The 136,233-nt window shown below is 42.9% G+C and overlaps 2 protein-coding genes across 5 annotated transcripts; both read left to right on the top strand.

Annotated features, from left to right (window-relative positions):
* Positions 1–38,016: 38,016 nt before the first annotated feature.
* Positions 38,017–39,060, top strand: cebpb (CCAAT enhancer binding protein beta). The gene has a single exon (XM_039767346.1). The coding sequence runs from the start codon at positions 38,218–38,220 to the stop codon at positions 38,602–38,604; it is 387 nt and encodes a 128-aa protein (XP_039623280.1). The 5' UTR covers positions 38,017–38,217; the 3' UTR covers positions 38,605–39,060.
* Positions 39,061–60,680: 21,620 nt separating this feature from the next.
* On the top strand, positions 60,681–135,732 carry patl1 (PAT1 homolog 1, processing body mRNA decay factor). Of its 4 annotated transcripts, none has more exons than XM_039767344.1 (19): positions 60,681–60,873; positions 78,020–78,131; positions 81,800–82,086; positions 82,383–82,463; positions 86,368–86,394; positions 90,208–90,411; positions 96,076–96,177; positions 103,097–103,186; positions 104,764–105,059; positions 107,770–107,953; positions 112,954–113,077; positions 115,786–115,883; positions 117,392–117,451; positions 123,959–124,113; positions 124,536–124,695; positions 124,934–125,092; positions 130,996–131,087; positions 131,273–131,422; positions 134,088–135,732. In XM_039767344.1, the coding sequence occupies exons 1-19, from the start codon at positions 60,859–60,861 to the stop codon at positions 134,107–134,109; spliced, it is 2,418 nt and encodes an 805-aa protein (XP_039623278.1). In that variant the 5' UTR covers positions 60,681–60,858; the 3' UTR covers positions 134,110–135,732. The 4 variants fall into 4 exon arrangements, with proteins under 4 accessions (XP_039623278.1, XP_039623276.1, XP_039623277.1 ...); XM_039767342.1 differs by lacking the exon at positions 60,681–60,873 and adding an exon at positions 66,751–66,795; XM_039767343.1 differs by lacking the exons at positions 60,681–60,873; positions 86,368–86,394 and adding an exon at positions 66,751–66,795.
* The last annotated feature ends 501 nt before the right edge of the window (positions 135,733–136,233 follow it).

Below are 136,233 nucleotides of genomic sequence, written 5' to 3'. Positions count from 1 at the left end.
GTTTATTTTCTGTATTGTTTGTATTAAATATTACTTTTCAAAATTATTTTTCTTTACATTTTTATATTGTCTCTATTGGATAAGAATTTTGCAATGATTTCACTTTCTCAGAATTTCTTTTAGTCATCTGTATTGCCTGGATTAAATAATAATAATATGTATCTGTTGTCTGTATTAAATAGATATTTTCAAATGATTTCACTTTTACAGATTTTTTTTTTAGTTTGTATTAAATAATTTTCAAATGATTTTACTTTTGTTTTCCTCATAACCCATTAAAATCCTTGCTTTATGTTTTTAACTTACGTCTCTACTTTTATATAATATATTGTTCTGGAGGGCGGCACGGTGGCGCAGTGGGTGGCGCTGCTGCCTCGCAGTTTGGAGACCCGGGTTCGCTTCCCGGGTCCTCCCTGCATGGAGTTTGCATGTTCTCCCCATGTCTGCGTGGGTTTCCTCCCACAGTTCAAAGACATGCAGGTTAGGTGAATTGGTGATTCTAAATTGTCCCCAGTGTGTGCTTGGTTTTTGTTGTGCGCTCCCTGTGGTGGGGTGGCGCCCTGCCCGGGAGTTTTTTCCTGCCTTGCGCCCTGTGTTGGGATTCGCACCTGTGTTTACACTCAGTATTGGGATACGATTTAAGGAGCAAACAGCACAGAAATAAGATGAACTGAAGTAAAAATGGTAAAAGAAAGTTATGTGTTTGAAACTATGACAAAGAAAACACATTTCCGAATTTTATCTACAGTGGTGTGAAAAACTATTTGCCCCCTTCCTGATTTCTTATTCTTTTGCATGTTTGTCACACAAAATGTTTCTGATCATCAAACACATTTAACCATTAGTCAAATATAACACAAGTAAACACAAAATGCAGTTTCTAAATGATGGTTTTATTATTTAGGGAGAAAAAATCCAAACCTACATGGCCCTGTGTGAAAAGTAATTGCCCCTTGTTCAAAAATAACCTAACTGTGGTGTATCACACCTGAGTTCAATTTCCGTAGCCACCCCAGGCCTGATTACTGCCACACCTGTTTCAATCAAGAAATCACTTAAATAGGAGCTGCCTGACACAGAGAAGTAGACCAAAAGCACCTCAAAAGCTAGACATCATGCCAAGATCCAAAGAAATTCAGGAACAAATGAGAACAGAAGTAACTGAGATCTATCAGTCTGGTAAAGGTTATAAAGCCATTTCTAAAGCTTTGGGACTCCAGCGAACCACAGTGAGAGCCATTATCCACAAATGGCAAAAACATGGAACAGTGGTGAACCTTCCCAGGAGTGGCCGGCCGACCAAAATTACCCCAAGAGTGCAGAGACGACTCATCCGAGAGGTCACAGAAGACCCCAGGACAACGTCTAAAGAACTGCAGGCCTCACTTGCCTCAATTAAGGTCAGTGTTCACGACTCCGCCATAAGAAAGAGACTGGGCAAAATGGCCTGCATGGCAGATTTCCAAGACGCAAACCACTGTTAAGCAAAAGAACATTAGGGCTCGTCTCAATTTTGCTAAGAAACATCTCAATGATTGCCAAGACTTTTGGGAAAATACCTTGTGGACTGATGAGACAAAAGTTGAACTTTTGGAAGGCAAATGTCCCGTTACATCTGGCGTAAAAGGAACACAGCATTTCAGAAAAGAACATCATACCAACAGTAAAATATGGTGTTGGTAGTGTGATGGTCTGGGGTTGTTTTGCTGCTTCAGGTCCTGGAAGGCGTGCTGTGATAGATGGAACCATGAATTCTACTGTCTACCAAAAATCCTGAAGGAGAATGTCCGGCCATCTGTTCGTCAACTCAAGCTGAAGCGATCTTGGGTGCTGCAACAGGACAATGACCCAAAACACACCAGCAAATCCACCTCTGAATGGCTGAAGAAAACAAAATGAAGACTTTGGAGTGGCCTAGTCAAAGTCCTGACCTGAATCCAATTGAGATGCTATGGCATGACCTTAAAAAGGTGGTTCATGCTAGAAAACCCTCAAATAAAGCTGAATTACAACAATTCTGCAAAGATGAGTGGGCCAAAATTCCTCCAGAGCGCTGTAAAAGACTCACTGCAAGTTATCGCAAACGCTTGATTGCAGTTATTGTTGCTAAGAGTGGCTCAACCAGTTATTAGGTTCAGGGGGCAATTACTTTTTCACACAGGGCCATGTAGGTTTGGATTTTTTTTTCTCCCTAAATAATAAAACCATCATTTAAAAACTGCATTTTGTGTTTACTTGTGTTATATTTGACTAATGGTTAAATGTGTTTGATGATCAGAAACATTTTGTGTGACAAACATGCAAAAGAATAAGAAATCAGGAAGGGGGCAAATAGTTTTTCACATCACTGTAAATGCAAATATCATAATAGAACACATTTCTGAATACACATTAAAGGGTCAGCTAAACAGTCAGACTGATGAGATGTAAGAATGACCCACTGATTTGCGCAAGTCGAACTCCGGTCCTGTAGGTTTTCATTCTAACCATCTCCTTAATTAGTGACCAGTTTTTGCTGCTAATTCACGTCTTTTGCCTTAATTGAAATTCATTTGACTCGGACCCCTTTTGTTGTTTCTTTTTCTTTAATGAGCAGCCTCAAACAATAATGAGACACGAAACAAGCCGCCACATGACCAGCTAACCTGTGACCACCACCGAGTATCTGAAAATAAAGAAAGGTGGCGGTCTCGGTAAGGTTGATCTCTCAAGTCACCAAAACATTCTGACGGTGTTCTTAGAAAAAATAGAAAATCAACAGTTTTGGAAAATGTTTGCTGTGGCAGAAAGAGAGCAGCAACGAGCCATGGAATTAAATAACGGGTTTAACAGCGAGAATGGGCTTCTCATTAAGAAAGTGATTGGAGTGAAATTGGTTGGAGTCTGAAGCCCCAAATTAGCTGGTCATCTGTTGGCTTGTTCCATGTCTCATTTCTGCATGGCTGTCATTTAATGAAGAAAGGAATCAATTCAGAGGACAGAATCCTTAAAAACAGGGCTATTAAAATGAAGGGAAAAGGAATTAATTAGCAGTGAAAGTTGCTCACTGGTTAGAAAAAGGGTGAGAATGAAAACCTGCAGCCACTGCGGCCCTCCAGGACTGGAGTTGGACACCCAAGATCTAAGATCAATGGTAACCCAAGAGAGAGGTTAGGAGTAGGCGCTGATACAGCACATTGCTGCACCCACCACATGACGAGCCAACTCAGGATCCCAGATTAGGACCCGAGTGCTGCCATGCAATGGGTGACACCTCAGCACCACACTTAGTTCAGATGGAATGGAACCAGTGTGAGGTTTTTTATGGTGACCGGAGTGCCAATTCTGCCACCAAACCCCAGGTTTATCCCTGCAGGTTGGAAGGCCCACATGCAGGGCTGGCTGCAGATTGACGTCATTCCCAAGACGGAGCAATTGCAGGTTAAGGGCCTTGCTCAAGGGCCCAATGAAGTAGAGTTACTTTTGGCGTTTTACGGGATTCGAACCGGTAACTTTTCCGATTAGCAGTGCAAATCCCTCGCCTCAGAGCCACCACTCCGCCCAAGATGGAGAATTAAATGTAGAGATAGTGTGCAGTGTGGGTGAAATAACTGGACGAAGGTATCCAGAAGTATTGTGTGATCAAAGGATTAAGGCAAAGGTTAAAGGTCAGGTTTTTAAGACAATGGTAAGACCAGCAATAATGTCAATGTCAATTTATTTATATAACACATTTAAAACAACATAGGAATGCTGTGGCCAAAGTGCTTTACAGTAAAAGAAGAAAAAACATAAATAGAAATAAAATAAATGAAACAGAAATAAAATAAATAATACATAGAAGTAAGATTACATAATCACAATGAGGAAACCATCAGTATTACTGAAGGTCATGGAAAGCAAGTGAATAGAAATGAGTGTTTAATGTTGTTTTGAATTGTAGACGACTCCTTTATGTAATGAGGTGTCACAGCTGTCCCCTTAGTTTGACACTCGGTACGAGGGACAACAAGAGACAACTGACCGGAAGATCTAAGCACTCTGGATGGCTGGTGTAAAACACACAATTCAGATAAATAGGCAGGAGCGAGCCCATGTAAAGATTTAAAAACTAGCAACAAGATTCAAAAACTGACAGGCAGCCAGTGTAAGGAAGCTAATATTGGAGAAACACAATCAGACTTTCTTGCCCCAACCAGAAAGCGAGCGGCAGCATCCTGGACCAACTGTGACCTGCGTATCAGAGATCTGTTAATCCCAGAATACAGTGAGTTGCCGTAATCAGGGCGAGAGAAGGTAAAAGCAGGAGTAGCTTTCTCAAGATCCCTAGGAGATAAAAAAAAGGCTTGATCTCACCTAAAAGACGAAGCTGGAAAAAGCAACTCTTGATTACAGAATTAATCTGTTTCTCAAAAGAGAGGTTACTGTCAAAAATAACACCAAGATTGCACAATAATGTATGGTGGCAGAATTGAGAATATGGAGATGGATGTGTGGAGTTACAAAAAGGACAGGATAAGAAGTGAGACGATCGGAGGCACAACAAAAGTGGGAGAGAAATCTAAGAAAGTACAGGAAAGGAGGTAGAAGTGGTATGGACCTGAAATGAGGAGAGACAGTGAAGATGTGGGGCAATACTGATGCTCTGTGTAAGAAAGGTCAGAGCCGACTATACTTCATTAGAAGACTGGCGTCCTTCAACATCTGCAATAAGATGCTGCAGATATTCTACCAGACGGTTGTGGCGAGCGCCCCCTTCTACACGGTGGTGTGCTGGGGTGGCAGCATAAAGAAGAAGGATGTCTCACGCCTGGACAAACTTGTTAAGAAGGCGGGCTCTATTGTAGCAGTAAAGTTGGACAGTTTAACATCTGTGGCAGAGCGACTGGCACTAAGCAAACTCCTGTCAATCATGAATAATCCACTGCATCCACTGAACAGGATCATCTCCAGGCAAAGGAGAAGCTTCAGCGATAGACTGAGGAGACCCCACACTATGCGACTCTTCAGTTCCACCTGGGGGAGTAAATGCTAACATTATTCAAAGTTATTGTCTGTTATACCCTTATCACTCTTTAATTTAATATTGTTTTTTGTATCAGTATACTACTGCTGGATTATGTGAATTTACCCTTGGGATTAATAAAGTATCTATCTATCTATCTATCTATCTATCTATCTATCTATCTATCTATCTATCTATCTATCTATCTATCTATCTATCTATCTATCTACTATATAGTGCCTTTCACATCTATCTATCTATCTATCTATCTATCTATCTATCTATCTATCTATCTATCTATCTATCTATCTATCTAAAAGAGAATGGAAGTAGAGGATAAGAGAAAGCAAGGGAGGCCAAAGAGGAGAAAGAAGATCTGAAGGAAAAGGGCCTGACTGGTGAGGAGGTGCAGGACTGAGCTGTTTGGAGGAGGTTGATCGAGTAACATCTACCCCACATAGAAGTGGGGAGAAGGTGAAGAGGAAGAGCAATGTGGCTCTTCTGAGTAATGCCAAAGGGAAACAATTTTTTGGTTCCCTAAAAAAACATCCACATGAATGTTCCAGAAAGATCCTTTCAGTGACAGACTCTACAAATAACCATGAATAAATAATAGGCGCTTTATAAAATACCAACGGGCTCCTTAGTGTACAAGGGCTCTTCGTGGCATATAACAGCACAGGGTAACTACAGGTCTGCTAGGTAGCCCTGCCTTACATTGGACACTTCTTGTTTTCTTCCACATACTAACAGAAGGACCCCAATTTCATATGCAAAAAACCCTTCACAGAAAGAAATGGCTCAAGCAGAGGACCCCACACAAGTCAGTCAAGTGCCATTTTAGAACTCTTCTTTTTAAGGGTGTAGTCGTGCATCAGGAGGTGCATCACCGACTTCTTGTGACCCTGAAATGAATCAGCAGGCTCAGAACAGGAAGGATTTTCATTACTGCTGCATAATCTTCAGGCACACCCACAAGTCCTCTTGATTCTCATGTGAGGAATCAGATGGTTGAAGCAGTGCAGCACAGCACACAGCACATTAGTCAAGTTGCTTTTGGAAGTCAGCAAGAAAAAGTGCGGTGTCATCACGAGGCAGCGTTCAGGAGTTACTGCTGCCACTTCTGTTTTCAAGGACAGTTCTTCTCCGCTTGTAGTGGGGTGTTTTGTAGAAACAGACTGAAGAAGGCGTAACAGATCTGCAATCAACCTTATGTGGTGTTGCTCTGTCAAACGTCGTGTTGCGATCCGCTCTGTGAAAGGCACTTTATAATAACAATGGATTAACTGAAACCTTTTTGAATATCCTCACTGTGTAATAAAGGTATTCATTATTGCCTTGTATGATTAATCACGTCATTTGAAAATTCAGTAAAATGAAGGAGGAAGACGCCTCATTGTGGCGTAGAGGTTGCAGCTTTGGACCTCAAACTCTGAGGTTGTGATTTCAAATCCTGCTGCTGACACTGTGTGACCCTGAGCAGGTCACTTAACCAACCTGTGTGAAAAAGGAAATGTAACCAATTGTATCTGCCAAATGTTGGAAGTCATGTGGGGTAAAGACATCAGCCAAATAATAAGTAATAAAAGAAATAGTAATTTCCGGACCCCCTAGTTAACACTGGTGGTAAGGCTGTCCTCCTGGCATTGCAAGCAATCTTTGCTTCCATTTGGGAGACTGGCATCATCCCAACTAATTGGAAAATGAGACTTGTCGTCCCTATCTGGAAAGGGAAGGGTGACCACCTGGATTGCAGCAACTACAGGGGGATAACGCTGCTCTCGGTGCCTGGTAAGGCCCTTGCTAGGGTCGTCCTCAATAGGATCCGTGATCACTTGCTCACCTACCAGTGACCGGAACAGTCTGGTTTTTAAGACTAGGAAGTCTACCATCGACCACATCCTGGCACTGAGGGTACTCATCCATCCATCCATCCATTTTCAAACCCGCTGAATCCGAATACAGGGTCATGGGGGTCTGCTGGAGCCAATCCCAGCCAACACTGGGCACAAGGCAGGATCCAATCCTGGGCAGGGTACCAACCCACCGCAGGACACACACAAACACACCAAGCACACACTAGGGCCAATTTAGAATCACCAATCCACCTAACCTGCATGTCTTTGGATTGTGGGAGGAAACCGGAGTGCCCAGAGGAAACCCATGCAGACACGGGGAGAACATGCAAACTCCACGCAGGGAGGACCCGGAAAGCGAACCCGGGTCTACCACTGCGCCACCGTTCTGCCCCTGAGGGTACTCATGGAGCGCAAACGCAAATATCACCAGAGTTTCTTTGCAGCCTTTGTCGATTTTCGTAAAGCGTTTGACTCAGTCGATCGAGCTGCCCTGTGGTACATCCTGAGGGTTCGTGGGATCCCCTCGAGGTTGCTGGATATCATGGCCGGCCTGTACACCGGTACTGTGAGTGCTGTGCAGAGTGGAGGCAGGACCTCTGCATTTTCCTCAGTTGATTCTGGGGTTCGTCAGCGGTGTGTTCTGCTCCTACTCTGTTCAATGCTTGTATGGACTGGGTGTTGGAGGGGTCCTGAGGTCCAGTGGCTGTGGGGCATCTGTTGGTGAAGAAAGATTCACGGATCTTGACTTTGCTGACGATGCTGTGATCTTCGCGGAGTCAATGGAGGCTCTGAGTGAGGAGTCTGAGTGTCTGGGCTTGTGAGGGTCCTGATAAAAACCAAGAGCCAGACCTTTAATGACCTCTTGGTCACGGCCATCAGCAGTGTGTCAGTCTGAGGAGAGAGTGTCGACCTTGTTGAAAGGTTTACTTACCTTGGCAGTGACATTCATGTCACTGGTGACTCTTCCTATGAAGTCAGTAGATGGATTGGGAGAACATGGGGGGTTAATGAGGTCACTGGAAAGGGGTGTGTGGTGCTCCCCATAGCTATGCCAAAGGACGAAGCTTCCAAGTCTTTAGAGTCCTGGTGCTTCCTGTCTTGCTATATGGTTGTGAGACATGGATGCTATCCAGTGACCTGAGACTGTGTCTCTCCGGAAAATCCTTGGGTACCATTGGTTTGACTTTGTGTTGTTCATGAAGTCCCGAATGAGGCACATTACCTGCATTGTGAGGGAGTGTCAGTTACGGCACTACGGCCATATGGCATGTTCCCCCGAGGGTGATCCGGCTCATAAGATCCTCATTGTCGGGGACCCAAGTGGCTGGACCAGGCCAAGGGGTCACCCACGTAAAACCTGGCTGCAGCAGATAGAGGGTCATTTCCGAAGGGTAGGACTAGACCGTGAAATTTCATTGCAGCAACTCCAAATCATACTCAGGACAAACACACAAACACACACACTAGGGCCAATTTAACATTGCCAATTCACCCAACCTGCATGTATTTGGATGATGGGAGGAAATCGGAGCACCTGGAGGAAATCAGTGCAAACACGGAGGGAACATGCAAACTCCACGCAGAGAGCAACTGGGACTCAAATCCTGATCTCCTTAATACACAGCAGCAGCACTACCTCTGCACCACTGTGCTGCCCCTTCTATGGTTACGCTTCCACCTCAATAAAAGGATAAGTGTCTGTGTGTCTCTGTCATTCCAACAGATGGTGCATCAGAAACATTAACGCTGCTTTTACAAATCCCATACCAAATGGCATATAACAGAGACGTGTTCATTGCCTGGCACATGCAAATGTTAATGCTGAGGCCAGTGTTGATTACATGGATATCAATCCATCTTAGACAAGTAGCTTAGCTAGTACCTAAATATTTCATCTGAACATTATGAACAAAATCAATTATTATTTAGTGCCTTTCCAGGAAGATATGTCCTGTGCCACAGTGGTGCAGTGGTAGCGCTGCTGCCTCGCAGTAAGGAGACCGGGGTTCACATTTGTGGAGTTTGCATGTTCTCCCCCTGTCCTCCGGACACTCCTGTTTCTGCCCGCAGTCCAAAGACATGTGGACTGGTGAGGCTAATCGGGCCCAAGTGGGTGGGTTTCTGTTCACCCCGTGATAGGCTGGTGCTCTATTCAAGGATTGTTCCTGCCTGTGCCCTGTGCTTGCTTGGATGGGCTCCTGCAATCTTACCCTGCATAAGTTGGTGTAGAAAATGGATGCTTCTACCATGCAGTCTTATTATCTAAAAATTGAAGAATCTGAAAAGCAATTAGTGCTTAATATGTCAGTCAATATCTAACCCGCTATATCCTAACACAGGGTCATAGGGGTCTGCTGGAGCCAATCCCTGCCAACACAGGGCACAAGGCAGGAACAAATCCTGGGCAGGGCGCACACATACACCCCCATACACAAAGCACACACTAGGGACAATTTAGGATCGCTAATACACCTAACCTGCATGTCTTTGGACTGGCTCTATTCAATAAGCTTCAAAAGGGCGACCTCAATTGTGCGTGGCGAATAAAGGCGTTCGTAGATAATTACTCGTAGTTCGAAGGCTACAGATTCAGAAAGGAGAAAACTATCAACGGCAAACACATCTGGAAATGCACTGAATATAGGATTGGAAAATGTTCGTCTCGCTGTCATACCAAAAATGGATTATTTATCAAGAGACCATCTACGCACAATCGTCATTGCCTTTATCTAATAAATTTTCTTCACAAATTTGTTCCAGAAATAGTTCGTTAGTAGTTCATGCATTAATTAATTGGATGTTTTAATATTCTTCCTTTTGCCTTTTTATATGTTCAATCATTGCCTTTATCTGATAAATTTTCTGTAATAATTTTGTTGCATTTGCCTTTATTCGCTGCACCCAATTGAGGTCGCCCTTTTGAAGTTCGCCTTTATGGAAGGATACCCTTTAAAGGGCTTGTGGGAGAACATGCAAACTCCGCGCAGGGGGGACCCGGAAAGCGAACCCCAGTCTCCTTACTGCGAGGCAGCAGCGCTACCCACTGCGCCACTGTGCTGCTTTAGTACTTAATATGTTGATGAAATTTAGGATATAATAAAAAAGTACTAAATATGATTTGGTAGTCCGTATCTGATTTACGTTTGTGACTTTGACCTAATACATTTGCAATATTAGTTAGAGCTTGCTTGATTTAGTTGAATGTTTTACATGCTACATTTGGGTTTACTTTACTCAATTTAAATATCGGGCTAAATTTATCCAAATTAGGTGGGTGCAAATTGCTGCATCATTTTTTTTTTATGTATTTTTTTCAATGTACACATTAAAGATTTTGGTTTTGCCCACATGCTGTATAATAGAAAAGCCCAAAGAACCAAATTCATATGCAAAAAAGCTTAAAAATGAAATGGGTCTTTGTCAGGTAATCGTCAGTGGGGACCCACACAGCCCACCCAGTAAAGGCCGTGTCAGAACTTTTAATCGTGATTTCATTTTATTACCAAAGCAAAGCCTTAGGTTTTTGAGGAAGAGGGAGAGAGTGAGGACAGCGCCACTGGTCACCTAAATGTGGTCACCAAGTTCACAACATGAAGACAAAGATGAGTTGTCAGCCCTTCCTGATGACGCTCTTCCAGTGCCGTGTGCACGCACGATGTGAAACATTAATAAATACAACTATCAGAGATTAGGCGGCTATCCTGATCCGCGAAGAAAGACCATAAAGTACTTCCCGATGTTTTGTATTGCATGCCGAGTTGATTTAATTAAGAATATGCCAGAGAGAAAACATAACAATTGCGGACGATGCGTCTGAGTGAGAAAAAGTGATCGGTAACTTTGAGTGTTTCTTGTAGGTAGACATTTGTTCGCGTCCATAATGCGACTGCCCAGTTCTGCTTCAGGCTTTGATGTCAATACAGAGTTGCGGTTATAATAAAATTACAGCTAGAGAGAAACATTTAATCCTTTACCCAATCGGCTTTGTGGCCGGCGCTCCTCGGTAATATATTAGACTGCATCTTCAACTGCGAACACTAGATGGAGCTTCACACGGAGTTCAAGAGTCACACAGTAACCCTGGCATCGCCTCGCAGGCTTTGGGCGGCCGACCGCCCGCTCGCTTGCTGCGCTGTTCTTTGGCTCATAACGAGACGTTTGCGCAATCCGGGAGTGGCTTGGAGGGCCTTCAAGGGGTTCGTGGAACTTCTCACATACTGGTAGAAGTCTTCCGGCTCTACGATAAACGCCTCTTTGGCAGATGTGGCAACCGTGTTTGCTGAGAGGCTGGGGGAAATTCCTTATTCCGCATATCCAAGATCTTCAGTGTTGAAATGGTTATGTTCTTATTTAGCCGGGGGGTATGCAATCACCTTCATTAAATCCTAACAGTATTGACGTGTGACAGATCTAAAGTGGCTTTTCGTTGTTTCGTAGTAAACAAACAAAACAAAGCAAACGACTTTGAGAGGAAAAAAGGCATTTCTTCTCGGTGTGTCACAGTTAAATGTGCACTGTAGATATTTAAAAAAAAGACCCTATGAGAGATAAATAGATATTAAAGGAATTGTGCAATAGATATAAAAGCACTACATGATAAATAAATAGATATGAAAAGACCGTATGAAAGATAAATTCAATTTAAAGAAACATTGGGCTGTAGAAATGGTGCCGTCCTTCGGATGAAATTTAAAATTGAGGCTCTGACTCTCTGCGAGTGTAAACGATATCTCTTTTGTAAAAAGTAGGCTGTGACAATTTGTCCATTCTGGCTCCCAATCATCCCCCTGTCCCTAAATGGCGTATTACCTAGCAGGTGTGTGCCTTTCCTGATCAAGTGCAAACAACTGAACTGAGCCTTCAGTGCTGCTTGCTGGAGGTTTCTGTTTCCTTTCTCAGATCTGTGGCTGAACACAATCAGGCCTCTTAGCTCTGCAGGCAATTTCTCCAACAGCATAGCTTGTTTTTTGCTAGACCATGTGTGGAATCTTCTATATACGAATATGAATGCCTTCCTGATCAGTCCAATCAACTGAAACGACCACAGGTGGACTCCAAACAAGGCATAGAAACAACTCAATGATGATCAAGAGAACGGGCTGCACCTGAGCTAAATGTCAAATGTCATAGCAAAGGGCCTGAATATGGTGTCAGTGTGACATTTCAGCTCTTTATTTTTAATACATTTACAGAAATTCCTAAAGTACTCTTTATGTTTTGTCATTGTGGGGTATTGAGTGCTGTTTAAAGGGGAAAGAAATAATTGAAATGATAATAACATAAGGCTGCAACATAGCAAAATGTGAAAAACTACAAAGGTCTGAATACATTCTGAAAGATCTATCTATCTATCTATCTGTCTATCTATCTATCTATCCAAATATATATACTGTATATATATATATATATATATATATATATATATATACAGTGCATCCTGAAAGTATTCACAGCACATCACTTTTTCCACATTTTGTTATGTTACAGCCTTATTCCAAAATGGATTAAATTCATTTTTTGCTCAGAATTCTACACACAACACCCCATAATGACAACGTGAAAAAACGTTTACTTGAGATTTTTGCAAATTTATTAAAAATAAAAAAAACTGAGAAAGCACATGTCCATAAGTATTCACAGCCTTTGCCATGAAGATCCAAATTGAGCTCAGGTATATCCTGTTTCCCCTGATCATCCTTGAGATGTTTCTGCAGCTTCATTGGAGTCCACTTGTGGTAAATTCAGTTGACTGGACGTGATTTGAAAGGCACACACCTGTCTATAGAAGGTCCCACAGTTGACAGTTCATGTCAGAGCACAAACCAAGCATGAAGTCAAAGGAATTGTCTGTAGACCTCCAAGACAGGATTGTCTCGAGGCACAAATCTGGGGAAGGTTACAGAAATATTTCTGCTGCTTTGAAGGTCCCAATGAGCACAGTGGCCTCAATCATCTGTAAGTGGAAGAAGTTTGAAACCACCAGGACTCTTCCTAGAGCTGGCCAGCCATCTAAACTGAGCGATCGGGGGAGAAGGGCCTTAGTCAGGGAGGTGACCAAGAACCCGATGGTCACTCTGTCAGAGCTGCAGAGGTCTTCTGTGGAGAGAGGAGAACCTTCCAGAAGGACAACCATCTCTGCAGCAATCCACCAATCAGGCCTGTATGGTAGAGTGGCCAGACAGAAGTCACTCCTTAGTAAAAGGCACATGGCAGCCCTCCTGGAGTTTGCCAAAAGGCACCTGAAGGACTCTCAGACCATGAGAAACAAAATTCTCTGGTCTGATGAGACAAAGATTGAACTCTTTGGTGTGAATGCCAGGCGTCACGTTTGGAGGAAACCAGGCACCGCTCATCACCAGGCCAATACCATCTCTACAGTGAAGCATGGTGGTGGCAGCATCAGGAACTGGGAGACTAGTCAGGATAAAGAGAGAGATGACTGCAGCAATGTACAGAGACATCCTGGATGAAAACCTGCTCCAGAGCTCTTGACCTCAGACTGGGGCGACGGTTCATCTTTCAGCAGGACAACAACCCTAAGCACACAGCCAAGATATCAAAGGAGTGGCTTCAGGACAACTCTGTGAATGTCCTCGAGTGGCTCAGACTTGAATCTGATTGAACATCTCTGGAGATCTTAAAATGGCTGTGCACCAACGCTTCCCATCCAACCTGATGGAGCTTGAGAGGTGCTGCAAAGAGGAATGGGCGAAACTGGCCAAGGATAGGTGTGCCAAGCTTGTGGCATCATATTCAAAAAGACTTGAGGCTGGAATTGCTGCCAAAGGTGCATCGACAAAGTATTGAGCAGAGGCTGTGAATACTTATGGACGTGGGATTTCTCAGTTTTTTTATTTTTAATAAATTTATAAAAACCTCAAGTAAACTTTTTTCACGTTGTCATTATGGGGTGTTGTGTGTAGAATTCTGAGGAACAAAATGAATTGAATCCATTTTGGAATAAGGCTGTGACATAACAAAATGTGGAGAAAGTGATGAAGCGCTGTGGATACGTTCTGGATGCACTGTGTACAGTATGTATGTGTATATACACTATATATATATATATATATATACAGCATATATATTTGGAGCAGTAAGGGCATTGCCGCACCCCAAATCACATACATAAGTCCTGGGTACAAATACAGGTTTATTTATACAAATACATTACAGGAAGGCTTCTTATCATTTTAAGCACAGGCCAGATTCTCTTCTTCTCTCTTTTTCTTCCTCCTTCCACTTCTCCAGGCAAACTTTGTCCTCTACCACCCGACCCCAACTCTCTTGGAGGAGGTTGAACAGATTCTTCTTTCTTGGACCCTGGAGTACTTCGGGTGCTATAGGGCGTAGCCCATTGGAAGCATTTCCAGGTCAAATGGGAGCCCCACAAAGTAGAGATTATGGATCCTTGCGGCACCCCCTGGTGGCACCCTCGGAACACAACAAGGCTGCAATTCCCAACATGCCCTGCAGGTGTCCGTGCAGGTAACATCGCTCAGGGAGGGATGCTGCCACCTAGCATATCAGGGGAACATATAGTCCTGACAGGCTGTCTCCCCCTGTCCATGTATCACACCAGCCTCCCATCCAGGTATTGTTCCTTGCCCCATTCCGGCTGGGACGCCCACACATGTGCGCCATCCATCACAATGTATAGTAAAATACAAGTACTCCAAAGGAATAGTTGGGGTGCCTACAGGGCCACCCCTGAACAGTTAGTGTAAGGCACAAAAATAAAGAAAATAAACAGGTGTGTGATGGCTCAGCAGAAATAAAGGCTCCAAAACACCTTCAAGGAGAATGAGCTTTCTGAAAATAAAGAGCTCAAAAGAGCCGGTCAGTTGAAAGCTCCGTCTGGGCTGGGCTTCTTCCACGAATGAGACGGCTCCTTCCAGAAACATCCGGCTTTATATGGTCTCAGCCAGAAGGGAAGAGCCTTCTCTGGGTCAGTCACACTTATTGTGTGTCATTTTGAAGTTGTGGAAGGAAGAGATAATACCATTAGTGACAGCGCCCCCTCTTGTCCTAGAGTGGTATTGCAAATCTATACACTAGCTGTGCTCCCTGGTTCTGGAAAGGCACTAAATAATAGCAGATTTTGTTCATAATGTTTACATGAAATATTTTAAATATTAGGTACCAGCTGTGCTTCTCGTCTAAGATGGGTCAACATCTAAGTTATCAACTTAGACCTCAGCATTAAAGTTTGCGGTGCACCAGCTATTGGAATGTGTTTTTTAACGCATGTACTAATAACATGCATTGCATTTGCCATTCCAATGGATGACACATCAGAAACATTTATTGTAATAATAATTCATTACTCCAAATGTTTGTTATGCACCATCTGTTGGAATGGCACATGCAATTCATGTCTCTGTTATATCCCATATGGTATGGGATTTATAGAAGTAGTGTTAATTTTTATGATGCACCATCTTTTGAAATGAGGCATGCAATTCATATGTGTCTGTTATATGACATTTGGTATGGTATTTGTAAATGTGTTCATTTTTGTGACGTGCTATCTGTTACAATGACAAATGCCATGCACTTTATTACTACCATAGGTTGTGATGCTCCATCTATTGGAATGACAAGGACATAGCAGCCAGATGGACACACAGATGCACTTGTACTTTTATTGAGGTGAATATAAAAATGTGTGGCTGGTGCACAGAATACCAGATATGCTTTGAATTTTGGGGCACCAGCCGGGTGGCTCCATTTAATAAACAAGACAAACAAAAATTGTACATGGTGGCACAATAAAAAGATGGCTTGAACCATCCCAACAAATAACGGTTTTGAGGCACAGGTAGCTTGTTGGAGCCTACAATCCAGATCAGGTTAGGGTTAGGGTCCAACATCAGACCCCATTCTCTGAGACCGTCCCGTTTTATAGAGACCCAGCCGGAAGGGGCGGGGCCAGCTGCGGGTGCGAAAGAAGAGACGGCAGGAATGTCCCCTCTTCTCCTGCGGTGCTCAGGAGGAGGGCAATCCCCAGGCGTACACGCTTGATTTATAAGTTAAAATTAGTTTTTTTTTTTTTTTTTCAGTTAGCTTTCAGTTTTAGTTTTAGTTCTGTCTTTAGTTAGTCAATGGTGGGGTTGGAAGCATTCATTTAACGTTAGCAACTGAACGTTAATCTGTTTGAAAAGTTTCAGTCTGGTTTCCGCCCTGGCCATAGCACCAACACAGTCCTGGTCAGGGTCACCAATGATCTTCTGATGACAGCAGATACTGGTTCCCCTTCTTTACTCATCCTCCTTGACCTGACAGCTGCTTTTGACACAATAGACCACAACATTCTCCTTCACTGCCTGAAATACACCATTGGACTCTCTGGAAATGTTCACAATTGGTTCACATCTTACCTGACTGGCAGAACTGAGCACGTCGCCCTGGGCAGCGCAAAATCTCATACCCACAACGTCACCTGTGGTGTCCCACAGGGCTCTGTGCCAGGCCCCATCCTTTTCACCATCTACATGCTCCCTCTTGGAAATGTCATTAGCAGACATGGTTTATCTTTTCATTGCTATGCTGATGGCACTCAGCTTTACCTCAGGACTACCCTCACCTCCTCTACTGCTCCTCTGCCAATATCTGCTTTGACTACCTGCCTGGAGGAGATAGAGGTGTGGATGAGGCTCAATTTTCTTCAGCTAAACAGATCCAAAACAGAAGCCATCTTAGTTGGCACATCACACCATCTCCGCTCTTCTTTACCATCACCAGTATCACTTTCGCTGGCCAAAACATTCCCCTTTCCACATCTGTCACCAGCTTGGGTGTTAAAATGGACCCTCAACTCACCTCTGTAAGTCTTCTTTCTACCACCTCAAGAACATCGCTAAACTCTGCCCAACTCTCACCCTGGCAGAGGCAGAGAAGCTCGTCCATGCCTTTGTCTCCTCCAGGCTGGATTAATGTAATGCGCTCCTCATCGGGATTCCTGGCAAGAGTATTCATAGACTCCAGAGTATTCAGCATTGCGCTGCCAGGATCCTGATGAGGGTGCGAAAGCGCATGACCATATCACCCCAATCCTGAAAACCCTTCACTGGCTCCCTTTACCACTCAGAATAGAGTACAAGGTCGTTCTCCTCACCCATCAGTGCATTTATGGACATGCCCCCCCATTTACTTACAGGAACTCCTTACCCCTCATACCTCCTCACGCACCCTCCGCTCTGTACACACCCCTAGAACTAAGCTTCGCAGTATGGGTGACAGGGCTTTGTCATCTGTGGCGCCGAGGCCGTGAAACGCCCTCCCTGACTACCTGAGAGCCCCACAGTCGACTGACGTTTTTAAACGGAATCTAAAAACTCATCTTTTTAGAAAGATATTTTGTTAAAGTATAACTACATTTTCTTGTTTTATTATTTTTTATTTTTACTCTGTGGCACTTTAAGATTGCCAGAATATAAAGTGCAATATAAATTAAATGTATTATTATTATTATTATTATTATTATTATTATTATTATTATGTTAGCAAGATCCTGAAACGTATAGCAAAATGTGTAATGAGCGGCACGGTGGCGCAGTGGTAGCGCTGCTGCCTCGCGGTTAGGAGACCTGGGTTCGCTTCCCGGGTCCTCCCTGCGTGGAGTTTGCATGTTCTCCCCGTGTCTGCGTGGGTTTCCTCCCACAGTCCAAAGACATGCAGGTTAGGTGGATTGGCAATTCTGGTGTGTGGGTGTGTTTGTGTGTGTCCTGCGGTGGGTTGGCACCCTGCCCAGGATTGGTTCCTGCCTTGTGCCCTGTGTTGGCTGGGATTGGCTCCAGCAGACCCCCGTGACCCTGTATTCGGATTCAGCGGGTTATGATGGCACTGAATTTGAGTGCGTTCTCAACAATGCAGCTGCCACAGGGGATTTAATCTTTAATTCGCGTGGATTCGGTAACCTCAGGCTCAGTAACTTGTGTCCCATACGCATTTGCATCCTTTCCACTCCTTCCAGTGCGTTGACACACGCGACACTGACTTCGCATGCCCACTCCGTAAAAGCCGGGATGTAACATCCACCTCGTGCCAACTAGCAGCTCACCGAACAAACATGTGATTTATTTTGTTTTTTTCCATTAGTGGTTTTATTTCTCATAAACTTACCCTTGGATCGCGCCCAGGGAAATAATAATACCGCTTCGTCATGCGTCTGCGCATATTGTTTGTATTCACGGTCTGACGTTCGCGATGACTATCATTTACTTTCCATGTGAAAGCCGGGGAGCAAAATTGAGCAGACAATCTGCCAAGAGGTGTTAAGGAGTAAAAAAAAAATCCCATATTGCGAAAAAAAAAATAATTTAAATATTTAATGTATGATGAAAGGATAGGGCATTTTTAGAATGAAGTACAGTAATACGTTGAATGCGGTTTTATCATTTCATTTCCGAAGCTTGAGCTGCCGCTCCTTAACTACCGGAAAGAAGGTCTCGACCCCAACCCATGGGTGCAATGGGTGTGAACCTTCTCACCATGTGTACATGCGGGACTTGCTTTGTACGCCGTTAATCGCACCCCATTTTACTTTTCCAATTCACTTGGTGCTCCAGGCTGGCGACATTCAAACAATTGCGTCCAGTCAATGAGTGGCATCCTTACCTGTGATTGGCTCTTGTACAGAGCTTAGTTTGCGCCGGTGTCTATGATTTTGAGAGCTTTCTGGGCCGGCAGTAGGGGCGTATGTGGGGTTGGGTTCTGGGGTTTAGCCACTCCATGATCTCAGGTGTGCAGCCCCTAATCTTTCTTCCTGTTCATCTTTCTGACACGACTCGTGCCAATCTCCACAGGGGGAACCCCGTCTTCGTTATAACTCCCCAGCTTTACATCAAATATAATTGTACCAGTAATGACGCACTGCACGAATCCACTTGACTTGAGCTTTCCTAGTTTTCCTCCTCTTTCTCTGTCTCAGTTTACCATTCGTTTGCTCAGAGGTTGATGCACTTGCTGCTTCCTGAGCTGCTCTTCTTTTCCCCACCCAATAGTGACCCACTTCTTCTCTTCATTCATCTGTATCTTTTCGCGTTAAAACTGATTAAGACACTGTTTGTGTTGCATTTACTTAGTACTTTTTCCCTACTTTTTCACTTAAGATGGCATTTTAGTCTTCAGTCTGCCTCAAGAATGATTTAAGATATGAAGAGGTAGGGGAAGTGACAGCGAAGGTGGTAGGGATGAGAACGGCACCCGTACGCATGCGCCGCACGGCCACCCTGCAGGCCACAGCTGAGAGTTTATTCTGCAATAAAATGAAATAAACATAATAAGAGGAATAAGCTTGGAGGTCAATCATCACCCCGAAAGCGGACAGTAGATGTCACGTAGTGTATGTGTACCAAATTTGAGGTAAACAGGTCAAACAGTGTGCCAGCTACAGGTGATTTAAAATCCTGGACAGACAAACGAACAGCCACGGTAGCGTATTATATATATATATAAAGATAGGAATAACGGCATTATCAAAAGTAAGTGCGTAGTCGGGATTATTCGATTTGGAAGTAATGTATGCCCAAATCCCTTTTGTGTTCGAAGCGCGCGCACTTTAATTTTCATAAAAGCTGCCCATGCGGGGAACGGCGCCCACCTCAGTATCATCAGAGTTCGACGTTCGGGATTTTTTCGTGTCCAGAGCGCATGTATGCTTTCAGAAAACACAAATAGCGCCCCTAACATAGGCTGGGGTTGGGGGTGTGTGGCGGGGTTCCCCACTAGGTGTGCGGAGCGCGCGCTTTAAATTTCGGAAATGCCGACACTCGGATGATAGCCACTCAAAGTCGCCTAATGGATTGACCGGCTTTGGCTAAACCCCTAATTAGCGCAAAAGATTGCGAGACGTCTGTACTCCCGGACCTCCAAAATCTTCATAAAAATGTTGTTAGTTTGTCACGGTGGCGCAGTGGGTAGCGCTGCTGCCTCGCAGTTAGGAGACCTGGCTCCCTGCGTGGAGTTTGCATGTTCTCCCCGTGTATGGGTGGGTTTCCTCCCACAGTCCAAAGACATGCAGGTTAAGTGCATTGGCGATCCTAAATTGTCCCTAGTATGGGGGTGTGTGTGCCCTGCGGTGGGCTGGCACCCTGCCCTGGGTTTGTTTCCTGCCTTGCGCCCTGTGTTGGCTGGGATTGGCACCAGCAGACCCCGTGACCCTGTAGTTAGGATATAGCGGGTTGGATAATGGATGGATGGATGTTTAAACAAACTTTGTTTACAGTATTTAAGTATTCTAAAAGCTAGGCAGTGGGGACGGAGACACATGCATGAGACGAGGCTGAGGATCTGAGGACAGCGGAATAATTTGAGACCGTATATGATATCCAGAAGAAATAAGAATTCATGTGTGCGAGTGTCACTTTCACTCATTAAAGCTGTGAGGGCGGGCTCTAGTGAGTACTGCCTTTTGATTGGTGAGTCATCCGCAGAGTCCACGCGCGTGTTTCGCGTAACGTCAGCATCCTGTGGCTCTTGCGCATGCTCAGAGTTGTGACTGCTCCTATCGACTGCGAGTGCAAGAAGTCGCACCACAGATTTGCCATCCGAAGCGGCGACTTTAATTTTATAAACTCGGACTCCATCATTAGGAGCCTGCGACTGAAGCGTCGGGGTGTAAATGTGCCATTTAATCAATCCGGAGTACTGACTGAGTCTTTTATTGTTTGAGGCACGGGGGCGCAGTGGTTGGCAGATTCTCTCGTCTCAGAGAATTCATAAGCACTAAAGGCATTTCATCCGCTCCAGAGATTTAACAGGTTTTTTTTTAGCATGAATAAATAAATAAATGAATAAAGTAAAAACTTGCAGGACATTTTCAGAAATGTAGATGTTACTTTCAAGCTTCACCATGACATGGTTTTCCACAATTGCAAGTCTCTCCAACTCAGCTTAGAATAGGCTCTGATCCACAATAGTGCAGGAAAGACTGACTTTGACATCAACTGAGTGTGATCTTTTTCAGAAACTGAACTTTAATCATCTGATCAAGGACTTTATTCAAAGACATCCAGAACGGTACAATATTGAAAAACAAGCATTTATCTGTTAATATGGCCTCTGCAGTATGTACTATTCATGATTTTTTTTTTTTAAATAATTTCCAATATGGTTCTAGAATTGACTTGTCAGACCTGGTGTTTGGTTACTGTTCATTTGTCTGGTGACCTGCGCACGGATTGTCCCTGCCAGACTGTGACCTCATCCAAGATTAAGAGGGTAAGAAAATGACACGACGTGACGTGACGTGATATGCTGTGATGTGGCTAATTAGATATACAAACTTTGGTACTGCATACTTTGTCTCTCCTAATTTCAAAGAGTAAGCTCAAATATTTGTTTTCCTGTTCTTCAGATTTTTGCCATTCATTTTAGAGCTAAGCCTCTATAGTAGTTATTTAGTTTACTCCTGTAAGTCTCAGCCAGGGGTTCAATTTTATATTTTATGCCTCTTTTGATTTATGTGGATTATGTTAACATTACTTTTGTTGACTACATGTGTGTGTTTGATTTTGCTCAGGTGTGTGTGCTGCCTGTGTTATGTTCCATGTGTTTTGTCGTTAGTCCCCCGGGAGGAGGGGCCAACCACCTGTCAATCACCGCCAGGCACTGCCCTCTGCCTTATAAATCCAGAGGGTCTCCCGCAGCTCCTGGTGCTTCATTTCAGATGTGCCTGTGACTGATGACTTTACTTGTGTTTTTTGAAGTGCTTATTGTGATTATGAATGTTGTCACTTCACATTGCTGGCTTCTCATTTATGCCTTTTGTGCTCTTTGGAGCTTCGTAGTGAGTCTTGTGATTTTAGAGCCCCCAAGCACATATAAATCCCAATCAGTTCCAAAAGCACTCTATAAATTGCCCACTAGAGGGGGATATAGCCGTCAAACCCCTGCTAGTAATAAGGGTAAGCACTGAATCTTTATAAAATAAAAGATTTATTCTTCACAATAAGCATTCCACTTGCTGGAGCAGAAAGGCAAAATGGAATTACACACATTCCAAAGCAAACAAGTCCAAATACAGAATTCCAAGGTGAGGTCAAAAAACGGGGGAGAATTCAATAATTCACAAAAAGTACAAAGCGTGGCAAAAACAAAAAAACTGACCAAAAAAAAAAAAAACACTTCCTAGCACATTTAAAATGAACCACCAGGAACTTTAGGAGACCCTCTGGATTAATAGGATGGAGGGCGGGTCCTGGCTGTGATTGGCAGGTGGCTCCGCCTCTTGGGTAACCACCCACAAAACACATGGAACACAAAGCACAAAATAAAGTAATGTTAACTTTAAACAAGGACCCAAAAGTGAACAAAAAATACGTAAAGCAAAAATATGAAATCTCAGTCAGGGCAGGAACCCTTGCTGAAATGTAATGACAAGGTTGTTTTGGCAATACTTCTTTTCATTTGTAAAGATTCCGTGTGTGCACTTTTTACTGGCCAGGGTTTAATGATGACTTCCCCCTCAAGTGGGCATTTTTGGAAGTTATTGGGATTTACTGCATGTGCTTTGGGAGTCCCAGATCATGACAGCTCTGTGTGACTCTGACATCTGGAAGTTGATGTGCACTCAGAGTATTTTGTGTAAGTAGGACCCCCACAATGCCCCTACCCATTGCACCATGGAGTTATCGTTTCTCTGTTGCAGATTCCTGCAGTTGATTTATTACGGGCATATACTGGTATGGATTGTTCCTACCTTGCAACCAATACATGCTGGTATTGGCTAAAGCTGTCCCCACGTATCTTCTCCGGATCAAGCAGACTTGGAAGATGGATGGATGGATGAGATGTTCGTAATGTGTGAGTATTATGTGTGTGCCCACCAACAGCAGTTAGAGCCCAATGACGGGCGGTGAAGTTCATGGTTGGTGAGGCGCTGACTCCTTCAGAGTGAGATTTACAAATCTATGAACCCCAAAGAGTCACTTATTGACTATTCAATTGGCCGCCTGCATGCACTTTGACCACTGGTTATGTTTCACATCTCGTCAGCCTTCTTTACACACACACAGGTAAGGCGCATATTTGACTGAGAAAGAACGTTACGTTTATAGCGGAGAGAGCGCATTTGCTCCTCGCCCTCCATGTGTTCTAAATTTGCCGTTGCGATTCCACAATTCCTACTCATTCAATACAAACGAAAGTATCGACTGCGGTGGGCTGGCACCCTGCCCGGGGTTCGTTTCCTGCTTTGCGCCCAGTGCTGGCTGGGATTGGCTCCAGCAGACCCCCGTGACCCTGTAGTTAGGATATGGCGGGTTGGATGATGGATGGATTTCAGTTTTGACCTGAATTAAATTATTTAGTCGTTTTTAAAAGCTTTTCATTCTGCTGCTTTAATCAATTTAAATTCAGACTGTTTAACAGAAGGATAACAAGAAAAACAAAAGAATGTTTTATTTAAGGTCAAAATTTCGTTTTTAAATATTGGATTTTTTTTCTTTCTTAGTCTGATTCCATTTTTTATAAAATTGAAAACCGTTTCTGGTCTTTACCTTTATTTGTAAATGAAGTCCACGCACCTGTCCTTCTCCACCTAAATCTCCGCCACTTTTTTGTAAAAGTCCTCCTTATTTTCCTTTAGTTTTAAAAATCCTAAATTTTCCATTTTGGCAGTTACAAAAAATGAAAATAAACAGATCGCTGACTCATCGGCGCCTCTGAATGGAAGAACAGCAGCAGCAACGAGCACCTGTTGGGCTCACATGCGCCCCCTTCAGGGCGGCACGGTACTGTCTGCTTCACTCATCTTGTGCCTTTTCACTGAGGGTTTACGTCCGATCAGCAAGACTAAACCCGCTATATCCTAACTACAGGGTCACGGGGGTCTGCTGGAGCCAATCCCAGCCAACACAGGGGGCAAGGCAGGAAACAAACTCTGGGCAGGGTGCCAGCCCACCGAAGGGCACTCACACACACTAAGCACAATTTAGAATCGCCAACCTGCATGTCTTTGGACTGTGGGAGGACACGGGGAGAACATGCCAACTCCACGCAGGGAGGACCCGGGAAGTGAACCCGGGCCTCCTAACTGCGAGGCAGCAGCGATACCCACAGCCGCCCAAGGCTAAATATTTGTCACACACATTCATTAAAGATATTAGCCAGACTGCTGAAAGTCAGGGTGTATAATAAACGTGTCTGCAAGCCTTATATTGGTGACATACAGAGAGACAGCAACAGGCACGCGCCCACTGCAGCCATCAACCCCGTCAGTGTGGGAGGAGAGGCAGTCCGAGGTGAGGGGAGGTGAGGCTCGTCGTTACTGCACCTCACGGTTCTCCCCTGCATTTGAACAGGAAATGCACCAATTCAGCGATTTTGAGTATAAAAACAATCAAAAGTATTGGAATCAGTGAGAAAAAAATGATAGCACAGACCAATTGACAAATTTCTTTTATGTTATTATAAATTTTTTTACTTTTCACGATGACTGCATCCAGTGACCGCTTGTCGTGATTGTACTGTGTGGTTACATTGCATTGGCCAGCGGTGTACACTCACAGGACTACCTGCCAGCCTGAGCAAGATAGTCTGCCATCCACGTACTGGCAGGGCCCAAATATGCTTATAGTTTGAGGGGGATGGCCTCTTCTGAAGTGCAGGTGGTATGGCTGCTGGCAGGACACAAAACAGAATCCGGGAGGGATTATCGAATTGAGTTTACTACACTTTACGTTTGTCTAGGCCAGGGGTGGGCAAAGTAATTCCTGGAGGGCTGCAGTGGCTGCAAGTTTTGGTTCCAACCCAGTTGCTTAATTATTAATTATTAATTTAATTTAGTCAGTCAGTCAGTCAGTCATTGTCCAACCCACTATATCCTAACACAGAGTCACATGGGTCTGCTGGAGCCAATCCCAGCCAACACAGGGCGCAAGGCAGGAACAAATCCTGGGCAGGGTGCCAGCCCACCACAGGGCTAATTTAATTTAGTAATTTAATTATTAAGCCCACAGAAGAGCGATATAGAAAAACAAACGTTAGCATAACAAACGTCAGCACTGCTTTTGTGAATTTCATACAAAGTGGCAATTAACAGATACATAACAACCAGATGGACACCCCAGATACAAAGACAAAGTTATTCTCTGCTGGACGTATTCAGCATTAAAGTTTGCAGTGCACCGTCTGTTGGAATGCATTTTATAATGCATTTAGTAATACAATGCATTGCATTTTTCATTTCAACAGATGACGCATCACAAGCATTAGTACTGCTTGTCACTAATCCCATACCAAATGGCACATGACAGAGACATGGCAATACAGGTGGTACACCCAGATACACAGACAGACACACAAACACTTGCCCTTCTTCTAATGTGGAAAGGTTGATTTCTGTCCGTTAGGTGGATTGGCGATTCTAGATTGGCCCTAGTGTGTGCTTGGTGTGTTTGTGTGTCCTGCGGTGGGTTGGCACCCTGCCCAGGATTGGTTCCTGCCTTGTGCCCTGTGTTGGCTGGGATTGGCTCCAGCAGACCCCCGTGACCCTGTATTCGGATTCAGCGGGTTAGAAAATGGATGGATGGACAAATGGTGTATAACAAACATTAGCACTGCTTTTATGAATCTTATACCAAATGGCATATAACAGATACGTAACAACCAGATGGACACCCCAGATACAAAGACTCCTGTCCTTTAATTAAGGTGGATAAGCTAATTTCTGGAAGTTATTCTCTGCTGGACGTATTCAGCATTAATGTTTGCAGTGCACAGTCTGTTGGAATGCATTTTACAATGCATTTAGTAATACAATGCATTGCATTTTTCATTCCAACAGATGACGCATCACAAACATTAGTACTGCTTGTCACTAATCCCATACCAAATGGCACATGACAGAGACATGGCAATACAGGTGGTACACCCAGATACACAGACAGACACACAAACACTTGCCCTTCTTCTAATGTGGAAAGGTTGATTTCTGTCCGTCTGGCAGTTGCTCACTGTTGGACAGGTTCAATGTTAACATTTGCAGTGCACCATATATTGAAGTGCATTTTGTAATGCATGTAGTAATAAAATGAACTGCATTTTTCATTCCAACAAATGGTGCATAACAAACATTAGCACTGCTTTTATGAATCTCATACCAAATGGCATATAACAGATACGTAACAACCAGATGGACACCCCAGTTATAAAGACTCTTGTTCTTTTACTAAAGCAGATAAGCTAATTTCTGGAAGTTATTCTAAGGACTTAAGATTTGCAGTGGACTCGACGCTATCAATTGACAGACAATGTTCAGAAGCCATTGTGGGGGCTAACAGACTGTCAGGTTATATAGCGCCTTGATGTGTGGAGTACAAGTCACAGGAGGGTCTGCTTGAGCTTTATAACACACTGGTGAGGCCTCATCTGGAGTCCTAAATGACGTTTGGTTCTCCAGGCTACAAAAAGGACAAAACAGCACAAGAGAAAGTCCAGAGATGAGCGACTTGGCTGATTCAGAGCTACAGGGGATGAGTTATGAGGAAAGATTACAAGAGCTGAGCCTAACACTTGCATCAGGTTTAGGTCTTGTTAGGTTTTAATTCACAATGGGAGGTCTGAAAATCGAAAGTACACCTCATGAGAAGGATTTAGGAGTCGTAGTGGACTTGACACTATTGTGTTCAGAAGCCATTAAGAAGGCTAACAGAATGTCAGGTTATATAGCGCCTTGACATGTGGAGTACAAGTCCCAGGAGACTCTGCTCAAGTCTTTATAACACACTGGTGAGGCCTCATCTGGAGTCCTGGGTGCAGTTTTGGGCCCTCCAGACATAGCAGCACTTGAGAAAGTCCAGGAAAGAGTGACTGGTCTGAGTCCAGGGCTACAGGGGGTGAGTTATAAGGAAAGATTAAAAGAGCTGAGCCATTAATGGAGATGAAGAGGAGACCTGACTGAAGTGTTTAAAATGATGAAGGCCCAGTGGATCGAGACGGTGACTTTAAAATGAGTTCATCATGAACACGGGGACACACAGTTGGTAACTTGTTAAGAGTAAAATTCACACAAACATTAGGAAGCTTTTTTTTTTACACAGAGAACCACAGACACATGGAGTAAGTGACCAAGTAGTGTGGTGGACGGCAGGACTATGGGGTCTTTGAAAGCTCGACTTGATGTTAATTTAGAAGACTTAAGGCGGATTGGAACAGCGAGCTTTGTTGGGCTGAAAGGCCCGTTCTCGTCTAAATTAGTCTGGGACAGCCACACTAACGCGTGTCAACACAAGTCCACTTTCAATGCACCAGTGAAGCTAACATGTTGCGGATGGACGTGAGTGCCAGGTAACCAACATCAGGAGGACAAGAGGAGCTCACGCATACCCTCCGCACTGATTGTGACTGAGCTAAACACAAGCTGACATGCCGTACGTTTTCTCCAGTACCCAAATCAAACCATAATTCAATATGTTTCTACTATGCCCCCCTTCCCTCCAAAATTTAGGTGAAAGTACGCCGGTGCCCATGACCACTCACCCTAATGCACAGTGAAGACAGGGCACCCGCTTGAGATATGTGGTTTATTGTGAAATGAGCTGCAAAAAAAAAAAAAAGAAAGAAAGAAAACAATTAGGAAATCTTAAGAGTGACTAAGCACACCCCTCGTTTGGGAAGTCGCTGACTCAGACCTGACTCAGAGCTGAAAGAGGGGAGAGGCTTTGCTGCCATTGTTATTTAAAATATGTGTGTGCCCGTCCAGAAACTTCCTGCATAATGCAGGAACCCGCACTAGATGGGACGCCAGTCTGTCACAATCCATGTTCACACATGCGCGGCTAATTTGGAGCCAACGGAGACCAAACTCGACACAAAGAATGGGCCAGCCATAGGCTTGAGGGTCCTGTCCTGTTTGTGAGTGGGTTGTATTGGTGACAGTCAAGTCACCACCATAACACCAGTGCTGGCTGAAGCCCATTTGGAGCTCTAGGCCCTCATTGTCCATTGTGGATAGTAAAATATCAAAATAAGTTGACGACAACACGTCAAAAGAGTTGGGGAATAACCCCGTACAATGTCCAACGGACAGATGCAAAATTATATGCAAACGGATGAAGATAAACATTTGACAACGAGGGCATGATTGCAGGCTTGTGAATATTTAGCTTAATAAATAAATGACCAAGTATAATATTGTTGTCTCATCTGGTTTCTCTGTATCTACTTTTAGGACTTGAGTGAAAATCAGATGATGTTTGAGGTCATATTTATGCAGAAATATAGAAAAAATTTAAAGGGTTCACAAACTTTCAAGCACCACTGTAAGTAATCATCGTAGACCCCATATTGTTTAATTGATACACGGGTTGTCCGTTTCGTACACATCTGATCCCTTTACCTCTCAGGGTTTTCTGGTTTCATCGCCTCCTCTTGGCGTCGCTTGTTGAACTGAAAGCGTTTTGCTGGGAAAATGTAGCTGTGGTCGCCACCGGCTGCTTTAGTGACTCTAGTCGAGTCGTGTCGGGGACTTGTGCTCAGACTTATGGTTATCTTCATTCATCCATTGCCCACAAGTCAAGTCAAGTCAAGTTGGGGAGCGTGTACTGGTACAGCACGTTGGCGCACCCACTACACGATGAAACAACTCGGGATCCCGGTTTGCAACCCCCCAGGCAGACATGCAGTCCAGTCCCACCCTCAATCTGCTGCAGCCAGGTGTTATGTGGGCGACCCCTTGTCCTGGTCCATCCACTCGGGTCCCCAACAATGAGGGTCTTATGAGCTGATCACCCACATGGCTGTAGTGCCGTAGCTGACGCTCCCTCATAATGCAGGTTATGGGCCTCATTCGGGACTTCATGAGCAACACAAAGTCAAATCAATGGGACCCAAGGAGACACACATGAAAGAGTCCAATCTTCATCTCAGGTCACTGGATGGCGTCCACGTCTTGCAAACAGTAAGCAGACCCTTAGATATAGATAGATAGATAGATAGATAGATAGATAGATAGATAGATAGATAGATAGATAGATAGATAGATAGATAGATAGATAGAATGGCCAGGCCAGCCAATATGACACACATTGCCAGCCACTGGCACCATGAAAATCAAAAATGCATCAAGATAGAGAAGTTCATTTGATTTAATACAAAAGAGAAATCAGCTTACCTTAATATGGCACCTCTGCTGCCATATGGCCATCACTCTGTCATGATGTGAGCAAATGAAGATGAATGGAGGATAGAAGAGTGGCACCTTGGGTGGCATCAATGCTTCCACCCCAGTTCAATATAGTTATCAAGTCATGTCAAGTTGGGGAGCATGCACTGGTACAGCACGTTGCCTTCACCCACTACATGTTGAAACAGCTCAGGATCCCAGTTGGCAACCCCCCCAGGCAGACACGCGGTCCAGTCCCACCTTCCAGAAGTGACCCTCTATCTGCTGCAGCCGGGTGTTATGTGGGTGACCCCTTGGCCTGGTCCATCCACTCGGGTCCCCAACAATGAGGGTCTTATGAGCTGATCACCCACATGGCTGTAGTGCCGTAGCTGACGCTCCCTCATAATGCAGGTTATGGGCCTCATTCGGGACTCCATGAGCAACACAAAGTCAAATCAATGGGACCCAAGGAGACACACATGAAAGAGTCCAATCTTCATCTCAGGTCACTGGATGGCGTCCACGTCTTGCAAACAGTAAGCACCAGGACTCTAAAGGACTTGGACCTTCGTCCTTTTGCATAGATGTCGGGAGCGCCACACACCCCTGCCAGTGACCTCATGACCCCCCCATGATCTCCCTCTACTGTCTTCATAGGAAGAGTCACCAGAGACATGAACGTCACTTATCTTATTGCCCACCATGTGAAACTATGAGTCATCAGCATCACAACTATAAACCTCGTTCCTGTGGCCCAAACGGGTGCAATAAAGTCACCACCATGGAATATAATGTCAATTTTCTTAATTTTAGACCTTTATTTGGTATTTTTAGAATCACTTTTGATTTTGATTTTTACCCTTCTTCTACATGCTTTGCCTGCTTTTTCAATTTTCTTCCTAACTGCAGCAACCAGATGGACTCACAGATAGATACACAGATATGCACAAAGCCACTTGTCCTTTTATCGAGGTGGATGAGCTGATTTCCGGATGTTACACTCTGTTGGACATACTCAGCTATAACATTTGCAGTGCACCATCTATTGGAGCGTATTTTGTAATGCACATAGTAATAGAAATGCATTGCATTTTTCATTCCAACAGATGGTGCATCCCAAACAACAGCAACATTTATTTCTATAGCACATTTTCATACAAATGATGGAGATCAAAGTGCTTTACGTGATGAAGAAGACAAAATAATAAAGAAAATAGAATTAGGGAACACTAACTAACATAGAATAAAAGTAAAGTCCAATGGCCAGGGAGGACAGAAAAAACAAAAAAAAAAAAAAACTGCAGACGGCTGGAGAAACAAAAAAATAAAATCTGCAGGGGTTCTGAGGCCACGAGACCACCCAACCCCCTCTAGGCATTCTACTTAATGTAATTGACCTCAATCAGTCCTCATGGTATTCAAGGTTCACATGGAAGAACTTGATGATGATGGTCATGTGGTCCCCTAATCATTCTCTGTCTCTAAAGCGCTGTTTCTCACCCCTTCACCAGTTAACAGCTAATGTGTGGTGAGCATACTGGGGCAAAATGGCTGTCATTGCATCATCCATATGTGAGGTGGTTGAAGTGGCTCCCCACTCATTGAAATGTATTGAGTAGTGAGAAAAACACGATATAAATTATTATTATTATTATTATTACCTATCACCATCAAGGAACTATCCTCAAAAACAAGCAGTCCCTTGCGGTTCATTGGTGAGTTCTTTGGTGATTTATTGTTCCTTTGTGATTATTAATTTGCTGGATTTTGACCATTGTGCTCCTTTCTTTGAACATCATTGGAATTTGTGATCATCACTGGGACTCATTTGTTTGCTGCGTCACACATGCACGATTAGGGGACAACTAAAGGGCTTGAATAAAAGTAATTCCACGCCTGACTAGGGGGCGGCGAAGCGCACTGATTCTCTCTCTCAATTCCTTGAAGACCATTCTCGGGAAGTCCCGCCTGGTTCTGGGGCAACCAATGACTTCACAGCCGGTTGTGGCCCTGATGACATCACGTCATCTACTTGCATTTAAAGGGGCCATTTTTAGGCAGCAAGTCACTTCTGTTTTGGACTCAGTCGATAGATTTTGCAGCCGGGAAATATTATATGGGTGGCTGCCCCAAACCTTTCCAATGTCTCTTTGTCATTTTTATGACAGTGGCATAGTTGGCAGGATGAAAGAAACCCAGAAGGAAACGGGACCGGACCTGAATTATGACCAGGTGGGAGTTTACTTGGGTCAAGTTTCAGGTTGGGGGGATTCATGTCGGATTTCAGAACGAACTGGTGCATACTCCGCTCCCTTTGTCTAGTTCTGGTCCACGAAAATACATAGGGAGAGTGTCGATGGGACACACAGATAACAGGGGCTTATTATGCTCTCTCGGAGGAGAGGGCTGCCCTCCCCGCTGGGGCTAAGGTCCCTGAGAAAAGTGGAGTTTCCCCAGATCAGCAGGTGAGGGTTTTGCAGGCATGGAAGCTGGATCCTGAGCGGTCTACCCAAGAGCAGACTGATGCTGTTTGGGAAACGATGGCGGAGTGGTTAAGACCCTCCGAGTGCTCCACCTTTTTAAATAGTGAAGAAAGTAGCCTGCTTTAAATCCCGGCTGAAGACTCACTACTTCAGTTTAGCACACCCTGACTAGAGCTGCTGATTTACTGTACAGACTGCATCTCTCTTGTTAGCCATCAGCACTAAAACATAAGTAACATGATAATTATATTTGAATACTAACCCTCACCTATTCTGTTTCTTTTCTCGGTACCCAAATGTGGCTATTGGTGCCACGGCCCACCTGCCAGGTTGTTTGCCTGCCTATGGTAAAGTCATCCCTGATGGAGGATCACAGGAATCATGGGAAAGAGGGGTCCTTTCATCGGAGCAACGTTTCAGCCGTGGCATGGCCAAATGGGGAGGCAGCTAGATGGATGAGGTCTCCAGGACTCTAAAAATATCCAAACCTAATTATGTCAGATCATCTACTGTTAAACCGTACTTCTAAAATTTTTATTATTATGCTGTATTAAGGAATTGTTCTGTTCTGTATATTGTATTGTATTGACCCCCTACTTTTGACACCCACTGCACGCCCAACCTACCTGGAAAGGGGTCTCTCTTTGAACTGCCTTTCCCGAGGTTTCTTCCATTTTCCCTACAAGGTTTTTATTGGGAGTTTTTCCTTGTCTTCTCAGAGAGTCAAGGCTGGGGGGCTGTCAAAAGGCAGGGCCTGTTAAAGCCCATTGCGGCACTTCCTGTGTGATTTTGGGCTATACAACAAATAAACTGTATTGTATTGTATTGTATCCTGATAAATAACCTTCCCAGCCATTTCAGCCAACTGGTCTGGGGACAATTTTGTAATATGACTCGTGGAAACATCCACGGCAGCCTTACAATCTGGGAGAGCCGAATGGTCCTTTAGCGGACGGTATGGAGATTACGTCCCTACAAATCTGCCCTCTCGACATAAATTGGAGTTTGCACCGGAGTCCCCGGGTCCGCTGGCGTGCAACTCAGTTAGGGACAAGGTAGAATGCAGGTGGAGAGAGGGACGTGGATTGTGTGCGCTTTCAAACCCCTTGTCGGTGGCTCATACCGGAGTGGTAATTGTTAACGGATTTAAGGCAGAAGCCCTCTTCGATACCGGCAGCAACATTCCCATTGCTGATCACCGATATGTACTGCAGCAATAGTGGATAAAACTAGGGCGGGACTGGTCTAATAGTAAAAGCAGTGCAGTGCTGAACGCTCCCAAACCTAATTTAGGCCAAGTAACCGACAGGAATAACACGTTGCAGGCTGTCTCCACACCGTGTACCCAGCCGGCAGAGAGGGGTATGGGGGGGGGCCACGAGGTGGATGGGGAGGTCCAAGGTCCATCGCGGGCCATTACGTCATCAGTTCGCATCTCGACGGATCGGGATGATTCCCTGCGCCTTAAGGTCAGACCTGAACCTCTATCAGAAATAAGTCTTCAATTTACAGTTTAAAAGGGAGCAATGGAATGACGACTCCCTGAAATCTTCGTCAACGAACAACGCACCCATCAGCCCATGCCACAGGGCCCCCACTTATTTATAGAAAATGATTTATTATATCGGGTCGGCGAGCATGATGGGGAGGTACGGAAGTTGTTGCTAATCCCACGGACCTTCTGGCACACGCCCACCATTTGAGCACCAAGAAGACATTAAAGCGTATCAAGCTTCGATTCTGTTGGCCGGGAATTAACGAAGAGGTTCACCGTTTTTGTATCTCTTGCCCAGAGTGTCAGTTGAGGCAGACTCCTAGGTGGGACCGTGCTCCTCTCGTTCCCCTTCCCTTGATCGATGTCCCGTTTGAGAGAACAGGGCTCGATATTCTTTTCTTTGTCGTTCTTGTGACATGGGATTGTAACTCCTGCTATACCCGTCTTTGCTCCCTGGAGCTTATCGTTAAGAAAGCTATTTTTGTTTGAAATGGTGTGTGCCTTGAGCACGGGAAAGGCGCTATATGAATAAAATGTATTATTATTTTATTATTAAGATTTCCCCTGTGTTGAGAGGCAAAAGTCAATGAATGATTTCTCTTGTGGGTTTTCTTTTTGCAGCAGTTTGTCTGGACTCTGTGTTAATAACCCTACAAGAAAGTAAATCGGACTCAGGGAGGCCTAAAACGCCGAGATTCATCAAAATCTCGACCTTGAATTTTTGGAGGATTCCAATACTTTGTATACAAGAAAGTAAAAAGTGAAGCACACGAGGAATTCAGGGCAAAATGGGTCTCTTTGTCCCAAACATTATGGAGGGCAATGTACAAAACACCCCTGCTTGAACTCCGTTTTAACAATGGCTTACATAGGACAGTTAAATATTATATAGATTACCACGATAATATCAACAAGAGACAGATGGGCAGGGCCTGTCTTTGGAGCAGTAAACATGCAGTATATCGGTACAGAGACGTGGATTTGCGTGTCTGTTTTTCTTACACTTGAACTCTTTTAATAAGGTTGTGTCGTGCGGATTGACAAATACATGTCTGGGTTAGCAGCAGGAGGCCGAGAGAATGCTGCCTGTCAAGTCTGAACTGCCGTAGACCTCCGGGCAGTGGGCGTGGCCTGGCAGGGTCATGTGACTGGAGAGGCGCGCCGAGCAGGCTCAATGGAGACATCTGCCAGTGTCTGCCCATCAGTCTACACTCAGTAGCCCATAATATGTCCAGAAGGATTTGTCGGTCAGTCAGTCAGTCACCAACCTGCTATATCCTAACACAGGGTCACGGGGGTCTGCTGGAGCCAATCCCAGCCAGCACAGGGTGGAAGGCAGGAACAAATCTCCGGGCAGGGCACACACACACCAAGCACACACTAGGGACAATTTAGGATTGCCAATTCATCTAACCTGCATGTCTTTGGACTGTGGGGGGAAACCCATGCAGACACGGGGAGAACATGCAAACTCCATGCAGGGAAGCAAACCCTTAAGGGTCTCCTTACGACAAGGCAGCAGCACTACCTCTGCACCACTGCGCTGCCCCCTCTGTGGTTACGCTTCCACCTCAATAAAAGGGTCCGTGTGTCCACCCAGTCGCTGTGTTTCTGCCATTCCAACAGATGGTGCATCACAAACATTAACTCTGCTTCTACAAATCCCATGCCAAATGGCATATAACAGAGACGTGTTCATTGCCTGGCACATGCAAATGTTAATGCTGAGGCCGGTGTTGATTCCTTGGATATCAATCCATCTTAGACAAGTAGCTTAGCTAGTACCTAAATAATTCATCTGAACATTATGAACAAAATCAATTATTATTTAGCGCCTTTCCAGGAAGATATGTCCTGTGCCACAGTGGTGCAGTGGTAGCGCTGCTGCCTCGCAGTAAGGAGACCGGGGTTCACATTTGTGGAGTTTGCATGTTCTCCCCCTGTCCTCCGGATACTCCGGTTTCTGCCCGCAGTCCAAAGACATGCAGGTTAGGTGGACCGGTGAGGCTAATCTGTCTGTTCACCCCGTGATAGGCTGGTGCCTCTGTTCAAGGATTGTTCCTGCCTGTGCCCTGTGCTTGCCTGGATGGGCTCCTGCAATCTTACCCTGCATAAGTTGGTGCAGAAAATGGATGCTTCTACCATGCAGTCTTATTATCTAAAAAAACGAAGAATCTGAAAAGGAATTAGTGCTTAATATGTCAGTCATTATCTAACCTGCTATGTCCTAACACAGGGTCATAGGGGTCTGCTGGAGCCAATCCCTGCCAACACAGGGCGCAAGGCAGGAATCAAATCCTGGGCAGGGCGCACACACACACACCCATACACCAAGCACACACTAGGGACAATTTAGGATCGCTAATACACCTAACCTGCATGTCTTTGGACTGTGAGAGGAACCCGGGCCTCCTAACTGTCTACCCACTGTGCCACCATGCCACCCCTAGAAAGATTTGTAAATGTATTAAAAATCCCAACCTGAAATCTTTCCTCCCTTAGGAGTATTCAGACCCCTTCACTTTCTGCACACTTTATCGTGTGGTTGATTTCCTTGTAATCTGATAAGCTTGCCGTTTCTTTCCTATCATTCTACACACAAATAGCCCATAGTGACAAACTGAAGGTATGTCTTCATAATGTTGTGCACATTTATTAAAAATTCCAAACTGAAATCTCTCCTGCCTTAGAAGTATTCAGACCCTTTGCTGTGGCACTCCAAGTGCTCGGGTGCCTCCTGTTGGCTTTCATTTTCCTTGAGATGTTTCTAGAACCTGACTGGAGTCCACCGGTGGTAAACTGAATGGATTGGACAGTCGTTTTCCATAATTCACCCTGCATGTCACGCCATGAAATCCAAGGAACTCTTTGTAGACCTTCATAATCAACCTGTGGGTGAGACAGGAGCTCAGGGCAAGGGGGCAAACCCATTTCTAAAGCTTTGAGTGTTCCCAGGAGCACAGTGGCACCAAGAATTGTGAAATGAAAGAAGTTTGGAACCAGCAGCTGTCTTCTTAGAGTTGGTGGTCTGACCAAAATGAAGTAACCGGGCAAGAAGTACGTTGGTCAGGGAGATGATCAACAACTCTGTGGTTACTCTGCTGAGATGTGAGAACCTATTAGAAGTACAACCATCTCAGCAGGAGTCCATCGATCAGGCGTTTATGGCAGAGACGCCAGCCTTCTTGGATTCTGCCAAAAAGCATTTAAAGGACCCTGAGAGCTGAAGAAAAAGATTCTCTGGTCTGAACAGACGAAGACTGAACTCCTTGGGCACAACTCCAAGCACTATGTCCATTGGAGACCAGGGACTTCTCATCACCTGCTTAATGCCATCCCCAAGGTGATGCCTGCTCATGGCAACATCATGCTGTGGGGGTCCAGGCACAGGGACACTGGTCAGAATTGAGGGAAGTATGAAGGCAGCCAAACACAGAGTGGTCCTTGAAGAAATCCTGCGGCACGGTGCATGCCACCCTAAAGCATGACAGTGACCTGGAGCACACAGCCAAGACAACGCTGGAGTGGCTTCAGGACGAGTCTCTCAGTGTCCTTAAGTGGCACTGTGGTAAAGTGAGGTCCATCGCCACATCCGCCTCTTCGAGACGTGGTAGCGTGGCAAGAGCTGTTCCTCTGCACGATGCGGGCGCAGACGGCCCTGCACTTAGTGCATAGGTTGATGCCGGGAGATGCTGATGTCCACAGTTGTGCCACGTCCCCATTTTAAAAGGGGAAGAGCGAGTGCGAGAGGGGAAGATCAAGAATCGAAAAAAGACAAGAAATGTACGGAGGTGAAAAAGAGAGAGAGAAGAAGGCAGGGGTCCCAAGCTTTTGGTCTGGAGAGGGAGCCATACTAACACATGGGACGGCAGGGACCCGGGCCTGCGGTAAGTCAGTAAGGCGACTCCTCTGCGGAAAGGCCTGTGTGGGATAAGCCAGTGAGGAAGAAGGCACCGGACTCTTTAGTTAAGACACTTTCCAGACAGTTGATTTTTAACCTCGTTTTTAATGCATTGATTTATTTTGATTTCAACCTCACCTTTGTTTTAATTAGGAATTTGAATTTATGGACAGTTTTGAAGCACTGCACTAGTTATTTTTGGACACCTTGTTTTGAGAATTGTTTTTAATTAAAAGCACTGATCACTTTTACACCACCCCATAACTCCAAGTGTGGTTTGTCCTCATCTGCCAACCTCATCTCAATTACGGTAGTGATGGTGGGAGCGAGGAGCCGACTTAAACCCCATAGAACTGTTGGCAATTCACAGACGCGTCCCACTTCATGGAGATGGAGAGGATCTGCCAGGAAGAATGGGATAAATTGCTGAAACGCCACAGGTGTGCAACGCTTATAGAGACTCCAAGAAGACCTGAAGGTGGAATTGCTGCCAAAAGGTCTTCTACAAAGTCTTGAGTTGAGAGTCTGAATGGTTCTGTGAAAGAGAGAGATGTCATGTGCCGGCCTTTCTGTAAATGTATTGCATTTTGTCGCTATGGATTATTGAGTAAGGAGCAAATGTATCCACTTAAATTAAATGTACAACACGAAAGAGTGTGCAGAAAGTGAAGCTGTCTGAATACGTTCTGAATTCACTTTCTGAATCTGTTACACAGCGCCTTTCCTGTTATATAGTGCCTAATACAGCTATATGTCTATTATATATACTTTCAGTATGTATCTAGCTATCATTAGACAGTACCTTTCACATCCACTATCTATCTATCTATCTATCTATCTATCTATCTATCTATCTATCTATCTATCTATCTGTTATATAGTGCCTTTCATCTATCTATCTATCTATCTGTTATATAGTGCCTTTCATCTATCTATCTATCTATCTATCTATCTATTTATCTATCTACGTGAGTGCGAAGCGTACGCCCTATATTCCCTTAAATTCGACAGTATTTTGGGCAGAATGACAATTAGGGTGGAATGCCCAGTTTCCTAGGAGTTTGCTTTTGGCATCATGTTATTAGACGAGTCATTTCCTTCTCCTGTGTATCCGGCGGGCACTAAGGCCAGGGCGCGCGAGGGGCGGGGCTGTCCTGCGCTTCCTTATTCTTCGCCCCGCCTCCCCCCTGTCAAAGCCTGGAATCGCAGATAACAAGGAGGACGTGTTTGTATTTGACGTTTGTTTCGCCAGATCGCTTCTGCTAAGAGGGCGAATACTCGACGACATCCAGATCCGCGTCAGACAATCGACTTTACCTATCAAAGTCCCAGGACTACTTTTTTCGGTGAAAGTTCAAGACAATTAAGAGTCACAGCCGTGAGCATGGACGGCATCCCGGCCGGCTATGAAATGCCACCTTACATGCAGTACCAGTTTACGACCAGAGACAGCATTGGTAACATCTCGACCGCCTCGTCCTCCTGCTCCAGCTCCCCAGGCACTCCGGCTCCATCGGGACACCGTTGCCCAGTGCCTGGCAAGGCGAAGAAGCGCGTGGAGAAAGACACGGAGGAGTACAAAGAGAGGCGCCAGAGGAACAACATTGCGGTGCGGAAAAGCAGGGATAAGGCCAAGAAGCGCAACATGGAGACCCAGTACAAGGTCCTCGAGCTCTCCGCGGAGAACGAACGCCTGCAGAAGCGCGTCGAGCACCTGTCCAGGGAACTGGCCACTCTGCGGAGTTTGCTGTCCGCTAGCGGGCATTGCTAAGCCCGGGCCTCCCTCGCTGGCACGTCGCAAGGGGTTTACACAATGCACAGAGAGAGACTCGCTTAAGAGGTGCGAGCGGCTTGGAACTGTGACCCGGCCGGGAGGCCAGCCAGCTGCAGCCCACCAACTTCTCTTACGTATTTCACTTTGGAATGCCTGTTTACTTAAACCTGGTAAACGGAAGCCAAGAGGTCCTGGTGTTCGGTCGTCTGACGAAAGAAACTTTTTTTTTTAATTATTTTTTTCGAAAAGATACTGTAAGTGACGCAATCTTGAGCAATACCGCAGCTTGTGAAATCAGGGTGTCAGTGGACGTGGAGACAAACAGCTCCGCGCGCAGCAACCAAATCTGAACTGAGAGGCACAGGCGCGTTGTCTTCATGTAAAACTGTCACGTTTTGGATACTGTAACTTTTTTTAAATAAGGAATTAAATTGCAGTTATTTTCAAAACCAACTTTTCTGATTCTACTTGTGTGTGTGTACGGTTACTGATGTAATCTGATGATCGGTGTTCTTTCTCCGTTTGCATAACACGTTTCGCGGTAACGTCAGTCTTGGAGTTTTCCGATATGTAAGTTACAGGCTTAGTTGGCTCTTCGTAACTGGCGGTGTGGATTCATTAGGCGAATTAAAATAATTACGTTCATGTTTATTTGTTTTTATCAAGTGTGTATTATAATGTCAGCGCGTCTTGCTTTTATCAAGCGTGTATCGATGTTTGGACAGGTTAAGGTTCATCATAACGTACAGGTTATTATTGGGCTACACAGCAGGGGCGAAGCAGAAGCAAAGCCCCTCCGTATAATCTTTAAAGGGACCCCCATTCTGATCGCAGTAAAATCGAGCGATTCAAAACTTACAAGAGGGAAACGGGGACACCCAAAGAGCCCAGTTCGGTGTCCGCGCCAAAACGGAATGGCTTGTTGCTTGCCCGCCTATCTTATAGTTTTCTGGCTTTGTTATACAGTTGCACAGGTACACTCTTAAAAGTACCCGTCGCCTAATGACACTGTACTGGGATTGTGTGGTTTCTGGGAAGGCTTCTTTGCATTTGAAGTTGGTCCTCTGGGCTTTATGTGAACAAAAGGAGAGATCTGCTTTGGGGAAAAAAAAAAAAACGGCATGTCATTTTTCTAACCTGTTTAATCCAGACAGACCGGGGTCATATGGATTTGGGGGGTCTGGAGCCTGTCCCCAAGCTAATGTAGGGCACAAGACAGGAGCAAACCCTGCAAAGGACGCCAGCCCATCGCACACTTTAGCGTCGCCAATTCACCTGACCTGCGTGACTTTGGATGGTGGGAGGAAGACACGGGGAGGACCCGGGACTCGAACCCTGGTCTCCTAACTGCGAGGCAGTACTGTGCCACGCTGAAAAAAAAGGCGTGGTAGATGGAAATTCAAAATGATATACAGTGTATATACATTCGTTGCGGATAATAAAATTGTTTTAATCAAAAAGTATTTATGCTCCATATACTTAATCTATGCTGAAAAAACATAATATTTTTTATGTAAAATGAAGGAGCTTTTTTCATGTTCTGTAAAATTGTTAAACCAACATGACTCGTGGCATTAAAACAATATTTTTAATAAATTTCTGGAACCTTTTAAAAAATGCACATCACCAGTTTACCTATTCATTTTTAACTGGTCTTTTGGATAGATAATAATATTAATAATATATTTTATTTGTATAGTAGCTTTCCAATGTGAAAGGCACTATATAATATCCATAAATATATGTGAAATGCACTACATGACAGATGTGAAAAGCAATATAATATACATAAATATATGTGAAAGGCACTATATGACAGATTGATGTGAAAAGCAATATAATAAATACATGTGAAAGGCACTATATAATATCCATAAATACATGTGAAAGGCACTATATGACAGATTGATGTGAAAAGCAATATAATAAATATATGTGAAAGGCACTATATAATATCCATAAATATATGTGAAAGGCACTATATGACAGATTAATGTGAAATGCACTATAATATCCATAAATATATGTGAAAGGCACTATATAATATCCATAAATACATGTGAAAGGCACTATATGACAGATTGATGTGAAAAGCAATATAATAAAAATATTTTAAAGGCACTACATGATAGATGTGAAAAGCAATCTATTATACATAAACAGAACTTTATTTGTCACCGGGGTTTGGGAATTTGGCAAATAATTTCAGACGTAAGGCGGCCTTCAGGTTCTTCTTTGTGACTCCATCCAAGTTCGCAGCCCGTGTGCAGTGCAGTTGAGGCGAGTCGATGCCGGGTTTGTGTGAATTGCCGATCATCTGTAAAACGTAAAATCCATTTGTCCAATTTCTAGAAGCCACCGTCAGTGACAGGGCAGATGCCAGATCAAGTCCAGCCCTTAAACAGGAAAATACATTCTGAAGCAAAAAAAAAAATGGTGAAAAATCCGGAGCTTCTGTAAAAGGCTGCAGCTTGCCCGGATGCAGGCGTATCATTTTACGCTTGACTCATCATTATTTTCATAAACTGTTTTACACTTCATGGAAGTTGTATGCATATGCTGATGGTTTGGATGCTATTTGAATTTCAATAAAATTATTTTGATTATAATATTGATATTCTATCAATATAATTAGTTACATTTCCCTTTTTTGTTAAAATATACTTCATTTACATATTTAGGCTATTTATTGTGGTTAGATGACCAGAGCCCTTACCCAGCCGGGATGCCCTGAGTATTTGCAGGACTGTTTCTCCCCCAGGCCAACAGAGGGCAGCAGGCTTAGAGCGGCGCCACGAGTTGTGAACAGGGAAGCTCAACCTTGCTGGGGTCCGTGGCCACTACCAGGGGGCTCCTGATCGTTTGCAGGGCCCTTTTTGGCAGACCCCGAAGTGCTGCCGGAAGAAGCTCATTGGGCTCCTTTCGGGTGTCCTATAAACAGGAGCGAGTCACCACCAGTCAATGGCCAGAGTCGGGAGGAAGAGGACGAAGCTCTTGAGGAGGCAGAAGGGATTGCGTTGTGCTTGTTTGCTGTTTAAGGCAACACTGCGTAAATAAACCTGTGTGGCAATTGGTGTCCTGCCTGTTGGTGTCGGGGTTAGGGTGGCACTATTAGCACACTATTTCAGTCTATATCAATCTATGTCATCAATTACAATCGTCTGTAATCCACTAACATCTAATGCAATGTTCTATTACATTGTAAACTTTATTTAACATACATTTATATTGCTAAAAGTATAGCCCCCTCCAAATCATTGAGTTCAGGTGCTCCAGTCACTTCCATGGCCACAGGTGTATAAACTCGAGCCCCTTGGCATGCAGACTGCTGGCTTCTACAAACATTGGTGACAAAACGGGGCGCTCTCAGGGGCTCAGTGAATTCAAGTCTGGTACCATCATAGGATGCCACCTGTGCCATTCGTGACATTTCCTCACTACTAAATATTCCACGGTCAGCTGACAGTGGTGTTATAACAAAGTGGAAGCAATTGGGGACAACAGCAACTCCGCCACCAAGTGGTTGGCCACGTCAAATCACAGAAAGGGGACAGCGCATGGTGAGGTGGGCAGAAGTCACCAACTTTCTGCAGAGTCGATACCTACAGACCTCCAAAAGCTCAAGAACAGTGCAGCGTAGAGCGAGAGCTTCAGGGAATGAATTGGGTCTCCATGGCCAAGCAGCTGCAGCCAAGCCTGACCTCTCCAAGTGCAATGCAAAGCGTCGGATGCAGTGGTGTAAAGCCCACCACACTGCCACTGAACGCTACAGTGGTGCAGATGTGTCCTCTGGAGTGACAAATCACACAATCCGATGGACAAGTCTGGCCAGGAGAACGGGACTCACCTGACTGCATTGTTCCAAGTGTACAGTTTAGTGGAGAGGGAGATTATGGTGTGGGCTTGGGTTTGGCCCCTTAGTTCCAGTGAAAGGAACTCTTAATGTTTCAGCGTACAAAGCCATTTTGGACAATTTCATGCTTCCAACTTTGTGGGACCAGTGTGCGGATGGCCACATCCTGATCCAACATGACTGCGCCCACACCACTGCCCCAACGCAAGGTCTGTAAAGAGATGGAGGAGCGAGTTTGGTATGGAGGAACTTGACTGGCCTGCACAGAGCGAGCCCTGACCTCAACCTGACAGAACACCTTTGGGATGAATCAGAGCGGAGACTGCCAGCAAGCTGGGCCTTCTTGTCCAACATCAGTGCCTGACCTCACCATTCCTCTTCTTCTTCTTCTTCTTTTTCGGCTGCTTCTGTTAGGGGATGCTATAGCAGATCATCTTCTTCCATCTCCTCTTGTCCTCTCCATCTTGCCCTGTTCCACCCATCAACTGCATGTCTCCTCTCACCACATCCATAAACCTTCTACACCTCGTGGAAAGCCTTCCCAGTAGAGTTGAAGCTGTTAGAACTGTAAAGGGTGGGCCAACTCCATATAAAAGCCTGTGTATTAAGAATGGGATGTCATTAAAGTTCATGAGTGTGTAACAGCAGGCGTCCCAATACTTTTGGCAATACAGGGTATGTGAAAATACAATCTAATACGTCAGTTACAGTAGTGAGAAGTCAAGCAGGATAGATAGATAGACATGAAAGGCACTATATGATAGATAGATAGAAAAATATGAAAGGTGCTATATGATAGATAGATAGATAGCATAGTTGGCAGGATTAGATATATAGATAGATATGAAAGGCACTATATTATAGATAGATAGATAGATAGATAGATAGATAGATAGATAGATAGATAGATAGAAAAATATGAAAGGCACTATATTATAGATAGATAGATAGATAGATAGATAGATAGATAGATGTGAAAGGCACTATATAATAAATAGATAGATAGATAGATGATAGATAGATAGATAGATAGATAGATAGATAGATAGATATGAAAGGCACTATATTATAGATAGATAGAAACTTTATTAATCCCAAGGGGAAATTCCCATACACCAGCAGCAGCATACTGATAACAAACAATATTAAATATCAGAGTGATAACAATGCAGGTATAACAGACAATAACTTTGTATAATGTTAACATTTACCCCCCCGAGTCTAATAGTGTGGGGTCTCCTCAGTCTGTCAGTGGAGCAGGATGGTGACAGCAGTCTGTCTCTGAAGCTGCTCCTCTGTCTGGAGATCATCCTGTTCAGTGGATGCAGTGTATTCTCCATGATTGACAGGAGTCTGCTCTGTGCCCATCGCTCTGCCACAGATGCCAAACTGTCCAGCTCTGTGCCTACAATAGAGCCTGCCTTCCTCACCAGTTTGTCCAGGCGTGAGGTGTCCCTCTTTTTTATGCTGCCTCCCCAGCACACCACCGTGTAGAAGAGGGCACTCACTACAACCGTCTGGTAGAACATCTGCAGCATCATATTGCAGATGTTGAAGGACGCCAGCCTTCTAAGGAAGTATAGTCGGCTCTGTCCTCTCTTACACAGAGCATCAGTATTGGCAGTCCAGTCCAGTTTATCATCCAGCTGCACTCCCAGGTATTTATAGGTCTGCACCCTCTGCACAGTCACCTCTGATGATCACGGGGTCCATGAGGGGCCTGGGCCTCCTAAAATCCACCACCAGCTCCTTGGTTTTGCTGGTGTTCAGGTGTAGGTGGTTTGAGTCGCACCATTTAACAAAGTCCTTGAATAGGTTCCTGTACTCCTCCTCCTGCCCACTCCTGATGCGGCCCACCATAGCAGTGTCATCAGTGAACTTTTACACGTGGCAGGACTCCGAGTCGTATTGGAAGTCTGATGTATGTTGGCTGAACAGGACCAGAGAAAGTCCAGTCCCCTGCGGCGCTCCTGTGCTGCTGACCACAATGTCAGACCTGCAGTTCCTGAGACGCACATACTGAGGTCTGTCTGTGAGATAGTCCACCATCCATGGCACCAGGTGTGAATCTACTGCCATCTCTGTCAGCTTGTCCATGAGGAGCAGAGGTTGGATGGTGTTGACCCTTTTTATGGGCTAAGTAAAAAGATTACAATATGCAGGCGACTCAGACCTCTTCTTCAGGCAAGAAATAATCATTACATCATATAATTACACCATTACATCTGGCCTGAACAACATCCATCCATCTTTCCATTATCCAACCCGCTATATCCTAACTACAGGGTCACGGGGGTCTGCTGGAGCCAATCCCAGCCAACACAGGGCGCAAGGCAGGAAACAAACCCCGGGCAGGGCGCCAGCCCACCGCAGTGAACAACAACAGCAACATTTATTTCTGTCGCACATTTTTCATACAAACAATGAAGCTCAAAGTGCTTTACAGGATGAAGGAAGAGAAAAAAGACAAAATAATAAAGAAAATAAAATTAGGCAACATTAATTAAAATAGAATAAAAGTAAGGTCTGATGGCCAGGGAGGACAGAAGAAACAAGAAAAAAAATAACAAACTCCAGACGGCTGGAGAAAAAAAAGAAATAAAATCTGCAGGGGGTCCGAGGCCACGAGACCATCTGGGCATTCCACCTAACATCAATGACCTCAATCAGTCCTCATGGTATTCAGGGTTCACATGGAACAACTTGATGATGATGATGGTGGTCATGTGGACTTCTGGCCTTTAATCCATCAATGGAGGGACATCACGGTGCCCTAATCAGGTGGTGGTGGCACACAGAAAACCAGAAAAAGAACAGCAGAGAAAGTAGGGATGAGTACGGATTATAGAGCCACCAGGAATGATAATGATAATTAATCGAATATGCAGAGCATCAGGATCAAACCAACATGAAGCTCTGAGAAGGCCATGTTAACATAATGAGTTTTCAGCAGTTCTTTAAAGTGCTCCACCGTATCAGCCTGGCGAATTTCTATCGGTCAGCTATTCCAGATTTTAGGAGCAGAACAGCAGAAGGCCGCCCGCCCGCCTCACCACTCCTTTTAAGTTTAGCTCTTTGAATTCTAAGCAGACCCTCATTTGAAGATTTGGAGTGTAAGGTGACAGACATTCTGAGATACTGAGGTGGGCTGGCGCCCTGTGTTGGCTGGGATCGGCTCCGGCAGACCCCCGTGACCCTGTAGTTAGGATATCGCGGGCTGGACAACGGATGGCTGGATGGACATTCTGAGATATTAGGACAAGCAGATTACTGAAGGCTTTGTAAACCATCAGCAGTATTTCAAAGTCAATTCTAAATGGCACAGGTAGCCAGTGTAGTGACGCTCAGACTGGTGTGATGGGCTCGGACTTTCTTTTCCTAGTTAGGATTCTGGCAGCTTCATTCTGCACCCGTCGCAGTTGATTGATGTCTTTTTTTGGGTGGTCCTGAGAGGAGTGCGTTGACTGAAAACAAAAGCGTGAACTCATTTCTCAGCATCATGCAATGTTATAAGAGGCCTAACTTTTGCTATATTTCTGAAGTGGAAAAAAATGCTGTCCTAGTGATCTGATTAATATGGGATTTAAAAGTGACTGAAGAGGGGCCCTGAGTCGCCAGCATATTGTAATTTATTCAGTTAGGCCATAAATGGTGTCACTTTGTTTGACTTCTCATTACAGCCATAATGGCTAACACGGTACAACACCCTCATACTACAGACGTATCAGTTACAGTATAAAAACACAGTCGTTCTGAGTCCATTAGAGGATTCCCTGTGTTAGGGTCTGGGCCTCTCCTCCATCAGGGTCCTTCAGTGTCCAGGATGGAGTAGACTCTGAGTAGGCTGTGGGTGTATCTGGACTAGGAGTCACCACAGCGGATCATCTCTTCCTGTCCTCGTCATCTTGTTCTGTCACACCCATCATCTGCATGTCCTCTCCCACCACCTCCATAAACCTCTTAGGCCTTCCTCTTTTCCTCTTGCTTGGCGTCAATGTATGCAAATAACATGTAACATAACAGCCATTGGTGCTGAATGAACTTGTGACCTGGTGATGTTATATAGCGCCTTTCATAGTGAGCACCATCTCAGGTGTGCAAAACAGATGAGCAGATACTGGAATTCTGTGGTTGTTCTGCGGACAAAAAACGCAAAGGCAAGGAAAGGTGGTGTCCAGTTATTGACAATGAAATGAATCCACGACCTTTTAATATTATAGAGTGCCTTTCATAGTAACATCAATCCAAAGCTCAATGGCAGCACGCGTCACAGATTATTACATGCAGTGATTCTATGCTTGGATCTGAGGAAGAAAATAAAGACTCTCAGCGTTGGACGTCCAGTTCTTGTGATTTGGGGATATTATATAGTGCAGGGGGTCTCCATGCTTTTTTCCCCTGAGAGCTACTTTTGCAAAATGAAAATGGCCGAGAGTGCCTCATGTTTTCTAACGTTTATTCTCATCGCTTATTTCCACCCAAACGAACTGAATAAGTTTGTTTTGCCTGAACATTTACAAAATGTCGGTGTCCACAACTCACATTTTGCATTAAAACATCACAAAAAATATTGAGTTCGCCTGCAAGTGCATTTTGTACATCTGTATTCATTTTCTAGTGGATCTCACACTACTGAATTAAAACTTGAAGGCTGTCAAAACAAAACAACGCAATTCCAAATCCACAGATCTGACTTCTTCATTTGACATTTTGTCACACGTCACTGTGTCACTTTATTCACAGGTCCAGTCGCATGTGTGGCGTGTTGTTCAGTTAGTTAGATGACTGGCACTGAGGTGTCTGGTGGAGTGGAGCCACTCCGGTTCACTCTCATGGAGTCATTTCAATGTTCGTCTGTCAGTCGTGTTCTGAACTTTGATTTCATGACAGTCATGTCAGACTCACAGAGGTCTGCTGAGAATGTTGTTGAGACTTTAACTGCACATTATTTTGAAGGTTTGCTAATGTATAATATAGAAAATCCAATGTCTCTCTGTCTTTATGTATGTCTGTCCGCTTTTCACGAGAGAACTACTTAACGGATTTATATTGAGTTTTCTTCTATAATTTGCTTGAACATTGCGGTTGATTTTTCTATTTCTCTCATCGCACTAAATATCATAGCTCGCTTGTGTTAACGAATTATTTGCGCGAATCCATGAAACGCGCGGTGGGTCGGTGTGTGTGTATGTGTGTGTGTTTACTGGGCGGGGATGTTCTCCTCACTCACTCGTCAGCTTGTACCTTAAGTCTGCTTAGCGAGCGAACGAGAGAACAATCGAATTCAACTTTGTTTGATATTTAAAATAAAGTGTCGCTTAGGTTCTTGAGGAGTTCGAGTCCGGATATTCTCTTAAGTGTCTGCCACATTGAAAAGATAGACTGCAATTCAGATTGTGGATCGTAATATGATTTTTTTGGAAAGATCGCCCACCCCTAATTTGACTAATCAAATTTTCAAATTTATGTAGGATTCATTAACCCTTTGGCGAGCTACTTGGAAAGGGCAGGCGAGCTACAGCGACATGTTGGAGACCCCCTGATATTGTGCTTTTCATAATACCCACAATTCCAAAGCACTTGTTGATGTATTTCTACAACTTCACTATTTCTTTATTTATTTTTGTTCCGTTTACCCGAAGACTCACCACTTCATTTCAGTAAGGAAAGTGAACATCCGTCTTAGCGCGCTTAGTCACGGCCGTGTCAGTAACTCCTGCCTTGCGTCACTCGTTCATGCAACTCGTGGACTTCCCTCTGTACTGAAGGTGACTTCACCACCAGCCTGCCTTTCTTTCTTTCTTTCTTTCTTTCTTTCTTTCTTGTTTACTGCTTCCCCTTGCATAGACGTACTGGATGTGACTCACTTGGAATGACTCCACATCCCAGACTCTCGTCGCCCGACGACCCTCTACACTTCCCAATATACTGTACCTAATGACGCCAGGCGCCTGTAGGGGGCGCTCTGTCGTCTGGGGCTCTTCCTTTACTTGCTGTGTGCTTTGTATGGGGTGACTGAAAAAAATAACACAATGAATGAAATGGTTTAGAGAGCCAGTTATTGGAGATGAATGAACTCGTGAACTGGTAATATTATATAGTGCCTCCCAAAGCACGATAGATAGATAGATAGATAGATAGATAGATAGATAGATAGATAGATAGATAGATAGATAGATGAAAGGCACTATATTATAAATAGAGATAGATAGATAGATAGATAGATAGATAGATAGATAGATAGATAGATAGATAGATAGACATGAAAGGCACTATATTATAGATAGATAGATAGATAGATAGATAGATAGATAGATAGATAGATAGATAGATATGAAAAGCACTATATTATAGATAGATAGATAGATGAAAGGCACTATATAACAGATAGATAGATAGATAGATAGATAGATAGATAGATAGATAGATAGATAGATAGATAGACATGAAAGGCACTATATTATAGATAGATAGATAGATAGATAGATAGATAGATAGATAGATAGATAGATAGATAGATGAAAGGCACTATATAACAGATAGATAGATAGATAGATAGATAGATAGATAGATAGATAGATAGATAGATAGATGAAAGGCACTATATAACAGATAGATAGATAGATAGATAGATAGATAGATAGATAGATAGATAGATAGATAGATAGATAGATAGATACTTTATTAATCCCAAGGGGAAATTCACATAATCCAGCAGCAGTATACTGATACAAAAAAACAATATTAAATTAAAGAGTAATAATAATGCATGTAATAACAGACAATAACTTTGTATAATGTTAACGTTTACCCCCCGGGTGGAACTGAAGAGTCGCATTGTGTGAAATGATGGAAAGTGAAATGATGTGAGGAAATGATTGCATAACAGCTGATGGAAAAAAGTGAAATCATTTAGGGTTGGATGTCCAGTTATTGTACTTTATGTCAGGTAGAATGCCCAGAGGGGACTGGGTGGTCTCATGGCCTCGGGATCCCCTGCAGATTTTATTTTTTCTCTCCAGCCATCTGGAGTTTTTTTTTTTTCTGTCCTCCCTGGCCATCAGACCACCTTACTCTTATTCTATGTTAATTAGTGTTGTCTTATTCTAATTCTTACTTTGTCTTTTATTTCTCTTTTCTTCATCATGTAAAGCACTTTGAGCTCCATTATTTGTATGAAAATGTGCTATATGAATAAATGTTGTTGTTGTGACTGCAGTATATTATATAGTGCCTTTCATAGTAAACACGATTCCAAAGCACAATAGTAACATCTCTAACAAATAATTCTACACTTTGAGCCGAGGGGGAAAAAAATAAAGTCAATGTGGTTGAGATGTTCACTTGCTGCTGGCGTTGAGCAAACTCGAGACCTTGTGATATTATATAGTGCCTTTCATACTAAACACCAGTCCAAAGTACAATAGCAACATATTTAACAATAGCACTATTTGCACAATTCTGCGCATTTAGAGCTGAGCAAAGAAAAAATGAAATGACTAAAGTCAGGACACCCAGTTATTGGTGAGGAATTAATGAACGATTGCACAACTTTGAGCTCATGAAGAAAATAAAGCACTTTGGATTGTGTGCCCAGTTATTGGACTTGAGATGACCGTGAGATATGATATAGCGCCTTTCATAGTAAACACAATCCCAAAGCATCTATATCAAATAATTACATGATGCTATACTTGGAACTGAAAAAAAAAGATAATAATAACAATAATTGAATTCTACACAAATAAATCATTTAAGGTTGGACACCCAGTTATTGGTAATGAATTAACTCTTGACCTTGTGATATTATATAGTGCCTTTCACAGTAATCACCATTCCAAAGTGCAATAGTGGCATATTGTGTATAACAAATGCTTGTGTAATTTTACACTTTGAGCTACAGGGACAAAAATCATAAAGTCACTCGGGGGTCGCATGTCCAGTTATTAGTGTTGAATAAACCTGAGACGTTGTGATATTATATAGTGACTTTCATACGTTCCAAAGTGAAATAATAGTAAATATATCCAGGCCTTTAATGGCACGGCCATCAGCAGTGTGTCTGTCAGTGGAGAGTGTCGACCTTGTTGAGAAGTTTACTTACCTTGGCAGTGACATTCAGGTGACTCTGGTGACTCTACCCATGAAGTCAGTAGACGGATTGGGTGAACACGGGGGGTCATGAGGTCGCTGGAAAGGGGAGTGTGGCGCTCCCGATATCTGAAAAAGGTCCAAGTCTTTAGAGTCCTGGTGCTCCCTGTTTGTGAGATATGGCCGCTATCCAGTGACCTGAGATGAAGACTGGACTTCTTCATGTGTGTCTCTTGGGTCCCGTTGGTTTGACTTTGTGTTGCTCATGGAGTCCCGAATGAGGCACATGACCTGTGTTGTGAGGGAGCGTCAGTTACGGCACTGCGACCATGTGGCGTGTTGCCCCCTGAGGGTGATCCGGCTCTTAAGATCCTCATTGTTGGGGACTCGAGTGGCTGGACCAGGCCAAGGGGTCACCCACATAACACCCGGCTGCAGCAGATAGGAGGTCACTTCCGGAAGGTGGGACTGGACCGTGTGTCTGTCTGGGGGGTTGCCAACTGGGATCCTGAGCTGTTTTAACATGTAGTGGGTGAAGGCAACGTGCTGTACCAGTGCATGCTCCCCAACTTGACATGACTTGATAACTATATTGAACTGGGGTGGAAGAATTGATGCCATCCAAGGTGCCACTCTTCTATCCTCCATTCATCTTCATTTGCTCACATCATGACAGAATGATGGCCATATGGCAGCAGAGGTGCCATATTAAGGTAAGCTGATTTCTCTTTTGTATTAAATCAAATGAACTTCTCTATCTTGATGCATTTTTGATTTTCATGGTGCCAGTGGCTGGCAATGTGTGTCATATTGGCTGGCCTGGCCATTCTGTCTATCTATCTATCTATCTATCTATCTATCTATCTATCTATCTATCTATCTATCTATCTATTATATAGTGCCTTTCACATGTGTCTATCTATCTATCTATCTATCTATCTATCTATCTATCTATCTATCTATCTATCTATTATATAGTGCCTTTCATCTATCTATCTATCTATCTATCTATCTATCTATTATATAGTGCCTTTCACATGTGTCTATCTATCTATCTATCTATCTATCTATCTATCTATCTATCTATCTATCTATCTATCTATCTATCTATCTAGTGATTTCTCCGTACTCTCCACTTGTGACAATACGGCTGGCACTGCCACTACAAGAATGCAAAGCAAAAATGAAATTAAAGCATTGCGTGAAGGTGAGCGGATTGTCTCAAGGTGGACAGGCTGCCAGTGCCGCACAGCTAGCTGAGGGGTGGCGTCTTTCTAAAATGCCAGATGCCTCTCATTCATCAAACATCATCGGCAGCAATGGAAGTGAATTGCACAAAGCCTCAAGCTTTTTCACTTCAGAGCTACGCAAAAACAGAAGTGATATTGCGAAATGGCAAAATATACGTCCGTTTCCAGGATCTGACTGGAGTGGCCTTCCCAGCAGCGTAAGGAACGGTGACCACTTCAGGCAGCCCTTGTCCCACGTGGTCAGCGGGGAAAGGAGAAAAGCAGCTGCCTCACACGACTGCAGTTTCATTCATTTTTTAGGCTCACGTGAATCATCCTGTGGTTTAAACTGTGGCAGTGAGCGCCAAAAAATAAAAAATTATAATAATAACATCTGGATCAGTTTACAATGGAGGCTGTCAGAGTTTTGGGACCCCTCAATCATAGATAAACTGGGTTTCATTCAGACTGGACTCTTAGGCCAAAAGGTTCCATCTTTGGTTCATGTCGTTCCTCACAGTTTGAGAGTCTTGAAGCCGGTGTCACATTATGTGACTTCTAGGCGTGGGGTATGTCACAATTGCCAAGTAATGTCAATTTATTTATGTAGCACATTTAAAACAACATAAGGATGTTGTGGCCAGAGTGCTTTACAATAATAGAATAAAAGAAAAACAAACAAATAACATAAGGAGAAAAAAAATAAATGAACATAAATAAAATAAACAGAAGTAATGGTACATAATCACAATGAGGAAACCATCAGTATTACTGAAGGTCACGGAATGCAAGTGAATAGAAATGAGTCTTTAATCTCGTTTTGAACTGTAGACGACTCCTTTATGTGACGAGGTAAAGAGTTCCACAGATGAGGTGTCACAGCTGTCCCCCTTAGTTTGACACTCGGTACGAGGGACAACAAGAGACAACAGACCAGAAGATCTAAGCACTCTGGATGGCTGATGTAAAACACACAATTCAGATAAATAGGCAGGGTGAGTCCATGTAAAGATTTAAAAACTAGCAACAAGATTTGAAAATCAATTTGAAACCTGACAGGCAGCCCGTGTAAAGAAGCTAATATTGGAGAAACACAATCAGAGTTTCTTGCCAAAACCAGAAAGCGAGCGGCAGCATTCTGGACCAACTGTGACCTGCGGATCAGAGATTTGTTAATCCCAGAATACAGCGAGTTGCCGTAATCAGGGCGAGAGAAGATAAAAGCAGGAGTAGCTTTCTCAAGATCCCTAAAAGATAAAAAAGGCTCGATCTCACCTAAGAGACAAAGCTGAAAAACTCAGCTCTTAACTACAGAATTAATCTGTTTCTCAAAAGAGAGGTTACTGTCAGAGATAACACCAGGATTGTGGACTTGTGGTCTGCAAAAGACAGAGGAAGAGCCGAGAAGTCCAAGACCAATGTGGGCTTTAGCTGATGGACCCACTGTAAGCACCTCTGTTTTATTTTGATTCAGATCAAGAAAATGATCAGCCATCCAGGAGCTTAGTTCAGAAAGTGGAGTTGATTTATTGCAGAGTCGCAGACAGGAATATAAACCTGAGTGTCATCAGCATAGCAGTGAAAAGAAATGTTACATTTCCTAAAAATCACTCCAATAGGGTGAAGGCATATAGAGAATAAAATAGGACCTAAAATGGATCCCTGAGGAACACCACATTTAAGAGGAGCAGTAGACGAAAAAGAGGAATTTAAAGTCACTGAAAGTGTCTGCCAGTTAGATACGACCTGAACCAGTTAAGAGCGGCCCCTAACCCTAACCCTAACCCTAACCCTAACTCTAACCCAACAAAATGTTCAAGTACAGTTGCTGATCTCATTGCTCTACCACGTTGTATACTGCAGAGAGCGCTCTTTCTTCCTGGAATGGGTTTCTTGATGCAGAATTGACTAGAATGCAACTACTAAACCTTTTGTACCCAGGCAGAAAATAATTATAAGAGAGGGAAATACGGTACAAAAAGAGATATATGTACTGTGAGGGACAGCCGGGATGGCCAAAGGATGGAAGGATGGGGGAAGGCAGCTTTTCCAGGACACTGTCTCCCCCAAAAACACTGTACTGTATGGCAGCTCCCCTGGAGTGTAGCAGTGCCCCGGATTCCTGCAGGGCATCTTGGGACTTGGAGTCCGGTTTCTCAGCCCTGTTGGGTGGGTGCCGTGACTGCAACCAGGGGGAGCTGTAAAAGGACCTGGGGAGTCATGCTTCCCTTGCAGTACAAGGAAGTCACGAGGACGGAAGCATAGACATAGAATTACTAGACGCCGCATGACCAGCAGCATCGTACGTCAACGTCCGCCGTGTATGAGTGGCACTGCTGTGAGGTGAAGTAATGAATAATGTGCTGCTTGGGATTGTACAAACCGCTGTGCGCTCCAAACCAGATCCCGGGATTACATTTCATAGGTAAGGCAGAACAATTGTTTTGGTTGTATTTGGCAATTAGAAAATCCCGTTTTATAATCTTAAATTTAGCTACGCCAGGCTAAGATAGCAAAGCTATGCATCTATGTGCTCAAGTGAGCCTCCAAACAACATTTTGGCTAAACGTATTTAGTCACTAAGTATGTAGATTGTTGGTAGCTGTTAACATTTCTCAGACTTTAAAGGTTTCCCAAAGAGATCCACCTCAGGAAGCAGTGGGAGGTCAGGTAGCCCTTAGACGGGATTTGGAGAAAGCTGTCCTGTGACGTGTGCCGTGCTAGTTTGGTAACAGACGCTGTACCGGCGTCATATGATCAAAGCTACCACTCGCTCACATTAACAAACAAAGGAGGTCTGATGATTCCTTCGGAGGGTCCAGTCAAGTTGGTCAAAGTAGCTGAGCGTGTTATCTGATAGTCGACATGAGGGCAAGCTGTCAGTGTATCTTTGATCAATCAGTTTGTTCGGGCTGAGATTGGTTCAGACATCGAGGAAACACAGTTTGAAATTGATAACCATCATTTTATATTCATGTCTGTAGTCTGTCTTCCACAAACTAAGGCTCACCATAGTGCCAGACTGAATCCTCTCAAATTACAGGATCTGAGTGAGCGAGAGGAGTGTCAGTCTGGAGGAGATCAGTGAGGTTGTGGAGAGCTTTTAATATTCAGAGTTGTAATGTGTATTGTAGTCAGTAGTGAACAGGGAGCCAGTGAAGTCGAGAGAGAATCGGTGTGAGGTGTTCAGTGGATTTAGAGCAGCAGGTTATTATCATGGCAGCAGAATTTTGAAGAAGTAGTAAGTGATGGATACGTTTTTGTGGGATGTCAGCTAGAATAGCATTACAGTAATCTGTACGTGAGGTGACTCAGGCATTAACCGATACTTCAGTACTGTATTGTGTAAGAACAAGACGAAGTTGAGAAATGTTTCGGAGGTGGAAGAAGGCAGTCTGAGAAATGTTACTTATATGGGAGGAATTATTTAATAATACTAATAATACTAATAATAATAATTATTATTATCTGTGGGCGGCATGGTGGCGCAGTGTGTAGTGCTACTGCCTTGCAGTTAGGAGACCCAGGTTTGCTTCCCAGGTCCTCCCTGCGTGGAGTTTGCATGTTCTCCCAGTGTCTGACTGTGGGTTTCCTCCCACAGCCCAAAGACATGCAGGTCAGGTGCATTGGCGATCCTAAATGGTCCCTGGTCTGTGCTTGGTGTGTGTGTGTGTGTTTCCTGCGGTAGGCTGGCGCCCTGCCCGGGATTTGTTCCCTGCCTTGCGCACTGTGTTGGCTGGGATTGGCTCCAGCAGACCACTGTGACCCTGTAGTTAGGATATAAACAAACTCCGGGCAGGGCGCAAGCCCACCGCAGATTATTATTATTATATATGGGAAAAAGGGGTCCTTTCATCGGATTGGCTGGCCGAGCAACGTTTCAGCCATGGCATGGCTAAATGGGGAGGCAGCTTGATGGATGAGGTCTCCAGGACTCTAAAAGTATCCAAATCTTATTATGTGATATCATCCACTGTTAAATTCTGCTCCGTACTTCTAAAATCTTTATTCTTATGCCGTCTTAAGGAATTGTTCTGTTCTGTATATTGTATTGTATTGACCCCCTACTTTTGACACCCACTGCACGCCCAACCTACCTGTAAAGGGGTCTCTCTTTGAACTGCCTTTCCGAGGTTTCTTCCATTTTTCCCTACAAGGTTTTTTTTGGGAGTTTTTCTTTGTCTTCTTAGAGAGTCAAGGCTGGGGGGCTGTCAAGAGGCAGGGCCTGTTAAAGCCTATTGCGGCACTTCCTGTGTGATTTTGGGCTATACAAAAATAAACTGTATTGTATTGTATTGTATTATTATTATTAGTGTATAAATGGATATAAATAATTGCATTTAAATGATTCACCAAACTCTGTTGTATGTAAACAATATTGTTTTAAACGTATTGTTTTTTTCATCAGAAAACCCGGTTTCCATGTCTGCCTGTATTAGTTTAAATGGCACTTTTGCCACTCGCAATATGGCGGACGCGCTGACGTATCGTGTCAACTGGGCAACACAGTGAATGTGGCGTCTATCTATATATGTCTATGAACAGAAGCTCAAAGTACTTCCGGGCTGATTAGAGAGTTGGGATTCCCCGGAAGTGCTTTGGGGTCAAGGACTATTTAAAGGACTGATGGGAACCCAGCAGGCAGGCAGGCCGGAGTCGGGAGGAGTAGGACAGAGCTTGCTAGGAGGTGTGGAGGAGAGATTGTGTTTCTTATTATTATGTATTCACTTGCCTTTTTATTGTGGCTGGGCTGCTTTGGAGGCACCAGATCTTCTTATTGCCTTTACCCTGTGTCTATGTCTGTCTGTTTGGTTTAACGGGGCAGAAGCGCCCCCAAGCGTTTGACAGTATTTAATTTGCATTAACAGGTAACATTCATTCCCAGAAATATAATGCATAACTCTATATACATACATATCGGGGTACTTGGTCTGTGTTGAGCTCATGGCCGCTGTGATTTTTGTGACCTCACCGGATGTCAATATTTTCGAAGGTTCAGATCTTTTGCTGGCAGAGTCAGGAAGAAGCTTCAAAAGCTTCAGGGGGTTTCATCCCCCATCACCGCTGCATTCTATGCATTGTACTTCCAGATGAACATTCATTGGTTGTCAGCTCTCATGCACACAGACTCCGCCCCTACTACTAGAGATCAAGTCACACCTGTTGGCAGGGTGAGTTGTGGACTAGTTGGAGTGAGTTGCTGGGTACGTCACATTACATGACCGGCCTTCATGGCAATGCAACACAGACGGCCCCCAACTCTCTACAATTATGTTAAAGAAGGCTACGACTGGCAAACGCTGGGAAAGTTGTCTAATGTGACATGGCCTCTGGGTGCCTTGTTGTGTCGTCTGGCCACTCTGAAATAAAGCCCAGATCGGTGGAGTGTTGCAGTGATTGTTGTCCTTCTGGAAGTTTCTCCTTTCTCTACACAGGTTCTCAGTCAAGAACCATCAGGCTTTTGGTACCGAGACCCTACCAAGGTCCTTCTTCCCTGATTTCTAAGTCTTAGTCTAGGTGGCCATCTCTATGAAGAGTTGTGGTTGTTACAAATGTCTTCCATTTAAGAATTATGGAGGCTATTGTGATCTTGGGAACCATTGTTTACAATGATCACTGGTGGGATGTATGTGCCCAATAAGCTCTGGCCTTCTGTGGATGTTCATCCTGAAAGGTGCCAAATAAAAATAAAAAATGACTCTCTGGTATCAAGACTGATGAGCATTTGTCAGGACAGTTATACCTAAAATGTTCTGGAGTTGCAAAATAGTTGCTTAATGTGAAAGGCGCTATAGAAGTACTGATGAGCATTTGTTACAAAAGTTGTGTCCAATATGCTTTGGATGAACCAAATAAATATAGAATTTGAAAGTCAGCATGGAAAAGAATTACAACCTGGAGTGAATACCAGTAAGTATTTGTTATGGATTTTTAAAGTGGATGTTCAATGGGAAAGGCACCATAAAAACAAATAGTACAAAGGAAGACTTAAGGATGTTAATCATGAAAAGCACCATAATAAAGAATTGTTACCTATTATGAACACTGTTAGGCATTTGTTTGACAGCTGTGCCCAGAATGCTCTAGATGTTTTATGTGGATGTTTAAGATTAAAGGCATCACATAGCACAATCATTTATAATGAATACCGTGGGGTATTTCTCTGACAACGGGGCCTAATATGCTCTGGATGTTCCACATGTGAAAGATGCCCTGTAAAGGAATTACAGTCTAAAAGAAATACTGGTGAGTGTTTGTTTGACAGATGTGCCCAATATGTGCCACGTGTTTACCATGCTTACATATTCAACAGTTATTAACGAGCATTTGTCCGACAGTTGTGTCCAGTTTGTTTTGGATGTCCATGAATGTTTAATGTGAAAAGCGCCATATAAAAGAATTATTACCTTGAATTGATTGTTTGCAGCTGTGCTTAATATTCTTTGGCTCTCTGTGCACATTCATTGTGAAAGGCACTATATAAAACAATGATCTCTAATGGATATTGTGGAACGTTTGTCTGACAGATGTGCCCAGCATGCTCTAGTTGTTTAACACAGACGTTCAGCCTGAAAGGCCCCGTATAAAAGAATTATTTCAATTAAATACTAATGAACACTAGTTTTTATCTATCTGTATTTTATATTGTGTTTTTCATGTCTATTTATATCTGCCTTATATAGTGCCTTTCACATCTATCTATCTAAGTTATATAGTGCCTTTCACATCTATCTATCTGTAAATTATATAGTGTCTTTCACATCTATCTATCTGTAAATTATATAGTGCTTTTCACATCTATCTATCTATGTTATATAGTGCCTTTCATATGTATCTATTATAGTGTTTTTCACCTCTTATCTGTCTATGCATTTGTTTCTTATAGTGTCCTTTCACATTTACCTGTCTATCTGTTATATAACCTTATTACATCTATCTATATACAGTATCTGCTATATGGTGCCCTTCACATATACATATATGTTATAGTGACTTTTTACACCTATCATTAGTATATAGTGCCTTTCACATCTATCTATCAATCTGTGTTATATAGCGCCTTTCACATCTATATATCAATCAATAAATATGTTATATAGTACCTTTCTTTGTCTATGTTTGCCTTATATACAGTGGTGTGAAAAACTATTTGCCCCCTTCCTGATTTCTTATTCTTTTGCATGTTTGTCACACAAACTGTTTCTGATCATCAAACACATTTAACCATTAGTCAAATATAACACAAGTAAACACAAAATGCAGTTTTTAAATGATGGTTTTTATTATTTAGGGAGAAAAAAATCCAAACCTACATGGCCCTGTGTGAAAAAGTAATTGCCCCCTGAACCTAATAACTGGTTGAGCCACCCTTAGCAGCAATAACTGCAATCAAGCGTTTGCGATAACTTGCAATGAGTCTTTTACAGCGCTCTGGAGGAATTTTGGCCCACTCATCTTTGCAGAATTGTTGTAATTCAGCTTTATTTGAGGGTTTTCTAGCATGAACCGCCTTTTTAAGGTCATGCCATAGCATCTCAATTGGATTCAGGTCAGGACTTTGACTAGGCCACTCCAAAGTCTTCATTTTGTTTTCTTCAGCCATTCAGAGGTGGATTTGCTGGTGTGTTTTGGGTCATTGTCCTGTTGCAGCACCCAAGATCGCTTCAGCTTGAGTTGACAACAGATGGCGGACATTCTCCTTCAGGATTTTTGGTAGACAGTAGAATTCATGGTTCCATCTATCACAGCAAGCCTTCCAGGTCCTGAAGCAGCAAAACAACCCCAGACCATCACACTACCACCACCATATTTTACTGTTGGTATGATGTTCTTTTCTGAAATGCTGTGTTCCTTTTACGCCAGATGTAACGGGACATTTGCCTTCCAAAAGTTCAACTTTTGTCTCATCAGTCCACAAGGTATTTTCCCAAAAGTCTTGGCAATCATTGAGATGTTTCTTAGCAAAATTGAGACGAGCCCTAATGTTCTTTTGCTTAACAGTGGTTTGCGTCTTGGAAATCTGCCATGCAGGCCGTTTTTGCCCAGTCTCTTTCTTATGGTGGAGTCGTGAACACTGACCTTAATTGAGGCAAGTGAGGCCTGCAGTTCTTTAGATGTTGTCCTGGGGTCTTTTGTGACCTCTCGGATGAGTCGTCTCTGCGCTCTTGGGGTAATTTTGGTCGGCCGGCCACTCCTAGGAAGGTTCACCACTGTTCCATGTTTTTGCCATTTGTGGATAATGGCTCTCACTGTGGTTCGCTGGAGTCCCAAAGCTTTAGAAATGGCTTTATAACCTTTACCAGACTGATAGATCTCAATGACTTCTGTTCTCATTTGTTCCTGAATTTCTTTGGATCTTGGCATGATGTCTAGCTTTTGAGGTGCTTTTGGTCTACTTCTCTGTGTCAGGCAGCTCCTATTGAAGTGATTTCTTGATTGAAACAGGTGTGGCAGTAATCAGGAAATTGAACTCAGGTGTGATACACCACAGTTAGGTTATTTTTTAACAAGGGGGCGATTACTTTTTCACACAGGCCCATGTAGGTTTGGATTTTTTTTTTCTCCCTAAATAATAAAAACCATCATTTAAAAACTGCATTTTGTGTTTACTTGTGTTATATTTGACTAATGGTTAAATGTGTTTGATGATCAGAAACATTTTGTGTGACAAACATGCAAAAGAATAAGAAATCAGGAAGGGGGCAAATAGTTTTTCACACCACTGTAGTACCTTTCACATCTATCTATCTTTGCCTTATATAGTGTCTTTCACATCTTTCTAGTATATACCTATCTGTTATATAGTTATATACTATAGTTATATAGCATTTACACCTATCTCTCATTCATAGAGCCCCTTTAACAGCTGCCTACCCGTCTGTTATAGCGCCTTTCACATCAATCGCTTAGCCGATAAGACCACAAGCGCTCTGCGTGCCCAGTTAGTGCTCGCGTCTTGCGCGCGCGGCCCCGTTTGCAGTTCTCGCGCACGCTCCCTCCCCGTCAGATTAAGTTTCTCTTGTTTTGGGCGGCCTGGATTAAACCAACTCGAGAGTGGGAAGAGGACGAGAGAGCGAGATGTTTCGATTTCAGGTAAGGAAACTGGAGTATGCATTTTGAAGAAAAAAAATGAATAGATAAAAATGAAAAAACCCTGGTAAAAGGAGGTGGTCGTCCAGGCGACGCGGAGCTCCGGATTTGTTTCCCCGCTTTCTGAGACGCCGGCTGTGGTGCGTGTGTGAGGCGCGAAGGCAGGGGGGTGGGGGTAACTTTGGCGAAGGCCTAAGAAGCATCGGGCTCACGTACGAGGCTATCTCGGGGACAGAGGAAGGGTCTTGCACAGCGGAGAGCTTGGCGAGTATGCGCATGTGACTCGTCCCTCCTGTCTGTGCCTTCTGCGGCGGTTTTGTTGAAGGAGTGACTTTCGATTTCCGATAAGTAAACGTAACAGCGAGTGCACGTGATTCGGGCAGACCTGAAATTCGTGAGGACGGACAGGAGCGCTCGGGTCAGCCCGGGGTCTGCTCGGCCCGCTCGACCCCCCTTGTGATCCGCAACCCCTTTCTTAAAGTTGAGGCGTCTTTGTGTTTTTCTTTTTCTTCTTGTCAATCGTCTGAGGGCAGAACTCTCGGTCTCTTACATGTACTTGTTTGTAATCCCGAAAAAAAAAAATCATTTTAAAGTTTCGCTGCTCCACTTCATTTCAGTTCGGTTTATTTATATATAATACCCTTTTATTCATACGTGTTGAAAATTGCACACTGTTAAGTTTGCACGGAAGAATGTACCCCATATATTAAGTCATTAAGTAATATAGCGCCTTTAGAGTTGTGTCCACCTCCTCAGTTTGATGTTTTCATTCTGGTCTAATCGAACTCCTGGCGTCTTTCTTCACCAGACATCCTCCTCCTCTTCCCAAAGCACATTCATATAATTCCTTGTTTACATGTATGGTGGCATTTAAACATTTTACTTGCTTGCCCATCTTATTATTATTATTTTTTTATCAAGTCTCACTCATTGTACCATTTAGCTCCAACCGAGCTCCTCAGGGTCCACATTGAATGTCCAACTGGGTAGTGAGGCATAGTAGTTAAAGCATTGGACTTTGTACCCTCAGGTTACTGGATCTACCCTTTGAGAAAGTCACAAAAAATGAACATACACCTTCAAACACAAATCCTGCATACAGTGTGCACAGTAAATTGGACTTGTTTGCTACATGTAATATTTCTATTTTCTTGCCGAGAGTCGTCTTTTAAATCCGAGCAGAACTAAGTTAGTGCTGCAAGTTAGACCTTCAACGAGGTGATAGGCTGACAGTACCAAAGAAACACAGTGAGCCGATGGGGTCCGGAGATGTGGCCGGAAGTTTGGAGAATGACCCAAGTGTTGGTTTTCACAAAGTTTGGTCCTTCAGTGTTTTTAGATCTTTTTGTCAGATGTTTCTGTGGTGTACTGAAGTAGAATTGCAAGCATTCCACAAGTTTCAAAAGGCTTTTATTGACAATGACGAGTCAATATTTGCAGTGCTGGCCCTTCTTTCTTTTTCAAGACCTCTGTGATTCGCCGTGGCGGGCTGTCCATCAACGTCTGGGCCCAATCCTGACTGATGGCAGCTGCCCATTCTTGCATAATCAATGCCTGGAGTTTGTCAGAATTGGTGGGTTTTTGTTTGTCCACCCGCCTCTTGACCACAAGTTCTCGGCGGGATTAAAGGTCCTGGGGAGTTTCCTGGCCAAGGACCCAAAATGCTGATGTTTTGTTCAGTTCTCACTTTTGCCTTCTGGCCCGTTGCTCCATCATGCTGGTCACCAAACTGTTCTTGGGCGGTTGAGAGAAGTTCTTCATTCATGGCTGTGTTCTTAGGGAAAAATTGTGAGCGAGCCCACTGCCTTGTCAGACGTGAATGGTCTCCGGGATGGTTCACTGTTGGCCTGACGTAGGACTGATGGTAGCGCTATTCACTCTTTCTTTTTTCTGGATGCCCCAAGCAATCGGAAAGGGGATTCATCCATCCATTATCCAACCCGCTATATCCTAATTACAGGGTCACGGGGGTCTGCTGGAGCCAATCCCAGTCAACACGGGGTGCAAGGCAGGAAAGAAACCCTGGGCAGGGCACCAGCCCACCACAGGGCGCGCACACACTAGGGACAATTTAGAATCGCCAATGCACTTCCGAGAAAATGACTTTCCCCAGAAGTCCTCGGCAGTCCAATCCCTGTGCCTTTTGCAGAATATCAGTCTGTCCCAGATGTTTTTCCTTGGCTTCTTTGCTGCCCTTCTTGATGCCAGGCCATCCTCCAAAAGTCTTTGCCTCACTCACACCTGCCAGCTGCCATTCATTCCTGAGCAAGCTCTGCACTGGTGGTGCCCGCAGGTGAATCAACTTTAGGAGACGGTCCTGGTGCTTGCTGGACTTTCTTGGGCGCCTTGACGCCACCTTCTCCTCTCTATTGTAACTCAGTCAGCATGACAGAGTGACCTCCAGCCTTGTCACCGTCGACACTCTCACCTTTGTTAACGAGAGGATCACTGAAATGACGTGGTGGCAGGGCTGACATGCAGTGGGAATTAAGGTTTTTTTTTTTTTTTTGGGGATTAAGTTCATTTTCTGTGGCAAAGAGGGACTTTGCATATAATTGCAATTCATCGGATCCCTCTTCAGAACATTCTGGAGTCGATGCACATTGCCATCCTAAAAACTGAGGCAGCAAACTTTGTGAAAATTCATATTTGTGTCTTTTTGAAAACTTTTGGCCACGACTGTACTGATGACTTGGTGATTTATGATCGACTCCTTGAAGCCGAATGAAGAGTGGCATAGTGGTTATGGCTTTGGACTTCAAACCTTGAGGTTGTTTGGACACAGACTCTCATTAATGTAAATTGTAATATAAGGTATTAAAGTTGAGGCTGTGGAGTCTGCCCACAAAACCGCTGACTCTTGACTTGTCAGTTTCAGGTACGTCTATTTATAATTAGACTAATATATTTACTATGTTGATCGAAAGCACACAAGATACAAGGCACTTTATCACTGCCAATGTGAATCATCGGGCTACTTTTTAGCACTGAAATCTGTTCAAGTTCACTTTTATAGGCTGTAGCGATGTTGTTGTGGCTTACAAACGCAGAGGAACATTTAATGTAAGGCTAAACTTGCAGCTTCTTTTTACAAAAGTCTAAACCGGGGTGGGCAGTGTCGGTCCTGGAGAGCTGCAGTGGCTGCAGGTTTTTTTTCCAACCCAGTTTCTTTATGAGAAGTCAATTGCTGCTGATGAAGCACTTACTGCTTTAAGTACATTTTGATGTTTCATTATAGTGGTCTTGTTTGTTTAAGGTTCCCCACCCTTAATTTCTTATTTCAATCTTAAAGAACCAAATTCAGTGTGTTAATGGCTCCTAATTAGCAATAATATGTAATTAAAGAAAGCAGCCAGCAGTTGTCCATGTAACTTGTTTCCATTTACACCTCTGTGGGTTCATCATGCACTTCTTCTTCTTTTTGCTGCTCCCTTTAGGGGTCGCCACAGCGGATCATCTTCTTCCATATCTTTCTGTCCTCGTCATCTTGTTCTGTCACTCCCATCACCTGCATGTCCTCTCTCGCCACATCCATAAACCTTCTCTTAGGTCTTCCTCTCCTCCTCTTACCTGGCAGCTCTGTCCTTAGCACCATCATCTCTCCTCTGCACATGTCCAAACCAACACTATCTTGCCTCTTTGACTTTGTCTCCCAACTTGAGCTGACCCTCTAATGTCCTCATTTCTAATCCTGTCCATCCTCGTCACACCCAATGCAAATCTTAGCATCTTTAACTCTGCCACCTCCAGCTCTGTCTCCTGTGCCACCATCTCCAACCCATATAACATTGCTGTTCTCACTACCGTCCTGTAGACCTTCCCCGTCACTCTTGCTGATATCCATCTGTCATCAATCACTCCTGACACTCTTCTCCACCCACTCCACCCTGCCTGCACTCTCTTTTTCACTTCTCTGCCACACTCCCCGTTACTCTGTACTGCTGATCCACGTTTGCCAACTCTACTCCCCTAATCTTGACCATTCCACTTATCTCCCTCTCATTCAAACACATGTAGTCTGTCTTGGTGGTCCTACTGACCTTCATTCCTCTCCTCTCATATCTGCACCTCTCCGTGATCTCCTCAACCTGCTCTCTACTATCTCTACAGATCACAATGTCATCAGTAAACATCACAGTCCACGGGGACTCCTGTCTAATCTCATCTGTTAACCTGTCCATCACCATTACAAATAAGAAAGGCCTTCGAGCCAATCCCTGATGTAATCCCACCTCCGTCACTCCTACCACAGACCTCACCATGGTCACACTTCCCTCGTACATATTCTGTACCACTCTTGCGTCCTTCTCCGCCACTCCCGACTTCTTCATACAATACTATTAACTCCTTTCAAGGCACACTGTCATATTCTTTCTCCATGCAACTCCTTCTGGCCTTCTCTCTACTTCTCCATCCACATCCTCAGAGCAAACATCTCATCTGTGGTGCTCTTTCTTGGCATGAAACCACACTGCTGCTCACTAATCGTCACCTCACTTCTTAATTGAGCTTCCACTTCTCTTTCTCATAACTTCATGCTGTGGCTCATCAGTTTTATCCCCCTGTAGTTACTGCAGTCCTGCACATCCCCCTTATTCTTAAATATCGGCCCACCAGTCCACTTCTTCTCCACTCCTCAGGCATCCTCTCACTTTCCAAGATTCCATTAAACAATCTGGTTAAAAACTCCACTGCCATCTCTCCTAAACACCTCCACAGGTATGTCATCTGGACCAACGGCCTTTCCTTTTTTTCATCTTCTTCATAGCTGTGTGGTGTTATGGGTCCACAGCTCGTCGTGGAAAGGCCATTTTCTTTTAAAATAATCACCGCGCTTGCGGCTTCGTGAGGGGGCATAGTAGTCGTAGCAAGCCGCGGGGCGATCTGCGGTGTGGGCGTTTCTCACCTAGTGCACAGGTGAGGGACTGCCCACATCCGTGATTGTTCCCGTGGCTAATGTGCTGCAGCTGCTATGGCCCCTCGCAATATAAAAGAAGCGCGAGTCGGTTGGAGGGAGAGAGGAAAAAAAAGATCGGAGAAAAGAGGAAAAGTGAAATGAAAAGGACGGAGGTTACAGGGAGCGAGAGAGGAAGCAGGTCGGTGCGAGAGAGAGGCACACGGAGTGTGTGGTGAGCGAACGAGCGCTCGTGGGCAGCTGCGAGGAAGTTGGGTGTTGGGCCGACACCCAGGCGTTAGAGTTGATGTCGCTCCCGCTGAGCGATCAGGTAGCGGGAGTGACCAGGGAAAGGCGACTGGCCGTAGAAGACTGGAAAGGCAGCGGGAGTCGCGAGGCTTGGAGCTGCAGTCCTTGGTATGGGTGTCCTGGAGACCAAGGAGTCCAAGTCTCTGGTCTGGGATGAGTGCCAGACCGAAGCCAGGATCGGGAGGTCTCCAGACCTGTGTATGGGTGTATGAGAAAAGGGCAGCTTGTAATGGAAGGATTTTTCTAAAGAGAGGAAGGGGAATCAGGAGGGCTGATGGGCGTTGATCGCGCCAGTGCAAACCCAGCTACATTACTAATGTTTTGGGAGAAACAGCCGGGAATGTTCTAAAGATACAGCCAAGGCTATGTAAGGAGTTGTTTTTCACTTCGAGCATATTACTGTGTCTTCTAGTATCAGGCACTAGTCTCAAGGCAGAGTAGAAGAAAAATAGCGCCGTGTCCCGTGGAAGGAGGGGGTATGCTGAAACTGATCACTTCTGCATGCACTGCTTTCACGTAGGCCGCTTTTGGGCAAGGACACCTTAGTATATAAGGGAAGGTTCCGCCCTCAGTTTTTTTGGACGCTCAACCGTGGGGAAAGGTGCACACCGCCCGGTACGTGATAAAAGGCCACGGGCTGATCCTCTGATGAGACTGACATGCGGGCTCCCTCAGTCTACTGGTCTAGGATGATGGCTCTGGGTCTTTTGATGTATGTTACTGTAAGTATAAGTTTGTCTCTTTAAATATATTACTGTAAGCATATATTTTTATTTCTATAACCTATTGTTACTGCATTATACTAGGGCAGTCAGGTTGGGGAGCATGGACTGGTAGAGCGTGTTGCTGCAACCACCCAATGATGAAATAACTCGGGATCCTGTGTGTTCTTTATTCCACCTTATACAATTTCTTGTATTAGGAATCTGTTAGTTTTCGCATACCCCTTGGGGTCAGAGCGCGGGGTCAGCCCCTGGAGCAATTACAGGTTAAGGGTCTTGCTCAAGTTCCCAGCAGAGTAGGATCTCTTTTGGCAGTGACGGGGATTCGAATTGGCAACCTTCTGGATACCAGCGCAGATCCTTAGCCTGCTGTTCACTGCCATGGCACTTAGACCGGGGGATCGTCTTCTCTTAGTACTGTACTCTATAGACGTAGTCTGGTCTTAATCGGCACCCTGTGTGACGATGATCAAGTCGCTTCATCGGGGGAAGAAAAAGAAATGTAATCACTTGTTACCCGAGTGTGTGTTAAATTGGCATGGATAAAGGCGTCAGCCATATAATAAGAAAAAATAACGGCACCAATATAATTCCAGATTGACGTTTCACAATGACATTCCGAGGTATGTGAAATTAACTGTTGCGGCCAATTTTCATCTGATGTGTCTCGTTTCAGTGTACAGCAGTAGTTGGCCGGCATTGACGGATTCCGTTTGTCCCGATCCTGCTTTTCTATTACAGGGTGGCCCAGCTCTACCAAGACGACTGCATTACGCGGTGAAGAGAAAAATGATCAGATGTGGTACTCGCATTTACAGAAGATGCTGAAAGTGATCTCTACGAGGCAGGCCACATGACCGCCGACAAGACGGGAGTCGTCTCGGTGGAGGTGGGCCACCCTGTGTTAACAAGGTCCTGGTGAAACTTTTCCCCATGTGTGTCACGGACTTCACTGAGATTAGCAGGGAAAGAAGTGCAAGCGTGAATACGGAAAGTTTAATCTTTACCACCTTACTGGTTTTGTACGCTTGAAGCATGTTGGCAGCTACCGAGCAACAAACTAGACAAGAAAATTGTGAACAACACCCTTGAATGCCTTCCATGTGATTGCTACCTGCTCCACAAGCAGATCTTTGAGGATGTTTTGAATTGTGGGGTTCCTTAAGTCTTGTTTTTATTAATCCAAATTGCATTATGTAATATCATCTACTGCTGAATTCTGCCCTGTACTTGTAATATTTCTATTTCTATATTATATTGTATTGAGAATTACTTGTGTTTTGTGTATTGTATCGTAATTACCCCTTATGGTGGACTGCCGGGATGCCCCTTTGACACTGGATCCGGGGGGAGCAGCCATGGGATGCCACGGAACACTTGGTGGCAGCCCCCCTGGATTGCATTGGGGCCTCAATTATGGAACACCGGAGCTCATCCCTGTTGGGCTCTGTGGGCACCGCCAAGGGGAGCTGCACGGCTTCCTGAGCCCATGTGGGCTGTAACGCAGCCACACCCGGAAGTGCAGCCTTAATTAGGTTAATTATCACCTGAAGCACTTCCAGGTGGGCTATAAAAGGAGCCGACACCCACCACTCAGGGCGCCAGAGTCGGGACGAGGACAGCGACAAAGATGCCTGTGAGGAGTGGAGGAAGAATTAATTGTGTTTTCGTTTGGTGTGGTTTTTGCTTTGTGGGACTGTGCTGTGCCTGTGGGACACGGGGAAGACGTGCCCCATGGGTGAAAAAAATTAAATTTGCGTTTCAGTTTTACACGGGCCTCCGTTGTCAGTCTGTGTCGGGCCGGGCGCCTATATAGCGCCTTTCACACCTTTTTTTTTTTTTTTGACACCCACTGCACGCCCAACCAACCTGGAAAGGGGTCTTCCTTTGAACTGCCTTTCCCAAGGCTTCTTCCATTTTCTTTCCCTTCTGAGAGCAGGGGTGGGCAAAATCGTTCCTGGAGGGCCGCAGTGGCTGCGGGTCTTAATAAGAAGCACTTATTGCCCAAGTAACACTTCTGCTTCATTTGCGACTTTGCGTTGTCTCGTTCGTTAAGATTTTGAACCCTTATTGCTTATTTTAGTCTTAAACAGCCGTATTCTCGTTTTTTTAATTGCTCCTTATTAGCAAATGACAAAAGAAACCAGCAGTTCTCCGTTTTAGCTTGTTTCCATTTATACCTGTGTGGATTTATCGTGCACTGTTTGGTTTAATTTAAATGTGAATTTCCCTTTGGGATTAATAAAGTATCTCTCTATCTTAATTAATCACTTGGAAGGAAAGTGAAGCGAAAAAAGTGAAGGACTGAGATTTACTCATCCATTTTAGCCTTCAAATTTGGATGATATCCTTACAAAGGAAAATGACTTGACAACAGAGTTAAAACTCTTTAAAAAGCCATGTAATTAAATTATTGGCAACAATTGTTTTCTAATTAAGCAATTGGGTCGGAACAAAAACCTGCAGCCACTGCGGCCCTCCAGGAACGACTTTGCCCACCCCTGTCGTAGAGTCAAGGCTTTCTGTCAAAAGGCCTTGTGTGATTTTGGGCTACACAAAAGTAAATTGTATTGTATGAATGACTGAGGTCGTCTGTCTAAAATATTGAAGCCCGTCACCCTCCTTGTTTATTGCTTGCATTAAAGTTTTAATCAGTCCAAGTTTTATATGATGGGGAGGCAAAAATATTTTTGTTACGTTGCTGGTGGATGTGCCACGCATTTTCTGACCTGGAGCGGCGGGAAGATTCAATAAGATGTGCGTTTTTGCTCCGTCACATTTGTGATAATTGGGAGGTTTGTTAACCAAGCAGACTGTCTTTTACCTCATGACTAGAATGCATTGCCTTGCCTGCTACAGAAAAAAGATGCATGTCATCTGGTTGACTCTGTGGCAAGCTGTGCCGAGGGCGATTTTGCCTCCGTCTCCTTTAGACAGTAGACGTATCGGGTGAATTTCAATTTACCGGATGATGTTGCATATTTACTCTCCGTTAGTCTGAACGTCACCACTATTTAGGTTATCTCAAAGCACGTCTGCCATTGTAGGCCTGTAAATATTTGTTAATATTGTTCACTTGGGAATGTTTGATTCCAGTGTACCACATGTTGTCAAAGATGATTTTCCTTCAGTGTCTGCGTCGTCCCGGAAGTGGGATTACACTCCGAATACGCCCGACGTGTGCACATCACCCTTAGGCCGGAGTTATACTTCACGCGACGCATGCTGCAGAGGACGCTCCTGCTACGCAAGCGTTGTAGTGTTTATACTTACGCGCGTACTTTACGTAAATCTGGAGGAATCCACCAGGTGGCAGTGCGAGATATCATCACGGTGAGAACATGTTCGGCTTCTCTGTGCTGTGAATTGCCTAAAACGCCTATTAAATTCTGATGACACCTTACCGCAATATCTCTGAAAAGGATGTTTATTGATTAAATCCATCAATCCAGGGATGTATGTGTCCATTCCAGGAAGCATTGGGCACGAGTGAGAAACAGTCCCTTGACGAGGCCTCAGCTCATCGCAAGGTGAATACAAGCACACACACACACTAGCGTCATTTTAGCGGCACCAAATCCCCAAATCTGCATATCTTTGGAAGGAAACCGGAGCACAGTGTGGAATACCAGCAACGTAACTCCCTGCGAGACAGCAGTGCTATTGCTCCGCCACCGTGACACCCCCATGTGTGTATTTATTAACAGTATTCATTATTTAAACGAAATTATATGTAAAATGTAACATACACATTTTAATGCATTTCATCATGAAAGTGATATCAAGTATAAATCTAAAGATTCTAAATGTGCAGAGAGTTGGAATATCATACATTTAATTTGTTCTGTTTGGCGATCTATTGCTGCTTTCCGCTGCTGAAGCAAAATGCCGACATACAGATGCATTTGTGGTGCTTTTATATTCAAGCGTCGCATATTTCTGATCGTAATGACAAGATACATTTTAAAAGTCTCACATACCATCTTTTGTGCCGTCTATTTTTTATTGTTTTACTTTACCTGCTGTCAGGTCCAAGAAGCTCGTAGCGATTTAAAACTGGGATGACGTTTACGACGGTCTGCTTTAATGATAAAGTTAACTACGAGGTTAAAGTGGACATTTCGAGATTAAAGCCGAAATTTCCACTTTAATCACAAAGTACACGTTTTCACCGTGTCCTTTATTTTTTTCTCAGTGGCTCAAATATAACGCTATACATTATGTTGCTGTTGTTAAGTTGCAAAAATTAAAACATAAAGACATATATAAATGACGACGATACATTTTAAAAGTCTCAAATACCATATTTTGTGCCGTCTCTTTTTTTTAAATTTTTTTTTTGCAACTTCACATCGGCAACATAATGTATAGCGCTGTATTTGAGCCATTCATCAAACAGCAAAGTGCACACATCGATCCCCGAAGGATCTCCATAGAGGCTTGCTGTCACATGTAGATAGTAAACGGAGACTCTGACGTCACGTTCCGACTTTTAGCAAACTGCGCCCCCCGACTTTTTGCTGGTACTGCAACTCGCGCACGCGCCGCGTTAATTTCTGAGGACCTGCTCAGAGGACGCGTGAAATGAACGCTGGGAACGCGTGGCAGCCATGATGCGGGCGCGTACACGTTCTGAGCGTGAAGTATAAATGAGCCCTTACGGTATAAGATTAGGGAATTTGATTGTCGGACGCAAGTGGCATTCGATTCTCACCAACACTGTATGTGGTTGATCTATCCAACCATGAGTAAATCTACACCTGTTTTTTTTGAATGTGGTCAACTATCTTATCCAATCGTGACAGAGAAAAAGAGGTTCAGAGGATGAATTAGGTGCTAGGATTGATGGACACATGTGCGAGTTGTTTTATGCAAACGTCTATGCACGTGTGGATGTATTTTTATACTGCGATTGCCTAATTACGGGTAAAAATGTTTCCCACAATCCACAGTGTTTTCTAGAGTTAGACTGACCTCTTGTTGGATCCCATTCAAACTTCATGCACACTTTGCAGGGTTCTCCTCGCACCGTACCGTAAGGTTGTTTTGGTCCACACCAGAGCGCGTTTGGCATGTCCTCATCTATCTAAGTGAATCGGACTACACGGTAACTGCTCCCAAGTTTTCTAGGAGGAGAAATGCTTCAAATGATTTAGGTGTGAAGACTCCTTTGAATTCGGCAGTCGGGCTAATGCATGGATGGGGTCTTTGAGGTCCACGTGGATGGAGTCTCTCTCAACATCGGACGTACCGTTATTCATGCCAGAAACGCAACGTGGGGTCCTGGACTCTTGTCAGGTAAAAAGACAAACCGTTGTTTAGAATTGTATTTCACGTGAAAATGTTACATATTTGTTATTCGCTTCATTTCTTGCACTAGTTACGCGTTGGGTGGATTCATTGGCATGTGTTCAGCACTTGTAGCCTTTTAGTTTAGTGTGTTTTTTTTCTTCGTGTAGCGCTCGTCATTAAGTGCAGTGTCAGAGTGCTGGATAAAGTTCTCGGGTAGAATGCAGTTACTTTGCCTTCACGTGCTATTAAGAGTTTTCGGGTCACCAACTTGTGACGTCTCACCTTCCCATTTCGGTGACTTCACGTGAGTGTCTGGTTTGACTTTTCAGAGAAACGTGGGGTCGCTGCTGTTTTGTTACTCGATTGGAAACAAATGACAAAGACCTTTCTGTGCGGAAATAAAAGAGCAAACTGCATGTATTAAATGTGTATCCAAATGCAATTTGACCACAAAAGTATCTTATCTTTTTTTTTTTTTTTATTTTATGCAGTTGACTAATGTGAAAGGTTAGCGTTACATCACAACTCGGGAGAATTTGGCTAGCTTTGTTTTTTCCGAGTTGTCTGACTACACCTGCCTGCCGTTTGTGTGGAATTTCCAACTGGTATTTACCATGTGCCCGATGGCACCTGAATATGGCATTACAGGTGTGTCATTGCTTACCCTTTTACACCTCCATCCACTTGTGATAGATAAACACCTCTTAAATGTAGCCGTTCACATATCTTCTTTTGAATAATCGTTCCATTCTGCCAATTGATAGCAGAAAAATTGTCCATATGAATATAAATGTGATGCGTTTCTGTCTCTGCGTCTACTGCCAAATAGCTTGCAGGTGACACACAGATTTAGTTCTCTGTAGCACCCGATGACCCTGACTCTCTGTGCCCCGTGAGCCAATGTCTGTCTTGTATCACTGAATGGATGAATAGTCATTTTCTCAAGCTAAATAAGGGAAAAAAACTGAAATTTTAGCTTTTTGTGGGAAGAAATGGAAATGTAAAGATCTTCGAAATAAACTTGACCTCCTTGGCACTAAAAGTCAAGGCGTAAGTTAAGAATTCAGGTGTGGTTATGGACTCCGATCTAAACTTTAAATCGCGCATTAAATACATTACTAGGACTGCATTCTTTCACTTAAGAAATTTTGCAAATGTTGGACCTTTTTGTAGCATCGCAAGACCCTGAAAAATGAATTCACACTTTTTTGTTTTTAGTCAACTAGATTACTGTTTTGCCCTCCTAACTGGACTGCCTAAGAAAGACCTCAGCCGCCTGCAGTTAGTTCAAAATTCGGCAGCGAGAATCTTAACCGGCAAAAGAAAATCTGAGCACATGTCACCGGTTTTAGTATCGTTACATTGGTTACGTGTTACTTTAGAACAGATTTTAAAATGCTGCTAATGGTACATAAAGGTCCCTCCCTCCTATATTTTGGAGTGCCCATCACCTTACATTCCCAGTTATAACCTTGGATAATCTAGCAGCGCTTTGCTTATTCTACAGAGAGAGAGACGGGTTGGGAGTACGACAAACTCTCTGCAGCGGGTGACACCTCAGCACCACACTGAAACAGTGTGAGGTTGTTTACGGTGGCTGGAGTGCCAATCCTGCTACCAACACCCAAGTTTTTCCCTGTAAATTGGAGGACCTGCTTGCAGATTAACGTCATACCCAGGACGAAGCAAGTGCCGGTTAAGGGCCTTGCTCAGGGACCCAACAGAGTAGAGTCACTTCTGGCATTTTTAAAGGATTTGAACCGACAATATTCCGATTGCCGGCGTAGATCTCTAAACTCGGAGCCACCACTCTGAGAGCTAAGTGTAAAAGAAGTTGTGAGACGGCCTTTTGCTTTTCTTCTTCTTCTTTTGGCTGCTCCTGTTAGGGGTCGCCACAGCGGATCATCTTCTTCCATATCGTCCTGTCCTCGTCATCTTGCTCTGTTACTCTCACCACCTCCATAAACCTCCTCTTAGGCCTTCCTCATCTCGTCTTGCCTGGCAGCTCTGTCCTTAGCACCCTTCTCCCAATACACCCAGCATCTCTTCTCTACACATGTCCAGACCAGCACAATCTTTCCTCTCTGACTTTTTCTCCCAACCTTCCAACCCGAGCCGACCCTCCTAATGTACGCGGTTATGCACCAAAAATTTGGAATACTTTACTAATAGACCTACAACAGGCCAATAACATTTGAACAATTTAACAAACTATTAACACTCACTTTTTCAATTTGGCCTTTTCTTAATTGCACCTATTGCACTTTTTTTGTATTTTGTTTATTTATCCAAGTAGTATTTTAGACGGTGTAGTAACATAGTCAATTCCAACTCTGTTTCAAGACACACAGGATTTTGTAAGTAATCAACAGAAGTCGAGACACCTGTGCAAATTGTTTGCTGCAAACTTGTAACCTATTAGTTGTTCTCTGAAGAAGGCCTATTTGTAATATTCTGATATTTCCTATTTTTTTCAGTTTACGCTAACCTAAACTTTACATTTAAGCCTCTGTCAGTTTACTGTTTACCTTTTCGTCATTTTAGGTTATTCATTGAATTTCAACTGATTAAAGCTGAAGAAAAACTGTGGTGTTCTAAAACTTTTGTCCGGTAGTGTAACCATTTCCAACTTGCTGGTTTGAATTTCTTTTCTTTTTCTTTTATATTTTGTAAAGCACTTTAAGCCGCATGCCTTGTATAAAAATGTGCTATAGAAATACAAGTGGAACCTCGGTTTACGAGTAACTTGGTTTGCGAGTGTTTTGCAAGACGAGCAAACGTTTTTAATAAATTTTGACTTGATAAACGAGCGATGTCTTGCAATACGAGCAGTATGGATACACTTGGTCTGCTGAGCGTCATGTGATCACAACTGAGCTGATGGTTCTTCTCTCTCTCTCGCGTCTCTCTGTCTCTGTATCTCTCTCTCTCTCGCCCGCGTCTCTCTCTCTCGATGTCTTGCAATACGAGTAGTATGGATACACTTTGTCTGCTGAGCGTCATGTGATCACAACTGAGCTGATGGTGGTTCTTCTCTCTGTCTCCGTATCTCTCTCGCTCGCCCGCGTCTCTCTCTTTCTCCTCTTGAAGGCAATCGTCTCCTATTCTCCGTCTTGAGTCTGTGTGCCTCACTCATAGTCAACACCCGTACAAGCGTATACTGTTTACTACAGCATTGTGACTGTGTGTGTGCGCGCTGTAAAGTGCGAGTCCCCGTCTTGCGCCCCAAAACACGAAGCTGAGTCTCAGTACTTTAACAACACCAGCTTTATTCAGCTTGAAACAGCAACAGCGCGGTTATTTATTGTAGCGGGATCTTTATAATGTTCCTTGTATCACCCATCGACGGCAGGCGCTTATGGCATGTCTGTGATCTTTTTGGATGCGCTTATACGGCGAACTGCTACAGCGCTGGGAGACTGCGATTGCTTTGGGACGCTCTTCACGCGTCGTCCCGTTGGGTGGAATCCCACAAGAGTTTAGAAACTCGCTCACACCAGCCATGATTCTTTTTAAAGGTAAAGTGCAGGTTAATTTGTTTCATGTATTTTTACTTTATATTTTGTATTAATCATTTTTATATGAATTGTTTTGGGTTGTGGAACGAAATCATCTGAGTTTCCATTATTTCTTATGGGGAAATTCACTTTGATATACGAGTGCTTTGGTATTGCGAGCACATTTACGGAGGTTTCACTGTAAATGTTGTTTTAAGAATGATACAAAAATAGCCGTGCGTTTTGTTCTGATGAGAGTCCTTTTCAATACCTCCGTGCTTGGTGTATGTAAACAGGTGCTTTCCTACGTGTTCTTGGCACGGCTTGGAATTTCAGTGCTAGCGTTCCGAGTTTGAAAAGAACCATAAAATCCGGTAGACTGTAGCCGAGACCTCCAGATCACAGATGTTTAGTGGGATTTGCGTTACACTGCAGTGATGTTACGCCAAATGCCGGGTCATTTTACATTTTTCTCAACAGGGCACCTCACTCTTCGTACTCGTTAAACATCCTTGCACTGTTGTTAATGTTGGCACTGTTGGACGAGTAATGACGGGTATTGAACAGATATGTTGGGTAGTATGACGGTCTCTCGGAACATTGCCTTGTGGAGCCAGACATGATTCTCAAATAAGATTACGCGTCTGGGAGACGAGCTGTTAAAAAGTGTTTAGCGAATTGTGGTGAGATCCTGCGCTGCATCCTTAAACACCCGCTCCCCCCAGTTTCTCCAGTCTGTGTGGTTTTTAAACCGTCGTCGGGATTTAAACGTACACTGAGAGAAAATAAGAAGATAAAATTGCAGTTATCCATTCAGGAGCTCTCAGTAGCACATTGTGACTGAAGCTTCATTTATTTGCACGTCGTAATGAGCGCTGCAACAGTGGAGACAGACACACGCAGACCGACCACCACAGCTATACATACTGGTGAAGTGCCTCTTTCTGTCATTTTGACTTATCACTGTATAGCATAACGACAGCAAATAGAGTTTAGATAAGCATTGTAGTTCTGGCATGTTAAGACACTGTGCCTGCTCTGTCATGGCATGTTTGAATTTTTAGACCGTAATGCCAGATTTGTTTAGTTATTTGGTCAGAAGATGGACGTTGTGCTGCCTTGTCTTTGCGTCTACCGGTGTCTTTGGGCAGATTTATTGATTTGGGTAACTTGGTTACTGAAATCCGCATCGCCTCTCTATAACTCCTCGTTATCTGCTTTCTTAGTGGCAGTCCTTTTGACAGAGTGCGACAAACCGTTTACTCCAAATGCATATTTTGAAGTTATAGCTGCCAGTTCTTTAAAGCTAGTCGGGTCTTGAAACCCGGAAAATCAATCCTAAAATCAGACCCCGACTTAAATGCCCGTTCAAAAATGCGACACTTCATTTTGTTATTTATTTTTTTTTTTTACATCTTCTTCCCTTCTCCAGTCTCGCTCATCCGTTTCACAGACACATCGAATTTTGTTGCTGCAGCTCAGTTACCAACTTCTTTCTCCACTTCAACAACTTTTAATTTAAAACCAGCTTCATACTTTCTTCTGATCGAACGCTCCATCGTGGATAAGGGATGCTCTTATGATAAACGTGTATGAGGACGTGAGATACAAATCGCTTTGGAATAGTTTGAGTATTACCGTGTGGTCACAATACATAGACATAAAGGCAGTCTGCTCCGTGGTTACTCTCTCAGGTGGGCGTTAGAATATCATAATCTCTTGGACCAGTAGCGTGAATTTTCCGCATTCGACTTCTACTACCAACATTATAAAATAACGGAAATTATACGATAAAATCAAGCCCCGACTTATCTGTGGGAGAACTTTAAATGCGAGTATATACGGTACATTGACTCCTACTCTATCGACATAACGCTGAACAACAGAGAGTACACCTCACGCCTGTGACGACGTATTGCTCACTTTAACCACTCGCGCATTGATGCCGGCGAATGCCAACGTATAATGTGATGCTGCAGAAAGATTTTTTTCCTTGCAGCAGGTTATGTTTATTTTTTAAACATGGACATGCGACATGCTAATAGGGATTTGTTTTAGGGGACTTTTCGACTGTAGACGATTCATCATGAACAGAAAGAAGCTTGCTGTCTGTCGTACCGGGTCATCAAGAGCACCTCTAGTCTTTGCAATTCAAAATCTCCACCTGAGTGCCACCTCCATGAGGCACTGGGGTGGATTAGAAATGTGTCTTAATTGTTCCCACCCAGTTTTAAGCAAAATTCACTCATGGATGTCATGGTACATCATGTACTAGCGAGTTCACCATCTTTTAGGGCTGTGGGCCAAAGCAACACCCTTCTTGGAGTTTCCACATGTCGCGTAAACATGCAATTTGATTGGCTGTTCAGCAAAGCTTCTGGGGTCTGCTTCTAGATTCTACTCTTAAATTTATGCTTTTTTGTTTTCTCCCTCAGTCTTTGGAAGACTGTCCCCTCGAGGAGGAAGGAGAGGGTTTGCATGGACTGGTCGACGAAGATGACGACATCGATCAGTTCAACGACGACACGTTTGGAGCTGGGGCTGTTGGTGAGGATTAAAGTCGGCTGACTTTTTTTTTTTTTTTTTTAATTTAATTTTAAAGCAGTGTTTCACTCCCAATTTAATATTTCACTTTGTCTTTTTAATTTGAGAAATGTCTCAAGATCTGATGGCTTTAATGAAAGTAAGTGGCACGCTGTGAATATCATTCATGTCTTTTAAACTCTCTGTGCTGCACCCGCAAAACCAAATAAAGGGCCACATAAATACATTGTACTCAAGTCTGTGTCTTGTGTGCTGCTGGTCACTGCCTGGGCTTCCACACAATTAATTAATTACACATGTCGGAGCTGAGAGTGGGAAGGTGGTGGTTAACAGCATGGCCCTCCGAGGGTGGGATTTTCAGGCTGCCTTCAGGAAACATTCCCAGTGACCAACAGAAGGTCAAGACACCAAATACAAAAAGAGGTGAGGAAGCCTGTTATTACACATTCGATTCAAGGGCTGAGATCGCATTCTTTTGAGGGGGAAAAAAAATGAAAGGAGATAAGAGGCGGACTATCTGCGCAGAAAAGAAAGGGATTATGGACCCATCCACCTGTCATTGAGGACAAGGTTAGTGAGGTGGCCACCAGCGTGTCTTTAAAAGACAATCCATATGCCCTGGCTAGCTGATCTTCAAAAGAGATCAAACTTCTTTGGAATAGCGCCATCCTCCCACTCTCCCTTTGTAGAGGGGCTACATAGGTACAGTGGTGTGAAAAACTATTTTAGGTATGGTCTTTTGTGTGGCAGGAGTGTGTCCACCATCTGCATGCTTTTTTTGGCACATACTGCTTAACACGGTTAGCTCTAGTTTTAAAAACAATTAGTTTAATACAGTAAATGGAAATATATATTTTTTTAAAGCCCTGAAGTTTTCACGTCTCTGCAATCCTGTTCCTTAACCACCCACTCCCACCCAAAGCACGTAGTGTAGCCCAGGGTCTCCTGTTAAGTCGGGAATGCAGTTCTATACAATGGTTCTGATTGTGATAGGAATAACAAATATTGTGACATCCGTCAAACAGACTAATGCCCTCCTTCTCTTAAATCAATATTATGTGTTTACATTTTTCATTGTCTGTTGCCCTGGATGCATGAGGTGTGTCTACAGAGACCGTTCTCAAACTAGCAATAAAATCAAAAAGGCAGACAGAAAGAAAGCTTTTTTTTTTTAAAGGTGGCATCATGCCAGGAAGGAAGGTTCAGTGCTGGAAAAATAGTGGTGCCATACCAACGTATACCCTGTCAGGAGGAGAACAGTTTTAACACCGCTTACGAGGAAAAGGATCGAAGTGCAGAGCCACAGCATCATACCTCACCCCAGGTTTACACCAGCAGTCTCATGGCGGAAGTGACATCCCTGCACATCTCTACTACATGCTAACCACACTAACCTCTAACCTTAACAACACTTAGCTTCTAACCTTAAGTCTGCAGTTAAGGATCCGCACTGGTATCTAGAAGGTTGCCGGGTCAAATCCTGTTACTACCATCCTACTCTGTTGGGCCGTAGAGCAGGACCCTTAACCTGAAAATTGCTCCAGGGACACTGTACAATGGCTGACTCTGTGCTCTGATCCCCAAAAGTTATGCAAAAAGACAGTTTTCCCTCGGGGATTAACAAAGTATATCAAAGAAAAGATGATTTAGCCCTAATCTAAACTCTTTTTACAACATGCTAACCACAGTACACCCTAATCTTAACTGTTTATTTTTTTTAAATATTGATGATTATAACTGACAACTAATGAAAGTCCCAAATTCAGTATCTCGGAAAATTAGAATATCAATTAAGACCAATGCAAAAAAAGGATTTTTTAGAAATGTTGGCCAACTGAAAGGTATGAACATGAAAAGTATGAGCAGGTACAGCACTCAATATTTAGTTGGGGCTCCTTTGGCCTCGATTACTGCAGCAATGCGGCGTGGCATGGAGTCGATCAGTCTGTGGCACTACTCAGGCGTTAGGAGAGCCCATGTTGCTCTGATAGTGGCCTTCAGCTCTTCTCAATTGTTGGGTCTGGCGTATTCCATCTTCCTCTTCACAATACCCCATCGATTTTCTATGGGGTTAAGGTCAGGCGAGTTTACTGGCCTATCAAGAACAGGGATACCATGCTCCTTAAACCAGGTACTGGTGGCTTTGTCACTTTGTGCAGGTGCCAGGTCCTGTTGGAAAATGAAATCTGCATCTCCATAAAGTTCGTCAGCAGCAGGAAGCATGAAGTGCTCTAAAACTTCCTGGTAGACGGCTACGTTGATCTTGGACCTCAGAAAACACAATGGACCAACACCAGCAGATGACATGGCACCCCAAACCATCACTGACTGTGGAAACTTTACACTGGACCTCAAACAACGTGGATTCTGTGCCTCTCGTCTCTTCCTCCAGACTCTGGGACCTTGATTTCCAAAGCAAATGAAAAATTTACCTTCATCAGAGAACATAACTTTGGACCACTCAGCAGCAGTTTTGTCTTTAGCCCAGGTGAGACGCTTCTGACGCCGTCTCTTGTTCAAGAGTGGTTTGACACGAGGAATGCGACAGCTGAAGCCCATGTCTTGCATACGTCTGTGTGTGGTGGTTCTTGAAGCTCTGACTCCAGCTGCAGTCCACTCTTTGTGAATCTCCTCCACAGTTTTGTTTCACAATCCTCTCCAGGGTACAAGCGGTTATCCCTATTGCTTGTACGCTTTTTTTCTACCACATCTTGTCCTTCCCTTCACCTCTCTATTAATGTGCTTGGACACAATATTCTAATTTTCCGAGATACTGATTTTGGGACTTTCATTAGTTGTCAGTTATAATCATCAAAATTAAAAGAAATATACATTTGAAATACATCAGTCTGTGTGTAATGAATGAATCTAATATACAAGTTTCACTTTTTGAATGGAATTACTGAAATAAACCAACTTTGTCATGATATTCTAATTTTATGACCGGTTATCTATCAATCCAATCAATCAATCAATCAATCTAATCTAACAAACACTAAGTAAATCATTAAGGCAGAGTGATGGCTATGAGGCTAAGGATCTGCACTGGTATCTGGAAAGTTGCCGGTTCAAATCCAGTTACTGCCAGAAGGGATCCTACACCTTTGGGCTCTTGAGCATGGCCCTTAACCTGAAAAATGCTCCAGGGCTGCAGTACAATGGCTAACTCTCTGAACTCCAACGGTCATGCAAAAAGACAATTTCCCTTTGGGGATTAATACAGTGTGCCAAATACCAAAAAATGATAGATAGTCGTGTGAGAGCTTGGAAAGGGCACCCTCACTGAAGGAGCAAACATGCACGGTGCTACGGTGGAACACCATTTAATACCCAGCAACAGCACAAGAATGAACATTGTTAATTAATAACTGGATCAGTGCAGACTTTTTGGGAATGTTCACCAGCTATATTCATTAATATGTTCTTTAAACACTTGGCTACACTTGGACATTTATTGATAAGAAAACTAAGCTTGGTAAAATGCTAAATGTCTGCAGGCCGGAAGCCTATGCAGAGTTCAATGTGATTCAGACTTCACCAGACTCAGGTAGCCCATTTTTAGATGCAGTTTATGGTGCCAAATGTTACGGTATTCATGTAGGGTGCACAGTTTATATTGGCAAATAGTGGAATGGCTGCATTTACAACATTGCTTAATTTTCCATGTACAGATGATGACTGGCAAGAGGAGCACGAACGACTGGCAGAACTCGAAGAGAAAGTCTCTGGTGGCCATTCCTCACCTCCCCAGCAGCCACTACCTCCTCACAATTTGTCGTCTTCCTCTTCAAAAGCGGATGATTTGGCTGACAGAGACCGGTATCTGGACAGTTTACTTACGTTTGGAGGGGGTGCCAATGACAACTTGGCAGAGAGTTTCAGCAAACTTGTTATGAATGCTGGCTGTGACTTTGAAGAGCTGAGTGATCCTGCCGTGATGAGGGCCACTCTGCCACAGGTAATGTTTCCATAGAATTGGAACAGCTGCACGTTGTGTCCAAGTTCATTACCATTTTAGTTGCAGTTAGCTTTTTTTGCTCTAGCAGCTAAACTCTTTTTGATGGGATTTGTCTTTAGAACATTAGAACAATCTGGACGAGAACAGGCCATTCAGCCCAACTACGCTTGCCTGTTATATCCTCTTAAGTCTTCCAGTACACTTCTTTGGAAGATATTTGAAACAATTACTTTCATTTCACTGAGAAAGCCTTTTTGGATAACCGACGGTCTTACTCTAAACTTTTTTCCCTGCAGCCCAGAACGCCACTGAACAGCAGTATTTGGGAGAACCCAATGGGATTTGGTAATGCGAAGCCTCTGATGTCTCAAGTTGAGGTATGCTGGGGTGTGGTTGATGATGGTGACATTAATACGTTACTCTGATTCTTAAACTTTTATCCTAGTAAGGAACGTTTCCAGGAAACTGACGTCTTGAGTCAAATTATGTGGGAAGCAGAATGCTGATTTAGTTTAAATTTGGGGGGGAGCAGGGAATCTATGTCCTATTTACGTTAAGTGGATTCAGAAAGTATTCAGATTTCTTCAGTTTTTGCACTTTCTCTTCTTGTGTTGTAGGTTTAATTTAAATTGGATGCACTTGTCATTTTTGCCTATCAATATACACTCATCAACCCATAGCAATAAAGTAAAAACATGTTCTCGGAAAAGGTCTGCAAATGTATTAAAATCAAAAACTGAAATCTCTCATTCATAAAAGTATTTAAATCCTTTGCAGTATTAATCCAAACTGGTCAGGTGCCTCCTGTTTGCTTTAATTCTCCTTGAGATGGGCCTAGAACTTGATTGGATTCCACCTGTGGCAAATTTAATTCATTGGACATCGTTTATCAAGGTACACTTGCCCCCGTGTGTGGAATATGTCACAATTCACACTGCATATCAGGACTAAAACCAAGCCATGAAGTCCAACAAACACTTTGTAGACCTTTGCAATCAAATTGTGGTGAGACAGAGATCAGGGGATCAAACCATGTCTAAAGCTTTGATTGCTCCCAGGAGCACAGTGGACTCAATACTTGTGAAATGGAGGAAGTCTGGATCTACCTAGACTTTTTCCAGGGTTGTCTGATTGGCCAAACTGAGGAACTGGGCAAGAAGGGCCTTGGTCAAGTCCTCTTCTGAGGTGAAAGGACCTTTTGGAAAGACAACCATCTCATCAGTTGGGCATTTAGGATCAGTGGCTAACTCTCCCTTGGAGTCTGACATTTAGCATTTAGAGGACTCTAAGAGCATAAGGAAAATGATCCTCTGGTCTTATCAGACAAGAATGGAAATCTGGGGGCAGAATACCAAACACTATGTCTGGTAAGGACAAGGCACTGCTCATCACCTGCCTTATACCATCCTTCCCTACAGTGGAACATGGTGGTTGTAGCATCATGCCATGGGGGTGCAGGGACAGGGAGATTGGTCAGAATTGAGGGAAGGCCAAAATAGAGAAAGGCCCTTGAAGGAAACCAGCTGCTGGGTGCACAGCATCTCAGAATGGGCTGGTGGTTCAATGACTAAAAGCATATACAGTAGCTAAGACAATGCTAGAGAAGGTTCAGAACAAGTCTCTTGAGTGACGTTGTAACAGATCTGCCTGCCATGCTGAAATGGGCCGATCATTACCACTAACCTGTTCCACTTTAAGGAAAATGATAAAAAGGATAGGCCAGTATTGCACCCTGCAGCGCACCACCTTGCACACCTTTTTAAAATGTTCAGTTGAAACCTGATGACTGAGCATTTACAGTACGAGAGAGAAAAAATATGGCAAGTGATCAATATCCATAAACACTGAGAAATATATCAAAGAAAAGAACAAAAACAATTTCTTTCATTCATATAGATATATATATATATATATCCTCTTTAATAAAACCCCTGTGTGTGTCCAGGTGTCCCGTGTGTGTGTGTCTTCTGGTAAAGTGCGCATGCGCGGGTTCGCGGCGAACATCGCACCACACCCCACCCATGCGCACGGCAACGTGCGACGCGCACACACACTCAAAGCTGGGCACACGGTCAATGGCCTAGCCGCTGCCACGCACGATAAGCAAATAAAGCACACACACTGGAAGCTGGACACACCGTGACACACCGTGAATGGCCTTGCCACGGCCGTGCATGATAAGAAATAAAGGACACCATTGCTGGGGAGAGTGCTGATTGGGTAGTCGCACATAAAATCCATTGCTGGGGAGACGCCACACATAAAATAATCAGCTGCACGCCACCACGGATTAAAATACTTGCTGGGGAACTAAACAGTACTTGCTGGGGAGATGCCACGGGCACGATTATCAGCTACACGCCACACATTACATCAGTTACTCAGCTGATTGCCCACTGTTGTGACAGAAAATTAAAGTCATATTACGGACATCAAAGCCAGTATTACTGTCAGAGAAAATTTAAAGTCGCTCAATACAGTGATGCATATTACAGCCACATACAAGCCAGTATTACTGTAAGAGAAAATATCACGGACGTATCTACTGTCAACATGCCACCCAAAAAAAAGGACATGTCAAGTAGGACAAAAGACACAGACAATCAAATCCTATATAAGCAATGTTGCATTATCAAGAGTTAGAAGTTTTCCAGATGTTGCTGTCAAGGTTGTAGATGGTCCTGAAAAAAGCAAACTGTTGCCAAACTCAGACAGAATATTTACAAGAAATGTTGTCTATAATGAAATTGTATCGAAAAATTTCATGAGGTAGAAAAATAGAAAATTTTACCTAAATATCTTCTTCAGATATTGTGTTTTACAGATTGCTACAAAGGTTTACACTAAGGCAATATTAATTATACAAGTACCTACTGCTTTGTCATATACGTTTCTATTTTATTTTTATTATTATTTTACTTTAGGCTTCTTGCAAAATATTTTTGGAAAAAAAAAAAAAATTAAGACAAGAAACAGAATAAGGTCAAGGTCCCTTTCCATTTAATATAGACTGTTCCTACTAATGTTTATGCACTACTGTTCTAGCAGGCTTAATGTCTAGTGTGTGTATGCGTATATATATGTATAAATAAAACATACAGTAAGAATATCAGTCCCCCAGTTCTGCTTCCAAAGCTCACATGCAAATCCAGAGTTCCAGCTCCTGTTGCCTGCAGGTGAAACAAAGAGTATAATTAGATGTCGACCCCAAGCAGTGAAAGTCTTAACTGTTAAAAACTATACAGTCTGCATCATGATAAAGAACAATAAGGTCTTCGTGAAGCTCACCCGAGTCTGTGGGAAATAACAGAACGGCCAATTCACAAATCAAAAGAGAATCACTAACTTCTACCTAACCGTCGGGTCTTTAGATGTTCCAGGGCCTCTTCTCATGGCCGAGGTAGATACTGATCTGCTTCGGTCGATTTTTCCTGTCGTCGTCTTGGCTGTTTCTTTCTACTTTTCAAACCGCACATTTTTATGCAAATTGCTCCCAGAAAACATAAAAACAAAAACAAAAACGGATGTCCCATCTCTGTGGCACTGCTGTCAATCTCAGTGTATAAATACTATCCACACAAATCACGATTGACAGCAGAAAAATATATTACTTTTGTTTATGTGGCAGTGGTACGACTTGTACTTAAAGTCTGAAGAACTTGTGTGCAAAGACCTGAAGATGGCAGTTTACAGACGATACCCATCCAATCTAACTAGCGTGGGAGGAACAATGGGGTCAACTGCCCACATCCAGGTGTGTAGAGCTTGTAGGGACTTACCGAGAAGAGTGGAAGCTGAAATTTGCTTAGAAAGGGGATTCTACAAAGTTTTGAATTTTAAGGGACTGAATACTTAACATGAACTGAGAGATTTCAATTTTTGGTTTTTAATAAATCTGCAAATCTTTATCATTATGGGTTATCGAGTGTAGAGTGATGGGCGCAAATGGCAAATTTATCATACATTTTAAAGTTAAATCTGCAACATAATAAAATGTGCAGAATGTGAATACTTTATTTATCCACTGTACGTAGTGTAAGTACAGCTATGGGACTCTTTCTTGTTAAGATATCAGTAGTTTACTTAAGCTGTGTTGTTGTGAAAAATCTGTAGGCTTTTTGGTGCCACAGTTTATTTGTTGTATTCAGGCAGACTGAAAAGACTCTTTCACGGTTCCTGTGTTGTTTGCATATAATTTAATAATGACTGTGGTGTAGGCAAATGTTAGTCACCTGTTATCAGGCACTCAGGTAATGTTTTATTTAACCTCCTTTTTCTCAGGCACACTCTACATTGGCTGCTAAACAGGTAGGATTTACAAAAGTAACGGTCATATAGTTTCACTCCTTGTGTTTAAATGGCAATCGTTGTGCAGCCATTTAGAATGCCTATGTGTGAATAGTAAGAGGAGGAATGTGTGTATCTGAATAGAAACTTTGAAAAGACTTCAAATTATATAGTGGTCTTCCATTAGAATGTCTTGGTTTTTCACTTGGTCTGTAAAAGACATCACACTTGTCATCTGTGATGTTAAGGACACCTGTTTGTGTTATGGATGCTCTGATTAAGTTTATTTATTTTTTTAAAAGCCAATACTGATCACCGATAGTGTGTTACTAGAATTGATTGATTCTGAATTTGTTTTATCATTTCACTTTTCTTTTTCCTCTAAGCTCCTTCATAATCAGATGTGTAAAGCCTTTTGTCGTTTATTAGATTGTTTAAAGGAATACTTCACCTAGAAATGATCTATATATTTAATGTTACTTACCCCTATAGTTTGTAGTGATAGCTAAGAAAAGGTTTTAATCTCATATCTTTGTAGAGAAATTAAATGTTAAATAATTTTAAAAATATATAATTTTTGGGTGGAGCCCTCCTTTAGTCAAGACTGGATTAAGTCTCTCTTGGGCCCCTGGATATCGAAGCTTAAAAGTTCCCCCACACCTCACTGCCCCACTAGGCACACACATAGACTCACATGTTATGAACATCACATTGTGCTTGGGAGTAATCAATCAAATCCAGGGAATTTGACTCTTAGGCTAGAGTTATACTTCACGCAACGCATGCTGCAGCGGACGCTCCTGCTATGCAAGCATGTTCATACTTATGCGCGTACTTTACATAAATCTGGAGGAATCCACCAGGTGGCAGCGCGAGATATTATCACGGTGAGAACATGTTCGGCTTCTCTGTGTTGTGAATTGCCTAGAACACCTATTAAATTCTGATGACATCTTAGGGTGGCGCAGTGGTAGCGCTGCTGCCTCGCAGTTAGGAGACCCGGGTTCGCTTCCCGGGTCCTCCCTGCGTGGAGTTTGCATGTTCTCCCGTGTCTGCGTGGGTTTCCTCCGGGCACTCCGGTTTCCTCCCACAATCCAAAGACATGCAGGTTAGGTGGATTGGCGATTCTAAATTGGCCCTAGTGTGTGTGGGTGTGTTTGTGTTTGTGTGTGTCCTGCAGTGGGTTGGCACCCTGCCCAGGATTGGTTCCTGCCTTGTGCCCTGTGTTGGCTGGGATTCAGCGGGTTAGAAAATGGATGAATGGATGACACCTTACCGCAATATCTCTGAAAAGGATGTTTATTGATTAAATCCATCAATCCAGGGATGTGTCCATTCCAGGAAGCATTGGGCCTGAGTGAGAAACAGTCCGTTGACGAGGCCTCAGCTCATCGCAAGGTGAATACAACCACACACATACACTAGCGTCATTTTAGCGGCACCAAATCCCAAAATCTGCATATCTTTGGAAAGAAACCGGAGCACAGTGTGGAATACAAGCAGGAAATACCAGCAACATAACCCCCTGCGAGACAGCAGTGCTATCGCTCCACTACCGTGATACCCCCATGTAATTAACAGTATTCATTATTTAAACGAAATTATATGTAAAATGTAACATACACACTAATGCATTTCATCATGAAAGTAATATAAAGTATAAATCTAAAGATTCTAAATGTGCAGAGAGTTGGAATATCATACATTTAATTTGTTCTGTGTGGTGGTCTATTGCTGCTCTCTGCTGCTCTCAGGTCCAAGAAGCTCGTAGCGATTAAAAACTGGGAAGACGCTTACGACGGTCTGCTTTAATGATAAAGTAAACTACGAGGTTAAAGTGGACATTTTGAGATTAAAGCCGAAATTTTCACTTTAATCACAAAATACATGTTTTCACCGTGTCCTTTATTTTTTTCTCAGTGGCTCAAATATAACTCTATACATTATGTTGCTGCTGTTAAATTGCAAAAATAAAAAAATAAAAAAGACGACACAAAATATGGTATGTGAGACTTTTAAAATGTATCGTGTCATTACGTTCGCGAACTATCTACATGTGACAGAAAGCCTCTTTGCAGATCCTACGGGATGAATGTGTGCACTTTGATGTTTGATGAATGGTTCGATGTGGTGAAACAAAATGCTGACATACAGATGCATTCGTGGTGCTTTTATAGTCAAGTGTCGCATATTCCCGATCGTAATGACACGATACATTTTAAAAGTCTCACATACCATCTTTTATGCTATTTTTTTTTTTTGCATCGGCAACATAATGTATAGCGCTGCATTTGAACCACTGAGAAAAAAAATAAAACACACGATGAAAACGTGTATTTTGTGATTAAACTGGAAATTTCGGCTTTAATCTCGAAATATCCACTTTAACTTCGTAAGTTTACTTTATTATTAAAGCAGACCATCGTAAGCGTCATCCCAGTTTTTAATCGCTACGAGCTTCTTTGACCTGACAGCAGGTAAAGTAAAAAAATAAAAAATAGACGGCACAAAAGATGGTATGTGAGACTTTTAAAATGTATCGTGTCGTTACGATCGGGAATATGCGCCGTAGTAAACAGAGACACTGACGTCACATTCCGACTTTTAGTACACTGCGCCCCCCGACTTTTTGCTGGTACTGCAACTTGCGCACGCGTCGCGTTAATTTCTGCGGACCTGCTCAGAGAACGTGTGAAATGAACGCTGGGAACGCATGGCAGCCATGATGCGGGCGCGTACGCATTCTGAGCGTGAAGTATAAATCGGCCCTTAAGCTAACAAGTCTGTTGTTTACTAAGCAGTGAGGGCAGATTCATTTTTTTGTTCTCTAATTCAAAGCATGAGCTGCTGAAGTAAACACAACCTCACTGTCCACACACAGTCAAGGGGTGATGGTTTTCATTGAAGGACATAATGAAAAGGTCCGAACTCATTAAAGCTGCTTCTCTTTTAATTACTGTTGCAGACTCCGTTTAATGGACATCTTCCGTTCCTCTCCATGCACAGGATGATTCCTCCTCACTCCACGTTCTTTAATGTAAAATCTGATATTTGTGCCCTTTCCTTGAGCCCTCCTGGCTGCTTTCTGGTAACAGGAAGTTTCAGCAGCAAAACGGCACGTGCACTTCAAGTGCCATAAAGCATTGCATACAGGAGCAGTGCGACTAAGTTACTGTAAAGATTTGGAGTGAAAAATCATATGATTTAGATTGATAGCTGGTTAACTGGAGTATCACTAATGTGCTTGAAATTCTTTGAATCAGAATTTGTGTAAGATGTAGGATCTACCAAGTTTCTATTTTAAGTACAGAGGTTACTTTCAAGTCGCGGAAGCCCTCAGATTACTACTCTTCAAAGGTCACTTTTCCTGTGGATTCACTAGCTTATAGCCCATAGTATGTCAAGTATGCAGGTCCTGATTGCACTGAATAGAATCCGCACTCCTGTCTTGAAATGCTGCAAGCTTTTCGTGTAACCAGCATGTTTCTGCTCCTCTCGCAATAAACTGAGAGATGACTGTACTTGATCTTGTCCAAAGTGGAGCGAATGGCATTTGACGACCAGCACCATGTCAGAGAATTTTTTTTTTTGTGCTTGTCGGAGTATTTGTCGCCATTTTGTCTTGTTGATCATAAGCTGAATATATGTGTGTATGTGTTGCTATAATTATAATACACTGTTGTTACGTTCTGTCACACTTCTGCTGTGTATTTTGATTTCATATAACTTGTCCAACTTTTACAAAACCTTGACCAAGTTTTATTTTTTCTGTTACTAAGTACTTTCCCTTGATTCTGAAAGCTGTGTGTATTATTTCCATTCATCTGCTTTCAGGACAGTCCACTTATGTCCATAATTAAAGAGGTTGGCCTTCCAAAGAGATCAGCATTGGGACAGGAGGAGGGGCGAGACCTGTCTGAACGAGCGCCACCTCCACGATCATCCTCTCCTATCATTGGCAGTCCACCAGTTAGAGCAATACCTATTGGCACTCCTCCTAAACAGCCACTTGGACACAACCTCGGCCAACACCAGCAGGTAATCTGTCACTGTGTAATGAGAATTTGATGAAATAGAATTAGAAAGAAAGTTTTAAGCAGGATCAGCTCAAGTGTATACAGATGAATATGTGTAAGCCTCAAGATTACATTTTTTTTTCTTGTTTGTTCTTTCAGTACACTTTGAGTTGGTTACATTCCAACTGCACTAAAATTAATTAAGCATTACTGACGGACATTATTTAATGACTTCTTGGCTAGTGCCATGTTAACTCGTTGGATGTGTGGATGTGTAAATAAACTATATTTATTAAGTCAAAAAAGAATTTCATTTTCTCTTTATTCAACTTAGGGTACTTGACAGTCCACTATACTATAGAATAATTACAAATGATAATATGATTAAAAGACATACAGCATAAATATAATTTTGAAACATCTTGCAGTATTTACAAAGAACTGCTGTGTTTAAAGTAGATTCATCTTACACAAGGATTATGTTCCTAAGCTTGTGTGTTGTGGAAATTTGCTTATAGTGAAATGTCAGTAGAAAGCCCCTTATGTTTTCCCTCAAATAGCAAACATGATATCATTTTTCCCAGTTAATATATGCATCATGTATATACACCAGTCACTTCACATATAAATGTGCACCAGTAGCTTCAAATACAATGTCCCGTGTTCAGACACATTAATTTTTAGATTTGCAGGAGGCTAAAGCTGACACAGGCGCAACACCTTGGCTTCAGTCCAGTATAGCCACATTTAAAATGGTGAACTGTTTTACAGAAATGTCATTTAGGCAGTTGACATCTGGACATGAGAAGATACAATTGATCTGTCTAGCCTTATGTATGTGTCTCATTGGCTGGGAAGTTTGTGTTTTATTCTCTCAAACATCATCTTGCAAAGTGGGGTGAAACAGAAAGTACAACAGGCGGACAACTCCCTTGTTTGTCCACCGCATGCCAGGTTGGATGTGACCGCATGGAAGAAATAAAGTTTGGGAATGTATATTAAAAGAAATATTAGGTAGATAGATACTTTATTAATCCCCAAGGGGAAATTCACATACTCCAGCAGCAGCATACTGATAAAAAAACAATATTAAAGAGTGATAACAATGCAGTACAAGTTAAAAAAAAAAAAAATATGCAAGGTGGAGAGTGCGAGGCAGGCATAGCAGACAATAACATTGTATAATGTTAACATTTATCCCCCACCCGGGTGGAATTGAAGAGTTGCATAGTGTGGGGGGATGAATGATCTATCTTTAAGTGTTTAAATAGTTAATCAAACCAAGGAACCAGACAGGAGGAAGCTTGTCCATTGCGTCTTTAATTATCTTTTCAGCAAATTCTGAAGTGGGAGCATCCTGTATAATAATCTTCTAAGGGACAGTGCCCTAGGTAGCGGTTGGAAGCAAATGGTCTAAAGAATACGAGCAGCGGTCTATATTTATAAACAACTAAATTTACATAACAGTGTTGCATTAATCCTGACATTCACTCTGATTGGTTTGTTGGCTTACACACCTAAATAACTTATTAATTTAAAAGTCTGTTCTTCTACACTTTTGTTCTTCTCATATCTCTTTGGTTTACCTGTCACCCTTGAAATCTCTGTGTGTATGACAACTGTCCAGCCTTGTTGTTTACCGGACATCTGCTGATCTCTTAATCCAATTTGTGTATTACAGTAATCATTCTCCTAGTACATTCTTCTCTTTTATTTACTTTATCATTTCAGTAGTTCTCTTCATGACATTTTTAAAACAAATGCTTATATATTGCAGTATACACTGCAGACCAAAATGCTTAACTATTGTTCTCTCACAGCAGTATGAGAGTATACCGAGGTGTACAGCTTTCTTCGTTGCGTCCTGCTGTACATGAGACGGCTAGCGTATGTTTTGCTCTTCCGTGCAAGCCAGTTTGCACCTTTGAGTGTGAGAGGATGAGATCAACACTGGCGTGCATCTTTCTTGCCACAGACAATAATTTATTTAAAGACTGGGATTCTTTTTTTGTGCTGTGGGGGGTCATCAAGCATACCCTGGCGCTGCTGTCTGAAATTGCTATAATATAGGAGACGGTCATGCCAGCGTGACTAAGATAGCTCAGCAGGACAAGAGGCTTTCCTTGCACAATATAAGAAGAAAACACTTCACCCTGTGTGGTCTGTCGTTTCAGTTTTTGCATTCTTTTCCCTTTCGTTTTATTTTTATATTGTGTCTGTTTGTGTAAAGCTGAATTTGTGTAAGTTGAATTTGCATTCGTTGAGTTTCTACTTAAAAAGGTTGTTTTCTAAAGCTACTTCCACACAACTACACTTCCGTTTAAAAAATGAACGTTAGCCTGCATTTTCGTCTTTCGTCCACACTACTCTGGCATTTTTTTTAAATCTTGAAAAACGGAGACTTTTGAAAAGAGCCGTCGATTTCGGAGAACCCTGACTCGTCATTGCAACGATAATGGGTGAACGTGAAGAGTTTTGATTGCATTAATTGTGCTCTGATTGGATTGTGCTTATTACGTCGCCCTTCTCTGTCTGTATCCTGCTCATTACATTTTCTAAGATGTTTTGCTCGTCTTATACTCGATGTGTTACACTGAATAACAATTCCACCTCATTCAGTCCAAACAAAATAGTTTGGTTTTTTTTTTTTCCATAATTTTTTGTTGTCCACTGTGTGTAAACGCTCGGTGCAAATGAATGTCTAGTGCGGAGGACACTTCTTCTCCCTGTTTCTGGGGGTGCACACCTGCCCATTGTAGGGGAACATCTACATGATGTACGCTTTTGGTTGTTTTAGTGCAGCCAGAGATCATTTCGTTAAACAATGTAAAAACGCTACAAAGAGAGTTTTCATTTAAAAAAAAAAATGTTACAGTATTGTGGATGTATTCTAAAGTCCAGATTCCAGCTGCATTCTTAAAGTGATCTCACTGTAGATGTAGGTAAGTGATGACAATTTCTGTTGAAGACAAAACATCTGAAAAGAGGCCTGTCATTTCTGATAACACACTAATTCCAAGACTAAAGAAATATGGAACCAAAAAAAAAGATAACTTGGAGACACTTGGCCAATCAAAACAGTAAGTACGATTAAGTGATACAAGAAAGAAGTATGACCAGCTCAAGCAGCACTAAAATAACGAGTCTTCAGCCTTAATTTAAATGCCCGAATCGGTAGGGTAGTATGTTCCAGAGTTTGGGTGTTCCTATAGCTAAAGGCTCCTCTTCCAACAGTTATTCTATTTATGCATGGAATTTTAAGCATGCCAAACAGACAACTCTGCAAACACACAAGATCGTCTGTCTTCTATAATAAGCTACTGTCAATTACAGGCTTGTACTGTAGGTTGCAGTAAGATGTGTTCAGGCCTTCACAGTTGTGCTACAGGCTTACATTTAAAGGCATTAATTCATATTTTGCATAGAGCCTAACTTGTGTCCACAAAAGAAACCGGCTGAAAGAAGTTTGGAAGGAACAAAGTTCTCCTGGTTGAAGTCACCAGCATTCTAGTGTTGGAATGCTTCATCATTAGATTGTTGGTAACAAGAGTGAATCATTTCTGTTGCTGAGTTAATAGACATTAACCAGGATGATGTAACTTCTCTCCCTAAGTAAGTATTTCAATGTCTGGATCACACATTTTCATTTCAGGTTTAATGAGCGTGCATTTTTAACATTGCTCATTCCCATAGATTCCCAGTCCCTCCTCTCTCCTTTTCCACTCTGTTGAATTGTATCAGATGAGACTTGTTCAAGCTTTAAATTAGAATCTGAAATACGTCTAAGCCAATTCTCCGAAATACCCAAATACTACATTTTCTGAACTCTCTGCTGCTGGCCATGAGTTGTGACAGTTCATCCAACTTATTTTCGAGCTACTGAACATTCTTCATTATATGGAGGCAGGCCAGGTCTTGGTTTGGATCTAAACTACTTTCTTTTGAATGAACTGTAGAGCTGTGAGCGAGTGAACAACTCTAACCACCTAAGTCTAAAATGTCACCAAGTCAATTCTACTGGACGCTAATGAAAGAACTGGCTTTTCAAGATTTTACAGTTTTTGAAACCCACCTTAGTTGTGCTCTTTTTCTAAGCTGGAAAATCGGGTCTTAGAAAGTGCAGAATTTTAGGGACGGAAGGTAAATCAAAGACGAGAACTGGATTCGCCCAAAGTAAATTTCAAACCTTCACATTTAAGACTTTTCAGAAAGATAACACCCTCTCAAAGTACTTGTGGTTTTCTCAATGTAAAGACCGATAATTATCAGTCATTCCCCATTTTACAATAAAGCAGTGTCTAAAAAGTGTGGTAACGAAGAATGCAAGTGAATGAAGTGTCCTGTATTAAGTCAACGTGAACTTTCATCTGCTTTGATTGTTGAAAGTCATTAATATAAGGAAGGTTTTGTTGAATTTTATTTATTAAAGATCTCTTTTTGGGTGTTAATTATACTAATAAATGATTATCGTAAGATAACATTCTTAGATCCACCTAATCCACTCAATCTGGTATGACTGTTACGTTATGCTTATTTATTATTTTGATAATAACCAATAATTTTCCAAGTATAATATCCAAAATGGCAAGCAGCCCAACTACTCCTCCTCATGTTCTGTTCTGTGTATTGCATTGTATTGACCCCCTACTTTTGACACCCACTGCACGCCCAACCTACGTGCAAAGGGGTCTCTCTTTGAACTGCCTTTCCCAAGGTTTCTTCAAAAGGTTTCTTCTTTCCCCCTTTTGGGAGTTTTTTTTCTTCTCTTCTTAGAGAGTCAAGGATGGGAGGCTGTCAAAAGGCAGGGCCTGTTGTAGCCGATTGCGGCACTTCTTTTGTGATTTTTTTTTTTGGTATATACAAAAATAAATTGTATTGTATTATACTCACTTTGGACAACTGTGTAAGCTGAATGATGCATCTAAATTTGGCTTATATGCATAAGAGCCATCCTAATCCAACTGTAGTTTCTTGGACGCTGGAGCCTATTCTGGCAGCATTGGGTGTAAAGCAGGAGGCAGTGCTGTACAGCAGGGCAGGCTTCTTCATAAGCCATTTGTTTTGCTCCTGTCCTCTGACCACGGCACTGAATTGAACAGAAGAGCACACAAACTGAAGATCTCATACTGACCTTTAAGTATTTGGACACTCTTGATATCCTTCTGCTGTGAAACATTCTGACCTGCCATTGTTTACACGTCTTAAACAACTATCGTCATACACTGATCATTTCTGTATAATCTATATCTATTTTTTACTTATTATATTACATATTTATGTATCTAGATTGTAAATACCATACATTGCATCAGTGTCCATATTGCTTACCACATGTCAATATTGCTGCTACTTCTTTGTCTTGTCTCGTTTGTGTTTTAATTTTAAATTTAAATTCTATTTTTAATGTATTATTTGCACTTCATGTTGTTACACTGTGGACCCTGAGCTTCGCAATTTCGTCTATCTGTATACTTGTAGATGGTTTTGATGACTATAAAGTTCACTTTGACGAATCTTTGTCAAATGTTTTCTACGCTGAGAATTTGCCTCTGACTTTTTGTCTGAATAATCGCAGGTACAAACACGTTCTAGTCTTTATCCTCTCTAAATCCAACTTGCATTACTTGCAGCTTATGGCTTTACTGTTTTAAATTACTGACTTGTTAAATATGCTTCTGTTTTGTAGATCCTTTGCCCAACGCCTATACATGTCAGAGCTCCCCTGCCACAACAGTTTCCCAGTGCTTTCAATGACCGAATGTCCCCCAACCAGCTGCTCAACGTTACGGTAAGAAACATTTCAAACATGAAACTGTGAGTAGAAGTCCGCCTAGCTGTCTCATGTATTCTTACATAGAGTGGTGTTGTCAATGTCTTGACTTTAGCTACACTCAGGTGGCAGCATTGGCACTCCAGCTACTGTTTAAAAAAACTAGTGAGGGGTTGAGCTGTCACCCATTGCATGACTGCACTTCGGTCCTAATTTGGGATCCTGAGGTAGTTAGTCGTGTGGTGGGTGCGGCTGTATCAGTGCAGGCTCCCAGCCTCCATCTCTCTGTCTGTCTGTCTCCCACTTACATTGCCATCATGTCTATTGAACGACTTAGCATTCTGAGCTTTGTGTGTTTGTGACTTCACTGATTCCGCTGTTGATAGAAAACATCCATGGACACTGGATACATTTTAATTGAAATTGAAGACTAATTTCTGTTTTTTGCAGTTTTCAAAATATTACTTTTTTAAGGGTAGTTTAAATACCATGTGGAAGTCCACAGTGGTAAAAAGAGTTTTAACCAAGTTGTCAGCGTTTTGAACACTTTACAATCACAACATAGTGGTGTCACAAGAATGAGACATAAACAGATAAAGGTTTGGGGCAGCCACCCGTATAATATGGTATCCTGGCTGCACAGTCGTTTTTATCAGATACACAGCACTAATGTGCATCCAACTGAGTCCAGAACGAGACTGAGGGAAAACGGCAGGCTTTTAAAGGGGAAGACAGGAAGTGAGGTCATAAGGATCGGGCACATGTTCTTCATTCATTGGATCGAGCCCGGACGTGACGTCAGAGGGGCCGGAGCTGGTAAGGTCTACTTCCATTGGCTCGGTCCCGGAAGTGACGTCAAGAGAGCCAGGTGGAGTCTCCCGGGAATGGTCTACAGGAAAGGGAGAAAAAGAGTCAGTGCACTCTGCCACATCCCGGCATGCCTCAGAACTGCCTTCACTCAAGCCCTTTAGCTGCCTGCCATGCGCACGTGTGTGAGAGTGGAAACGATAACCGTGTCAGTTTGTGGTAGACGATGATGGTGAAAAAGTATTTGATGCAAAATGAAGTCGTTTTACCGGTTCTGATAAAATTGCACCTACAAAAGCATCGTAAAGACACTTGCAGCATTTTCATCCAAAATGTTTAGAGTCTGTACTTGGCAGTGATGAAATGCCTTGTATGTTATATGTTGTGTGATCTCAATTAACTTTTAGCATTTATATTAGTTTAATTAAAAATAAAGAAGTTGGACTTGGTGGTACCGTACATCAAGGAGTCAGAGTTGAAGGTTCTGAGTGTCATGTTTTAGTTAGGATTCCTCCACTGACTGGGGTTCAAATTTTTGTTTTATGTCTGTTTTTGATTCTTTTATTTATGTTAATACTACTATTGATGATTATGTGCATTATTTGTTTTTGATTTTGTTTATTTAAATTGTATTTTTCTTGCACGTTTTTAATTGTGTTATTATTTCATTTGTTTCTTTACATTTTATTTATCTGTGTCTAAGCCTGTGTTATGTTTTCCGTGTTTTTGTTTGGCGCTGCCACAGGAGGCGAGGCCATCTGCTAATCACTACCGGGAACTGCCGTATAAATCCAGAGGGTCTCCCACAGTTCCTGGTGGTTCATTTCAAATGTGTCTGGGAGTTTTGAACTTTCTTGTGTTTTGCAGTGCTTATTGTGAATACAGATTTTATTTTTTTTCTCTTTTTTGACTTTGCCTTTGGATTGTGTTTTTTGAGACATTACTCGCCATGGATTGCCCTGCTGGCTACTCATTTTTGCCTTTTGTGTTCTAAGTGAGACAGACCATTTTTGTGATACTAAAAACTCCTGTCTCTTTCCTAATTACTAGCCAGGTTTTAATGTTAATATCGCCCTCTAGTGGGCATTTACTGGAAGTGCTTTTGAAATCTATGGGGACTTGTGTGCTTTAGGACTCCTAGTCCACCTCACTGAGCTTAATGTGTTCATCCAGCCAAGGCTTCCTGTATCAGCACATAAGATGTGTCGCCGTGTTTTGAATCGCCACAGCACAGGGGTTGTCGGCGTCGGTCCTGGGGGACTCCCTGTCGCTGCAGGTTTTTGTTCCAACCAGCTTCTTTTTTTAATTGAACTCCTGGGCTAATTAAGTGATGTGTTATTTCCCAAGTTCTGTGTTTAGGGAACAATATAGAAATTAGAAAACTAAGTTAGCTAAAAAAAAATATATCAAGATGTACCAAGCAGTTATATAGGAATGATGTATTTTTTTTTCTTTTTAACAGTATTTTCATCTTGATTTTTATTCTACTTTTCCAGGTGTTCTAATTGTTTAATTAATCCATTATTTACTAATTAGTGGGTTGCAAGCCTTTGATTATTCAGTGTTGTTTGCCAGCGTGTCTGCTCTGCTCGTTTTAAGTTGTCATTATTAAGATACAATGAAGGGGGAAAAACTGCAAAGAGAAAGGGCAAAGTATAATGAAATCAAGAAAAGAAATCTCTAGCAAATGCAGAAATATTTATAAATGTCTTATAAATGTAAAAATCATGCTGCTATGCTTTTCTGAATGTCGAATAAAAGAGAGAGAAAAAAAAAACGGCTAATTAAATAAGCTCCGTGTTATCGCATGTTGTCACTGATTAGGAATCTGGTTGGAACAAAAACCTGCAGCCACAGGGGGTCCCCAGGACCGAGTTTGACCATAGCAGCTTGGTGACAAGTGCCAGTACTCCAGCCAGAAGTGAGTTTCAGCAGTCCAGATGTGATGAGACCAGTGCCTGGACCAGACATTGTTCTGCATAGTCTGTCAGATATGATCTGGTCTTACTGATGTTGTACAGAAGGAACCTTCAAAAGTGAGACTGTTGGAACATGACCAGTTACCCTTCACACTGACCATCAATCACCACTCCAAGGCTGCATATTGACTTGGCGGGTGTTACTGTTAATGAGCTGAGGCGGGCAGGTACAACTTTGCCAGGTTGAGCTGAAGATGATGCTCCTACATCTAGGCTGAGATTTCGGTGACACATGCAGAGATTCCAGCTGATGGAATATCCCCTAGGGGACATCATGCTGGTCATCTTTGAGAATGAACCTCAAGTTAAGAGATTGCTCACAAGTAAAGGAAATTTTTATGTTAATGAGCAACTTGGTTTTCACTTTTGGTTTTGACTTTCTTTTGAGTATCCTCTTGCTTTGTAAGATACCCATGACTGAATTCAGATATTTCAGTAGCGCTCCCAGCCTGACTCTTAGTATTCTCTGTTCACATGCTTTGAAAGTTTTCTCTGCCTCCCTCACACTTAACCACAACCATTATGATGCTTCTCATAGAAAGACTGATCTAATCAATACTCCGAGTTGAAGTCCCATATAGTAGGACTTGCTGCCTTGGTCTTCATTTAACCATTTGATTTGCAGCCAGACAACCACAAGTGAGACCCTTATAATATGAGCCAGTGCTGTCTACTCATGAAGAGCACTGCGCTTGTTTTCCGATTCCTTCTATGTCTTTAATTGCCTCTTATTTAAGTCCAACACAGAAAGAGTTGCTTAAGAATGTCTTTTTGTTTTTGTCAAGTTAAAAGTACTGACAGAGCAGACGTATTAGTGTGGCAGAATTGGAAAAGTGGTGCATATGTCACTGCCTACCTTTTATGTCACAGGATCAAAGAGATCAGCACACCTTTCATGTTGTCCTGGTTGCACAGGAGGCTGTGAGATTCATTTGTGAAGCAGTTTTTCTATTTACTCTTATTTCAAAATAGGTAAATGGTGCTTAAAAAGATTCAGTTTGGGATTGCAGGTATACGGTGTGGCTATTAAATAACGAGGCTGGGCTTCAGTGGATTAAACAACATTATGCAATCTGAGGAAAAGCATCAATAGGCCCGGCTAGTTTCAGTCATGTCGTATTATTATTTTGCTGCCACGCACTGTTTGAAATGAATGTGTTTTTCTTGTATGTCAAAAAGAAAAAAGAAAATAGAAGAACAATTTGAAATTTTGGGTAAAATTGAGCAAAACACCCACTGAATTGTTTTGGATGCTGTCTGAAGACATGTCACGTGCATGTGCGTTCAAATGCCACAAAAGACATTTGTGGAAGTTGAGAGGATGTCAAAGAAGATGAACATCCTGGATGTCCATGCACGTCAAAATCCGGCCAGAATGTGTTTTTTTTTTTTTGTTTTTTTTTAAAAAAAGTCGAATTTATTCAAAATGATCAATAACTCCACATCAGTATGGCTGCAGAAATGGTACACATTGGTAAACAGATGGTTAACGCAGATTTTGCATGACAGTCTAAACATGACAAAAGTTTGTGCCAAAGTTGTCCTTCAGCTTTTCACCTCTGACCAAAAAATAAATCTCAAGGAAACTTATGTCAACATTTTGGGATAAACTTGAGCAGACCCGAACTATATATACACATATACACTCACCTAAAGGATTATTAGGACCACCATACTAATCCGGTGTTTGACCCCCTTTCGCCTTCAGAACTGCCTTAATTCTACGTGGCATTGATTCAACAAGGTGCTGAAAGCATTCTTTACAAATGTTGGCCCATATTGATAGGATAGCATCTTGCAGTTGATGGAGATTTGTGGGATGCACATCCAGGGCACGAAGCTCCCATTCCACCACATCCCAAAGATGCTCTATTGGGTTGAGATCTGGTGACTGTGGGGGCCATTTTAGTACAGTGAACTCATTGTCATGTTCAAGTAACCAATTTGAAATGATTCGAGCTTTGTGACATGGTGCATTATCCTGCTGGAAGTAGCCATCAGAGGATGGGTACATGGTGGTCATGAAGGGATAGACATGGTCAGAAACAATGCTCAGGTAGCCCGTGGCATTTAAACAATGCCCGATTGGCACTAAGGGGCCTAAAGTGTGCCAAGAAAACATCCCCCACACCATTACACCACCACCACCAGCCTGCACAGTGGTAACAAGGCATGATGGATCCATGTTCTCATTCTGTTTACGCCAAATTCTGACTACCATTTGAATGTCTCAACAGAAATTGGGACTCATCAGACCAGGCAACATTTTTCCAGTCTTCAACTGTCCAATTTTGGTGAGCTCGTGCAAATTGTAGCCTCTTTTTCCTATTTGTAGTGGAGATGAGTGGTACCCGGTGGGGTCTTCAGCTGTTGTAGCCCTTCGCCTCAAGGTTGTGCGTGTTGTGGCTTCACAAATGCTTTGCTGCATACCTCGGTTGTAACGAGTGGTTATTTCAGTCAAAGTTGCTCTTCTATCAACTTGAACCAGTCGGCCCATTCATTCTCCTCTGACCTCTAGCATCAACAAGGCATTTTCGCCCACAGTACTGCCACATACTGGATGTTTTTCCCTTTTCACACCATTCTTTGTAAACCCTAGCAATGGTTGTGCGTGAAAATCCCAGTAACTGAGCAGATTGTGAAATACTCAGACCGGCCCGTCTGGCACCAACAACCATGCCACGCTCCAAATTGCTTAAATCACCTTTCTTTGCTATTCTGACATTCAGTTTGGAGTTCAGGAGATTGTCTTGACCAGGACCACACCCCTAAATGCATTGAAGCAACTGCCATGTGATTGGTTGATTAGATAATTGCATTAATGAGAAATTGAACAGATGTTCCTAATAATCCTTTAGGTGAGTGTGTGTGTATGTATATATATATATATATATATATATATATATATATATATATATATATATATATATATATATATATATATATATATATATATATATATGTATATATATATGTGTATATATGTATATATATATATATATATATATGTGTATATATGTATATATATATGTGTATATATGTATATATACATATATATATATGTGTATATATGTATATATATATGTGTATATGTGTGTATATATATATATATATGTGTATATGTGTATATATATATATATATATATATATATATATATATGTGTATATGTGTATATATATATGTATATATGTATATATATATATATATATATATATATATATATATATATATATATATATATATAGTTATTGCTTGCAATGAGACTTGGGATATTCCAGTACGATCCTGAGATGAAGTGAGAGTCAGTACACTGGAAAACACCGTTGTTGTTAGCAAGGATGAAGAAAGCACAAAAAGGCAAGGACCTGTTGATTGTCGTCTTTGGCATTAAGGGCATAATTTTGGAAGAGCGAGTTCCAGGTGGTGCAACAGGAGGTAGGCTTCAGTTGTGGGAAAACGGTTTCATCCTTCGTCAGGACAAATGATCCATAAGAAATGTTAGAAATTTGGCAAACGAGAGGAGATCATTCAGTCCATCAAGCCTGTTTGTTTAGCCCAGTATCTCATTCTGATTTTTCTTCAAGGTTTTCAAGGTCTCGGTCCACTTTGCATTGTCACTGAAGAGGTTTTTGGGCGAGAAACCCACTGCAGGACGTGAACCCCCGCAGCCCCCTACTCAGCAGACTGAGCTCAGCGCATTTTTTTTTTTTTCCCTAAAGGGGACCCCATTTTGAGTGATTTACTGAGGCGAACTGTCGGAAGGTAATTTACAACACTGCTTTGATCAGTGGAAGACCAGAATGCAGCGGTGTGTAGATACATGCGGGATATATATTGAAAGAGAAGTTAATTGAAATGTACGTCATCTTCAATAAAATTAAGTCACAGCACCAATCTTGTGATTTAATAGCTGTACCTCATGTAGGTTGTGTGTTCATGCAGGGCTATTATAAAGCAGTGCAACATGGACGTGCAAGTAGTCAATTTACTCTCTCGTGATCATTTTTTGTTTTCCACTACATGCCAGTGCTGTAAGATGGACTATTGAGTGGGAAGAATTTATATTAATTGTTGTATAATAAAACTTTACCTGTTAGCACGGATTTATTTTTTTTTAGTATTTTAACTATTCCTTCTTTTCTACCTCCAGAATTCCCCCTTGTGTGCCCATCCTTTCTCATCTAATGTTCCTCCTGTCCTGAGCCAACTTCACCGTGCACAAATGATTGGAGCTGCACAGGTACTGACTTAAACAAATAAACTTGGGGTCTTGGTTACTAGTGGTGTGCGTAGTTTGCACAATTTTTGCCCACCCCAAAATTTGCAGTTGGGCTTTTAAAGAGTCCACTGTATCCTGGGTTGTTGCTTTCATACAATTGAAGGGGAAAGCTGACTTTGGTCACTTTATAAGGTTGATGGGGTTGGGTCAGGCGGGGAAATGTGCATCAAACTTTTGTGAATGTGATTGTCAGACACCTGCTTCATAATAGTCACATGTTTCAGGACTTCACTACACTCGCACCTTATTGGAATACATAAAGTTTTCACTTTTGAGTTCACAATAATCCCTAACTCTGTAACAGGATTATTTTGAGTAATGCCAAGTTGGATTTCATTGCTTAGTGACCAGTCTGGTGTAACTTAATTCAGAATTGTATTACATGACATCTGCAATTCTCCAGCTGGGACCCTTGGAGATTCTTTGGCCACTGGATGGAGCAGAACTCTTTAAAAATAAACTGCAACAAAACTGAACTCCTGCAAATTGGGACTAAAATGCAACTTAATAAAATGAGCTCCGTCCCAGTCCATCTTGGCGGTGATCTCATCAGACCTGCCTCTACTGCAAAGAATCTTGGTGTCGTTTTTCATTCCTCCCTCTCTTATTCCGCCCACATAAATCACATTAAGAAACTTTCTTACTTTCACCTCCGTAACATATCCTGTGTTCGCTCCTTCCTCTCCTTTTCTAATGCTGAGAAACTTGTCCCTGCTTTTATCTCATCCCGCATCGATTATTGTAACTCGCTGCTGGCAGGTGCCCCTTCTAATCTTCTATCACAGCTCCAGCTTATTCAAAACTCAGCTGCAGGAGTCCTCACTCGAACAAGCAGCAGCGAGCACATAACACCCATCCTGCTCCGTCTTCACTGGCTCCCTGTGTCTTACAGAATCGAATATAAAATCCTACTAATAACCTTGCGCCAAACTACATCAGCGACCTTCTCCATCACTATGTGCCCGCCCGCTCACTAAGGTCCTCTGATTCTGGCCATCTTCTTGTGCCCCACACTAATCTACACTCCATGGGTGACAGCAGGGCCTTCAGCTGTATAGCGCCCAGCCCAGACTCTGGAATGATCTACCAAAATTACTCAGATCAGCTGACTCCATGAATTCTTTTAAAAAAACAACTCAATACTCATCTGTTCAGGAAGGCGTTTAGCTCTACTTGACTTTATTACCCTTCTCTCAGTTTAACTCTCTGTCAAGATGCTCATGTCACCTGTATGTTTGTGATAGACCATCAATTCTGTTATCTGTTAGGCTTTCTCTGAATTCACTGTTGTAATCTTCTTTATTCATTTATTTGCTTTGTACTATGCTATATACTGTATACCCTGCTGTACTTTCTTATATTATGTAAGTGCCTTGAGCATGGGAAAGGCACTATATAAATAAAATGTTGTATTATTATTATTATTATTACTCGAACCATCCACGTTACTGTGACAGAAGTGAAGTCTTCACTGCTCTCTCCTTTTTTTAAGCTAAATTTCAGTGATTTGTTTTTTCTCTCTTTCTTTGTACTAACAGCCTGGTCATATGTCACCTAGTCATTTTGCCCGTGTCTCCAGACTGGCTGGAAACCCTCTGACTGCTGTTAACCCCAAGCTGCTACAAGGTCGGATGGGACAAATGATGTCACCGGTTGGCGGCGGTGGAGGTTTTCGTCCATTTTTTAGTCCTGCACCTCCACATCCTCCCCAGTGCCCTCCTGGGCACCTCCATAACCTCCATTCCCAACAGAGCATGTTCCGACCTGACACTACACACCTGCACCCCCAGCACCGCAGGCTTCTTCATCAGAGGCAGCAGCAGCAGTCCAGAAGGTGAGAGCCAGAGTTGAGAATGTCTTGCAGCTGGCATTACTTTGATTTAGACTTTTCTTTTTTTGCCCAGATTTTCATGCTCATTGTTTATTTCAGCCTTCTAGTGTTAAGTCAGTAATCTGATTAAAGTTGTTAGCCCCAAAAACTGGGAAGTGTGGCTCTTGGCTTAAGCCAAAGCTTAGTAAGTTAAGATGTGAACATGTCTTTGAAGCACTGCTCCCTTTTTATTTCTGAGGACCATCCTCAGGCTGCAGTACGTGCCTTTTCGTCGTTTACCAAGTATTTAGTGTACTCTAGAAGGTGGATATTTTGTCAGCTAAATATCCCCTGTTTTGTCAGTGTAGTCGGTGACGTTGGGTAACAGAGGTGATTGGCTTTTTTTAACGTTCTTTTCATGGGTAAAATGTGGAATTGTATCAAAAGACATGGGTTTGTACTTTGCTCTGGCACTCTTTTGGCTAGGCTGGCCTGTTAGACCATTGCCTTCTAACATTCCTGACCACCTTCCTTAAAAGAATATGTAAAATTCCTACTTGCAGTTATCAAAATTTTTATCATTTTTTTCAGTAAATAGTTTTTTTTTTTATGTGGCGTAGTGCATAGCTGCCTAACAGATCCCATGACCAAGATTTACATCATGGGCCCAGGGCATTCATTATATGTAAGGAGTCTGAATATTCGTGTGTCTGCATTTTTTCTTTCTTTCTGGGTACACCAGTGTGAGTGTACAGGTGCTGGTCATAAAATTAGAATATCATGACAAAGTTGATTTATTTCAGTAATTCCATTCAAAAAGTGAAACTTGTATATTAGATTCATTCATTACACACGGACTGATGTATTTCAAATGTTTATTTCTTTTAATTTTGATGATTATAACTGACAACTAATGAAAGTCCCAAATTCAGTATCTCGGAAAATTAGAATATTGTGAAAAGGTTCAATATTGAAGACACCTGGTGCCACACTCTAATCAGCTAATTAACTCAAAAGCCTTTAAATGGTCTCTCAGTCTAGTTCTGTAGGCTACACAATCATGGGGAAGACTGCTGACTTGACAGTTGTCCAAAAGACGACCATTGACACCTTGCACAAGGAGGGCAAGACACAAAAGGTCATTGCTAAAGAGGCTGGCTGTTCACAGAGCTCTGTGTCCAAGCACATTAATAGAGAGGTGAAGGGAAGGACAAGATGTGGTAGAAAAAAGTGTACAAGCAATAGGGATAACCGCACCCTGGAGAGGATTGTGAAACAAAACTGTGGGGGAGATTCACAAAGAGTGGACTGCAGCTGGAGTCAGTGCTTCAAGAACCACCACACACAGACGTATGCAAGACATGGGTTCAGCTGTCGATTCCTTGTGTCAAGCCACTCTTGAACAAGAGACCGCGTCAGAAGCGTCTCACCTGGGCTAAAGACAAAACTGCTGCTGAGTGGTCCAAAGTTATGTTCTCTGATGAAAGTAAATTTTGCATTTCCTTTGGAAATCAAGGTCCCAGAGTCTGGAGGAAGAGAGGAGAGGCACAGAATCCACGTTGCTTGAGGTCCAGTGTAAAGTTTCCACAGTCAGTGATGGTTTGGGGTGCCATGTCATCTGCTGGTGTTGGTCCATTGTGTTTTCTGAGGTCCAAGGTCAACGCAGCCATCTACCAGGAAGTTTTAGAGCACTTCATGCTTCCTGCTGCTGACGAACTTTATGGAGATGCAGATTTCATTTTCCAACAGGACCTGGCACCTGCACAAAGTGCCAAAGCTACCAGTACCTGGTTTAAGGACCATGGTATCCCTGTTCTTGATTGGCCAGTAAACTTGCCTGACCTTAACCCCATAGAAAATCTATTGTGAAGAGGAAGATGCAATACGCCAGACCCAACAATTCAGAAGAGCTGAAGGCCACTATCAGAGCAACATGGGCTCTCATAACACCTGAGCAGTGCCACAGACTGATCGACTCCATGCCACGCCGCATTGCTGCAGTAATCCAGGCCAAAGGAGCCCCAACTAAATATTGAGTGCTGTACATGCTCATACTTTTCATGTTCATACCTTTCAGTTGGCCAACATTTCTAAAAATCCTTTTTGCATTGGTCTTAATTGATATTCTAATTTTCCGAGATACTGAATTTGGGACTTTCATTAGTTGTCAGTTATAATCATCAAAATTAAAAGAAATAAACATTTGAAATACATCAGTCTGTGTGTAATGAATGAATCTAATATACAAGTTTCACTTTTTGAATGGAATTACTGAAACAAATCAACTTTGTCATGATATTCTAATTTTATGACCGGCACCTGTATGTGGATGTCCTGTCCTATCAAGTGCTGCTTCCTGCCTTGCAATGGATGATCCTGAGAGAGTCTCTGGTCTGTTCTCGGCACCAGATTTGAGTTATAGATGTTTGAAACTCTATAATATAATTATTTTATTTATTATTATTATTAACATTCATTTTATTATTATTATTGCTTTTTATATAATTATGCTATTCCTAGTAGCTTGCAACATAGAATATCCTTGACTTGGGGAAACTGATTTGATAATGCAAGCTTCAGCAAGTGCCAGGGCTTAAAAAATCTGTTTGCTTTTATTTAATTGTGAATTTTTTTCAAGGATATAATTAATCCTCTTTGGTGGTGCCTTATCAGAGAAGGTAATGGTTGTGTCTGCCTACTTCTTTGGTTTTTAATTGCTTTTACTGTGTGTCAGTCAGCAGCGCAGAGGACAGAATGGGACATGTGACCGTACCCATCGGCATGGCACATCTCAGGACAGGTGTAAAAGAGATCCGTACAGCAACTTGATGACATCCCGGGAGAAGGAGTGGGTGTGCCGAATTCAGATGATGCAGCTCCAGAGTACTGATCCTTATCTCGATGACTACTACTACCAGGTATGTAAAGATGTGGGCAGCTCTTATTATAAGCTTAAATGAGATTAACACTGCTATAAGCTATTGTCCCCTGCTGTGTGAATTCTTTCTGTGGAGTAGCAGAGAACTTGAAAATGAATCTAAAACATTATGTTAACAGACCCAACAGGTAATTGCTTTGTACTTGAGATGTCACAAGATCCGATACTTTGGTACCAAGTCACTTTCAAAATTCCAAAAATGTAATGATACAAGCTTTTTTTTTTTTTTTTAGTATCAGTAATACCAAGTAGAAAGCACACATGCATGACTGCAAGCAGACCAGTTGCTCCAACCGTCACATAGGTGAGGAAGAACAACACTTAAAAATGGCTTGCACTGTACCAACACGTGTCAAAAAGATAAAACAGAAAAAGCCATGTCAGGAAATGCAGATTGTTTGAGTCAGGATAAATTTCAGCGTGTATTTGTGCTTAGGGGAAATCTCCCAGATACACACAGGCTTTTGTTATTGCCACTTTTATCTCATTATGGACTCAAGTCAGAAATAGATTTGTGCATACCTTGAGAGCGAAATGATGTGGTCAGTCAAATTCCAGTTGTGTTTCTTTGATTGTAGAGTCACAGATACAGTGGTGTGAAAAACTATTTGCCCCCTTCCTGATTTCTTATTCTTTTGCATGTTTGTCACACAAAATGTTTCTGATCATCAAACACATTTAACCATTAGTCAAATATAACACAAGTAAACACAAAATGCAGTTTTTAAATGATGGTTTTATTATTTAGGAGAAAAAAATCCAAACCTACATGGCCCTGTGTCAAAAGTAATTGCCCCCTGAACCTAATAACTGGTTGGGCCACCCTTAGCAGCAATAACTGCAATCAAGCGTTTGCGATAACTTGCAATGAGTCTTTTACAGCTCTGGAGGAATTTTGGCCCACTCATCTTTGCAGAATTGCTGTAATTCAGCTTTATTTGAGGGTTTTCTAGCATGAAGCGCCTTTTTAAGGTCATGCCATAGCATCTCAATTGGATTCAGGTCAGGACTTTGACTAGGCCACTCCAAAGTCTTCATTTTGTTTTTCTTCAGCCATTCAGAGGTGGATTTGCTGGTGTGTTTTGGGTCATTGTCCTGTTGCAGCACCCAAGATCGCTTCAGCTTGAGTTGACAAACAGATGGCCGGACATTCTCCTTCAGGATTTTTGGTAGACAGTAGAATTCATGGTTCCATCTATCACAGCAAGCCTTCCAGGTCCTGAAGCAACAAAACAACCCCAGACCATCACACTACCACCACCATATTTTACTGTTGGTATGATGTTCTTTTTCTGAAATGCTGTGTTCCTTTTACGCCAGATGTAACGGGACATTTGCCTTCCAAAAAGTTCAACTTTTGTCTCATCAGTCCACAAGGTATTTTCCAAAAAGTCTTGGCAATCATTGAGATGTTTCTTAGCAAAATTGAGACGCCCTAATGTTCTTTTGCTTAACAGTGGTTTGCGTCTTGGAAATCTGCCATGCAGGCCGTTTTTCTTATGGTGGAGTCGTGAACACTGACCTTAATTGAGGCAAGTGAGGCCTGCAGTTCTTTAGACGTTGTCCTGGGGTCTTTTGTGACCTCTCAGATGAGTTGTCTCTGCGCTCTTGGGGTAATTTTGGTCGGCCGGCCACTCCTGGGAAGGTTCACCACTGTTCCATGTTTTTGCCATTTGTGGATAATGGCTCTCACTGTGGTTCACTGAAGTCCCAAAGCTTTATAAATGGCTTTATAACCTTTACCAGACTGATAGATCTCAATTACTTCTGTTCTCATTTGGTCCTGAATTTCTTTGGATCTTGGCATGATGTCTAGCTTTTGAGGTGCTTTTGGTCTACTTCTCTGTGTCAGGCAGCTCCTATTGAAGTGATTTCTTGATTGAAACAGGTGTGGCAGTAATCAGGAAATTGAACTCAGGTGTGATACACCACAGTTAGGTGATTTTTTTAACAAGGGGGCAATTACATTTTCACACAGGGCCATGTAGGTTTGGATTTTTTTTCTTCCTAAATAATAAAAACCATCATTTAAAAACTGCATTTTGTGTTTACTTGTGTTATATTTGACTAATGGTTAAATGTGTTTGATGATCAGAAACATTTTGTGTGACAAACATGCAAAAGAATAAGAAATCAGGAAGGGGGCAAATAGTTTTTCACACCACTGTATGCTTGACGAGATGAAATGACGACGAGATTAATTGCTTTTTACACAGTCCTGATAAAGGAATGGAAGCTTCACATTCACTCTCTGACTGTATTGAGCATTCATTCTGACACACACTAGTTTTCAAATGTAGGAGCATCTCAATGAATTACAATATCATCGAAAAGTTAATTTGTTTCAGTAATTCAATTCAAAAAGTGAAACTGGTGTATCGATTCATTTACACACAGATTGATATATTTCAAGCGTTTATTTTTCATTATGGTGATTATGGCTTGAAACTCAAAATTCAGTATCTCAGAAAATTAGAATATTGTGAAATAGTTCAATATTGTAGACTCCTGGTGTCCCACTCCACTCAAGTAATTAACCCAAAACACCTGCAAAGGGGTCCTGAGCCTTGAAATGTCTCTCAGTCTGGTTCAGTAGGCCACACAATCATGGGGAACACTGCTGTCCAGAAGACAGTCATTGAGACGCTCCACAAGGAGGGGAAGCCACAAAAGGTCATTTCTATAAAGAAGCTGGCTGTTCACAGAGTGCTGTAATGTAAAGTTGAGTTGAAGGGAAAAATGTGGCAGAAAACGGTGCACAAGCAAGAGGGATAAGTGCAGGCTTGAGAGGATTGTGAAGCAAAAGTATCCGGGACGTGGCGTACAACTGTCACATTCCTGGTGTCAAGCCGCTCCTGAACCAGAGACCACGTCGGAAGCGTCCTACCTGGGCTAAGGAGAGAACGGACTGGACTGTTGCTCACTGATCCAAAATCCTCTTTTCAGATCCATTTGGAAATCGCGGTCCCAGAGTCTGAAGGAAGAGTGGAGAGGCACGGAATCCAAGTTGAAGTCCAGTGTGAAGTTTCCACAGTCAGTGATGATTTGGGGAGCCATGTCATCTGCTGGTGTCGGTCCACTGTGTTTTGTCAAGTCCAAAGTCAGCAGAGCCGTCTTCCAAGACATTTTGGAGCACCTGCTTGATGCGGACTTTAAAATTTCCAGCAGGACTTGGCACCTGCTCACACTGCCAGACGTACCAATACCTGGTTTAACGACCATGGTATCACTTGGGCTTGATTGGCCAGCAAACTTGCCTGATCTAAACCCCATAGATAATCGATTAAGAGGAAGATGACAGACACCAGACCCAGCAATGCAGACGAGCTGAAGGCTGCGATCAAAGCGTCCTGGGCTTTCATAAGCACTCAACAGTGCCACAGGCTGATTGCCCCCACGCCACGCTGCATTGATGCAGTCATTCAGGCAGACAGGCTTTTCAGTAGGCCAACATTCCTGTATTATAAATCCTTTTTTTTCCCATTGGTCTTATGTAATATTCTAATTTTCTGAGATACTGAATTTTGAGTTTTTATTACCTGTAGGCCATAATCGTCAAAATGAAAAGAAACGTATTACTCTGTGCGTAATGAATCCATATAATACGAGGTGTGGCAGAAAAGTAATGAGACTGATTTTTTATTTACCAAAGTTTTTCTTTTTTTCAAACATCAATGTTATCCCCTTCAAAGTAGTTCCCTTGGGCAGCCACACACCGATGGAGACGTTGTTCCCACTGATGGTAGCAGCGCTGGAAGTCTTCAACTGGTATGGTCTTCAGCATGTCCGTTACACTCTTTTGGATGTTTTCTACAGTCCCGAAATGACGTCCTTTGAGGACATTTTTCAGTTTAGGAAAAAGGAAAAAGTCACACGGACTGAGGTCAGGTGAATAAGGGGGCTGAGGAACCACAGGAATGCGTTTTGAGGTCAAAAAGTCTGTTATGGAGAGGGCAGTTTTTCAGCACCATTTTGGCACAGACCTTTCGCATGTGCAAATGTTCAGTCAAAATTTGATGAACGGTAAATCTGTTCAAATTTAATTGTTCACTCAACATTCTTAATCTTAAACGACGGTCTGATGTCACAAGAGTGTTCACACGTTCGATTTTTTCATTGGTTTTCAAGTCAAGTCTTCCCTGAACGGTATTCATCTTCAACGTGTTTTCTGCCTTCCAAAAATGATTTGTGCCAGCGAAAAACTTGAGCTCGGGATAAAGAATGTTCCCCATAGGCCTGTTTTAACTTTTCAAACGTCACACTTGCCGATTCTCCAAGCTTAACACAAAATTTAATGGCACAGCGTTGCTCCAGATTCCGCTGTTCCATTTTGCGTGACGCACAACCAAAAACACAACTTCGCTAATAGCAGTCACAAAAATCACGTAGTTAACGGAAGGAGTTGAAACTCGCACTGAGCTATGGGAGGGTACTGATACACGTGCTCTATCAAGGACAACAGCGCAGCGTTGCTAGATCGCTTGCAGTGTTGCCAGTCTCATTACTTTTCTGCCACTTTTTGAATCGCATTACTGAAATAAATTAACTTTTCGATGAGATCCTAATTTATTGAGATGCACCTGTAAATGTATAGAGTTCAGGGTCACAGAGGAGACCTCACACAATCTGCAAATACACATACAGGACAGTAGGAAACTACACACTGGCAGCACTAACAACCGCTGTAGCAAGTAAAAATCGAGGCAAATGTCAAGCGAGGATGGTATTTGGCTTGTCTACTCTGGCGAGGCAATGGATTTCCGCTTGGCCATGAATGCTTCATTCATATAACGCTGGCCTGATTGCCACACCTCTGGTGTCGATCAAGTGTTAGTGGGCTGTGTGCCATTGTTAGCAGTTTAACTAGCAGTCTGTGCTTCCAGCTCTCAAGTAAGCCTGAATACTCTTGACATGAGATTTTTTTGTTGCTTGCACCCAGTCCTCATGATGGATACCTTTTTGTTTTTCTTCTTCCCTCAGAACTATTTTGAGAAGCTGGAGAAGAGACCATCACCTTTAGACTCCAATGGAGACATGCCAAAAAAAGAGCACACAAAACTCATTACTCCTCAGGTTGCGAAACTGGAGCATACCTACCGACCAGGTATGGCACAAAAGGCAAACTGTCTTTGCAGTGTTAACACCCGAGAATGTGTGTGGTTTCTTGATGTTGCTAAAATAACCAACCAACAAAGTGCTCTTTCCCCGTCATCCCATGTGTCACAGAGGCTAACTACTACTGCCACCTGTCATGTCGTGACCCTTTGTTTGACATCCGTCTCTTCTGCAGTGGATTATTTTTTATTTAAGTTTTATTTCACGCAGCTTTCCCAAACTGTAGTGATTAGATGGATGTCTTTAGTTGCATTTTGCGCTGCCTATTAGAAACACCTTTCACGTGGCTTGTGAACCACAGTTCTTGTGCTGATGTTGCTTGCAGAGACCATTTGGAACTCTGTTTGTGACGCACTGTGTACTTCAGCTCTCTGAGGTTTGTGTGGTCTACCACTTCGAGGCTGAGCTGCCGATGCGCCTTCACTATAACAGCACATACAGTTCACTGAGGCAGATCTAGCAGAGCACAGACTTGTGGCAAAGGTGGCATGATATGACAGTGCCACATTTAACGTCACTGACCTCTTCACCGCAACCCATTCTACAGTCAATGGAGATTGCATGGCTATGTCTTAATTTTATGCAACTGTTAACAGTGGGTACAATTGAAGACCCTGAGCTCAAAAATATGTACGGGGTGACCAGATTGCTTGTCCTTAGTAGCGGCCATGCTTCAAATCTAACATTTGCACGAGGAGTTGGAAACTTTGTGATACGAAGTGGCACCTGGGAGATGCTGAATGAGGAAGGACTGAGTGGATTGCATTGAGTGAGTGCATTGTGAGTGGACTGAGTGCATTGTTGAGGAGTGTTGGTCAGCCTGGTCCTTCATTTACACTGTGGCTCTTTAGTGGGGGATTCTTGTAGCTGCTGCAGACCAGTTCTGCTCATGAGGCTCCTTAGTGCGTAAATCTTGTGTTTTTACACTGCCACAGTACCTGCCCCATTCTGACCTGGAGTGACCAGTTTAGTGCTTCGTTCCTGATTCTGTGGCACCCGTTGCGTTCATCACTGGTGACACCACTTTACTTACGTGTGTATTTTCATTTTCATATCCCACCTAATCTAATTCAGGGTCACGGGAAGCTAGAGCCTCTCCAGAAAGCACTAGGTGTAAGGCAGGATCAACAATCCCATACCCACTCACACACACCTCGGCACACAAGGGTAATGTGGTCTACACACCTTTAGGCACATGAAAGGGAATCCACAGCATCTGGAGGACCAGATTCTGACACACAGAAAAGACCTCAGCGTGGGATTGGAACCCAAAATGGCCAATCATTTAGGTAGCACTGCTAACCACTATGGCACTGGTGTCGTCGCCACAGGAAAAATCGAGAAGGATGTTCTCTTAATACCATGTAATGCGCCGTGATGATAGAAATAAAGCACATTAACTGAAAACATGCTGGCCTGCGTGATATAAGCCATGCCCTAGCTGGATGCCACCTGTGCAGTCAGATGGCCTTGGCAAGTGCAGTCAGGCCTGTTCAAAAATGTCATGTGATCTTTTCTGTTTTGTTCATTAACAGTCAAATGGAACTGAATTTTACAGTTTTACCAATATTGGGTGTTTATATGTTCTGAAAGTTTCTGGAAAATGTATTTATTTATTTATTTTTGACATTTTTCTGTTGAGCAATTGATTGGTTTTATCTCAAATTAAACTGAACTAAGCAGGAAATGAACACAACATCAATTTGGCTAACAGCATCACTGATTGGTCACACTAAATCAGGGGTTCTCAACGTCGGTCCTGGGGACCCCCTGCCACTGCAGGTTTTTGTTCCCACCAGCTTCGGTTTTTAATTGAACTCCTGGGCTAATTAAGTGAACTGATATCTCCCAAGTTCTGTGTTTAGGGAACAATAAAGAAATTAGAAAACTAAGTTTGCTAAAAAAAAAAAAAAATTTAAATGTACCAAGCAGTTTTTATAGGAATAATGTATTTTTTTTTCTTTTTAACAGTATTTTCATTCTACTTTTCAAGGTGCTCTAATTGTTTGTTTAATCCATTATTTACTAATTAGTGGGTCTGACGCTGAAGTAGTTGCAGCCTTTGATTATTCAGTGTGTTGTTTGCCAGCGTGTCTGATCTTCTCGTTTTAAGTTGTCTTTATTAAGAAATAATTAAGGGGGAAAAACTGCACAGAGAAAGGGCAAAGTATAATGAAATCAACATTAAGAAAGTTAAGCATTTAAATCAATAGCAAAAGCAGAAATATTTATAAATGTCCTATAAATGTAAAAGTCATGCTGCTATGCTTTTCTGAATGTCAAATAAAAGAAAAAAAAATACCAGCTAATGAAATGAGCTCAGTGCTATGAGGTGTTGTCACTGATTAGGAATCTGGTTGGAACAAAAACCTGCAGCCACAGGGGGTCCCCAGGACCGAGTTTGAGAAACCCTGCACTAAATGATACTCCTAAAAAGACATCCGCACGTTGACCTGTTCTGATTGCCCCGTGCAGGGGTTCAGGTGTAGCACAGCCGACTTACTAAAGAGTTGTTCATGAGTGTTGCTTGCCAGTGATGGCGATTTTGCTTTGGTGCCAGCCAGCCAGCCCTGTGGCTTTGTGCAGAAGTTCAAGTCATTGGCCAATCCAAGTGTCCCTGATTCGTCCCTTTGGTTTCATCGTCTTCAGCCTGTCAGACAGATGATTGTCTTCAACACTCTCTCTTTATTCCTTTAGTGCAGTTTGCAGGCTCACTGGGGAAGTTAACGGTGTCCAGCGTAAACAACCCACGCAAGATGATTGACGCCGTAGTGACGACGCGCTCAGATGACGAGGTAAGGATACTTATTGCTCCTGTGCAACACCCCTTCGGACGTTTGGGTAATGCTGTTGTGCTCCTTCTTTTTTTTTTTTTTCCATGTCAAAAACTGTTAAGAATGAATGTGTTATGTGACAACAAAATTTGCCATCTAATTGTGTTTGCAGTAAAATGGAACTGGAGAATCCTGATCCAGCATGTGGAGAATTTAACAGGTTACTTACATTTTGGGACTAGAGCATTTAATCAATTAATGTTCATTTTATGTCATGCCTTTTATAGCAAACATCATCACAAAAGTGTTTTTTACATGGGGGGGAACTAATACTAAGAAACACAAAATTAGGTAAACTCAACGGTTGGACTCTGGGAGGAGCCTACAGAGGTCCTATGATCAATTGGAATATAAAAGTCAGTGGTGTGGCTCGGTAGGGGCGGTCCGCCCCGGGTGGTACATTTTTGGGGACAGCATTATTGGCCACAAGGCTCGGTACAATTCGTGTGTAAGCAGCAGGGTACGGAAAAATATCACTCATGAATGAAAAAAGTCAAATTCTCTTATTTTTAACCACAAATGCTTGAAAAATGATGTTCAGACTGTCCTCCTGCATCAGACACAGCAGTTGAAATGTATGAGGCACCGATAATAATTTCTAGGAAGATAAACAACTAATTTACAATTTATATAATTTCATTTCGTTATTAATCCGAATGCGTTTTTGCTCTGCGCAGAAAACATCCCCACCTATCACTTGTACCCGACTTTGGTTCTGGTTTTCGTAGCGTAATTATATTAAACTAATAATTAGAACACGGCTTATCAGTGCGTCTATACTATATTCTGGTCTAGTTGATGCTTAGAAATGTATATAAAAAATTATTGCTGTTTATATATGAAAAAATATATGCAAAATGTACCTTAATTTTTCTCTATACGTTATTTTAATTTTCTATTTAAATAGTTTAACATATTCAGATATGTTGGAGGGCGGCAAATTGAAGCACCACCCCGAGCGGCACGAACTCGAGCTACGCCACTGATAAAAGTATATACGAGTAGGACAAAGGAGCGTGAAGTCGGTCATTTGGAAGTTAACGCAAGAACAACCGCTTGAAAATGAGAAAATGTCCAAATTTAGTCATGAGTGATGGAACCCAACAGAAATCTGGCCATCAGGGAGCCATTAAGCAGTGCTCTGGACCAGTGTAAGCAATAGACTATGGCTGAATCATTATGGTGAGCACATTACATATGTAGTGAGACTCGCTGTTTAAAGTGGGCTAGTTGTGAAAGTACGTTAGGAGCAGTACAGCATCCGTCAGGTCACAAATTAACACTTTCCATTGAGACAAACTGAACTGAAACCCTATTTCATTTTGCGATTTCCATGGCAGTCAGGTGCTGCTTAACAAATTGCACAACACATTGAATGCTTGGCATTGTAACAGAAGCCCAGGATCTGGAATGTCTTGTTTACAAGAGCCAGCATCGTGATCGCTAAACAGTTTATTCTTATTTTACAGGAGAAACGAGAGAAACAGGTTTGGAATAAGAGGCGCCAGATCCTTTACACAATTGAGAAGGTAGGCTCTTCTAACATTCACGATGAAGAGAAATGGTTAATGATGTGAGAAAAAGAATTGATCCATGTTAATTAATCAGTTAACAGTTTTGCCATTGGTGATGCCAATAATGAATTAAATATACTGGTAAGGTTCCACCTTTCTTCCTTACTTTTTTTTCTGAAGGAGCTGCTTCTGTCCGCTAGTCTTGTATCAAGGTATCTGAAGCCCACTCATTTTAAGAAATGAAAAAATACAATTTATTGATACACAGAAGAGCTACAGGAATATGATAACTGCATATATAAGATGGGACACAAGACAGGCAAACGTATAACACAGAAGAGGTTCTCCGTTACTGGCTAGAGTTCTAAAATGATAACCAAGGGTTTTAGGACAGTGTCTGATGCTCCAGGTTCACATGGAGGACTCCCCTTGTGTTGGAGTGCACTCTTGGTTGTTGCTTCATGATCCATAGTCTGTAACGTGATGTAAAGGCTGCTTTCTTTAGCTCACTGTTAGGCCGGGGATATACTTAACTATACATCTATAACGCATGAAGTTGACGACGCTGCTGTTATGCAACTTACCATACTTGTGTGCGTACTTTTAAGTAAATCTGAAGGATTACACCAGGTGGCAGTGCGAGAATTCATCATGGTATGAAAACAACTGGTTTTGGAGTGTTGAGGGAAGTAAGACATCCATCCATTATCCAACCCACTATATCCTAACTACAGGGTCACAGGGAGCCAATCCCAGCTAACGCAGGGTGCAAGGCAGGAAACAAACCCTGGGCAGGGCACCAACCCACCGCAAGGTGCACACACACACCCACGGGACAATTTAGATTCGCCAGTGCACCCAACCTGCATGTCTTTGGACTGTGGGAGGAAACCCACGCAGACACGGGGAGAACATGCCAACTCCACGCAGGGAGGACCCGGTAAGCGAACCCGGGTCTCCTAACTGCGAGACCGCAGCGCTACCACTGCACCACCGTGCCGCCCCAGAAGTAAGACATTAAAAATAAAAATTCTTTTCATTCTGATTCAGACAGCAACAGCGACATAGAAAGATGGTGTGTGAGACCTTTAAATGTATTGCGTCATTGCGATGGGGAATATGCGACGCTTGTACGGCCTATGTGAGAAATGGATGAAGAAGAACACCATGAAGACATTTGCTTGTCAGCATTTACGTTTGATGATTTGCTTCACCGCGTCGAAGCACACACAATGATCCTGTTGGAGCTGCAAGCCCGCTGTCACATGTTGATAGTAAACACCAATGCTGACGTCGCGTACCAAAACTTAAACTCATATGCCACCCATATTTTTACCGGTGCTGTTAATTTCTGAAGACGTGCTCAGAAGAACACTGCGAGTGCATTACAGCCATGATGCGTGTATGCAAGCGTTCTGAACTTGAAGTATCTTTTTTTTGCTGTGTCTTCTGCAGTTTCATAAGGAAAAGTGTTATACATTTCAGAAAAGGGTGTTGGCACTGAAGGTCCCTTTTTTGAAATAGTGCTGCTCTATGGACTGGGCTCAGTCCCTGGCATACAGCTTAATAATAATAATACATTTTATTTTTATAGCGCCTTTCCCATGCTCAAGCTTGACTTGGCAGAGTGGATATTAAAGCTAGTCAAGGGCATCCATCCCCAAGGTTTTATGCAGAGTTGCTTCCAGGCCAAACAAAATTTGGGAGCTTATTGCTCCACATAGATTGGGTAGATTTTTAGAGAGCGGCTCATCAGATCTGAGCTCCTCACGAGACAGAAAAGATGAATGCAGGTTGTTTTGAATGAAGATGTATCTTTTAGTGACTGGATCAAAGTCTGATCCAGTTACAGACCCAGTGCATGCTGCTTATAGGTGCCTTATTCTGTCTTGGTTTGCGTTTACCAGTCTAAGATGAACATCCGTTTGGATTCCATTTGCTCTGAAGGAGTCTCTGCAGAGGTGTCAGCCCTTCCTTATCAGATGAAGCACAGATTGCCGTGGAATACGTACAACCCTTCTGTCTGTATGAAGGCATTTTTGGGGACAAACTGTGGTGCTACACCCTATGAGCATTACAACAGTGCACTGGTGAATTGCTGTCATAATGGGGAGAAAAAAAGCAGTTAAAGGGAGACAAAGAGAACAATCAAGCCCTTAAAAGCGCAAGTCTTTCTTTCAGAGAAATTTCAAAGAATGCCAGAGCATTAGCAAGTATGGTTCCCTACACCATCAAAAGGCACTTGGAGAATCTGGAGGAAACTCTGACAGGAACAGGTCTGGCAGGCCCAAAGCCACAACAGAATAGGAAGTCAGGCTTCTGACAGTTGGCGTGATGGGAGCCTCACAGGACAGCAGCTTAATAGTGTGTTGGAGTAAACAAGGGCCATTTTCAGCTGTGGACAACATGTTTTCATGCAAACAGTGTAGCTCAGAGTGCTTTACAAAATGAAATGAAAGAAGTTAATAGTAAACAAGATTAGGGAATAATATTATACAGTATGTCACAAAGAAAAAGGTAATGTCGAATGGCCCGGAGTACAGAAAAAACAAACCACCCCCCATAAAAACAGTCTGCAGTGGTTCCAATGCCAAGACGTCGAGCTGCAGGTTTAACAGGTCAAGTGGTAGAAAGAATGCCATTGCTAAAGTTGGCAAATAAAAAAAAAAAAATCAAGTCTTGCCTGTGCCAGGAACCACTGCCAATGTCAGTGTACAGTAGGAGACCGCTGTGAATGGGTGAGGATGTCTGAAACTGCTGGTAATGGTGAACCATATACATTGATCATTTTTCATGTACATACATACCTGTTATAAAGTTTAATTGAAAAAATTGTGCACAATAAGACATTACCAGAATGGTACTTTTATAGAAGGTGTAGATCAGTGTTTCCCAGACTCAGTCCTGTGGCCCCCCTGTGACTGCAGGTTTTGGTTCCAACCAGATTCCTAATCAGTGACATCACCTAAAGGCACTGATCTCATTTAATTAGCTGGTATTATTTTTCTTTTATTCTACATTCAGAAACGCACAGCAGCGTGATTTATACATTTATAAGACATTTAGAAATATTTCTGCTTTTGCTATAGATTGAAATGCTTAACTCTCTTTTGCTGATTTCATTATATTTTGCCTTTTCTCTGTGCAGTTTTCCCCCTTCGTTGTATCTTATTAATGACAATTAAAAATGAGCAGAGCGGACATGCTGGGCAAACAACACGGAATAATCAATGGCTGCAAGTACAGCGCATCCGGAAAGTATTCACAGCGCTTCATCACTTTTTCCACATTTTGTTATGTTACAGCCTTATTCCAAAATGGATTAAATTCATTTTTTTCCTCAGAATTCTACACACAACACCCCATAATGACAACGTGAAAGAAGTTTACTTGAGGTTTTTGCAAATTTATTAAAAATAAAAAAACTGAGAAATCCCATGTCCATAAGTATTCACAGCCTTTGCTCAATACTTTGTCGATGCACCTTTGGCAGCAATTCCAGTCTCAAGTCTTTTTGAATATGATGCCACAAGCTTGGCACACCTATCCTTGGCCAGTTTCGCCCATTCCTCTTTGCAGCACCTCTCAAGCTTCATCAGGTTGGATGGGAAGCGTCGGTGCACAGCCATTTTAAGATCTCCAGAGATGTTCAATCGGATTCAAGTCTGGGCTCTGGCTGGGCCACTCAAGGACATTCACAGAGTTGTCCTGAAGCCACTCCTTTGATATCTTGGCTGTGTGCTTAGGGTCACCATGCTTCACTGTAGGGATGGTATTGGCCTGGTGATGAACGGTGCCTGGTTTCCTCTAAACGTGACGCCTGGCATTCACACCAAAGAGTTCAATCTTTGTCTCAGACCAGAGAATTTTGTTTCTCATGGTCTGAGAGTCCTTCAGGTGCCTTTTGGCAAACTCCAGGTGGGCTGCCATGTGCCTTTTACTAAGGAGTGGCTTCCGTTTGGCCACTCTACCATACAGGCCTAAATGGTGGATTGCTGCAGAGATGGTTGTCCTTCTGGAAGGTTCTCTTCTCTCCACAGAGGACCTCTGGAGCTCTGACAGAGTGACCATCTGGTTCTTGGTCACCTCCCTGACTAAGGCCCTTCTCCCCCCGATTGCTCAGTTTAGATGGCCGACCAGCTCTAGGAAGAGTCCTAGTGGTTTTAAACTTCTTCCACTTACGGATGATGGAGGCCACTGTGCTCATTGGGACCTTCAAAGCAGCAGACATTTTTCTGTAACCTTCCCCAGATTTGTGCCTCGAGACAATCCTGTCTTGGACGTCTACAGACAATTCCTTTGACTTCATGTTTGGTTTGTGCTCTGACATGAACTGTCAACTGTGGGACCTTCTATAGACAGGTGTGTGCCTTTCAAATCAGGTCCAGTCAACTGAATTGACCACAGGTGGACTCCAATGAAGCTGCAGAAACATCTCAAGGATGATCAGGGGAAACAGGATATACCTGAGCTCAATTTGGATCTTCATGGCAAAGGCTGTGAATACTTATGGACATGTGCTTTCTCAGTTTTTATACTTTTAATAAATTTGCAAAAACCTCAAGTAAACTTTTTTCACATTGTCATTATGGGGTGTTGTGTGTAGAATTCTGAGGAAAAAAATGAATTTAATCCATTTTGGAATAAGGCTGTAACATAACAAAATGTGGAAAAAGTGATGTGCTGTGAATATTTTCCGGATGCACTGTACTTAAGCATCACACCCAATAATTAGTAAATAATGGATTCATTAAACAATTAGAACAGATAGAGAAGTAGAATGAAAATCAAGATGAAACTATAGTTAAAAAGAAAAAAATATGTTATTCCTATATAATTGTTGCTTGGTAACATTGTTATACTTACACATAAAACTTAGTTTTCTAATTTCTATATTATTCCCAAAACACACAACTTGGGAAATAACACATGACTTAATTAGCCCAGGTGTCCAATGTAAAACAGAAGCTGGTGGGAACAAAAACCTGCAGCGACGGGGGCCACAGGGCCGAGGTTGGGAAACGCTGGCGTAGAGGGTATTCAAGGCTGGCAGTCCAGCAGAAGGGCAGCTTGGTCTCAGTTGTTCTTTTTCATCGCCATAGTTGGTGCAACTAAGCCACAATCCTTGAGCACATAAGGACCACATGCCAGTCTTTCTTTGTTAATTTCTTTTTTTCTTGCCATTAAGAGAGCAATTTACAGTGCAACATTATCTAAATTATTCTCTAAGGTTGCAGCCGTGGTTTGTTTCAGCACTGCTTTTACACAGACAGAAGGTTAGCAAGTAATCAACAAAAGTCAGGACACCTGCAGGAATTGTTTTCATTAGCTTTCATGGCTTTTTGTAACCTCCATAGCTGCAGAACACCTCCAAGTTGTTAACCAATTACTTGTTCCTTGAAAAGACTGTTTGTGTAAGTCTGAAAAATGCATTTAATAACCTTAACTATTTTTTTTTAACCTCTGGCTTACCTTGGTACCATTTCAGTTTACTCACTGGACTTGAACACAAGTGACGACTTGTCACATGTTGATTACCAAATGCAAATAATCTCTGTACATGTGACAATAGTGACACTACAGACTTAATATATTTATGTACAGGTAGTTAGTCTTCTACATTATGCCACTCAGAGCCTGGCTTCTCGGTTTTAATATCAACCTGTTTAGAAAAACTGGGCTTACTTAGTTGGCTCATTTTAAAGCTGACTTCCATGACCTTTGTTAGATTTTTTTCCACTTCGTTGAACCCCTTTGGTTTGTTTAGACTGCTGAATGTTTGGTCTTTGCTCCAGGCTCTTGACTACCTTTCTGCCCTGAGTGTTTGTAGGAAGGGTGGCTGATCATTTCTCATGGAGGCACACATTTTACAATTTAAATAAAAGGGATGTCCGCTCCTCTTGGTGTCAGACAAGTGTTAATTCCTAATTACTGCCATATATATATCTCTATATATCTATCTCTATCTATCTCTATCTATCTCTATCTATCTCTATCTAGCTCTATCTAGCTCTCTAGCTCTCTCTCTCTCTCTCTCTCTCTCTCTCTCTATATATATATATATATCTCTCTCTCTCTATATATATATATATATCACAGCAGAAACTGGACTAAAACGTGGCACTGTGAGTGCAAACACATGTTCCTGCCTCCCTCCATACAAACAAAAAGCGTACTTGTGTCTCCACTAATTCTTGAAATGATAATAGAAAGCGTAGAGGGTCTTTTTATTCAAGGCTGGCAGCCCGGTCTCAGTTGTTCTCTGTCATGTCTAAGGTTGGTGCAGCCAAGCCGCAATACTTGAGCACATAAGGACCACAGGCCTTTGTAACATTCTGCAGTAGTAGCAGTATTAATACTGTCACAAGTGCAGCATATTTTATATCATATTGTTAGTTATTCATGATGTTTTACCAGTGAAGTACAAACATGGTTCAAAAGTACAGTTGTGTTTTAAATTTGTGAGTTTACCACCTTCTTCTTTGTTTTCTTTCTTCACTGTGGCTCGTCTTATTCATGCAGACATACAGCCTCTTGCTGGACATTCAGGACTTTCAGAAAAAGTACGTCCAGACTCCAGACGATGAGAAGGAAGCTTTATTAGAACAGCGGAAGTCTAAAATCATGGACATGTTTGAGAATCTCCGAGGCAAGTCCACAGACGCCAGGAACAGCAGGTCAGTCTTTGCCACCTCCAGCAAGTGTGCGTGAAGATTGAACACAAACATTTGGCCTTACTAGATTGCTGCCTCTTTCGGTACTTGAAGTACCCCTGAGTCAAAGTTTATGTGCCAATGCCCCTTTAGTGTGTCCCGCTTTTAAACCGAGCTGAGTGATTGGGCCTGTACAGAGTTTTAGTTTGCAGCTCTGCTAGTGTTAAATTGTGAGTCGCACATAGGTCTGTGAATCCAGAATGGCCAATATGAGTGCGTCAGATTGAACCCCACTTGATCAGTCATAATAGTAACAGATGGCACTGTGGTATTCTTTGCACGGCTGTCAAGTCGGTGTGCCTCGGCATGGGCTGCACATGGCTTCTTATTTCATAAATGTGGTGGTAGCTCTGTGTGGTAACGAAAGTCATTTTTATATTTTTCAGGTTCCCAGATGACCACTTAGTGCAAATCATGTGCATTCGTAAAGGAAAGCGTCTGATTGGCAGGCTAATTACGTACCTTAGTATAGAACAGGCAGGAGTCGTCCTCACAACAATCGCCAGAAACCTTCCATATATCTTAAAGAAGGATGGAGTAGACGAGGTGAGAATTGCAAGGGATGTGCAGATTATGGGCCTCTCTGGATCCACCAGCTCTGTCAGCTTTTCTCTCCTCTTTTTTTTTTTTTCTTTTCTTTTCATCTTCCTTTCACCTGCACTATAATGTTCACTTTGGAGTGTCTCCAGTAGAAGTTCAAGGGTGCTTTGGATTCGTCCTGTTAAAAGGATTTACTCACCCATCTACCGTTCTTTTTGTTTTTCCATTCCCCTGGCTGTCTCAGGTGCTGCCATGGCTGATTGAGCCCTGCTCCCTTGTGATCCACCATCTGCCTAGTGGGCAGCTGACAGACCTGCTGCAGGACCTCAGTGGGCTCTCGGGGGAAACAGAACTGAACAACTCCAACACAAATCAGCAGCTAACAAGGGTGCTGCAGAGCAAGGTAAACGTCTGACGAGCTGCTGCGTTGTGTGGGGCACCTGACCTGTTTGGGAAGCTGTGTGCATGCGCCATTTCTCAGCTTGCCTGCCATTGTAGTTGGCCATGCAGCTTGATGCATGTTATCCCTTGTGTACCTAAATAACGCTGTGTTCATTGCCATGGGAGGTTTCGGGGTTACCACCATCCTGGTTTGTTCTCCTCCTCACTTGCAATTCTGTGTGAGGTTCTGGGAGGAATGCAAGATTCCTGTTGGCTGCTGCTTGAGTTGCACAAACAGCGGTTGAAAGTTGAGCATTTGTGTGACGTTTCCCACCACGAACCTTGCATTTCTTCTATTCCTCATAGCAAGTAAACATGGCTTTAGATCTTTGTTTACAAGAAAGCAACTCCTAACCCTAATAATGGAAGATTAGCCAAATGGGAGACGGGATGTTCCCTACTTCACACCCTTTCACCTCCAATGAAGCCCCTCATTTTGATATTTGATCCAGTAGAGTGTAGCTGCTGTCTGCAATACCTACAACATCACACATGTTCGGTCCACTTGTAGATTAGTATTAAAATGTTGTACGGTCTAATGATAAATTCTCATACATTTTAATTTCTAAATCGTACTCCTGTTGTGTCCAAAAGAAACAACAATAATAATAATAATAATAATTCAGTACATCTATATTCCGCTTTTCTCACTACTCGAAGTGCTTTACATAGGGGGGGGGGGACCACCCATCACCAGTGTGTCGCACCCACCTGGATGATGTAATGGCAGCCATTTTGCACCAGAACACTCGTCACACCTTAGCTTTTAGGTGGTGAAAGGATGAAAGAGAGAGCCAATTAGAGACGGCAGATGATTAGGGGGCCAGAATGACTAGGCCGTGGGGGGCATTCTTTTAGCCAGCACATCGGCATACACCCTATTTTTAACAAAGTATGTCCAGGGCTCTTCAATGATCACAGAGAGTCAGGACTGCGGTTTTTAGGCCTCACCCGAAGGATGACATCATTTTTACAGAACACTGTCCCTGTCACTGCACTGGGGCATTGGTATCCACACACACACACATCACAGGGAAAGTGTCCCCTGCTGGCCTCGCCAACATCTCTTCCGGCAGCAACCCAAGCTTTTCCCTGGTGGTCTCCCATCCTGGTATTGGCTTGGCCCAAAAATGCTTAGCTTCAGGTTGGATGACCTGTACTGAAGCGCAAGTGGCATGGCTGCTGACAAAAAACGGGCCACCACTTCTGGCCGACCTCCCACTTTCAGAACAGTCCGGTGTAGTGCAGTGGATCATTTACAGTATCTCATGTATCACCTATCAGGTAGAGACGTGTACAGTGGGGAAAAAAATGTATTTAGTCAGCCACCAGTTGTGCAAGGTCTCCCACTTAAAAAGATGAGAGACATCTCGTGAGAGATTTTCATCACAGGTATACCTCAACAAAATGAGAGACAAAATGAGAAAAAAAAAAATCCAGAAAATCACATTGTCTGATTTTTAAAGAATTTCTTTGCAAATTATGGTGTAAAATAAGTATTTGGCCACCTACAAACGAGTAAGATTTCTGGCTCTCACAGACCGGTAACTTCTTCTGTCAGAGGCTCCTGTGTCCTCCACTCGTTCTCTGTATTAATGGCACCTGTCCACCACCTCAAACAGTCACACTCCAAACTCCACTATGGCCAAGACCAAAGAGCTGTCAAAGGACACCAGAAACAAAATGGTAGACCTGCACCAGGCTGGGAAGACTGAATCTGCAATAGGTAAGCAGCTTGGTGTGAAGAAATCAACTGTGGGAGCAATTATTAGAAAATGGAAGACATACAAGACCACTGATAATCTCCCTCGATCTGGGGCTCCACGCAAGATCTCACCCCGTGGGGTCAAAATGATCACAAGAACGGTGAGCAAAAATCCCAGAACCACACGGGGGGACCTAGTGAATGACCTGCAGAGAGCTGGGACCAAAGTAACAAAGGCTGCCATCAGTAACACACTACGCCGCCAGGGACTCCAATCCTGCAGTGCCAGACGTGTCCCCCTGCTTAAGCCAGTACAGTCCCTGACAAAAGTCTTGTCGCTGCTCTATTTTGTAGAAACTCCTGCTATTAACCTGACTTTTAATGAATCAACTGGTGTTAGAAATTGCTCATATGAAAAGCTAAAGCCCTCCCAAATGATGTTTAATGCACTGAAATAAATGAGTTTCATTGAAAAAAGATTTATCATCTAATCAAGACAGAAAGGTCAAATTTGGGCAAGACAAAAGTTCTGTCGCCTGCACAGAAAATGAACAACTTTACTGCAAATCCAAAAATATGTCAGCAAATTAAGTAGTGGTGCTGTGAGATCCAAATTTAATATCTTGTATGACTTCCATGAGCTTGAAGGACAGCATCCATGCAGTTTGGCAAGGATTCATACAATTTATTGATGAAGTCATCAGGAATAGCAAAGAAAACAGTCTTGCATGCCTCCCAGAGTTCATCAATATCCTTTGGTTTCGTCTTCCATGCTTCCTCTTTCATCCTACCCCACATATGCTCAATGATGTTCATGTCTGGTGACTGGGCTGGCCAATCCTGGAGCATCTTGATCTTCTTCGCTTTAAGGAACTTTGATGTGGAGATGGAAGTATGCGATGGAGCACCATCCTGCTGCAGAATTTGGCCTTTTTTATGGTTGGGAATATAAGAGGTAGCTAAGATTTCTTGGTATTTTAGACTATTGACGTTGCCTTCCACCCTGCAGATCCCTCGCATACCCCCATACTGGATGTAACCCCAGACCATGATTTTGCCTCCAGCAAACTTCACTGTTTTCTGGGTAAATCTCGGCTCCATGCGGGTTCCAGTAGGTCTCCTGCAATATTTGCGGTGGCTGTGGTGTAATTCAACAGAAGATTCATCTGAAAAATGCACCTTCTGCCACTTTTCCAGCGTCCATCCTTTTAGTAGGCTGTGGGCCTTGGCAAATGCCACACGGTTTTTCAATTGTCTTTTGTTTAGTGCTGGCTTATGGGCACCGATTCGACCATGGAGGCCATTTCCAGACAGAATCCGACAAACTGTTCTGGTTGACACAGGGACTTCAGGTGACCAGATCCCATGGAGCTCTACTGCAGTGGAAAATGGGCTGGCCTTGGATTTTCGAGCCAACAAACGGTCCTCTCGAGCAGTTGTCTTGCGGGTCTTCCTGACCTGGGCTTGTCAAAACGCTCCAGTCTCTTCAAATCTTTTTTTTATCCTCTGAACTTGACGCTGAGACACATTGAAGGTGTTTGCCACATCAGCAGTGGATTTGGTCTTCAGCCTCTTGCTAATCAACGCTTCAGTCTCAGGGTGAATCTTAGGCCTGTTTGCAGAGCTCTAGCTGCAGTTGATGTGAAGGTCTAGTGTACTGGGGTTCTTTTTATACACACCTGAGACCTAAGTGATCCATTATTAGTCACAAGGCGACAACACTCATGTCTTGCCAAAAATGGACTCAATGGGCTTTACCAAGCTGTGAATATTAGAATACTTTTTGTCAGTTTCGTTTTGCACTGAAACATTATTACAAAAGCTGATGGGATTAAAATCTTTTTCTTGTAACAAAATCTCGATTAGAAATATGTTTTAGCGGCACTTAAGGTCAATTTGTACACAAGCGACAAGACCCTTTTGCCAGTACATGTGCAGGCCCATCTGAAGTCTGCTAGAGAGCATTTGGATGATCCTGAAGAGGATTGGGAGAAGGTCATATGGTCAGATGAAACCAAATAGAACTTTTTGGTAAAACCTCTACTCGTCTTGTTTGGAGGAGAAAGAATACCGAGTTGCATCCAAAGAACACCAATACCTACTGTAAAGCATGGGGCTGGAAACATCATGCTTTGGGGTGGTTTTTCTGCAAAGGGACCAGGACGACTGATCCGTGTAAAAGAAAGAATGAATGGGGCCATGTATCGTCCGATTTTGAGTGAACACCTCCTTCCATCAGCAAGGACATTGAAGATGAAACGTGGCTGGGGTCTTTCAGCATGACAATGATCCCAAACACACCACCCGGGTAACAAAGGAGTGGCTTCGTAAGAAGCATTTCAAGGTCCTGGAGTGGCCTGGCCAGTCTCCAGATCTCAACTCCCTATGGGGTTGAAAGTCCGTGTTGCCCAGCGACCGCCCAAAACATCACTGCATGGAGGAATGGGCCAAAATACCAGCAACAGTGTGTGAAAACCTTGTGAAGACTTACAGAAAACGTTTGACCTCTGTCATTGCCAACAAAGGGTATACAATAATCCCTCGCTATATCGCGCTTTGACTTTCGCGGTTTTGCTCTATCGCGGATTTTATATGAAAGCATCATTAAATATATAACGCAGATTTTTCACTACTTCGCGGGTTCTGTGGACAATGTGTCTTTTTTACTTCCTGTACACGCTTCCTCAGTTGGTTTGCCCAGTTGATTTCATACAAGGGACGCTATTGGCGGATGACTGAGAAGCTAACCAATCAGAGTACGCAGTTAAGTTCCTGTGTGCTGAATGCGGTATTAACCAGGAAGTCTCGTCTCGCTCATTCAGCATCAACGTGTTTCGCTGTGTAGAGAGTTGTGCTCTTTTGTGTTTATCTTTGTGTATAGTCAAGCCCTTCATTAAAGCTCCAAAACGATCAGCTACTGCTTCAGGGGCCGTGCCCAAGCGCCAATGGAATATGTTAACGATTGCCGAAAATGTAAACGTTTTGGATTTGTTGAAGGCTACGATTCTTTTTATTTAAAAAGTAGGAAAGGAATATAAGATCTACGGCCGCAGTGTCCTTTTAAACAGGGTGCAAAAAGAGTTGTAAGTGGATGTAATAAGGCAGTAGTCTGGATGGAATCTGCTTTAGGGATTTGGATTGAAGAAGAACAACGGCGGTGCTACACAGTCGCCTGAAGTGGCTCCTTTAAAGGGTGTAACGCTCTCCTTTGTTGTGCAGTAAAATAAAACTCATTGTTATCGGACAAGTCATCGTGTCATTGTTGGTGAGTAACCATAATTAATTTTCTACTTACAGTACTTAGTACATGTACGTACGTTTAGTGTCACTGTACACACATTTACTGTATACTATTTTTGTTGCATTGTACGTATTTATTGCTGGTGGCCTGTCTATCGTAATGGCTGTAACATATGTGATATCGGAGACACTCAATCTTTAAAATAATATTTAGGTTTTACTGTATATAAAGAGTGTGTTTATATACATAATTTCAATGAATCTTACCTAATATCTAAGAGAATACAAAGGGATTATGCTGTATAACTCTGCGGGGAATAGTTATAAACAGTGTGGGAGAGTTTATAAGGGCTTAAAATATATAAAAATAACCACAGAAACATATGGTTTCTACTTCGCGGATTTTCACCTATCGCGTCTGGAACGCAACCCCCGCGATCGAGGAGGGATTACTGTATAACAAAGTATTGAGATGAACTTTTGTTATTGACCAAATACTTTTTTTCCACCATAATTTGCAAATAAACTCTTCAAAAATTTTCTGGATTTTTTTTTTTCTCTCATTTTGTCTCTCATAGTTGAGGTATACCTATGATGAAAATGACAGGCCTCTCTCATCTTAAGTGTGAGAACTTGCACAATTGGTGGCTGACTAAATACGTGTTTGCCCCACTGTATATTTAAGCATCAGGGCGCGATGCGGACTAACAAGGCCTTAGGATCAGCAGACGCTTCTCTGATGGTCGTGTTGTCAGAACCAAAACTTTAAGGAAGCATCACTTTTTTTTTTTTCTTTTTTTCAACTTATTAGAAGAAAATGTGGAGATCCTGTTTGTTTTGTAATACTACAGATCTGGATGAGTATGCAGTCTTGTCACACGTCTTCTGTAACAGTGCGTCTCACTTTTTTCCCCCTTCAGTTTGGCCTGACATTGTTATACTTCATTCTCAGTGAGGGAGAAAGGCTACAGAGTTCTGACGACACCAGTGAACTAATGGAAGACAATCGCTGGTAAGCAACCAAAGAACCTTTTCCTTTAAGTCTTAAGTGAGGGTCTACAATTAGTCTCAACTCATTTATAAGAAACTCTGCTTATGATGGGCTGTCCATCGGGGTTATGTTCTGCCCGACGCAGGTTTGTTGCTGCCGTCATACTGAATTTCTTTACCGCTCAGTGTTTGCTGTATGTTTGTCAGGACCGAGCTGGTTTTTGGAGTCACCCGTGAGCTGTTAAAGATCCCGGCTGCAAACCTCGCCAGACCAGCCTTCACACCGCCCAGCTTGTTATCTCTTTTCTCTCGATATGTCGACAGACAACGCCTCAATTTGCTGGAAGATAAACTACAGTAAGTAAAGTGGCTGCTCTGGAGCAAAGGGAATGCCTGAGAAGTGCATGAAAGTGTGGCCATGTAAAGCTGCTTGGACTGCTAAATGCAGCATAGAGGGGGTAGCGTGTTTTATCTTAATAGCCATGGAATGGAATACAATTGAAAATATTTGATATCTTTGGTATCTCTTGTCCTACGTGTATCTTCGGCATCTTTCCTCGGTATCTTTGTATGTCTGAACCTCTCATGTTTGCCATTCCTGTGTCTCAGACTCTGGCCAAATCGAGGCGACTTGCTTCTCCCCTGTCTACTTTTGTACTTCCCGGGTTTGAAAGCGACTCTCAGCGTGCCTCCTACTCACACACTTGCACTTGCTCTTTCTGTCGCATCAGCAAAGCCAAACTGACCAATTAGGTTACACACACAGACTGAACTGATTGGTGTTCTCCGTTTGTTTGTAGTTCCATAACAAAATGGTTTACTTCTAAACTCCACAAACAATTGTGTTCCCTCTGGCGTGAATGGAAATAGCATGTGGGCAGTTTTTCTTTCTTTGTGTGGGAGGAATTATGGCTGCCCATATTGTTAGCCTTCTTAATCGATTAACTCAAGCTCCCCATCCAAAATGGATTCCATTTGGTTTTCACAATGTTTCCTGAGACAACTTGATAGGAAAAATGCAAATAAAAGCATTTTCACACGAACGTCAGCTCCTCTGGCACACTACAAACTCGAGCTCTTATTTTCACATTTGAACTTCATCTGTATTCGGTCATATGCACATTTAAAAGTTCACGTTTTCAGACATTTTTGAATTTTTCAGATTTCTCTGCTTAGACCCCTATTTACTCGATTGCTTGATCAACGTCTCGTCCTCAAACACCACTTCTAGGTGCAGACATTAGGTTGAAGAGCCTCGTTTGACGCCAGTGAGATTAATGGACGGCCTCGGGTGGTTTGTCGTGTGGCGGGTGCGACCAACGTGCTATCGGCGCATTCTCCCAACCCCTGTCTCTCATTGCTTTTGGGGGACGGTGCCCATTACGGCTTGGTGGAGCTGCCAGGTGTGACCGATGTGCTCCAAGGCTGATTGAGAATTCACACAAATGAGTGGGACAAAGCAGGGAGGAAGAGCACATTTCACTCTTTCTGTAAAACTGTTTGTAAGTGAGAAACGCCAAACAGAATCGCTGGCTACGTTCACAGACCCTCTGAAAGTGATTTTTGGCTCGTATGCGAACTTTTCTTTTTACTGTTTGTATTGATTTTTGCACGTGTGAGGTTGCGCATACGTCAGGGGTGTCAGACTCCAGTCCTGGAGGGCCGCAGTGGTGCTGCAGGTTTTTCATTCTTACCATCTTCGTCATTAGTGACCAGTTGAGGTATACCTATGATGAAAATGACTGGCCTCTCTCATCTTTTTAAGTGGGAGAACTTGCACAATTGGTGGCTGACTAAATACTTTTTTGGCCCCACTGTATATTTAAGCATCAGGGCTCGATGCGGACAGGTTTTCGTTCTTACCATCTTCGTCATTAGTGACCAGTTTTTGCTGCAAATGACTTCTTTCAATGAACTTCACTCAGGCCCTTTAGTTGTTTCTTTTTCCATAATTTAGCAGCCAAACAATAATAAGACCCAAAACAAGCCGCCACATCAAACAATATCTGGAATTAAAGAAAGGTGAAGGTCTCCGTAAGGTTGATCTCTCAACTCACCGTAGCATTTTGGCGATGTTCTTATGAAAAACAGAAAATCAACAGTTTTGGAAATGTCTGCTGTGGCAGAACGAGAGCAGCAACAAGCCGTGGAGTTAAATAACGAGTTTAATTAACAGCAAGAATCGGCTTCTCATTAAGAGACTGGTTGGAGTTTGAAGCCCCAGTTTAGCTGGTCATCTGTTGCCTCGTTTCACATCTCATTTCTGTTTGGCTGCATTTTAATGAGGAAACGAATCGATTCAGAGGACTGAATCCTTCTAACAGGGGTATTAAAATGGGAATTGGCAGTGAAAGCTGGTCACTGATTAGGAAAAGGGTGAGAATGAAAACCTGCAGCCACGGCGGCCCACCAGGACCGGAGCTCTACAGAGACACAGTACCGAAGATATCCAGTCTTCATCTCAGGTCCAAGTCTCGCAACCATATAATCACCGGGGAGAAAAAAAATAAAAATCCCACCAGCCACTTTTATTTTTACGTAGACAAATGTTTGAGTCGTCTGCGGTGGGCTGGCGCGCTGCCCGGGGTTTGTTTCCTGCCTTGTGCCCTGTGCAGGCTGGGATTGGCTCCAGCAGACCCTGTAGTTAGGATATGGCGGGTTGGATGATGGATAGATGGATGTTTCAGTCGTCCAGCGGATTTGCACATTTGGCGACTCTGAGTGGCAAGTTTGTGCAGACCACTGACCGATTCTGAAACGGAGATCCCCTCAATCTGAATGAAGGTCGACTTCGTTAATAAAGAGACGTCAGAAGAAGCCTATTGATTTGAATGAAGACCGACCGAGGTCAGGTGGTTGTGCAGCAGTGCCAGTTGGCCTTCCCCAAAGTGTGTGTAAGACACGATCAGTTCATTTCTCCCATTCACGTGAACGTCTGCCTGCCTGCCTGCCGTCTCTCACACGTTTATGTCAGGAAAGTCAGGCGCTCAACAACCTTTTTTGTTTTTTTTCTTCCTCCCAGACTTTCTTCCAGGCCCAGGTAGAAGACGTTCAGCCCCAAGCCTAACATGAACTTGAACTCGGCGCTTGGGAACGTCCATCTGCCTGTTCTGGGTGTGCGGAGGAGATACTTCGGAAGTGTCGAGGCGTGAGAACGGACGGGCTTGGAGTCTCCGAAGGGATTTGTTTCGCTTTACTTCACTGGGGAAATTTTTTTTTTTTTTTTTTTTTGCACTGAAAACTCGTGTTTTTTTTGGTTGAGAAAAATGAGCCCTGAAGAAGTACGAGAAGAAACCGAAGAAATTCCCTCATCAGTTAACGGCTGTGAATTGCGTGCTAAACACTCGAGGGTCTGCGCAGAAAGGGGGCGAGGGCGAGTGCCACCTCTGGGCCCTCCTGCTCCACGGGCGTTACTTTGTATGGCATGTGTTTGCGTGTGTAAGTCTGTACATACAATATAGAAAACAAACAAACAAACAAAACAAACTCTTGGCTGCGTCAAAGGAAGTTCCGCTGAAGAATTTGAGACCCCGATACCGGACCGCCCGCTAACCTGGTGTTTTGTTGCCTTACACCTTTTTAAGTTCCTCGCATGGCTTTTCTATTTAATGTTTTACTTGTGTGTTTTAAGATTTGTAAGACGATCACATGTTGCCTCATCAGGTCCGAGTGCTTCACCCTCCCAGTTTGCGTTTGCACTTTTCCTTTCGTGTCGTGTCCTTCGTTTTTGGACATGACGGTAAGGAGGGTCTCCTGCTCGCGGCGGCTCCTCCTTTTGCCGTTTTAGGTCAGCAGAATCGGTGGAATTGTGCAAAGCCGCAGAGGTCGAAGCCAAACGTCGTCGCCGCAGTGTCACCAACCGAGGACTTGTGCGTTTCCTAACACCTCGCGAGCTTTAGGCCGTCAATCGAAGCCCCTTCGGTCGGACCCTACAGTCAGTTCTCCAGTGCGCAAAACCTGGCGTTCGTGCGAAATGGCCTGACAATCGAGGTGTTGTGCTCGGACAAGGCTGCCCCCGATGCAAGCTGGAGCTCTGGAGTGGTCCGTCGGGTAGGGTTGGGGGTCTGGGATGCACTGCACTCACATTTATAGTCTTCCTTCCGCTGAATTTCGAAGGACGCGTTTTCTGTTGGCAGCTGCCGGTTTCAATCAATTTTGTTTGTCGGTGGTCCGTATCGTAAAAGGGGGGCAGGAAATACTGGAGCTTCTCGTTGGGCTCGTTTTTTCCCCCCCCAAAGGCTTCGCCTCACTGAATTCCTTTGGACGCGGTGACACAGGGACCCCCACCCCCTGCACCCCAACTAAACTGACCCCTAGATTGAGGAATTCTTTTAATTTTCGATTTTTAGCCAAAGGGATTCTCAGCTCGCTGTTCTCCAGCTCACGGTTTTAATCTTCATTTTTTTTTTTTATTTTATTAGGACCCCCGCCACATATTCGGTCACACCTACACCCCCTCCCTTTTTTTTATTTTATATAACGGTATTAACCAGTTTGGTGGAACGATGAGACGCGTCTGCTAAACGCTAAGATGACAGCACTTTAACGGCCAACTGCTGAAACCGATCATGACCGCGTGCGTAATGAAGTTTACTTCAAAGAAACTTGCAGCAGTCCCACAACTTTAAGATCTTAGATTTCTAATAAATTGTTTTCTTTACAATAAATGTGACTGTGGTTTTGTTTTGTTTTTTTTAATAAAAAAAAGTGAACGCCGTGTGCAAGACTCCTGTGCGCCACTTTTCAGCTACACAGGAAGCTGAGCAGAGGCTTTAAACAGTGGCACAGTGCCCAGCTTAGAGGGTGAAAAAGCCAAGACGGTGGGGTGGGGGGAGACTTGATTGCCCTGCTCCTCCACTGGTAAAACTGACCACCTGACTCTCACCCACCGTCACGATAGGCTTTACGTGGTGTCGGGGTCGGGCGCTCAAAGGGTGAAAGTCACACCTGCTGGCCTGGCCTGGCCTGTCCCATTGTCCTTCGGTAAAGGCGACCCGAGTTTCATTCCCTGTTCGTTTAGGACGTTGTGTAGCCGCGCAGGTCTGAGGACGTTTGTGCTGCCGTTTCATCTTCTACCGTATGATACGCTGCTGCCCGCCACTTCCCACTCATTTATTGTGTGGCTTGTGTGGGATCTGAATGAGCGAAGGGCATGCCAAGTTGGCCAT

Source organism: Polypterus senegalus, chromosome 10, assembly GCF_016835505.1.
Source record: "Polypterus senegalus isolate Bchr_013 chromosome 10, ASM1683550v1, whole genome shotgun sequence".
Lineage (NCBI taxonomy): Eukaryota > Metazoa > Chordata > Cladistia > Polypteriformes > Polypteridae > Polypterus > Polypterus senegalus.
This window is presented reverse-complemented; position numbering and strand designations above follow the sequence as displayed.

Coding starts and splice junctions, on each gene's coding strand:
- cebpb (XM_039767346.1), top strand. CDS start 38,218: ATGGACGGCATCCCGGCCGGCTATGAAATGCCACCTTACATGCAGTAC.
- patl1 (XM_039767342.1), top strand. CDS start 66,763: ATGATGGCTCTGGGTCTTTTGATGTATGTTACT. Junction 113,078..115,785: donor GGAGCATACCTACCGACCAG/GTATGGCACAAA, acceptor TTATTCCTTTAG/TGCAGTTTGCAGGCTCACTG. Junction 131,423..134,087: donor TTGCTGGAAGATAAACTACA/GTAAGTAAAGTG, acceptor TCTTCCTCCCAG/ACTTTCTTCCAGGCCCAGGT.